The 138,948-nt window shown below is 38.4% G+C and overlaps 2 protein-coding genes across 4 annotated transcripts; both read left to right on the top strand.

The window, feature by feature from the left end:
* The first annotated feature begins 37,435 nt into the window (after window positions 1–37,435).
* TNFAIP8 (TNF alpha induced protein 8) lies at window positions 37,436–57,660 on the top strand. Of its 3 annotated transcripts, none has more exons than XM_048292510.1 (2): window positions 37,436–37,613; window positions 55,772–57,660. In XM_048292510.1, exons 1-2 carry the CDS (start codon window positions 37,583–37,585, stop codon window positions 56,335–56,337), a joined length of 597 nt encoding a protein of 198 aa, XP_048148467.1. In that variant the 5' UTR covers window positions 37,436–37,582; the 3' UTR covers window positions 56,338–57,660. The 3 variants fall into 3 exon arrangements, with proteins under 3 accessions (XP_048148467.1, XP_048148469.1, XP_048148468.1); XM_048292512.1 differs by lacking the exon at window positions 37,436–37,613 and adding an exon at window positions 49,016–49,091; XM_048292511.1 differs by lacking the exon at window positions 37,436–37,613 and adding an exon at window positions 52,803–53,136.
* Window positions 57,661–69,751: 12,091 nt separating this feature from the next.
* On the top strand, window positions 69,752–134,444 carry HSD17B4 (hydroxysteroid 17-beta dehydrogenase 4). Its single transcript, XM_048291298.1, has 24 exons — window positions 69,752–69,856; window positions 72,727–72,780; window positions 76,347–76,454; window positions 76,979–77,038; window positions 78,045–78,066; window positions 78,171–78,217; window positions 78,952–79,036; window positions 80,704–80,891; window positions 83,313–83,404; window positions 83,996–84,020; window positions 85,640–85,768; window positions 92,391–92,491; window positions 93,165–93,398; window positions 93,854–93,905; window positions 95,222–95,293; window positions 96,808–96,911; window positions 99,662–99,727; window positions 111,642–111,711; window positions 115,639–115,745; window positions 116,058–116,144; window positions 118,514–118,600; window positions 121,142–121,280; window positions 131,924–132,051; window positions 134,030–134,444. The coding sequence occupies exons 1-24, from the start codon at window positions 69,796–69,798 to the stop codon at window positions 134,117–134,119; spliced, it is 2,208 nt and encodes a 735-aa protein (XP_048147255.1). The 5' UTR covers window positions 69,752–69,795; the 3' UTR covers window positions 134,120–134,444.
* The last annotated feature ends 4,504 nt before the right edge of the window (window positions 134,445–138,948 follow it).

Raw genomic sequence — 138,948 nt, 5'->3', positions numbered from 1 at the left:
AAACTGCCTGGTCAAAGCTTCTCCCAGCAGTCGTTTTCGCGCTCTCTGGCTGGATTGACTGCTGCCAACTCTGTTTATCTTTTTTTAGCTCTAAATAGGGAATTTGCTTTGAAAGAGCGTCGGCAGTGGAGCCAAGAGAAAAAAAAAAAAAAATTCTGGAGGGGAGGAGTGTTGTGGTGGAAAGAGGTCCAAGACCTGTATTTGGAAGACAAAACTTTGTGAACTTAGAACATGCTTAGAAGCAGGAAGAAGGAACTAAAATGTTCTAGTACATTTACATTTAGTACTGGAACCGAAACGTTCTAGTACATTCAGTATCTTTATTTCACCTGAAAGCAAATTTCACGTGGAACACTATTGAAATAGACGTCACGGTGCAGATCTTTGCAGGAGCACAGAACACTGCATCTTGAAATGGAAGTTGCTCGCTGTTTGCCCTGACAACAGGAAGCTGCTCATTTCCGTTAAATAGTAACTAGCCTAATCTGACTAAACGTAGATTTCAGTGTGCTCCATGGCTTAATTTATCTGTTTTGAGGTTCCTTTAAATAGCTGCTGCTAGGTAGAGAATAATAATTGCTTCTTGAAAAGGCTAAGCAGATAATTACATGGTTAGGAAATCTCAATTTTGGTCAATTTCTTATTTTGGTACAACAAGGCAAGTCCTCCAAGTGATGGACAGTAAAATGCCTAATTGTAATCAAAGCAGATAACACATCCTTACAGATTAGTTTTATACTGAATAGCAATGTATGGTATGTAAACAGCAGCTGGTTTGAGATAAGTTACATCTTAGGATGAATTTTCTTCCAAGTTGCAGATGTTTGCTCTTGAGTTTACCACATAATAGAGGTCTTGGGCTAGAATTTGCCTTTATGTTTTTTATTAATTCTTGTAAATGAACAGTATGAAGATGAAAAGGAAAAAAGTCACCAAGTGGTATTTGTCATGATTTACCATCGCATATATCCTTTTAAATTGCCTCCTTAATCTCAAAGGTTGGTATTATCTTTTCCATAGTTTATTTCTATGTTTATTACATTCTAGCAGCTTTGACCACTGTCTAGGTAAATCTGGTTACAGCTTCTTACATCCCTAAGTTAAATCACAAGGCAAGTAGACGGTTCTCTGCTTCTTTTCCTTTTGTCTTTCTTTTCCCACTGCCTTTGTAGGTAGGTTTCTTGTCATTTTTCACATTTTCCCTATATTAGAAAGATAATTTAAACTACTTTCATCTTCTCCCACTGACAAATTTCTTACACTGTGTTTAAGTCACGTTTTGTGAATCAGATTGATCTGATGAACAAACCAAAATTTTACTGAAACTTAAGTATATAGGAAGAGGTTTTTTATAGGGAAAGTATTCTTTGTACGCAATATATCTTGAACAAGTGTCAAGACAAATTCCAGTAATGTGCACCTCAATTTGACAGATTCTAGTGCTCTTTGGTTTTTTTAGAGTATCAGTACACAGACTGTGGTGCTCCAGGAGCTATGATTTAATGTCAGAGTAACTTGGGGACTTTCTTGGGCTGATCTGGGGAATTTTTTGTGTCCATCTACTAACAGTCATGAGCAGCCATGTCGTCAATTCTATAAGCAATAAAAATGTTTATAACATTCTTCAGCTGTGATGTAGTGCAAATTCTAGGCCTCTTTATTTCATACTAGCTTTTCAATCACTGGAAGTGAGTATGGCTTGAAATTAGGTGTTTTTTTTCCTCTTATGCCTCCAATGTCATCAGATCATAAGACCCAGAGTAAATGTTATGTGTGTTCAAGTCAAAGTTAAGATGGCATTTTTCAGTTAAGCATGTGAACAAGAGGTTTCACACAGCATTTTTACATTCTCTTTCTCAAGTAATGTTTTGCTCAAACCAGAATTTCCTTTTTTAACCTAGAGATGGATCTCACCCCCACTGAGAAGCAAGCTCTGTGCTCTGAGACTAGGTGTGTAATTTGCAGAGCAGTGGTAGAACTTGGCTGTTTCCTTAGCATCCCCAACAAGTCTCAAAGAAGGGGAAAAGTGTGGAATACAGGATTTGTATTAGAAGCTGTTAATCCTGTGTTTCAGGTGCTGAGACAGTTCAAGCCAAAACGTCACTTCTTTCTTCATTTCATTGTGGTGGTTTCTGGAATCTCTGTAGTAAGGCAGGTGTGTGAGATGGAGTATTAAACAAAATACATAGCTTTTAAATTACATGAGTTAAAACTATTCCTTAATTTCAATACACTTTTGTTTGGAAATCCAGATAATGAACAGTAAGTGTCTCAGCCCTTGAGCAAACTTTACAGGGACTTAAAAGGTGTTACATCAGTTTTTGATGATAAAACCCTTAGTTGGCATTGATAAGTTGTGTGTTGAGGATTAAGTCTGGAAGACATCTGCATTTCTTTCAATCTTTTCTCATTAACTAAAATTGTATCTTCTTCTAAATTTTAGTTTTAAATATGCCTGACTTAATCCAAAATCTCATCTTTCTTCCAGAAATAGGGTTGTGTGTTTTTAAATAACTGTTTTTGAAGCTCAGTTTATATAATGGGATCAACAAAACTGGACACATTAAAACCCAGCATTTTCTCCCACTTTATAGAATAAGGCAGTGAAGAAAGCAGGAGTGCACTGGTGTTGGCCTTTGGAAATGAGGCTGGGTGCAGTTGTGGCTAATGGTAGTTATTTGGATACACGTCTGACCCTGAGTGATGGGTGACAACTCGTCTGAGGGAGGTGTGTGTTTGTGAGCCGTGGGCTGGGCTCTCTGCCTTCGCAACAGAGTGTTTGGTCTGTTCTGTACCTGTGTCTGGAGACCCCAGAATGAACTGGTGGAACTTCCATTTGCCATATCAAGTTGATATTTATTACTTGATAAATTGCAAAATTTTTATTGTGTGTTGTGCTTAAACCTTTCTCAACTAATGGCTTCATTTTTGCTGTAGTATCAGAGCCTTACTGGAGCATGTCTGGATGATGTGCCCATGCTAAGGAGGTCTTGAGAGGAATTCAGGAAATGTCAGAGCAAAGCAAAGTGTTTTAAACAGAACTGGCATCTATAGTTGAAGACTTTACATGCTTGCTTCTTTTAGTGTCTTTGTCTGGTACTTGTAAACTAAATTTCCAGATAACCTAGTATTTTTATAGGGACAATATATTTTTTTCTTGTTTGGTGTTTTGTCTGTAGAAGTTACTGGGGCTCAGTTGTACTCAGAGTGAACTGTAAATAACTGAAGAAAAACATGTAACTATAGTCCATGTCATTCCTCTACATACTAATCACGTGTAAAATGAAAGAATATATTGAACTTTAAAGTACTGAGAAGCAGAAAAATAAGCTCCAAAAGGAGAAAGCCTATACCTGCATGTCATTGTCTGCTAAGGTATTTGTCTCTTGAGCTTTGAAGTTGAACACCTCTCTTGTGAAGGAAATAAAATCCACTACTTACCAATAACTGATTGTCCTCTCCAGCATATATATGGCACACAGATAGTGTTGTAATTTGGCTGTCTTCAAAGGCATTTTAAAGTAACAAGTGATCCAGCGAGGCAAAAAAAAATATGCCTGTTAGGTAAAAAAGTGTTTAGGAAGGAGATAATAATTTTATCTAAATACATGCTAAATTGAAATTTATCAAAGAAAATGTTACCACATTTGAATTATTGATTGTGCAATATGATGTATGTAACCACTGTGATTCCTTGAAGAGGAATTTCCCTTTAGCTTCCAGCTTAAATAAGTTGGTTTTGACCCAATTCCCATATACCAGTGTTGCCCACTTCCAATTTGATGCATAGTATGGAGCTATCTAAAGTATGTTGGCGTTACTGCAGAATAATATACTTGCCTGAAGAACTTTACCTATAAGTACAGCTGAAATTCTGGAAGTTAATCTTGAAATCCTGGAAAAAAAAGATGTTAAGAATCGGGCTTCAGGAGATGAGGAGCATTCTCTGTCAGAAGTCTGTTGGGTGTATGTGCTAACTAGCACTTCCAACCTGAATACATTGGTTGCTCTCACTTAGTTCTGAAAGAAACAAAAGTGTAACTTCCTGCTTTTGCCAGTTCTGCAGGAGTCTTGAGACATAACCAGGTCACTGCTATCACTGGAATATTGTTGATGGGATGGGGATAAAATAATGTCTACTGGTTTCTTATGGACATGGGCACTGAAAATGTTAAACTTTGTATTGGAAAGTATAAAAGTAAAGGATATGTCTGGGCCCATAAATCTTCTGTTATGTTCCAATTTCAAAAGGTAGTGTTTGTAGCAAATCCTTTTTATCCATAAATGGTCCAGTGTATAGCAGAAGGCTTATCCCCCCTACAGCTAAAAATAGTGAGATGCTCTAAAATATGATTCAGATTTTTTGTTGCAATGTTCGAAGTAAATAACTGCCTCTTGAGTTACTGAAAGCGTTCCAGTGTGTAGTGGGTTGACCCTGGCTGGATGCCAGGCACCCATCAAAGCTGCACTATCACTCACCCTGGTAACTGGACAGGGGAGAGAAAATAGAACAAAGTGTTCAAGGGTTGAGGTAAGGACCAGGAGAGATCATCCACCAAATAGTGTCACAGGCAGGATAATGAGAAGTAAAATAAATGTTAGAAACACCTTCCCCACCCTTCCTCCTTCCCAGCTCTACCTTCTCCTCTCCAGTGGTGCAGGGAAATGGGGGATGGAGTTTACGGCCAGTTCATTTCATGTTTCTGCTGCTGCTCAGGGAGAGGAGTCCCTCTGCTGCTCCAGCATGGGGGCCCTCCCACAGGAGACAGTTCTCCATTAACTTCTCCAGTGTGAGTCCATCCCATGGGCAACAGTTCTACATAAAATTCTCCAGTGTGGGTCACTCTTCCATGGGGTGCAGTCCTTCAAGGACAGGCTGCTCCAGCGTGGGTCCCACACAGGGTCACAAGTCCTACCAGGAAACCTGCTCCAGCACAGGCTCCTCTCTCCACAGGTGTGCAGGTCCCTGCCAGGAGCCTGTTCCAGCAAAGGCCTCCCTGGGGTTCACAGCCTCCTCTCAGGCATCCAACTGCTTCGATGTGAGGCTCCACCATGGGCTCTGGGTGGATCTCTGCGTCCCTGTTACCTCCATGGCTGCAGGGCCACAGCTGCCTCACCATGGGCTGCACCACGGGCTGCAGGGGAATCTCAGCTCCAGCGCCTGAGCACCTCCTGTCCTTCCTTCTCCACTGACCTTGGTGTCTCCAGAATTGTTTCTCTCACATGTGCTCACTCCTCTCCTCTCAGCACATTTTCATCTGCCCAATAACCTTTTTCTCCTTCTTAAATCTGTTATCACAGAGGCATTACCATAATTTCTGATTGGCCCAGCCTTGGCCAGTGGCACATCTGTCCTGGAGGCTTGCTGGCATTGGCTCTGCCAGACAGGGAGGAAGCTTCCAGCAGCTTCTCACAGAAGCCACCCCTGTAACCCCCAATACTAAAATCTGGCCACACAAAACCAGCACATAGTGCTATTTTTATAGTAACAGTTATGAAGGGGATTTTTGTGCTACTTTGCTTTGGGGAACAGAGAGGAAGTTGCTGCTATGTTAATTGCTATTAATAAAGCATCAGCATTTAAGATTAAATGCATTTTAGAGCTCTCTCTTGTATATCATGGTTATCTAATATGAAATAAGTAGCAAAACCATACCTCCATCTTTTGCGAAACCTTTGGTAGATGGGTTTTTTTGAGTGTTTACATACTGTGGTTTCAGAATGTAGAAAATAGTAGTTTGGTACTAGAAGGTACCTGTGACTTTCTGACTCATCTGCTGCAGATGGTTCTTTCTGAGTAGTAGGTATGTGCATGCTTAAAAAAGATAAGGTAAGCCTAGTTAAATGGCCTGCAATTAAGCCCTGATTATTGAGTTGGTTTGGAGTATTCATTATTAGATATGTGTTTATTTATGATATCCTTCCACTTCTGAGCAGAAGGTTGTTTGTTTTGTATATATGCTTAGCCCATTTCCCTTAGTGTATTAAAGTAATTTTCAGGTTCTGTGGAAGAACCTTTGCCCACCTTCAGCTTGTCCCACATCCTTCCTCCTCAGTTCAGAACACAAAATCTGCATTTTATCAGCTGCACTTCAGATGACTTTTTAATTTTATGCTTTACAAGGTGAAACAAAAATGAACAACAACTGTTCAGGAAATTTTTTTTTTTAATTCCAGCTCATCTTAGTGTTTTATTTTCAGTAACTGTTGATACTAAGATTTTGTTTAATCCTGATGTGTATAGTACTGTCTTTATGACTAACTGCAGAATTGTTTTATTAAAAAAAAAATCCTCTTCTGAGGAAACATTGTTTGCCTTTATGTCTTTGATATGGAGGAAAATATTTTGCTACTGTTGGGCCTCCAGCTTGTAGTGTTCGGGATTCCAGACATAAAATCTGTGTCTCAAGTAGTCTAGAGTTGATCTTATTTATGGTATTGCTAGAACTTTCAGTGTTATCTTTTTGGTATGACTGGAATGATTTTGTAGGCAGCTAAATGGGGTTTAGTGAAAATCAATTATGGTTTTTACAAGATTAAAAAGTAGAAGTTTTTTGCAAAAGCTACAGGAAGGAGGACAAGAGGGTCGGGCAAGAGAGACAAATCTGAGTATGTTGTAGGAGCCTTGAAGTTTGCTTAGTTGCAAATCAAGTTAGAAGAAGGTAGTTGATAACCTTTACGTTTAGATGTTTAGTTATGGCTAGTATTACAGTGAAACAGGGAACAAGAAAGCTCAAGGACTTTTTGTATCTGTGCTGTACTTGAAATTTTTGTGTAACAAAAACAAGAAGCTGTGCTGTTCCATTTTGTTAACCTCGTGATGCAAACTGACTGTCCTGCATTTGAGCTAGATTTGCATTGGTGGGATAATGGGTTTAATATTTTAAGTTTCTCCTCCCTCCTCTTATAACTGCTTATAAGTTAATAAAAGCAACCGTATACAATATGTGAAGTTCATTTGCAGGGTTATCTCCTCCTGGAGTTTCAAGTGGATCCAAGATGGGTGTAGCAAAGTTTTTCTGAACCTCTTCATTAAGACCAGCCCTGTGAGGGAAGACTTGGGGATGATGACTGATGGAAAACTCAACATGGGCCAGCAGTGTGTGCTCACAGCCCAGAAAGCCAAACATGTCCTGAGCTGCACCCAAAGCAGCGTGGGCAGCAGGGCGAGGGAGGGGATTCTGCCTCTCTGCTCTGCTGTGGTCTGGTGAGACCCCATCTGCTGTGTCCAGTTCTGGTGTCCCCAACATAAGGAAGACATGGAACTGTTGGAGAAAGTCCAGAGGAGGGGCATGAAGTCAATAAAGGGACTGAAGCACATCCCCTACAAAGCCAGGCTGAGAGAGTTGGGGCTGTTCAGCCTGGAGAAGGGAAGGTTGCATGGAGACCTCATGGCAACCTTGCGGTATCTGCAGGGGCCTGCAGGGAAGCTGGAGAGGGACTCTTGATCAGGAACTGTAGTGACAGGGTAAGGAGTAATGGGTACAAACTGAAAGGGGGGAAATTTAGGTTAGATATTAGGAAGAAATTTTTTACTGTGGAGGTGGGGAGATACTGGAACAGGTTGCCCAGGGAAGTTGTGAGTTGTCTCATCTCTGGCAGTGTTCAAGGCCAGTTCAGATAAGGCCTTGAGCAACCTGGTCTAGTGGGAAGTGTCCCTGCCCATGACAGTGGGGATTGGGACTTGCTGATCCTTAAGGGCCATTACACCCCTTAAGATTCTACGATTCTATATTCCTGTGATTTCCAGTGGTTTCAGAATAATTTAAACACTGAGGGGAAGCTGATGGTCCTTCTCTGTTTGACTACAGTTTTAGTTTCTTGTATACTGAGTAGCATTTAAAGTTACTGTGTATTTAAAGTTACAGGATGTTTTAGCCTCCTCTCTGATGAACTAATGAAACAATACAGATCTGTTACTATAGGCAGTGGAGTAGGAATCTCGATACTTTTGTGTAGCTGACAGACCTTTTTTTTTGCTCCTGTACTTGACAACATATTGAGAGATGAAATTTTTTCTTGTTTGAAGATCTTATTCTAGAAATGGTTTGCATGATACACTTGTATTGCCATGAATTTCATACCAAGATCTTATCTGCTGTTTTTGTGAATTCAGTTATTTCCAGGCATATTTACTTAAATTGCTCTCCATTAACTTGTAGTACTTCAGTGCATTAGATTACCCTCATGTTAAAGAAAAAGAAATATTCAAATCTTGTTTTGATTGGAGCTTTTGAGCTCCAATATTACAGGTAGAGTTGACTAGTAGTATAAATGTGATTAACATTTGAATTGTAGAAAAATCTGTGTAATCCAAGCAATGAATTTGTGTTGTATTGGTCTGCAAAACGCCACACTGGTCAATGATGCAGAAAGTATGCTGATTGTGACCAAATGCTTTTGTGCAGGTTTGCCAGCAGTATTTGCTGTACAAGTGGTTTTGAATATGCAGGTGGATAGTTTAAAGTCACTTGATATGTCAGTTTTGTTGTTAATACCAGGAGGATAACTGGGGAATAGATAAGGGGGAATAGTGAATGTGAGGTCAGTGATAGGCAATACAATTCTGTATGCATTTTTATTTATCCCTGTAAGGTGTTCTAGTGTAATCTCAGGTGATTAACAGTTTACACATTTCTTCTGCTTCAGATATTACATTGGATAATATAGAGAGCCTGAATTGCTACTAAAAGAGCCATCTGCTGAAACCATGTTCTAGGCAACATCAAAAGATGAAAAGCACAGGACATAGTCCTTACTGTTGACTGCAGCTTCTACAGTGCTGTCCATCTCATCTGGGATCCCTAAACATTGGTTGTTTGCCTGTGTTTTCCCATAAGCTTTGTCCAAGTTGTTTATTGTTACCTGTCGTTTTTTAGAAGTTTCTTAGCATTTCAGCATACTCATTTTTCTAATTACTTGATTTAAAAGTTAAGGCCTGTAAAAAAAAAACCAAAACATACTGTGTTTGTGTAAAGATCTGCTTTACAAGGAGTACCAAGTTCTACATATCAAGCCAAGTATTTAATTTCAGTGATCACAGAACAGGGTGTATTGAAAAAATTTCGGAGTGTTTGGGTCCACCTGATGAGGATTAAGCATTTGAGACCTATAAAACCTCTAAGTGCCTAAAACCAGAGTATGTGCTGTTCTATACACAGGACACCATGTCACAAAACCAACCCTGCTTTCTGCTCAAGCACAAGAAGTTTTATGTATGTTACTGAGGTTGGGGAAGGAGCGTGTGGGGTTACAGCAGACTTTGAAATTTAGTTTTTAATTATAGGAAAGCAGACCTCTCTACTAGCCAAGCTTAAATGCAGCATGAAGCATTTAATTCTCTCTAATTTTCACAACTGTGCGTGAGAAAATAGTACAGAAGTCCACAGCTAAAAATGCAGTTGTGACCTATTACAACTTTGTCTTAAAACAATGTTGTTTGAAAATTGAATAGCTACAGCATAAATCTGAAAGGTGGTGTTCTGTGTCTTGACAGCAATAAATACATTGATGGAGAAGAATGGCAACTAACAGATAGGCAAAGGAATAAAGATTAGCTAGGAGAATTAAATTCAGAACTTGATCAAATAAAATACTGGAATAAGGATTAGGAGAACCTTGAGAATCTTAAATGAACTTCCTGAGATGAAAAACAAAAGACTGAAGAGGGGAAAAAAAAGTGTGTTTAAGGCTTTATTTTTTTTAATATGAAGAACTGGGTAACACCATAATAAAATAAGCTAAAGCTAATAAAACATTTAACAGTGCCAGGCAGAAGAGAGCCTTTTTCAAAGGTTCTTCATAGAAGAGAAGTGGTTTAGATACCCAGTGTGACGGTCTGAAACTAGCTTATCATGCAGCTTTTTTTCTGTGCTCAGTGAACTAAGGGCTTTCTCTGTGAAAGTGGTAGTGAACTAAGGCTTTTCTGGATATATATATATTTTTGGAGGGGTGGGTATGAGCTGAAAACATGGCAATAAAAATGTGTTGAAGTCTTGCTGGCTCTAGAGCACTTCGGAGCATGCACTTGCCTCAAGAAAAGCTGTCAGACCCATCTGTACCATTACAAGGAGCTCACAACTGGGGCACATCTCTCTGTGAGAGTTGATTGCTGGTGTGGTGCCACAGGGGTGTGTGGAGCAAAAGTGCCTGAAGTGCCACGCCTACCGTGGGCATCCTGTGTTGTTTGGGGTGGTCTGCAGGGGGGCAGGCACATCACACAGAGTGCCTTGCAAAGCCCTCACCACGTGCCCGAAGTGTGGTTCCTTGCTCTGACAAACCATCTCCCTTCAGCAATGGTGCAGAATCAGACAGGAGTGTTTGTGTCCCCTGTGTTAGGTGGGTGACCAGGTACAGATCTCATGAGGCTGTGCTGGCAACAGAAGCAAATAAACAGTTTGTCAATTGATGTCGCCCTAACAGTGTGAAGAGCTGTGACCATCGCCTAATTTCTTCTGCTCAGCTGGATTCGAAGTTCCCTCAAGGGCAACGCTACTGGGCCTGACTAATTTGGAGGCAATTTGTTCAGGTGCTTAGTGTTGCTTCAGTGTAACCCTGAAAATAACATGCCTTAAGCTTGTTTATACCTTAAACAAGACTGTATTATAATTATGATGTTCAGGCTCTGGAGAAAGTGCTGCTTGTGGAAGGCTGTGTGTCCTGCTAGCAGAAGCCCTTTAGAGTCAGAGCTGGGAAATCCTGTTCTCTGTACAGCCCCCATCCCACTCTCAACCCCCTTTACTGAAAGAAACTACTAGAAAAACAGTAACTTTCTCCAGAATAAAACATGCAAAGGCTGTTAGGTCCTGCTAGACTTCTCAGTGAAAAAGCACATTGTAGCATTATTTGCTCTGTTCTCCATGAGTGGCCTCAGAGCAAGATCTGGGACTCTGGGAACCTACAGCAGAGCACAGCACTAGGTGACTGTGTCCCAAAAGTTGTGCTCCCATGTCTGAAAAGTTTGGCTGAATATAGCAAGGTTTGAAATGGGAAATAGTTGTCTGTACAACTCCAGTTATTGTGCAGCAGTTGTTCTGTAATACTCAGTGTCTGGCAACTTATAGCAAAACTAAATCCTATTTTGGATATAAATCTTGAAAACTTCAAGATGCAAGATTGCATCAAGGGAATAAAAGGCAGTCAAGTGCTTCAAAACCATAACACCTTTTTTGCCTCCCATAAAATTATTTCAAGGTGTGATATTTATGCATAATTTAGTTTTTATCTATAAACAGACATTGATAGAGTAGTTCTATTACTTGAAATGGGAATCCTGAGGAGGTTCACGAATCCGTATAGTTTAGGAAAAATGTTAGAGCAACGATATTTTTGCAGTCTAGCCTAACTGCTGAGAGAAGGTGGGAGGATAAACTGATGAAGGTACTCTAACATAAGCTAGTGAAACAAGAAGATGAAATTCAAAAACTGTGGGAAGACTTCAGGCAATACTTGTCAGCTCCCTTAGTAAGTACCCTCTTCTTTTCAGCGCTCTAAAGGAAGTAAGCGGATTAGTTTTACACCCATCTCTTCTTGTAGTACCTCTGGCACTATACATGTACATGTATACATGTGAATGTTTACTCTGATTAGCAAATTTAGTAGTTCCTCTTTTTTACGTGCTCCTTCTATGCAGAGCTTGTACTTAATTCTTCTTTCCCATGCTCTTCTGCTCCTGAAAACCCCCTGGAGATATTTGAGTAGTGTAAGGTAAAGGCAGTCCAAGATGTCTCAGTAAAAAATAATCATCACTAAATGAAAATGGGTTCCTCTTTGAGTACACAACATCTCTTACTCATGATGGAGGTGTGTAAGTGAGTTAGTGCTGGTGACTGTAAAGCTGGTTCTGTGATCCAGGGTAAATATCCTCCAGATACTGTTGTCTGTTTTGAACAAGTCTAAACCAAGCTGAAAAGAGTCTGTTGGGGGAAACCTTTCTCTGTGATGCTTTAAATTCCTTTTGCTTTACACGATGGGAAGAGTTCATATTTCTCTATTGGGATAAAACTTCTTTCCAAACTGTCAGATAGAAGAATTTAATTTCTGTTGTGTTTTGCCTTAATTCAGGTGAGGAACTTTCAGTAACTGGTAATATTAGTATTAATTGAGATAGTTTTCTTACATAACATCAGTTTTTTTACACAGTTTAGGAGGTAATTCATACCAAGCTAAACCTTGTTATACACAGGAATGTTTCTCAGACATGTAATTGTAATGCTTATTTATTGATTTGATTCATTAACTGCCATGTGCTTTAAAAGTTGTTTTTCTGCCTATGATTCATATCTCTTGATTTTCTTTTTCACAGAGTGGCAAATCCAGACACAGTTCTCTAAATTTCTCTGTAACAGCTGCATGTAGTTACATGTACATCAAGTAAGAGTAGTACTTCTGAGCAGTGTTCTTGTCGGTATTAATAGCATACAGAAACTACTATGATTAAAGCTTTTCTGTGCTTGGGAACACAAGTTAAATTTCTTCTCAAAACTTGATTTTTCCCTTGTTCTTTCAATGTATTACTCTTGGACCGAAGAAAGTAGCTCAAAATATTCAGACTTGCATTTTCATTCATAGCTCTTTAAATATTTTCTTAAGCAAACTTTATGCCTATATTTACTTGAAAAATGCCTAGTGTAGAGATAATTCCAGCATGTTAGTATTCTCCTTGTTTCTTTGACTATGTGCTCCCATTTTTTCAGAATAATAGAATGGACTGGATTAGATGGGACCTTCAAAGATAGTTTAGGCCTAACCCTGGTCCCCATAGTCATCAAGGACATGTTTCAACAGATGGTGTTGCTCAAAGCCCCTCCAGCTGGTTTTGAGCACTTACAGGGATGGGACATCCACAACTTCTCTGGGCAGTGTGTTCCAGAGTCCCACCCTCATGCTAAAATATTTCTTCCTTATACCTAGCATAAAACTACTCTCTTTCAGTTTGAAACTATTTAACCTTGTCTGGTCACTGTGGACTCTAGTAAAGTCATTCATCCTCTTTCTTTTAATCCCCCTTTAAGTATTGAAAGATTTGCAAATGTTTGCCCCAGAGCCTTTTCTTCTCTGGGCTGAACAACCCCTCCTCTCAGCCTGTCTTCATAGGAGAGGTGCTCCAGTCCTTGGATCATCTTTGTGGTCTTCTCTGGACTCCCTCCAGCAGGTTCACATCCTTCTTATGCTGGGGGCCCCAGAGCTGGATGCAGCAATCAAGGTGGGAGTAGAGAGACAGGGTCATCTCCCTGGACCTTCTAGCCCCACTGCTTCTGATGCTTTTTGATGTCTTTCTGGGCTGCAAGGGCACACTCCCATCTTATATCCAATTTTCCCTATTTTTGTTTTAGATTCTGTTGCATACACTTGACCATATTTACAGCTCACACCTCTGTCAATAATCTGTGCAGCTAGAACATTACAGATGGGCAATAGCTCGTTCCAGAAAGAAAGAAGGGAAGGCCCTGTAATGAAAGTCACAAGCTGTTCTGCTTTAAGTCCCACCAGTCCGTATTCTTTTCAGGGAAAGTTTGCCTAATGTTATGAAAAAAAATGCATGGCCTTAATCCTTTTGGAAAGACTAGTAAGGTGAGAACAGTGAATGCAGTCATGTATCTGTGCCAGGTGACAGGCTCAATGGCTTTGATTACATCCCAGTGCATCCCAATAAGAAGTTTCAAGGAATATTTTATTATATTTGTGATTTTTCACTGTTTAGAATGATAAGCAAGTGAAAGAGTCTCATTTCCAAAAAGAGATGTTTTTAGCAAATGCAAAAGAAGATACAGTTTGCATGAAGGTTAATTAATTTAACATTTAGCTGTGAAGCTTCCAGATAATTCTGTTATCATGAAAGTGTTTAGGAATTTCTGAGAAAAAAATGAAATCTACATTAGATTTCTAGATGATTTACATAGAAATGTGTCATCTATTGAGATCATTAAAAGAAAAAAATAGTTGAGTGCAGCATACTACACCTTTTAGATGAATTGGACTTTTTCTCTGCTTAGATTCAGAAAATGTATTTTTAGATTGTTTCTGTATTTTTATAAGTATTACTTACTTTGGTATTTTCTGGTTTGTTTTTTTTTCCTTAAAACTTCTGTTTATGTGTAAACATGAGAAACATTTGTCAGCCATGGGAAGCGAGCACTTTCAGCCCTTACATGCTTGCTTGGGTAGCATATGTAGATTGGGAACCTGTTTTTCAGAGGTAAAATTATGGAAATTTGTTACTCTGCTGCAAGTTATTTGTGTAGCTCAGAATGAAGTTCTAACAGTAACTCAGAATAGCAGTTAAAGCACCTCCTTGTGTTAGCTATAACATCTAGCACCAGATAGTTCTCAGGAAGTGTACCTTGTCAATAGCCATATAATAAGGAAATTGTACAGAATCCTTTGTATAACAACTTTTTCTTGTTTCAAATTCATTGAACTTTGCTAGCATTACTTGCTGAAGAAGATGACAAGTTACAGCACACTCCAGGATGTGCAGCTGTTTGCCTACTTGCAAAATAATGAATATATTTGTTGTAGAGACTGTGCAAGGAGACCAGTCTCTGGGTGACTGATACTTCTTTCCTTACTGGAGAGCTTGAAGCCAGGAATCTGGAGCTGTTGAGAGACTGCTTCAGATGATGCATGTTAAAACCAGCATAATTTCAGTCACAGACTGAAACCAACTCTAATGCTGCACTCATCAGCTGCTTTCACTCAGATTCTTCTCTTTCATTGTTTCTCAGATGGGAACTGTAAAAACCCCCTCATTTCTCAAGCTTCTTTCCTGAAAGAAGAAACTAAATATATAATATTTGAAGCCTGTTAAAATAATTTTTAATATGGCAGAAGTTGAGAAGTATCTATGACTTTACTAAATAATTCTTTATTTTTAATAAGAAGATAGATTTAAAGAGATTTAACTTAAAAAGTTAAATTTATAACAACTAGTTAATCAGAATCAAACTCATTATGGGGAATTTTCCTGCTTCTTCTGACAATTTTAAAAAATAATACTAGTTTTCTGGATCTAAATTTCACTGCTATTCTTCAGTTAATATTGAATGCTATTCACTTTGACTCATAGAAGATGTTTTCTGGTGTTATATTGCCTAAAGCCTTGGGATGATCAGTAAATATTTTTTGCTAAAATTTGTGCTGCTAGCTTGAAATCACTTGACAGAATTTTTGCCTTTAATAATTAAGACAGAGCTTTATAGGTTTTGTCCTGTTATACACTCATACCAATTTCATTAGGCTGGTGGTGGTGGCTGTGCTTTAGGAAGAAATAGCTGGAAGAAGCCTGCCTTCTGAATCACAGGTGCATCTGTAGCAAGCATTTGCATCTCATGTTGTGGTAAACCTAGTTTTAACTCTGCACAGGCACTTCCACTCTTTTCAGAGGTAGGTGGGGGATTTGCTCCAGTGTTGGGGTCTTCCAATACAGTTTTACTTGTCTTGCAGCTGGCCTGTTCTCACATGTTTTCAGATCATCTTGTGAGCTAAAAGAATTCTGTTACCTGCTATTCAGACCCTGCATATTTTCAGAGACTGATGTCTTCTCTGATGAGTGTGCTTGTTTAAAGAGTAAATATGTCAAACTCTTCTGCCTGCTTGTGCACTCCCTTCTCTTGACTGCTATGCTCTTCCTTTGCGATTCCCATGGTTTGAATCCTGCTCTCCTGAACACTGTAGGCAAGTGCATGCTTTTCTTTGCAAACATACATACACATCTGTCATAAATAACATCTCTAGGTGGAGTTCTGTCTGCTGGAATCACTGCTCATGATTTTTCTCTTCTGTTCTTACTAGAGAGACAGGCAGACTCTTCTGCTAAGCCTTTTCTTGCTGCCACAGGCATAGATACACTTTGGCATTAACTGTTGTTTTATTGTGGCAGCATTTCTGGTACAGCTTGGAAGAAGGTTGGACTCAATGATCTTTTAAAACCTAAATTATTCTAAGCTTCTAAGACTAGTCATCAACATGCAGGCTCATGTGGCTGCATTACTAACAGATTCTTGTGCACACTATTAGGAAACATGTGGCAAGACATGTTTTTCTTCATGCTTAGCTGTGACAGCTGCTCTGAGCAATGTTTGTGATGGTGTAGCAGACACTTTTGGAGCTCAAGGGCATATGGGGCTGTAAGGTCCTGGGTCGACCTGGTGAGGTCCTGGTGCGCAATTAAAGCTGTGAAGTGGTAACTGAAGCAAAAAGAGATGTGGCATGTTTGGTTCATTCACTTGCTGTATGTGACAAAGTGTACAGTTCCTCAGCAAATGTTGTCAGGAATCAGCCATTTGAGCTTTTAAGAGCCATTGTGGAAAATGTCTGGTCCCTGGAAATTATCCTTGTTTCAAGTGAAGGTTAAACACTGTTCTCAGCACACACTGCTGAGGTAGCTACTCATCTAGAGCTGACCTGAGGATGAAGAAGGCCCAGTTTAATAAGATAAATAGCCAGAAGGAGAGAAGCTCGGTGATGTTTGTTTAGACATACAGTGTTTCATGCACCAGTAGGTGTTGAGATTGTGGGTATGTGAGCCTGAAAGGAAGCTGTGGGGTGAATATTGTGCTGGAGCATTTCAGGAATGGTTTTGGAGTTATCTTCTTGCCCACCTCCACCATGAGAATTGCGTGCCATGCAATGAAAGAGGTGGCTGATGAAATGAATGGGATCAGCTACCAATGCTGACAAGCAGGTTTGATGCAATGACATCCATGCTGGCAACATTGTCATGATAGGCTTGAATTTGGGTCTTGAGATGGTCAAAATGCTGTCAGGTTGGGTGAAGGGTGGGTAGAGAGAAACAAATGTGGTGCACCTAGGGAAAGGGGTTGCGGGCTGGTAACTGTTACCAAGTGTGCATAATGCCTGACTGAAGGTAATGGGAATTTGGGCTGAGAAATAGGGCACACAACAGAAGTATTTTTCAAAAAGTGTGTTGTGTGAATGTTGTTACAAATGCAGGAGCCCCTGTGTAATCAAGCAGCACAGGATTATGCATGACAGATACACCAGTGGAAAGGTAGCTGCAGTAAAGGGCTGCATAACTGAAGGAAATACTGTGAGCTAATAAATTTTCAGTCTCAGAACAGGAAAGAGATGACCAGAACAATTTTTTTAACGTATGTGGTCTCTAAATGGTTAAAGAATTATGATACTTACATGACTTTGGGTACAGGATAAAAAGCAATGCATCCTTAAGCCCTCACATTTTATGCCTGTAGTGAGTTTCTGCAGAAGAGTTGAAACTGTGCTTTATTGTTTAACCACATACCAAGTGTCTGTGTCATCCTTTGTATGCAGATGAGTGTCTTGTATGTCCCACTATTGTTGTCTTATCTTTTTCGGAGCAGTGACAGATTGGTGGATTTGTCATCATCTTGTGGCACAGGACCTTTCCCTTTTGTTTTCAGTTGATGGTATCCTCTCTGCTGAAGGATTCAGGTCAGTTGGCACTGATTTCACACTCCTGCTGCTGCCAAAAACGTCATGCTGTCCTGTTCCCATGCTTGTATTGTTTCCTTCCTTGTGTCAGCAGAAACGTTCATGTTCATCAGAATGAGGAACTCAATAATGAGATCAGTTAGCCTTTTTTATTTTCCCCCCAGCAATCTTTTTCTGTGAATCAGTTTTTCAATCTGATGTGTTGTACAGCTAAACAGATGCTTTTGCTACCACAGAGAGCTCTCAGGCTGGGTGAAAGGAGAAGACACAGTGGGTATAACATGTCTGAGGGTTGGGAATTGTGCAACCACTTCATTTGGAGGCAGTGCTTAAAAGTTTGTGTTCATAAAAGTCTCTCAGTCTGATTTTGTGCTTGGATACCCACTTCACTGAAATCAGCCCTGCCCTGATCTGTTCCTTTTTTCCTGTGTGTGTTGTCTTTCTCTGTTAAGGATGCCTCCCAGCTTTGTGGGAGACATCTCACAAATGCTCACAAATTTTATTGAGCCAAGTTTTATTACTGAAGTTTAGATTAAATATGTTGAAAGATTTAGGCTTCCCAAATTCTGGAAGAAGTCTTCTTCTAGTCTGTTATTTCCTCTCCCAATACCGCCTGCTATCATTTTTCCTTTAGCAACTCCACTGTCCAACCTAGGTATTAATACTCACCTAATGTTGTATATATATAGTTTTTCATATAATATCTGAATTGGAAAAGGTAATAGGTTGTTTTCACATAACCCACTTTTAAGATTGCCATTTCTAAGTAATGTTTCAGTTTCTTTAACCTCGTTTTAAAAAGCATTCCATAACCTGGAGTGCTGCTGTAAACCAAGAGGCAGTAGTAGTTGGTCAGATCACTTTTTCACTGTTTCCATTCCCCTTTATTGTTTGCTATTTTGAAGTTTTCCTAAATTACAGATGTAAATTATTCAGCCTTAAATCAATATAATCATGATCTGCATATGAGAATTTTAAAGGAAATTTTGCAGAGTGTTTGGATTCTGATGTATTTTTAGGAAGGGTGTTTGATCCTCTCTATGTCAGTTTTTGAAGTATGGGGTTTTTTGGATCATTCAGTACCTGATACAGCTTAGCTTTGTTTCTCAAACATTAACTTGTGTACCTGAAAAAACTGCCTTTGACTAAGGCTTATGATCCGTAACGTGTATGTTGGGCCACTGTAGTGTGTGGCATTTATTGTGCCACTTGTCAGTGAAGTGAGAGATTTACCTTGCAGAGCAGGGGAGTTTGACCTAGCAACGCCTAAGTACAATGGATGTATGGAAAACAAAAGATGCCGGACACTGAGGGTTTTTTCCATTAATCTTAACCATTTGTACAGCTGTGTCTAATGATTAATTTTGTAGTTAGCTCTTATGGATATTTGTATCTCATGGTCAGCAGTGCCAGGGTTGCATTGCAAGATGTGTATGAGAAGGGCTGATGTAGCATCTGCAATCCACGTGTGTGCATTGTGTATTAGAAAAACCCTTTGCTCCATAAACATCTCAGTAAGTACATGTGTAGCTGACACACATGTGCATGTCAAAGTATTTTTGTATTTCTATTAGCAAATATACAGAGTTTTAAAAATATTCTTCCTTGGCAGCTGTTTAATTGTTTCTGTATAGCTTCTCAATGCAAGTGGAAAGTCAGTGTATACGAAGGAAGGACTCAGATTGTTCTACATACTTGTATGTTAAACTAAGGGAGGAAAGCTGATAGTCTTAAATCCTAATTTGCTGTCGCTTTTTCAAAATACATGAGAAAGTTAAAATGATATTATTTCTTAAGCTGGTTAGACTGAATACTGAGTTTTTGCTGTAGTTCTTCTTTGCTTCTCTCAAATCCACAATACAGAAGGTGATTCAAAATAGCGTTAGTTGTGATAGAGATACTTCAACAAAACAGGACAATTCACAGAAGCCAAGATGCTGTGACTTTCCTCCCTATTACAGTTGTATTTAATTATCTGCTGAACCAGAGTGCTGAAAACATAGATGTATAATTTTACTCTTCAGGATTTTTTCCAACTTCTTCAAGAGATGCTTGAAGAGTACATTGTTCAGGGATTTATTTTTTCCATTGACATAAATGAACAAAAGTAGATATTTTGATTGCCTTATAAATTAATATAACTTTTTTTCTAATTTCAGGTTCGCTTTTACAATATAAACAGTTAAATCCTATTTTTATGCCCCTTAACTATATTTGTTTGTAAATTAAAACAAATTATTATGTGCTGGTCCTTAAGTATTTAAAATAACTTTCATCTAGTATTATAATATTTAAGAAATGCAGATAGGTTGATACAGGGACAGGATGCAGCAAATAATAGATAATAGCTTTAAAACATGAAAAACTTGCACAGATGTTTCAGTAGTTCCCATGTAAATCCTTTAAGTAAATGTTGTAATAAATCTTAGTGATTGATATGCTTGTCATCTGATATTTACACATCATACAAGCTAAAAGCTTTAACTTAATCAGTTATGAAATGTATTTCCCAAGTTACAGATTTATGAACTTTCAAATATTTTCCTAATCCTTCCTGTTTATGTTCTTCTCTATTTTTATTTGTAAAATCCGATGCTTTCTCAAACTCTTTTGTGTTGCACATCACTGTCTGCAATCCATGCCATCTCTGCCTCTGATGAATCCTGAACTGCAGGTGGTTGGGATAGTGGTTGGAGGTAGCACCCCTTTAGATATCTTGTGCTTTTCCTGCTTTTGGGCACCGTTGAAGGCAGAGATCTGTGACAAAACTTTGCTCTGGCCTGGTGTAGCTGCTCCATGTGTTCACAAGTGAGTATTTAGCATGAGGAAAGCTTTTAGCTGTGTTCTGAGTTCATAGCGCCAAAATTTGCTAATGCCTATGCTTCACTGGTAGGCTTAATTTTCCAATCACCCACCCAGACCCTCACATTCATTGCAGTGCATGAACTGGGAGATTCCTAGTACTGTAAGGAACATGTGTTTTTTTCTTACTGAAGAGCCTGATATGTTCTGAGCTTTCAAGGCAGGGTGAGGAAACTGCAAAGGAAAGCCTGTCTCCTGGCAGTTTTTTCTCCATTGTCAGCTAGATGCTGCCTGAGAGCTGACTTCTCCAGCTCCTTCCTTCGAGGGCAGGTAAGATTAACTCAGAAGGTGGTAGAGTACCTTCTGGCATTGAGAGTTATCCTTTCTGGTGATTTCCTCATTCATGTATGTCAGCCTCACCCTTAAAATAGTTTAAAATATAAATTATTTCTTTAATAGTTTAAAATTTATTTCTTTTAATTATCTCATAGCTTATTTGTACTCATACAACCTCAAGATGCTTCCACTTATACAGGGACATGAAAGCATGCTCTGTTCTCCATCTGCTGCAGAACAGTGATTTCTCAAATGGTGATTTCTCACCCTCCACCTCAGTCAAGGGTGGCTTACACCTCCAGCATCTGCTGCTACGCAGGCTTTGGGGCCTTTCCCAAAGTTGTTGAAATGTATGGTGACAAGTCTGAAGGCTCTGACAAATTCTGTGAGGCTTTCTTCTGGTGTCTGATTGCTACAGAAATTGGGGTAGCAATGTGCCACAAGCAACAAATATCAACATAGACTATCTAAATAAAAGCCTTGGAAAGCACAAGTTTCACATGGTTTTACTGCTTAACTTGATGGTTTCTTCTTTATCCATCTTGAACTCACTTGATGCTATTGACTATGAAGAAGACTGATAGTTTTAATCTGATCTTTTGGTGAAAATCTGTATATGCCATGGTGCTTGTGTTAAAGTTTGTATTGCCAAGCTACTTCACAGGTTAGCACACCAAATTGAAATTGTTTTATATTCAACTATTTGAATATAAACTATTGAAATAGGTTATATTCACTAGACTTAAATTATTAAAGTAATTTCCTTTTCTCAAAGAAGTAAGCTGACTCCAATACTCTTCCAGAAGATCACCTTGTTTTGAATTTTCACTGCAAGACGTGCTGGAGTCACAACAGCAAGGATAGACCTGTGCCATTGAGGAGTTTCCCTGCATTTTCTGTACTGTCTCTGAAAGAAGCTAAGCCAGAATTTAGGAAATGCTGCCTTTCTTACTTAATGTTACGACCATCTGTACTTGTCCATATATTCAGGAAACGAAGCAGCACTGTTGCTTATAGAGACTGTCTTCCTGTCTTTGCCTCCAATTGCATCTCACCACCACATCTTTGGACTCCTTCCAGAAAGGATGTGGTTTTTTTCTTCTTCTGTTCTGTGTTTGGACACAGATTGTACAATTTACATTTTGTTGCAGCTGTATCATGATGAACATCCCTTCTCAGGTGTATGATATAGTGGAGTGTGTGATGTCATCAGTTGACATACTGTCTCATGCTGTATTCTACATAAAGTGATGCAAGGCATCAGCACTCCCTGACAATAGCTGTGATTGCTGTCCTGAGAATTCTAAATTCTTTCTGGATGCTGCAGGGTGAGACAAGGTTTTTTAGAGGAATGACCCATCCAAATTGGATTACGTGGAAGCTGCTCTCCCCAGTATTCTTGGATGGTTAAGGCTCAGCATTTCTGTGTACCTCTGCACAGCAGCTCCATGGAGTATGGAGGGATGTCTAGCATTTTCCCACTGAGAGAACAGCTGTCATGCTTTAGTGTTGACAGTCAACAGTCATATCACATAAACAGAATAGTGAGATCTTTCTCCTACGTAGGGAAGTCAATGACTTCTGGGAGGTTGTCTTACAAGATAGCTCAGTTTGGTTAAACATCTGGGCTGCTAATGACAGACACAGCATAAAAGCTGAAAAAAACCCCAGAACTTGAAATAAGAAGTCCTAAGCCTTACCTTTCTTTTTTACTATAAAAAGTAATGGCTTTTCAGTTTCTGAGCCTATGGATTCCTAGCACGGCAACTGGATGCCTTCCCCCTTTCTCAGTCTGAGGTATGAGCTTCTACTGAGCATTTCTTCCTCATCTTCAAAAATACTCAGAAGTCTTGGGAGTACTGGGACAGCGTCCCTTCTCAAATGCTTCCTCTTGTCAACTAGACGGTTTCAGCCCCATTCATGTGGGGTTTTCTCAGCCCCATGAGGTGCGCTTGTTAGTTTTAAAGACAGGGTTAGCCAATGCATGGCATGGCATGTCTTCCTGTCAGGCCTCAGTTGAGTTCCTTAGCATTTTCCTGTGGTCAGGGATAGGGTTTCGCAGGGTACCTTCGACAGGCGTAGGTGTCTTTTGCAAAGGAGCCTTTCAAGGTCGCTGCCCTGGGCAACCTTGTTTCCTCTGGAGGAGAAGGGTGTGAGCATGAATGAGCACTCACATGAAGAACATGTGAGGGCTGTTTATTGATAACTACAGATAATTCCAGATGTGTTGCTTATCTGTATTCACTGTCCTCTGTCATTCTGCCTCAAGTGCTGTCAACTGATTTTGATATTTAAAGATTGTAAAGAAACCAAGAATACAGCAGCAGGATCCAGCTACTTGTGTCCTCCTAGGGGGAGAAGATGTGAGCACTTCTGCCCCCAGCAGCTCCAGTCATGCTTAGTCATAATGTGAGTGGACAGAATCTGTTAAAGTATTTTAACCATAAAGGTATTGGTTACTGGTAACATAAACATTTAGGAATACAGCAGAGTGGCATTTGAAAGCACTTTGTTTTGTGGATGAAGTGTACATGACTTAGGACTATTTCTGAACAGCCTACCAGGTAGGCAGTTGTTTAATACTGCTGTCTTATTTTGTACTAAATCAAGGTTTATGCAGACCAGAATGATGGGACAGGCTTGTCATGGGGTACTGAATATATTCAAGCTTTTAGCCTAAAACTAAATTTCTTAATTTTTGTAATGAAACTGGTCCCAAAAACTTTGTAATCACTAAAATGTATATAAAAGTAGAAATACATATTTCAATTAAGAGGGAATCAGGTATCACAAATACAGTTAAACAAGAGCCTTTTGGGTGCCTTCACAGATCTTAACTGTTGATGGTTTTTGTCACTACCTGGACTTTATCTTTCATAATGTTGCTAACCCTTTTTCCTTTCCTGGAGGTGTATCAGACACTTTGATCAATAGCTTCTCTCCGGTTCAGTGCAGAAACAGATACTATTTGTTGGGGTTGGTAGTTCCACTGAAATGCAGAAGATACTGTTTCATTTGTCTTATTTAGTCAAAATAACATTTACCTCTAGTCTGAGTTTTAGTATAAACCACCTGTGAATAATTAACTTACCTGTACAGCCAATTTTAGAATAGACACTTGTAGTTACAGTGTTTTTACTCTATGAAGCCAGTACTAGGTCAAATGAAAAACTGTAGCTTTACACATGAATTTGGAGTAAATATAATTTGGGGGATTTGTTATTTTCTTTATATAATGGTGTTAGAAATAGTTTCAAGGTGATAAAAAATTCTTACTTCAAGTCTCACACAACATCAAGCATTTCTAACCCTGTTCAATTTTGGTTTCATTTAGAAACCAATTGGTAAGAAGGCATAAGTAGATTTGAGTTGGAGATCAGATAAGATGAGCATAAATCTCCGTGGTTATCAAATACATTACCTTCTTTCAGATCTTTGTTGCACAAACATGATTAACTTGAGTGGTTTCTGGTTTTTGTTGTGCACTTTGGCCTGTGTACATCTAATTCTGTGAAGAATTTTTCGTCCGCATCTAAAAGAAAGAGTTGGCCTTCATGTGTAACACCCTTCAAAGGATAAATATTCATAGATACCACATTTCAAAGGATCTGGAAGAAATAGATAGACAGTACATACCCGGAGGTGCTCCGTGTGTGCGTGGTCAGTGAAGGCTCTGCAGAATGTGTTGCCCAGAGTCATGCAGGGGATGCTGACATTTGTTACACCTTATGACTTTAAAATGCAACATTTCATGCTAAGTGTACTTGCATGCTTCCTAAAAACTAGAGAAACAAAAAAATGTATCAAGTTCACAAATCTAAAACAAAGCAACAGTGTTTGTTGTCAGTCATCACAATATACCAGCTTTGAGTAGTAATTTTTTTTTTAAAATTACATTCTTTTTCTTGAAGTTTTATATTTAGACAGATTTGTCTTAAATACTTGCATATTTTAGTGTAGTAGTAATTTTTTTTCACTGTTTGCCCAGTCATTCACTATTAAGTGTTTGTATTTCACCTATTTCTGATAAATATTGGCATAAAGATCAGAAACCCACTATGACAAATTTGAATTTTTGTTTTTCCCTTGCAGTCATTAGGACCAAAAATGCTCTTGTTTTTATTTTGTCATGCCTGTGATTTTTGCAGAGAAGTTTTCACTTCTTAACCCCCAATTCACATTGTTTGATAGACTGGTATACTTCTTTCTAGATTTACAGGTATCTACATATTGAGTCTGCTGTGTTTAAATTCCATAGGAATTTTGAAAAGAAATTAGATTATTTGTGCAGCAACTATTGAAGAGCTGTCAAGAATTGGTCGCAAGCTTGAAGGTCAGTCTGCATTTACAGTATAAACTGCGGAGTAGAAACCACAGAGGATTATGAAAGCAAACTCTCAGGAAACGGGGAAACATGATAGCTTTAGTTTTATGTTTCCCAAACATGCTCACTGTTTACTCTCAGGTAAGTTCCTGCTGGCTTTTTCTTGATGTTAAAAATAAGCTATGTTATGTAGATGTTGAAATAATCTGTTTTGGGAATGCATTGTTTTATCTTTGAGTCAAATATATTTGTAGCCTGGCCTCATAACGCCACATTTCAGCTCTGCTTTCCTGTTCATCAGCTGGACTTGCTACTGTTTTCTCCTCACAGTCAACTGCACTGATATCAAGTAAGAGTGTTCGGTTATAAAAATCTGGTTTGAATGAAACAGCTGTATAGCCAAGTGAACATATGAGCTTTGTGCTAAATAGATGCTATTTAATGCTTTCAGTTAATGTGTTCCTTAGTACTATTCTCTTAGTTTCACAGTTAAGACAGGTGTGTAATTTCTGGTATTTGGTAACGGAGATTGGTTATTGTAGATTTGCTTTTTCAATTTCACTTACAGAAATGAAGAACTTGATAACTCTACATTGGCTTAAAATACAGATCAAGATTTTTGGGAAAATCTCACTTGCTTAGATAGCATTGTTTTGAGTAATGGGAATGTTTTAAGTGGTGGCAGTTCCTGCTTCATCTTTTTTCATAGGGAATGTAAGTGCATTTGTCATACATTTAGGATTAAATGCTCTAAGGCAGTCAGGAAGTAGAAAACATAGATTTAGTACTTTTTATTTTCATACACACCTAAAAACATGGTAAGCATTTGTCTCTATCCAACACTGATTGAACTAGAATATCCTATTTCTTCTGATCACATCTCTGTTACTATAAATTAACTACATTTTTAAAAAGTGTGTTCTAGAGGTTTTAAAAAAATATTTCGGGAAAAAATATTGGAGGGGGGTGCCCCAGATAACTGCAGTTTTACAGTGGAAAACAGAAACAACAACTATTACCTAATTTTAGGTATACCATCCTTGTGCCACCATTTGAGTTGCTCTTAATTTTCGAAAGAAAAACATCTTTTGAGTGTTTGAATTTTCACAAAATTAATGAGACACTGTCTTTTTGTGGAGGTAAGATGAAAAAAAAAGTTTAATACTTGGGGATGTTTTTCAGACCTAGTTGATGTCGTATGTGGAATCTTTATACGTGGTGTTCCTGGTTTATGTCGGGCACTTTAGTTCTACATAGTAGTGATATTTGAGACTTCTTAACATCAGACCTGGTATAACTGCTGCACATCAGGTGAGAGGCCGTCTGGATTCCCAGTGACTTGCTGAGAGCTGGAACTCCTCTCTCCCTTCCCACACTGACCTCCCCACTGCTCCTCCACCCTGCTGTACCTTGCTGGGGACCCTTACCTAGAAACTGTTCTGGCATGACCACTTCTTCACAGAGCTGACTACTGTGTGAGGAGTCACATTTATCCTATTTGAATTCCTGAAACAGAGGCAATCTAGTCTAGTCCAGGCCCCTGCTTCATCCACTGTTCCCCTCAGTAATCCACCACCTCTGCATGCAAAACAATCCCTCATGTCTGGTAAGAGGAAATGCTGGCACTGACTTTGCAGCTGGAAAGTTGAGTTACAAGTAACTCAGCACATCCCTCCAAGGGAGAAAAAAAAGAAGGCTACACTATCCCATTTCTGGAAAGGCAATGGCAGGATAGGCAAGGGAAAAACATAGAGGGCAGAGCGGGGCCGACATAAGTCATTGCAGGTAGAATCTGGGAGCAAGGGGTGAGTATCATGAGTAGCACAATTGTATCCATACTTTGAAGTGATACTTGAAATTTTGGTGTGGTTTCAATTTCATGGAGCCAAGCTGTTACCCCTACACCATCTGCTTTATTGCCATCCTAATGTAGCTATCCTCTAGATGTATTTAAGGTTTTTTTCACACCTATCTGGGATTTGGGTTGGAAAAAAATGATAGGTGTTTTGTACTGCTACCTGATGTTTTGCCGACTGATTTCAGGTGATGTCCTCTGCTTCAGAAGCATTTAGCTCTCCAGATCTGCCAGTCCTGCATGTACAAAACACAGTTTCAGCCTTTCTGTGTGTTGCAGTATAAAATGCTATCACAGGGGTGTATGGGAAACCTCTTTTAACCATCGCTCTCCTGCTCTGTTGCGTAAACGAGCAAAACTCTTTGAAGAGGACCTGCTCTTTTTTACTCAGGGCACTGTTGCCACCTCGTGGCATTGGCCAAAACCACCAGCAAATGCTCCATGACCTACATCAGTTGCTGACAGATGTCCTGAGTGAGATGGATGTGGGATGCACAGAGGGAGGCAGGTGGATCTGTTCTGAGGCTTGACCTCAGTGCAACTCTCAGAAGTTTGTTACAGGGAATTTCTGATCAAAGTGCCACATTCCTTTTGTGCAGAGTCAGTGGCAGTCTTTTTCCTTTCTCTTGTCCCATTTATTTTCTAGTGGACAAAGATAGTAGCTATTGTCCATACTGAGCCTCAGATTTTGCAAACATGCTGTAAAGTCCTAAGCCTTTAGGAAGAATTGCTGAAGCACAGCCCTGACAGACCATCTGCCTGAACAAGTAAATCGTCTTGAGTATGTGCCATAATTCAGCTCTCTGTAAACAAGATGTTGAGCAACAAGACTAAGAAGTCTTGTTCAGATATTGTTATCCACAATTTTTTTTTTTTTTTTCCTTTGGAAACGGAATACTTGAAATAGTTCCTGAAAGTCTTGCAATAACCCTGTGAAGTGGTATTCAGTTTGGCTGAGCCCCGGAGTGCAGACTGTATTATTGTTGTTGCTAAAGCATTCTAAAGGCTGAGGTATGAGTTTCCTGTAAAGTGGATAAAATCGTTGAGAAGTTGGACATACTTCTATGAAATAAACTCATTTGGAGTCCAGCAAAATTCTGATGTGTTTTGTTTGTTTGGGTTTTTTAACTGGAACTGAGAGCAATCAATAGAAGTCCAACATTGAATTTTTAATGCAATGTGGAAATGGTAACCAGAGTTTACACCTGAAATTTGCCTGAACATTGCTCACTAGTGTAAGCTTGCTTAATAGAGGGAAAAAGAGCAAGGTATGGATTTTCAGTGGTTATAACTAGATTAGAGATCATCCAAGCCCTTCTTTTTGAGACAAGTACTTACTTTTAGCTGCAATTAATTTATCATACATATTTTTTTAAAAAAAAAAATTCAGAGAGCTAGTTGTGGTTTAAATTCTCCTAGCCACCAAAAAAAAATAGAAAATTAAAGGTTAGCTACATATGTCCGGTAAATGGACACCACATGCCTCACATGCCTATGCTGGCATGGTAAATGGAGAGGAAGAAGAGGAAGATGGTGCTGCTCTGGTAGACCGACACTCACTTGGAACAGCCTGAAGTGCTGTTTTCTCAAGTGTGCTTTAGTTATAAAAATGTTACCTTAAACCAGAGAAAGCAAGTGCTGAAAATCTTCCCTCTAAGACTTCCATAAATGATGAGTTCCTGACTTTCTTTGGGTATTGACTTTCCATCACTTGTTTAACATAGTCTTAGTTAATATTTTGCAAAAAAATAAAAAATTACAGCTCTTGCAAGTGGTCCTCCAGATTCTTTGTGGCTTCATTCTAAGCTTTATGCAAATACTAAACTGATTTAAAAGCCAATTTGGAACAAGCAGAAATCAATGTGGTTATTTGAATGAATACCATATAATTAGGAACATCTGGCTTGTGAATGTAAACTATAGCTAAACTCAGTTTTAAAGAGCAAGCTCTGCTTAGGTTTAATATCCATTTAAATCTCCCTTTTGATCTCAATTAAATTTTTACTAAAAAGAGATTATTCATATAGGTATTTTAAAGTTTTTTTAATTTGAAATTTTTTCTAGGTAAGATTTCCATTAGATATGCAAGTGGTGTTTTGACATGATTAATGTCTTTGGTGTCTTGGAGAAAAAGGGCATAGTTTGATTGTTACACATTAGCAAAATGCTTGGATCGTGTGCTTGGGACTGGAACACAGCCCTCACAAACCGAGACACGTGTTTTCCCACATGTACACTGCTTTTATATGAGCAGAAACTTTCCTTTTTTTAAGATAATATTCAGTTTCCTGTTCTGTCAGCATCACTGCCATACCTTAAAAAATCCAAAACCAAACAACATTATTTTCTATACACTCCAGTAGCACTGTTTAAAATGTACTGTATGTAACACTAGTTCAGGCACCTTTGTTTTTGAGCTCTTTTTGAGTTTTGGCAATGTGATACTAGATCTTCTGTTTTTAATTAAAGTACTCCTTTTCAATTAAAATTCTTCTAGCACAGTGTTTTGATCCATAGGCATGTGGCAATACCTCTTATGTCTTGCTGAGAGCAGATCTGGTGTAGTATCTATTCTGTTTGCCTGTGGTGGTGCTGTTGGGTTCTGAGCAGCACACTGACTCCCCTACTCCGGGGAAACCGTGACATTATGGCGTGATTTCTGTTTTCCGTGCAGGGATTTTTTTCAAATTTATGTTTTTGGTGCTCTGCCCCTCAGATTTCTTAAGACCTTGCTTTTATTTTTGCAATGGCTGCAACTTCGTAAAATAACATAAACATTTCATAAGAGTTATACCGTAAACAACTGCTGGGAAACTTATTTTTCTGTGTGACAAAACTAGCTCTGGTCTGCTGTACTCTTCGCCAGACCAGAGGATTGCACTTTCCTACCTCTGTTCATGCAGGTCACAGTTTCATTGTCTCCAGCGCTGCTCTTTGCTTGGCATAGCACTGTTGGCAGGAACAGTTTGTGTGTCCTGTTAAAGGAAAAAAAGTTAAAATAAAGAGTGGAATGTTGGCTACTGGAAGAAGCAGTGCTATGAGCCAGTGTCATACATGTTGCAGTACTTGGTTCAAGGCCCTGAAAAACACTATCTGTTTAACTTGTATGAACACAAAACCATCAGCAGCTGTCAATGATTACCTCCTCTCTCTGGATAGTTGTGCTGGTTTTGGCTATGGTAGAGTTAATTTTCTTACTGGTACCTCGTATGGGGCAGTGTTTTGGATTTCTGCTGGAAACAGTGTTAATACAGGGGTGTTCTCCTTTCTGCTGAGCAGGGCTTGCACAGAGCCAAGGCCTTTTCTGCCCCTCACCCACCCCACCAGCAAGTGGTTTGGGGCTGTACAAGAAGTCATGGGTGTTGCTCTTTGTGTGAATTTTCAGAGTTATTTTGAAAGAAAAAAGATAAGCCAGTGAAACCCTTTCTGAGCTGAGAGCTGTCTTGTACCCTGGCAGTGTGCTGTTCTATAACAAATAATGATCATTGTGAGGTTGAAAGGTGGGGATCAGTCTGAGCCACCATCCCAGGCCTGCGCTGAGACTGTACTGTGACTGAAAAGTCCAACAAATAATGGGAGATGCAGATAACATTTATGAAGAAATCTTCATTTTGAGGCTAAGTGAAGGAGGTTCCTCACCTCTTAACCACATGAGCTTTTGAGTAGGGTCCACAATACCTTAAAAACTACTGTTGTCACTATTTGGAAACTTAAAATATTAACATGTTTGTGACAAGGACAGAGGTTTGGAAGATGCACACTGCATGCTGTCTTGATAGTTTGCAAGGTGGTTACTATCATGTTGTCTTCTTGTGCTGTCAGCTCTGAATATTTATAAGTGTGGTCGTGGGTATTGCAAAGGTGGGACTTTCAAATTTAGCAAAGTTATGTTCAACATTAAGCAGGTTCAAGTTAGGAAGCCTTTTGTGCATGTATTTTCCTGCCCTCTCTCTGTCCATTTTCTTTCGGGGAGAAGAGCTGAGGTGAGCACTGTCTGTTAGGGAAGTTTCACTGCATCCATATGGAATCCAAGATCTGTCCCCCTACATGCTGCTTTTTCCTATCCCTCGCTTGGTAGGCTTATTGTAAATTCATTTGTCACCCCATGCTGCTGCTCATTCAGCCAGTTCATTGTCAAAAGGTGGTCTTCAGACATACTTCTGTACACCTTACTCTGTGGTGAAGCCCTAGATTTTGCTTATTCTGAAGGCCACACCAGCAGTGCAGTGTGGGTTTGTTCAGCACCAGATTTGTCATGTTTTGCTTTTACCATTTGGAAATGAAAGAATGGACAGACCTCATTACACCAGTAGCAGGTGGAGAATGGATGTTTTAACAGGAAGGTCTAGAAACAGGAAAGGAGTACAGCATAGGAAGGGGAGAAGAATAGAACTAAGTGCTGGATGCTAAGCATGGTGCAGATGCTGTTGAGTGATCCCCAAGTAAAATTATTGGGTGGCAATTATATGTTTTTATAATTTCTTAACTTATAGTTGTTAATCTTTTATAATTTATTAACCATATGGTAGAAACATACACTATCATTCATGGGTTTCCCCAACAGGTGGGGGTATTGTGAATGTTTCAGCAAGCCATAATCATCTGCTTTAGTCTGATGTCTGTTGTGCAAAGGGGAAATAACGAGTTAAGGAATAACAAGCAGCAATGATCAGACCAAACCCAGGAGTACACATATTTTTCAGATCTGGATTATAGCTCAATCTGCTAATCTTTTATTTCTCTTGTTTCTCTGTCTTTTGGTGGGCTGAATTTTCCTAAGATAAAAACAGTACTTGATAGTTTTTGCGCATGATGAAAAGTTGGTTTAAAATTCTGCACCATATATAACTGAGATGTTAGAGTTTGCTGTTACATGGAAACACTGAATACTGCTGAAAACAGTATTTCTGACATTTATCATAAAATAAGCACTGTCTAGGTTATCTTGATAGATGTCTGGTTTATGGTAGAAGATAACACAGCAGTAAAGTCTGGCTACAGCAAAAGATAGGCTATTGTACCTAATATTCTTAATTACAGAACTGTATAAACAGTCCTATTAAAATCACACAGCTAATCAAGATCTTTTTTTTAACTCAACCCCAAAATAATTAAATTGCATAAGAATTGGAATTTGTTTTTGCTGTGCTCACACCTCACGGACAGTGCATATTGCACTTTCTTTTGCAATAGTAGAAGTAATACAGCTACAGATGGTGTTGCTTTACCTCTGTGTTAGGAAATAACTTTAAAATAGCTTCTTGGTTTGCCTGGTTTGCTTGGTCTGTTTGTAACTGTGTAAGTGCATAACTGAAAGCAGAACAACTTAGATGAAGTAGGCATAATACAATTCTTTGTTTCAGCAAGAAAGCCAAAACTTTACATTTTCTTCTGTGACTGTACCACTCTCTTCACACTTTCCCCGTGCCCCATCCTGCACACGTGATGTCCACATGCAGCTTTGTGCACAGGTGGTGCCCGTGTGTGCCAGCAGCAGAAGGCACAGACCGTGGGCCAGCGCTGCACCCTTGGGCACCGGGGAGCTTGGCTGGTGGATTTGTGCAGATGGACAGTGCTGGAAGAGCCAGCAGATCCTGCTTTTGTGCTGCAAGATCTCAGTGCTCTGAGAGCTCATCCACCAGTCTGAACTAATAGAGAAGGGCTAGAAAACAAAAATATTTCCTGTTTTGTAAACCTGTGCATCTTGAAAGTCAATGCAATTGTGATCTGCTTGCCTAAAAAAATTGTAGTGATACGGAAAGGAATGCAAGAAAGGAACAAGTCAAGGGCATGCTTCTGTGCTGTTTTTGCCTGCTTACTCAATCAGTAATTTCTATATAAAGATCTTTCAGGTAAAATCTACAAGTTAATGAGGCACCACTTGCAGAAGAGATAGCTAGAGTTAATTTCCTAATGATACCTCAGTGTGGCCTCTAGAGTTGAATTTAACAATTTTCCTCTTATTTCTATGAGGAAAAAAACCCCATTATTTGTATGGTTCTTTTCTGAGATACCATCTTGTTGCTCTTATGTGAGAGCAGCATGTTTGGAGATTCCATATATGTATGCAGACTAGACCTGATACCCTTTTTCCTGTTTGGAAGGTTTTAGACATATATATAACAATCTTACATCTTGTTCCCCCTCAGAACATTAGTTTGAGAAAAAGTCAAAACCCTTGAGAACTGGTGAAATCCATTATAGTGTAGTACGTGATTTCCCATTACATTTTGAAAATTGTATACATAAAAAAATAATATATGTGAGTGACTCAGGATAGTCTCCAATGTTTTCCTTATCCTGTATGAAAACTTGCATCATGTATCTATACTCCACACACATTGAAGAGTCTCAGAAGTTGAAAACCTGTTAATCGAAACCTCTAGAATCAGAAATAGGTACAACAGCTTGTTGCGGCTAGAAAAGAGAAATGGCAAAAGGCTTCCTTGTATTTTTCCTCTGGGAATTCTGGCCTTCCCTCTGCAACATTGTCTGTCCAACTGTGTGGTGGGTTTTATGCTCTTCATTGTAGGAAGTTACTTTTGTTTTCTGTAAGAGAATTTGCCCTACAAAATTTTGTTGTGTCTAGTCATTCTATTTTTAGAGTTTTTGTAATTCTTTGTTTTGTCCTTCCTGTTCCGTATCACATGCAGAGTTTACAATTAAAGAAGTTTTTTGAGCTTGCTTATTTAGCATGATTGCTAAACGGCAAAACATTATCCCTAAGTTATGGTATCTTTTAGTTTATTCCATGAAATCAGCTGTTTGAAAAGCTTTGTTTTAGCACTACTGAAAGCCAGCAATTTCTTCAACTACACAGTCTTACATGGGTCAGTGTAATGCAACATTTTTGCTTTCTCATAACTGATCCACACAACATTCTCTACCTTGCTAATTTGTGGGAAAGAAAATTTCAACAGCATAGCTATTGGTACAGCATAAAGAAACCACACCTGCAGTTATGTGTATTGTGATCTTTCAGGGTACTTGTACACCTTTTCCTTTTGCCTCACAGTTGGGAGTGTGGTGGGTCTCCTCAGCTGCCATCGGGATCTGTCATGTGGCTTCAAATAATTCCATAAGTTACAGTCAGCTAATGACACACAACTGACTTAGGGAAAAGGACTGATGGCTATCAACTGTACCAAGGAGTAGCAGTTGGGCATGGATCATAATTTTTTATTGTTTAAAGGTTTGCAATCCATTAATTGTGACATTCTGGAAGAGCAGAAATTATTCACCATGCAACTTTAATTGTGTTAACAAAATATGGGGAAGTTTGGATTGGTGTTTTTTTAATCCCATGAATGTCTAATGTCTGAAGTGTGACATTACCACGTCCTTCTCTAGAACTGTTCTAGGGCTGTACAGCGTTTTTCTTGCAGTGGAAGATTTAGTCTTGCTTCCGTGGCAGCTGCCTCCTTTTGAAAGCTTCTTGCTGGTACTTTTCTGGTGGTGGTGCTGCTTCCTCTTTTTTTATAAAACAAAACATTATTGTCTTTTTTGACATTTCAGAATCTTCTTGGCAGCAATTTTAGCACCATTTTCTTTGCTACTAACATACTTATTATTCTTTTGTTATATATTTATAAAATATGTAATAGGATTTGCAACTTCTGTATCTAATAAACAAATTCTTCTGTAAACAGAGCTGTTTCAGCATGGATTGTGACACAACACATAAGCAGGGTTTTGAGCTGGACTGGGGATGTGCTGACACACAGCTACCCATCCCTTCACAATTCCCCATGTACTACTGTAGTAAGCCAGGGCCTGGCTCTAGTCTGTTCTTGCTGTGGTAACCCTCCCTTAGGGTTTAGCAGAAGTCAGGACAATTTACAGATGATGAGTTAAAAGCCAAGCCAAACCAAAAGTAGCTAGATTTTTTTGCACAGTAAAACCAGGAGTTTTTTGTTTCAGCAGAGAAGGGTGGGAAGGACCATACCCGGCTTTGTAGCTTTTAGACTTTTAGCCACTGAAGTATGTCAACCCATTTTTTTGTGTGCTGCACACAGGCGATTTCATTTTCTCTGGGAATTCTGGCCTTCTTTCCATGGCAGTGTCAGTCCAAATGTGTGGTGAGTTTTAGGCCTTCATTGTAGGAAGGTACTTTTCTGTAAGAGAATCTGCCCTGTGAAATTTAGCTGCACCTCCTAATTATGTTTTTAGAATTTTTGTCACTCTTTTTTCTCTTGTTCCTCTTCCATATCACATGCACAGTTTACAATTAAAGAGGGATTTTTTTGGAGTTTCCCATCTTTTTACTCACCATGGGATCCATATCAGTCTGGATGCTTTGACAAATGTCACTTCTCTGCAAATGTAGTGTCATCCATTACCTGGGCTCCAGTGTTTTGCACGGACCCTGCTTAATTTTTGCCTGCCTCATTCCATTACTTTTGCTGTCTTTCTAAGTAAAATAATTAAAGTTGATTGGGTGCAGACTTGGGAAAAGGTGATAATGTCCTCATTATTGTATGCCAGTACAAGTCCCTGCTTAACCTGAGATCAGAAAATTACATACTTAACCAGTCTTTAGCCAGGTTGGAGTCTTTTCAGCCAGTGCATGTATTTTTAGGAAGCCTAACAACCAAAATGAAACAAAGAAGAATTTCTCAAGTCTGAATTAAGACCCTGTATGCAGGAGTAACAGGACTGAGTGAGATGTGATTTTGATTCTGTAGGGAAGAAACAAAACAAAAGCACTGTATTTTTGTTATCTATCCAGTGAGGTATAAAGTTTCCGGGAGATTTGAGAAATCCTAATTTGTGCAACTTGCTGACATTTAATCACAAGTCTTATTATCTCTCTGTGTCTGTCATCTAAAATAACAAAAGGCATCCATCTAGTATGTAAATCTGATCATGCAGGGATCTTGATGCTGGTTTATATTCCTATCTCTCTACAACACTTCCTTTGATTAAAGGACCCCAGAGGCTATTGCAGTTCTGCTGGACTAACCTTATGTTTCTTCCTGTTCCTTGTCTATTCTGTGTGAAGTCTTCTGAGTGGTTTTAATCTCCTAAATGGTAATTACCCCAAACTAGTACCTTTTTTTTTTCCTTAACCTTGGAAATGTGCCTTCTTTAGCTACTCTGGTGTTGTAATTAGGATAATACTCAATTTCATTCTCTGTGCTTTGAAGGATGGAGCTTTGTACACCACAGGAGATGATAAGGCCTGTAGAAGACAGCTAGCTTCTTGAGGGATATCTTTATGGGGCCCATGGAATTACACGTATTGCAAAAGAAGAAATTGGCAGTGTCACCAAAAGCCTTTAAATAAAACAAAATCTGTCTTTCCTAGGTGTGGGAGAAGCACATGGCAAAGGACAGTCCTTATCATAAAATAGCTGAAAATAGGATAAAAGTGCTTACATTCTGAAGTAGTATTTACCCCAGTCCACAGAGCAACTTTGCTGTAGGTGAAGAATTTGTACTGCCCTACGTACTGTATCTGTTATTTACAAGACCATCCTGCCTACAGCTGGTCTTCCCCGCTTTGTGAGTGTTTAAGCCTTAATGAGTACAAGTGAATGTTACAATCTGAACAGTTTATTTATTTTTTTTTTTCCTCTGTGCCCCACTGCAGAGCAGCTAACAGCTTTGGCTGTTTTCTGACTTCACTGTGAAATACACTTACTTCTACTTGACTGCAGTAAGACATTTGCTAACTGTTAATAGCTGTTAATAGCTTTACCTCCGGGAGACCCTGACAGCCCTTCAGGCCCACACATTTAACCTTGTGACAGAGAGGTAGGTGGGAATTTGATTTCATGTTGGAGCTGGCAGTGCCATCAGGCCTTCACTTGAGAGACCACACCTTTTCTTTTGTCAGAGCAGTTATCATCGAGGTTTTGTGCTGTTCACTGTGCTAAAAATTTATTAAACGAGTAAGTAGGGAAAGATGATTCCTTAGGACAGTGGTTTTACTGGAGGCTGTGCGAACTGAGAATAGGCTTCCAAGTAATTCCCCCGATTTTGCACTGGAGGCATTGCAAACTGGGAAGTGGCTGCAGAAAACCCCTGTTCTATTGCTGTAAAACTGTATCATGTAGTAGTTAAAAATACCGATCTTTTCTGAGATGTGTGTGGGGTAACTGTGGCACAAGAAATCAAACAGTTTTTCCTACAAGATAAGGTGAATTGCTAGTCTCAGGTAGATGGCACCATCCCCTGAGCATGAGTGAAAGAAAATCAAGATTAAACTACCTGAAAGAAAGCTGCTACTTCTCATCTTTAGGCATGTATTTAGTCATCCAGTATTAGTCAGTATAATTACGGAGGCTACAGAAGTAATTCCAGATAGCAAACAGCGTTGAAATGTACAGTTTAGGCTTAAAAATAAAATGATTTAAAATAGATTTTCCTGCAAGTTAAGAGAATCCCAGTGTGATTGTCAGCCACCGCAGTCAGACGCTGTTCTGCACTCAGGGCTTTTTTGGCCTCTCCTTCTTGCTTTCTCATACCACGTTGGCAAGCTGCAACAAGTGAAAACTCCACCCTTCTACAGGCTGGGGAGAATAAGATTCATAAACGGCAACAGCTGGCGAGTAAAATCGGGGTTCCTCTGAAGGTGGTGGTTTTCCAGACAGCCGCTGTGTGCAGCTGAGAAAGGGGCGGGATCCTTTTCAAGTACGTTAGTTGTGATTTGCTGAATTCGTAGACTTTTCCCCTCAAAACCCCAACCCTCTCTCGCTCTCGCTCTTTTTTTTTTTTTTTTTTTTTTTTTTGAGAGAGAGAGAGAAAGGGAGAGGGAGAGAAGTTGACTTGCGGCTGCATCTCAGTGCGCAGTCAGCGTTAATCTGGTCCTCAGAGCCTTGCCTGACACCATGAGTTCGGAAGCCGATGATCCCAAGGAAGGTACGGTTTTTAACTTTTCGCAGGAGAGTAAATATGCACGGTGCCTATCTGAGCATGGAGGAGAGTTTCTGCTCTCTTCAGCTTTCGGGTATTCACAGGGGAGGGAAAAAGGCCTTTGCACAACTATTTGAAGTCCTGCCGAGTTTGCAGGATATGAAGTGACCGAAGTGTTGGCACCCCGGAGTATCTGTCTGGACAGTGGTAATTTACCCACTCGTGAGCTACTCATAAGTGGAAGAAAGTGTGTTTCAAAACACTGGTAGTCAAATGTCGAAAGAGGAAGATTTCTTTCATTTGGAAGCACCGTATTTTTCAGCAGAAGAGGAAGTTGCATGGGGGAGAAGTGAAAGGTCGTTATTCTGGGAATAAGGTTGATGCCATTTACTTCCCTGCGAATGAGTGTGCGTGTGTGTGTGTGTTAAAAGAGAGGAGTGTGCCAAAACTACACCGTGCTGCTGCTGCTTCTGGAGTGGAACGTGTGGAGGGGCTGGAAGTGCTCCAACAAAAATGCAATTATTCCCTAGTGTTGATCGGGAGGGGGATGTGAGAGGGATTCGGACAGTGGGGAGCAAGCGGGGGAGGAGGAGGGCAATTTCCTGAAAGTGCCTATATACAAAAGAGCATTTATACAGATGAGGGAACGGAGCAGTGGTGGGGTTGTACGCTGGATTTCTTAGAATAGAATTGATGTTTCATGGTTACACATAGTCCTTAGGGAGACTCAAACATACAGAAATCCAGTATAGCTGAGAAAAACAACTTTAAAAACCCCAACAGAAAGCAAGCAGTAAGGCAACCTAAGCATTTTGTATTTGGTGAAAACAAGAACTTTTTGGAATGTTTCAGATGGTTTTCCCCTCACAGTCTGTACAGCTTCCTTCACTTGAAGTATAACATCACCAGGGACATCTGTCTGTTTACTTGCTTAAGAGTATTTTGTTAATTTGCAAAAAAGTCTGCTTGCACTGAATCAAACTTAATGCTAATAATGCTGGTAGAACCTGGGAAGTAATGAAGCCTGATAACCTCTGTTTTGATAAGAATAATCCTCATGTTTGTCTTCTTGTCAAATGAACAGCTGAACCAAAAGGCAGCTCTTGGTTTGTTATTTTTTTTCCTCAAGAAGGTTCTGTAGTACAGATTTGTTGAAAAGCAGAACTGTAAAAATGATTTCTCTTTAGAAACTTTGAAAAAGAGAATATTGTGAACATTCTCCCTTAGTTTTACAGCCGGAGAGATCTGCTTGCATGCTATAGCAGGAAAGATCCTCTGGTTTCATACAGGAAGCTCCAGACAGTTTTACTAAACTGACTATATCTGAAATGTAGATTTTATTGTTTGAAGAAATGTCTTGCCTTCTTAGATGACTCTGGTTCTTAAAATCCCCTTTAAATAGGTTTGTTTTTCTGTGCATTTCTTCATAAACAATTTGAGATGCCAGGATTTTCATGCTGAAAAAAAACATTTGAAGCAGGTGTCTGAGACAGAAAAGAAAGGGTAGCTTTTTGATTAGTTATTTTTAGCTTGGGGAATATTTGGGTTTTGCTGTCCTTTGTTCTTAATGTGTTAGAATGGAAAATGAAACAGTAACCATTGTGTGAAGATGAGGTACAGATGTCACTGAGAAGGTTTTTCAGTCACTCTGTAAATGTATTCCTGCTAATATATTCACATCTTTAAAAGAATAATTTAGAAAATGCATGAGAAAAGGGGCGCTCAGTGTGTATGTGAATAAAAACTGGGATTAACAGGTAAAAATGTAGAATTGCAGCTGTTATGTTACTTTCCCTAGTCTGATTGAATATTTATGGAAGCATAAAATACTCAAAAATACAGTCAAATACTTGTGTATTTGTAATGATCCACTGTATGTAGCGTAAAATAGTCAGTCTTTCGACTAACAAGCTCTGTTTCATGAAGAAACTATATTTTTGGATAAAGAAAATTGATGCTTCACAAATTCAAACTGAATGTGTAGCTCAGTCTTTTGACACTGAGGATATATAATTTTTTAAGTGGTTTACCAAAGAGGAGGTGGTTGATTTTCTCTTTAGGTGCAAGACTAAATGTCACTCTAAAAGAAATTCTGATTTACCCACAAATTATATGGTGCACACAGGATATTAGGAGGTAAAGAGGTCTGTGACTGATTATGGAAGGAGTAGAGGGTACACTTGGACAGTTATAAAATAGTTATTTTAACAGATTCTGTACATCTGAAGGCCAAAGCTAGTGATGAAGGGTATAGTGGCTAATCTGCTACAAGCTAAAAAGTGAAAAGAGGAGAAAGCTACATGAAAAATGTTGGTTTAATGATGTTTGTAAGCATAGGCAGACTTACATGTTTTCCTTAACGCAGACACACTCAAGTGGCCAGGAGCTAGTGAAGAGGTCTGAGGAGCTCCGAAGTTCAGTTGAAGCTTCCAGGCGTGACTCCCAGACCATGTGTTGGAAGCTCAGCCTCAGTGAAAAGGAGAGTTGAGGGTGCAGTAGTAACGCTGAACATTGTGTATGTGCGGCTAATGATCTGACGCTGAAGTGAGAAGTACTTCACTTTCAGCTACTTTATACAAGGGGATTACAGTAGTTGAAGAACATTGGGATGTCTATAGAAGTAGATTTAGTGTGGATTATTTTTAAAAATCTACATTACAAGATCCAAGATCGCTGGCTTTTACTGCAAAAATGAACTATACCCATTGTTACAATGAAACCCCAAATCGAGGTCAATTTTGAATGGCAAACTCCTAAAGATTTTCTTTTGGTAATTAATCAAATAAAGGTAGAGCATTTGACCTCAAGTGAAACCTGATTTTTTTAACAGGAACGGAGGATAAAAAGACATTGCTAGAAGACAGGCATTACCCCACTATATATTATACTAATTGCTAGTATAGGGTATGCAGCAGTATATGTGGGATTTTCAGCTTCTGCCTTTGATGTCTTCGTGGTCCATATTAGAATGGTAACATGAAACAGGTTTTTTTTCCTCCTGCCATGCTGCTCAGTAACTTCAGAACAATGTTTGTGTTCGTCTGTATCCTACAATGCTGTGGTAAATATGTGCATGTGTCTTATGGCGTCAATCTGTATTGCATTTACAGATTCCAGCAACTGTCATGCTATAAATAACCCTGTCACATTTTCTTGTTTTCATTCCTTTTGCCCCAGATGAAACAAATTGTGTGTTAAAGTCCATAAGAAGAGTATAGCAATTAACTGCATGGCATAATTTCATTCTAGTGTTGATTGGTGGCATGTCACCTACTGTGGAAGGTACCAAGTGGTTTCAGGCTTTGATTTGACTGAATTCCTTTTTGAGATCTGAAGGGAATGTTCTTAATGCTGTTGTGTTAAAACTATGTATCAGGAGTGCACCTTTTAAAATACATGCCAATACCGATTAAAATGATTGTGATGTGAATGTCCTTCTTTGATAGAAGGAAACTGTATAAAGATCTAGAAAACTTCATCTTCATTCTACAAGTCTTATGCAATATATTTAAAAAACAACAGGAGAGAAGTCTAATATCTCAAAGGAAAAGTAAAATAGTAACAGATATCAGAGTGAATGTAATATGTAGCCTGTAAAACAATGGATAATGTATTACAAACACAAGTGAGAGCTTGCATTGCACCTTTATCATATTTAGTTTTGAATACCACATTTCAGGAGAGAGAGAGATCACTGCATTCCTGAAAGTGCTTGGAGATTTTTTTTAGACATGATTAGCATTTTTTTAATCCAAATGAGATTACTAAAGAATGAGCTCACCTGTTTTGTTCCTTTTAGAGCTCAGAACAACACAGGGGTTATAAAATCACAGAGCACTCACTGTTTCAAGAAGCTAGTACTCCCTCCTGTAAGTAGTCATGGATTTGCTTTGACATTTTGCAGTCACCTCTCATGCATGAATGTTTTCCAAGCTAGAATTGTGTTCAATTAGGCAACAAATCAACTGCCCTTGTGCTCCTACAGGCTGCTTACTCTGTGTACAACATTGATTGAACCCTGTAATGTATCATCCTGCATCCCACTAACTCCAAAACTAGCATTTGTTAGAACCTTTTTTTATTTTATGATAGTGAATGGGGAAATCCAAACTGTAGAACTAGAGCACAGAATTAGTGCTTAACCCCACAGATTTGACTCACCTTCTGCTCTCACCCCAAAGACTAAAAAATGTGGGGTTCCTTTGTTTCACGTGCTTTTGCTTACCCTCCCTTGTAAAAACAATAATCTTCATAAAACATTAAGGCAGTGAAACGGGGGCCTTTTGTTGAGAGTTGTCTGGACAGTTCAATTCAGAAGCAGGAAGAATCACCTGGCCCCAGTATTAGAGATCTTGATTACTCAATTTGAGAACTTTTTTTTTATTTCACAGATAACTTTCTTACTGCTGATGAAAAGAATGAAAAGATTGCTATGGTTATACATACCATGTACACAGCTTTGTAAATCATAGCAATGCTTTGACAATTTGGCATTTTGTGCAATCCCTTCTGTAGTTAATTAGAATTCAAGATTAATAGGACAGGGTGATGGGGAAAAAAGTATCCCTCTAGTACAGGAAAGAAGGACAAAGGAAAATAAGCTTGTGAGAGGTGAGAAAGAATTATTACTAACCAGGTGCTGTAATACCTTATCACATATGCATGAGGAAAGCGTTGCCAGAGTTACAAATTGCAGGGCAAAAGGAAAACCAAGAAGGTAAAACCATAATGAAAAAGAAACAATGGGAAATTTAGAGGAGTGAGAGTACAGTACACAGGCAAGTTGGAACTCCTAGATTTTTTTTTTTTAAATGTAGTTTGGGGGATAGTTTAATGAATCTAGACACAGAAAATAAAGGGCTGTGAGGACAGGACAACAACTGCTGTGGTTCGTAGCACAGCTGCTGCAGCTCCATGGAGATGTGGGCCCTTGAATCTATCAGTGAGAGTACTGACTTCAGGCTGTTAAGCCATAAGACTCGGTAAGCAGCTCTGCATCTCTCCCCTTCAAAACTGAAAGAATGGTAGTTTTTATGTTCCTGGCCACATCAGGGTCATCTTTGTGATAACCTGTTTGTGAGTGGATCAGATGGCCACTCTGATTGCTTTTCCTACAAGCTCAGAATTTAATTAGTTGAACTGGTGGGTGTTTTTTGTAGAACACATTTGGAAGTCCATATGCAGTAGTTGTTTTCTGCAGGACACTTTGTACCTCATGTATTTATTAATCTGTGCAGCTGGATCAGATGAGGAAGCTAGCTGGTAATTTGAGCACAGGTGATGGGATAAACACGGGCTGTAGCTGATAGATTACTTCAGAGAATCACTGAAACTTAGCAGGTTAATAATTTAGTTGTGATTGTTGGGTTGAATGCTAGATTGCTTTGAGAAAATTCCATTAATATAATTATGCTTATGCAATCAAATCTTTTAATCCAAAATGAATTGCAAGGTTCACAGGCTTAGTTTCAAATAAGATACAGTCCCTTGAGCTATCTGGTTGATAGAGAGAATCATAGATTAACTGAGGCTCCTGGGAATTTCTGGAGGTCACTGGGCACAACCTTCCACTGGAGGCAGAGCCAGCTTTAAAGCTGGATCCAAATTCAAAGTTAGATGAGGTTGCTCAGGAGTTTACCAGTCATGCTGATAGTGTCTTAGAGAGTGGTGGTAGCACCACTTCTCTAGCAACCACTTCTCTAGTACTTCAGTGTTTGGCCACACTTGCTATGAAGGTGGTCATTCCTAATGAGACTTCCTCTTGATGCTGCTTGTGTCTCTTGCCCTCTTCTCTTTTGCTGTGCATCCTCAAAAAGAGCCTGGCTCTGTCTGCTCTGTAACTATCTGGTAACAAGTTGCCTATGTTGGTAAGGGCCACTGTTACTTTGATCAAGCCTAGCACTCTCAACCCATCTTCAGTTATCAGGCGCTCCACGTCCCTAACCATGCTGGTGACGGTCTGCAGGACCTGCTTCAGTTTGTCAGCTTCTTTTTTGGGGAGATATTGAGGAGCCCAATACTGTTCACAGTATTGCTCTACCAGTATTTTTTCATCTTCCAGATTTGTTTGTTGTACTGGAGACTTAGTTTCCCAGTCTTCCTTTCATTTATGTTGATGATAGCATTTGCTGTACTATAGTACTTACACCTGTGGGTTGTTTTCTTTGGGGACTTGGCAAACTATGGACTACCACAAATGAGACAGAGGTTAGAGACCAGGAGCAAAATCCAGCAAATCTCTGCAGAATCAAAAGAGGTATCTGGGTGAGGGAGGGGCCTTGCACAAACATCTGGTAAAGCTGTATTCTTTACCAGTACTATTTCCAAGTGTACTAACAGGTTAAATGAATTGCTTCTAAGAATAATGAGTGTTTTGTAATACATTAGCCAGGACTAGCTTAAGAAAAATGTAATGCTGAAACACTAATTGTAATTTGCAATTTTCATTCAAAAACACGCATAATTTTTTTTTATCGACTTATCATTTGGTCAAATCTTCCACTAAATATTACAGTTTTGGAAGGGTTCTTAAATGCTGCTTTTTGAGAGGCAAAATGCATCCCCTCTCCACTCAGTCATTTAGTGTCACTCTAATAATAAATGAAGGAAATGAAAACTATATTGCAGGTTTCATTGCAAACTTTGGGACTGATTTTTTGCTACAATTAGATTACAAACTGTGGTAAGACAAAAGCATTTCATAAAGAAGTATGAAAGATTTTTATGCTATTTCATGAAACAACTACTGGTTTTCATTTTTCCATACTCAACAGAAGTAGTAGGTTAAAATCTATTTCATAATGGCTTTAAAGCAAAAATTACTTTTTTTCATATTTAAAGATTATTTTTTCATGTTTGCATATTGGTTAGGAATTCATAGATCCGGTAATATCCAGCAGTAGAACTGTTGTTAGTAGCAATTGCTGTTTATGAGTTTGTAAGAAATGAGTGCTTAAACTGACTGTTTCAGTTATATTAATGAGTTGCACTAATCTGAACAACAGCCTTATACATACTGACAATAAGGTGTTTTTTTGTGGTCGGAAATCTGAAAGTTACAGATGTTCATGTTTTCTTGGTTTGCGTAATTGTATTTGATGAGCTGCTTGTGTTTTTTAATGCTAGGTGTCCACTTCCTGTTTTGTGGACGCATTCTGTCCTGACTACAGAACAGGATACACAGTGGGATTAGCAATAAAATGCAATTGCCAAAAACTTGGTTGTTTTAACCATCATGTCAGCAAAAGCATGAGCATTAACCCTGTTGTCATTTGGGGACAGTCTTACTTTGAGGGAGAAGGGGAGAAACTGAGAGACCTGTTCTTTGAGGTATTCATTGCACATTCATGACTGTGGGATGTTTTCTCACAAATTTTGTTCTTATTACTAAGATTCCCTGACAGTGGGAAGTAGAGAGCTCATGTCTCTCGGTGTCATGTTGGACTCAGTCTGGAGAACTTGGGATTCAAAATCTTCCCTACAGAACTGTTTCAGCAGAAGCAATATAGAGGATTGGCTACACACTGTATGAACTAATTTAATTTTCCCTACCTTTTGCAGAATTTAGTATCAGTGTTTTAACTATGCAGATTAGTGGTGAAAGATCAGATATTCTGTTTTGCATAGCAATAAGGAAAACCTACCTTTCAGTCAGTTTGACATATAATATACAAATGTCAGAGTGTCTGCAGAGAATCCTGTTCCTGCTGGCAGTTTGTAGTAATGAGAATAAATTGCAGTAAAGTGGGAATAAGCACCTTGTTTATTTGAGAGCATTTATCTTTGAAAAGTTTGAAACCTGAAATTCCAGGGACATTTTCTGCGATGATTTTATGTATCTATAAAGGCCAGTAATTGCAAGTTTTTCTAAGGCATTTGTAGCTGCCTTGGGATTTCAGTGGATCTCTAAGAATGTGATACCCTCAAGTCTCTATCCCAAAATGTTTACATTCATACAGGAATTAATAAAGCACAGACTTAGTGCATGCACAGACAAGCATCCACTTAATTAACTTCAAAGAGATGTGGAGAAAACTTTGAAAAATGCAGAAACTCCATTGTTTTAAAACCTGAGGCTTTCATGAGGAATGGTTTTTGCTTTTACTATGTCACTTCACAAAACTATTCTACAAAGATTTTATTTATAGAAAGAGTAAAATTTTGGTTTAATATTAACAGAAGTAAGCAGATGACATCGGTGAATACTTCAGCTACTGATTCCAAGGGCTATTTTTTACCAGTTGCAAATAAGAAAATGAATGGATGTTTCTGTTCACTTAAAAACATTTGTTTTGAAACATTCACTGAGAAATAGTGATGTAGACTTTATTTTAGGAACTTGAAACAGTGAATCATAAATTTGAGTATCTGTGAACAGAAGTGGTGGATACTTCAGGAAGGGGTAGGAATAACATTTGACTGGTGCTAAGATGTCCTCATCAAGCTCACAGCCTTGTCCTCAATTCTGGAAATTAGAGATTTAAATTCTGTGATGCAAGACATTGCATCCTGGATGTATGATTACACTCACCTTTCTTTGCAACAAGCAGTTGGTATCAAAATCAGTTGAAAGAGATGTAACTTGCAGTTAAATGTTGATCCTTTTGTTGTGGCTTGTTACCTAATGTCATGCAGTTGGGGAGAACAGCAGTATGATGAGGAAAAGAGCAACTGTTGACATTTTTATTTCACTGCCATATATGTATTTGAAATTTAGATTGATGGTGTTTCTATTCACCACTTGAGGGCTTTCCTTCTCCAGGGTCAAATTTGTGTTCCCTCCTTCTTACTAAGGGCAATAATCTGGGAAATCTCAAGGTACAACAACCTTTCCTGCTGCTGTATGTCCCTTCATAGTTGATCAGTGCTGTCCATTGCTTAGTTGAAAATGTCATTTGATGCCAGTGCAAAGCAAAGAAGCTAAATGGTCAAATTCTGCAGCAGTCAACAGCTGTAAAAAACAGTGCAGTCAAGTCTCATATGCTTTGGCCCAAGAAGTGAATTACAAAGTAGATGCAGGTTTTACAAATCACAGAAGATTTGAAGCTGAAAGGGACCTCTGGAGGCTGTCGAGTTTTTAGTCAGTAAATATACTTGTGACCTTTAAAAATAAATAGGTTACTACTGCTTTGTTAGATAGCAAAGTTCTGTGTCTAAATAATACCGCTTGCTGATGTAAAAGATCATGACCGTGTCAGACATAATGTTTAACCAGAAGATTCAATTTTACAGAAGATTAAGTTGCTAACAGTATTGAAGACCTAATTTTTCTCTTACGTTTTATATTCCATTAGAACTTAATGACATTAGTGAAAGCAAAACCAAACTCTTAAAATATGTAGGGAGCTGGACTGGTGTTTTGACAGTCTTAATCGATGTTTGAGAATTTTGGTGTTGTTAAGTCAAATATTTTAAAGGCGGGCTTGGGTGGCACTAGTGGAAACAAAGAGGAATCAAAGCAAAGCCTTTGAAAGATAAACTGTGTGCTTGGGTCTTGGAGAGCCTGTTCTGAGTTGACAGCGAGAGAGTAGAGAAGTGAAGAAAAGATTCAACCACTGGTTTCACAACTGGATGTTTGGATAAAGGTCATGGTAGTTGTAGTATGGATACAGAAACAGGCTGTAGCTGCTAAATATTGGGAAAAGAACTTAAAACCCAGGGGTTAGTTTATTTTGCTCCTTGTGGGAGAATAAAGTACACATGTTAGGTGTGCAGAGAAAATTACCATTTCAGCCACCAAATGTAGTCTTTCAAAATCATGGATACCATGAGTGGCTGGTATGGAAGGGTAGACAAAGCACATATTCTCTGTAGAGCCGCACATTGAATACCATAAAATTTATCCTTTGTGCTACAAGACAGGAAAAAGGGTAGTGAAAAATTAAAAACTGAAAAAGAGATGAAGGGTGTCATTAGTGTCTTAGGCCTAAAGAACAGCCAATATCTGATAAGTAAAACTCTTAGATGGCATATTTTCTTGTGTTTTATAATCTACATTTCAATGATGATATTGGAAATGAATATATCAACCAGACACCTGAGAACTGAAAGCCCTGTGAATCACTACTAGATTTTATGTAGCTGACCTGTAGCTATGACAGTCTTCAGTGCCTTGGAAGTTAGTTTTATATATATACACATATATATTTTTTAAAAAATATGTATTTACACACACACATAAAGTGAATAGTAGCAATCCAGTGTACTTTAAATATAAGAGACAGATACCAAGGGACTTCCATCCTCTCTGTAAGAAACAGTGTAGCTACAGACTGAGAGGGAGAAGAACAGAGAACCAGAACCAGAAATACAGGAAAAACATTATTAACTAGTTTCAAAGACATTGTAAGATCCCTCACAAACTTCTGCGTTCATTTGAACTCTCTGAAGCCTCTTTGACTTTCTTTACATGTCATTCAAATACATGCTCTTTGCATTTTGACAGCCAGGTTGTGACATTTCCTTGTGTTTGAGTTCCCTGTCCCTCTTATGCCAGATTGTCGTCTCGTCTGGACCTTCCAGTTCATTGTATTTTTGCAACACGTATCTTAATCTTAAATTCTACCCCTTGCCCCTGTGTCAAATTTAAGTTTCTCCAATGGATTCCAAGTTCTCTGGGGCTGCTGGCCTCAGAGGTTGTCCTTCTGTGTTCAAGCCAGGAACTCTTTTTTTATATGTATATAGGTCCTGTGCCTACAGCTAAGTGTTTGGGGGATTTTTTTTGTGAGAAAACTTTCTTTTTGCCAGGATGGTTGTAAGAGCAATTAGGTACCACTTACTTAAACTTCAGGTTTTGGGTCCCACTTGGCTTAGGGAGCTTTGCACTGTTGCCTTGCTGCAGGTTGGTATTTGTTTCTAAGGCTGGACAAAATATAGAGTACCTGCATTGCATTTGATTGATTGGAAGGAAGGACGTAAGACACGCTTTATTTCCTGTGAAAAGATTTGTCAGTATTAGTGTTCACTGTGCATGGACACCTGGTAGATAGAGAGGAACCTGATACAGCCCTGAAAAGCCAACAGCTGAAATATACAGGCTGCGTATTTAACAGCACTGCATCAGTTGTTACATTCCAGCAAGGATAACAAATGGTGGCAGAGGACTGAAATACCAAATTAAGTTCATGGCACTGCTCTGTGTGACTGTCATTTTCTCGGTTTAATGTCCAACGTATTCTGAAGTATTCTGAGAGCTGTCATCAGAAGTTAATCTGATTTTTTTTTTCCTTCTCTTTAAAGCTACACTGTTAATTAAAATACATGCAGAGGTTTTGGGAAAAATGGCTTTTAGAAGGCTTTTTAAAATTTCTAAATCAGCTACAGTATATGTATCATGTGATACACAGGCTGGCTGTGGGAAGCACAAGCATGTAAAACCAGAATAACTTGTTGGCACTGGCTGCTCCCATGGGACTGCAAAACTCTGCAACATTCTTATTGGAAATAGCATCATTCCTTGCCACTCTACCCAGCCTTAACCTTCAGGTACATTTTCTGGCAATTCTTGTCACCTCTCGATCAAAAAAATATTTTGTTTTCTGGATTTTTTTAATGGCTTGGTTTTGCTTTTGCAGCTAGAATCTTTCGCTGATGATAAAATTTTGGACGTGTTAATAGACTAATGTTAGAATTAAATAGCAAAATCCAGAAGCATATGACAATATCACATGCGTTTTGCAAACATATCGGCAATGACTTATTCAGCATTTTATTGAGTGAAAAGGAGCTGTTCTAAATGGTGTGTGCTGGCTTTTCTTTTATTTTTCTCATGTTTCTGCAGCTGAATATATGCTCACTTTCAGTATGAGTATGCAGGTCAGATATACTCTGTATTTTCAAAAATGCTTCATTACCCACATTTTTTTCTGAAATTGCTTGATTAACTGTTGCTTCAGAGTGACTCACAGCCTTATAGCTGATTTCCAAATCTAGTAAGACTGCTCATGCAATATTTGCCATGCATTAGGCTTGGCTTCAGATGGGGTGTTTTTTGTTTTAAAGGTCTCCCAGTGTGAGTGCTAGAACTAGTGCACATTGCTTGAATAATTAATATTCTCATTAATACGCTCAGTTGATAACAATTATGGCAAGTGAGAATTTAGTACAATTTACTTTACCTGTTAGGAGAACTGTAGGCCCATGTTTCTTATGAAAGAATGCTTTGTATGCACTGAAAATTCTAGTTTAAACTGTTTTCTAGTTAAAATTGGTATTCATATATAAATCCCTCTTTTTAAACACAAGGTGCCAAGTAAAATATTTGATCTTCCAATAAGGACCTTGTGTACATCAATTAAAAAAGTAGAGGTATATGTGAAAGAAGCAAGTACTGTACAGGCCCCTTGTTTGAGGGTGTTTTTCTCATTCCTCCTTCTGCACTTAGCCATTTGCTCTCTGGGTTTTCCACTGCCTGATGGTGCTTGCCCAACCTATCTGCCCTGCTGACATCCTTCTGTCAATAACCTCTGTGGCTGTCCTGGTCACTTCCCACTCCTGCCCTCGGCCAGCTGTGAAGTTGCAGTCCCAGTGTCTGAGGTTGAAGAGTGAAAACTCTGAGTGCTTCTGGTCTTGCATGTCTGATACAAGCCTCAGTTTTCATCAGCTTTTGAAAAGCCAACAAGTGAACAAATGCTTGTGAATGTAGAGACTGGCCTATATACTGAAGTGGCCGTTTGAGAACTGCTGTATTTTTGGAAGGAATTCTGGAAGAATTTCTGGAAGGATTGTAAGGATTTTAACATACCTTTCACCCAGGAAACTTTGAAGCACTTAGATAAGAATCAAAACACTGACTCTTCTGTTAAAAAAGAAAAGAGAAAACAGCATTAAAAAACCTTTTTGAAACTGTGACTCACTCAGTCAAATGGTTATTAAGAAGAAGCTATATATATCATGTGGCAGCTAGAAAAATCAACTTACCTTATTCATATCTGAAGAATTAATAATCTGTATCCTACTACTCAAGTTTTTAAATCATATTGTCATGTAATAAGTATATTGTGAAAATTGTTACAGCCCTGGTAATAGGTTTAGAATACTTCTGTCTATTTTGTACTTCAGGACTTGTTTGTTCACTGATGCTAGCTCTTGTGGTTTATCTCCATTGGAGCTTTACCTTACTGAAGTCATGTATTTATATATACGAATTCATATATTTATATGCTTCTCTATTTGGTTTTTTTAATGTTTCTGCCCTGTATCATTCCTGAAAATAAGGGTAGACCTGTAAAGACCCAGAAAGCAGAAGGCAAGAAAAGATTAAAAATTCAGTAATTCTCTTATCCCTTCATATCTAGGCAATCTCATGATTTTGGAGGTGCATGACTCATGGTCACATACACTCAGAGAGCATAACACTGTCAATTCCACTTGATTTCAAGTTGCCTCCCTCTGGGGAAATAGTGCTCTTTCACTACAGGAGTCTGACTGAACATGTAATTTGTATGTGCAGGCTTTTAGCTGTAGTTCTCATACACAGTCTATAGAGAGGCAAACACACATCCACACAGGATTCCCAGCAGGAAGTCCATTGCCACATTTCTCAATGCTATGTGATAATCTTTTAAATGCTGCCTGAAGCTCTCAGTCAGTGCTGTCTCTTTCTTCCCAAGCCCATGTCAGTGTTCTTTGTGCCTTACCCAAAAACACTTGTCATTTTTGGGCCTTACTAGTGCAGCATGTGATGTGCAAGTCACTAAAATGAGAACTGGGTCTCAGGCAGCAGCATTTCACAGTCCTATTTTCTCTTCCTTCAGAACGTATCAACACAGTGAGTATCAGAAAGCTCAGCTCTAGACTTGACCATGGAATTTAACATGGTTCACTGTAATTTTTTGCTGGGTGCCTTCTTTTCCTGCTTCTTCATTATGACAAGTTTAAAAATACTCAGTGACTCAAGTATTCATTGTCAATGTAAGTGAGATTGCGTACACTCAGCTGCAAGTGATGTTGAATCTACCATAGACTGTTGTCTTGTGGAAAAAAAAAGCTGGGTTTTTTCCAAATCCTACCTTTTTTTTTTTTTTTTTTTTTTTTTTTTGTTTAATTAATTTTGAATAGAGTTGAGACATACGATATGTGGTAATAGTGTAATAGTCATTTGCCACAGTATGGAGGGAGGTGTGCTAGCTTCCATGTGAGGGAAAAGTCAGCATTGCAGCCATAAATATGAGCCTTCTTGTACTTTCATAGCAGTCTCCTGAGAGTCTATTAACCACAATTGTCACTGAAAGTTTATACTTCCACCACAGTTTAAGGAAAACCTCTGTATGGTAAAATATTTTGGGAAAAACACATCTAGAATTCTACATGTCCAGTATTTATTCATTTTAATGAACACAAAATACCATGTTAAACTAGCATACTGTGTGCTTGGCTTCAAAAATCAAGATGTTTCATAATCACTAAACTCACAACTTTCACAGGAGGCTGTCTCTAGCACCTTGTTTGGTCATCTAAATCATGAATTAGGAGATTTTGCAGGTGTTTGCATTATTCCTAAATTGATCTTGTGAATTTCAAAGTAATGGAAGCAGGATTTCCTCTGAGAGCCTTTCCTCTTGGACTACTTTCCTCTGTGGAGGTGTGGCTTTACTGCACATAATCATGCTTATATGTGTAGTTTGTGCAGAAAATGGCATCCCATTGATTTCAAAGGGTTATTTTTTGATTAGAACCTTTTAAAAAGTAAAGTGTAAAACTGCAGAGGAAAGAAATTGGAGCTATAAAGAGCAGTCATGAGGTAAACCAAACTGTGACGTGCTTAAAATTGGTGGGATTACCTGCATGTCACCAGAGAAATGACACTATTTCAGTTTAGAGTGCAAGGATGTAACCCGTCGATACAAAAGGTGTGGTCAGATATCCAGGCCAGCTACTGCAATCACTTTCAGAAGGTGGCTACATACAGTCATCCCTAAGTAGTTGTATAAAGGTGCATTTTCAGGTGCTCATATCTGAAATTGCAGTCAGAAGTTTGAAAGGGGGTGCCCGGCAGCCTTCACATTGGGAACGCTGCCCTCCCCAGCATGACCTGTGAGTCAGGCACCTCTGATACACTGAGCATCTCCACTTGCAGATACCAGGTTAATGTTTTAACCTCTTCTTGACACGTCACTTGTCCTCTCAAGTCACAGGACCTTTCTTCTCCCTCCCTGTCTGTGAATTGTCCCAGTTGTCAGTTGGCAGGAACAGCCCTAGTGTTGCACTGCTTGCTCAGCGCTGCAATTTCCTTTCAGCTCTCTCTTCGAGGAAGTGAAACCATTGTGATGTATTTTTGCATTTTGAGGTGCCAAAGCAAAATGAAGCACTGCAGGCAGGAGAAAAAGGTAGCTGAGAAGAGCTGCTGTTACAGCGAGGAGGAAAACCCCATATTCACTCTGTGATAGCTTCTGACAACGTTTCAAAGCACATGATAAAGTGTGCACTGGATTTACCAGAATAAATAAGCCACAGGCCAGTCTTCACCTTGGGTATTTTGCTTCTCTTTCTGCTGTCAGCAATAAAAACTGCAATTACATTAGATGAACAAGTAAGTAATAGTTTTACTGTTAAGGTAGTATGTGTGTTCACTCTGAAGAAGCTCTATAATCTTACTGCTTAAACTGAGTTTTATTCAAGCTGTGAAATACATTTTAAGTCTGTCATTGGTAAGGAGGAAAAATTCTGATTATAAAATACAAACAGTTAGCAAGTTCCTTTTTTGGATTGGCTGAAATCCTGAAGTATGAAATTTACATATTTAGTAATTAAATTAGAACCCATGTAACAGCATAGGAAAATGAAGCTAACTTCTGGGGTATTTATAGCAAAGGAGATAGAAAGTAAGCCATGCTGGATAGCCCCAAAACTTGGACAGATTTTAGAAAAATACCATTAAGAGTTCAACAGCTTTTGGAATGGAGCAATTCCTGTTCTGGTTAGCAGAAGTACCTACATATTGAGCTGTACTTTGTAAAATGTACATTATGTAATGTAAGATTTTTTTGTTGTTGTTCAAAAACTGTATGATATTTAAGAAACTGCCATGTTTTCAGTTTCTCGTAACTGATACTTTGCATGTTATGATGTTAGGACCATTCCTGAGTGTTTGCATGGCTTTCTGGAGATAGGTTATGTGGATTTAAAAAGATAGAATTGTTCAGGCTGGAAGTACAGTGGAGCATTCGCTGTGATATTATTTTATAAGAAATAACGCCTACAGCATCCTGAGAAAGAATGCTTAAAAATACAGATATATTGTATCATGTAAGTTTTTCACAACTGCTATTAGTATGAACATCTATATACGTGTAGTGTGTCAGAAGGAAGACGTCATGAGCATTAATAAGAAGACTTTAAGTAAATGAAAGTTATGAAACAACAATTGATATTCCTGATTTGGAAGGTAAAGAAAAAGTTACCATTCATCGGTAGATCATTGTAAAGCGTTGGCTGTTGAGTTCTAATATTTGACCACCCTTTGGAAAACTTGGATTAGTTTTACTTTAATAGTAACAGTTGCAGTTTTAAATTTAAAAACACAGTAAGCGAATTAAATATTTTCAGTTCAGAATGACTGCTCAGCATCTTTAATGTCTTCCTGTATCTTTGTGGTTGAGAAGTGTGTCTGTCTTGTGATCTTGAGTGCTTTGCCCAAGATAGTTAACAAGGGGTTCTTTGGTTTTTGAGTGTCCTCTTGTAGTAAAGATTTTAGAAAATGTGCTCAGACACTTCACGCTTCAAAACAAAATACTGATATGCACTGAAAGTTTTAAGAAACAAACCTGCTTGAAAGTTTTTGGGATGGTAATAAAAGGAGCTTGTTATTAAGTTTCTCAAAGATACTCTTGAATTAAAAATACAGATTTGTGTTTCATGTCCTGAAGGACAAGTTTCTTCTATTTGCTGGAACCCCTGAGGCACTCCGCGTCTGAACACACCCAGCTGCCCACATACCAGCAGTTAAGAGGAAACCTTTTTCAAATTCAGGGACTTACTGTCTGACATCTGCAGAGTTGATGTTTTCATTAAAGGAAAAAAAAAAAAAAGAAAATATTTCCAGTCTCTGTGTTTGCTAAGCAAACATTTCATATGTATAGTAAATGTAAACAGATGTAGCTTTCCTTTGGCCTGTCTGAGACTCCAGGAGAGCTGCAGCACAAAGGCAGCCATTTCCTAGACAATTCTACCTGAAAATACGAACTCACGTGTGTCTTACTGGAGAGAGCCCTGCCAAGGGAGTGTGCTTTAAAAAACTGTTGCTGACAACAGAATGTATGGTAAAATTTCACAAGTCAAGTTTGTGAAGGGCTGTTTGGGGTCTTTTAAGTATCTGAACAAAATTACAAACCAGTCAGTGGGTTTATTCATGCAATAGAACATAGTTTTAGAGGTGGAAATCTGTTCTAGGATCTGCTTCACTGGTCACAGAAAGATACTTTTAAAAGGTTATGCTCACAAGTGTTATGACAATCCCTAGAAAGTTAATTTCTTGCTTTTACTCCATTAAGTATAGAACATAGAAATGTTAATCTGTACTTGCTCTTCTGAAAACTAGTGTCTTCAGATTGCACCCAGAGAATCTCAGTGTTGTTTGCTGACCATGGATTTTTGCCTTTCTTTTGTATTTCTACATGGATATCTATAGATATGTATAAAATAGGTATCTAAAAAAAAAAATTAATAGATGTGTGGTGTTTGTGTTCACTGATCATGTAAAATGCTAAGCAGGAGAAGGCTTTATAATGGTCACTTCACTGAATTATTATCTTTATTTGAGTAGCAGTCGTTATTTGTTATGGCATTGGGATAATCCTGGTTTCCGATTTCATTATGAATGCGAGAATCAGATTAGATTTGTGACTCACCTAATCAAATAGGGCAGTTTTATTGCCTCAGTTTGAAATTCCATCTACCCATATATAGAGAGATCTTCTAAACCATTTCTGTGCAAGTTCAGTTGGTATTTTCTCAAAAGTAAAACAGTCTGAAAGAATGTAAACCTAAAGAGAAAAAAGTTTTAGGGATTTAAATATGGGGTTTTTTCCTGCAACTGTGTTGCATTATTTTTGTGACATTTAGTAAGATTAACTTACTGAATATATAAATATGGAAATATTCGTCAACTTGCTGTCCAGAGACTGTCTGTTTGGAAGTACTGACTGTGTACTTTTTTCTTCCCCTAGTGGCCACAGATGTCTTCAACTCCAAAAGTCTGGCCATTCAGGCCCAGAAGAAGATCCTTGGGAAAATGGTGTCCAAATCAATAGCAACTACTTTGATCGACGATACAAGCAGCGATGTTTTAGATGAGCTTTACAGAGTAACAAAGGAATATACACAAAATAAAAAAGAAGCAGAGAAGATCATCAAAAACCTCATTAAAATAGTCCTCAAATTGGCAATTCTCTACAGGAACAACCAGTTTAATCAGGATGAAATAGCATTGATGGAGAAATTCAAGAAGAAGGTTCATCAGCTGGCTAAGACGGTGGTCAGTTTCCATCAGGTGGATTATACCTTCGACAGGAACTTTTTGTCCAAATTGTTAAACGAATGTAGAGAGCTGCTTCATGAAATCATTCAGCGTCACCTAACTGCGAAGTCACACGGACGCGTCAACAATGTGTTTGATCACTTCTCTGATTGTGAATTTTTGGCTGCCTTGTACAATCCCTTTGGACCTTATAAAACCCATTTGCAGAAACTTTGTGATGGGGTCAACAAAATGCTAGATGAGGGGAACATATAAGTACTTGTATTAGAGGTGCTGCCTATGAGTTATTTGTAGATGGAACACTGTTGATTTATGAAGGAATAAGGGAGCATGCAAAGAGGTTTTTTACATTATGACAAATATTTCCTAAATATCTTTATTAATTGATTTCTTACTATGCTCTATCTGTTGCTATTCACAGTCCATCTGGAAGAAAAACTGCACATGACCTTTTTTATTGTGCTTTGCCTATGGAAACAGCTTTATAAAGACAATCAAACAGAATGGTTCAAGTAGAGTAAGAGTCTTGCAAGATAGATATACAAACCAAAACAATATGCTGTCAGACAATCTGCATCTTTCATAGATTTACAGAATTAATTCTAAACTATCAGAATCCAGTAATGTTGGTAACAGATTATCATGGTGATGGTACACTCTGTAATTTCTTTCATTTACTTGTAAAATAGACATATTTGATTCATTTATAGTCTTTTATGCTCTCTGCACAGATAACAGCTTCCTAGTGTTGCCATTATGAAGCATTGAGTTTTAAATAAAATCAGTGATGCTGTCACATAGAGTCTTAACAGCAGGCTTGTGCATCTCCAGCTCAGAGGTGAAAACTTCCTGTCTGCAAGGCAGGATCTCTCAAGTAGAGATCCTTATAGACCTGCACAGGTGCTTGCTTCCTTTGATTACATGGGGATTATTTGAGGAATAAGCTACAGGAAAACAGCCGAACTGGGGAAGAGTATTCCCAAGAAACTGCTTGTGGTACAGAATTTTAACTCTGCCTATGATAAGGTAAACCACAGTGACTTCTCTGTGCAATTCCTTAAGATATTTAGAATTCTGCTAGTAGAATCATAGAATCAATCATTTGGGTTGGAAGGGTCACAATTCTTTTCAAAAAGATGTGAGTCAGTATATTTGATATACTAGTCTGATGTGTATGATGATGTGAATTCACCAAAGTTGATAAATAAATTTCAAGCTAATTTGCTTTGTGTACAATGAAACTAGAAACAGAAATTAGTGTTATCATTGTGTTACATACCATATAACTAATGGAAAAATGGAATTTTGAATAAATTTTTTCTTCTTTTCATACTTCCTACCTTTTATCCTTCTTTTTCTTCCTCATCTTTTTTCTGCCTTGACATTGGGGATAAAAAATGTGACTTTCTAGACACTGTAATGTACTTAAAAGCATGAAGTTAATACATTTCAAACAGCCAAAGACTTTTTGTTAGGAAGCATATAAAGAATTTGCTGTTTATTTAATTGCCAGTGTTTTTGCTGTTTGCTGTGTTCTTTTGTTTTAATGAGTAAACCAAAGAATATTTGCACTCCAAACTTATCTTGTCTTTTTTTCCCCTTCTCATATTTTTAATTCTAAATTGTGCCAGCAACAAAAGCGTTGCAGCATCTGACATATGATTGCAGCATGACTTGTGATTTGTAAGAGAGAAAACTAAGTTTTATTCATGTTAGGTTGGTCATTAGGCTCTCAATATTTCTAGAAATGTGCCAGAGAAATGTGTTCAAAAGGTGAACTCATTTTATTGAAGCCACTGGTGTTCAGCAGAGAGAGAAGATTGATGTACTACTACTCTGGAAACAACCGGGAACTGATGTAAGGATAGTACACCAAAATTTGCCGGGAAATAAATGATTAGGTTGACATCTGAAGGAACATCATGTAAGATCCCTTCCCGTGTTTTATGTACACAGAAAATACACTGTGTTTCTGTCCATCAGAAGTCATGTATAGGGATGCAACATCATGGAGAAAGTCGCACAAATTTTAAGGAGTTTAGTTTCTGGTGTATTTATTTTATCTTCCCACCTAGAAAGAGAAAGCTGCTTGTTTTCTTTACCAATTCTTCCTCCTGGGAGGGGAATAAAAAGGAACTTGACTTCTAGAAATTAAAGTTTTAGCTACAAATCCTATTTTTAAATCATGTCCTGATTTTCCCAAAATAGCATAGTTTATAATGAATGGTAACAGTTACTGAAAGGAGGGGACAGTACCTTGTTTAGAACCATGTGTATTATACGCGTGTGCTGTGTAAAGCACAGAAGATTCTCTTTGGCCGTGACCTAGAATATTTTGATTGCTGAAATTTGAATTTTCTCTGGGATAAAAATTGCTGAAATAATCTTTGTACTTTGATAATTAACACCTACTTACATGTATATGAACCATGTATATTTTCAGGACCCAGGACCTTCTTATTGAGCTGCAGTACCCAGCCATTTACTTGTTAGAAAAAGTGAAAATTGCCCATGGAGATTTGATTATAAGCATGAAAACTTGACAGCCAAGAGAACTTACATTTAGCTCACAACTGAGTTACATTCTTCTGAGATGCTGTAACAATGGTTCTTGTCTGGCATTCATTTTGAATTACAAAAAAGGGGCTTCCATAAGTATGAAAGAAACCAGTTGTGTTGGGTTTCCAAACACCTACCACATACTTCTGACATGACATAGCACTCAATCTGTATATTTTTGCAGTAAATTTATTTTACCTGCGGCATACATAAATAGTAGCTTTAATTATGAAAATTCAGAAATAAACTGACAGCATTTTTCCTTGTAGTACGCTTGTATGAAGGCATTGACCCTCTAGTAGAAACTTGACATAGTCAGGATTTTAAAAAAGGTTACAGGGGTACTGTTAAATTACGGGTAGCATAATGCCATTATATGTGGTAGAGAATTGATAATACTGTGTTTTTAAAGAGTAATAATTATTAATACATTAAAATCCAGTCACCATAGGTTCATTTTATAATAGGCTTTTAAATCTCAGTACCTCATGTGTTGCATATTTTTAATGTCTTTTCAACACTTAGTTAATATGTAAAGCCTAATGCCATCAAAATACAGGTTGAAGTTCTGGAAGTTAAAACTAATTTTATAGCCTTCTAGAGGCATTGAAAAATTTCTAAGTCAGACCTTGGATACCTTTTGCAATATGCAAACAAACATGATCTCGTCCATACAATGAAAACAAAATTTAGGGAGGTTATCATGGCCATTTTGTGTGGGCCGCCTTAGAAGGAATTCACTGGAACTTTTGCCACCCCTTAATTATGTTTGTATGCACAGACAAACAAAAAGAAACAATTGGGTAAATTACAAGTCTTATTCCTGGTTTTGAGTTCTCTTGAGATTTATCTCCATTTAGGAGGTACAGAGATCATCAGGAATCTGGAAGCTTTCAGCAACTGATGCGGGATGATTTGGGTTTTGGGTTTTTTTTTTTTTTTTTTTTTCCTAAAAGGAAAATATCAAATCATGTCTCTTCTAAAAAAAGATCCAACCCCACCCATAAATTCCTGTAAAACAATGGAGTGAGGAGATGGCCAATTGCTTTCTCATATCTCTCCCTAGTGAGATTACATTTTCCCAAGAAAATAGGGAACTGATTGTCATGGCAGTTGGCTTCAGTCACTTTCCAGCTCCTTCTAGCTGTAATGGCTATAATGTGACTATTTAAAGGTAAACTGGAATTCTGCATGTAGCTCTTAAAGGGAGCAGAATGTGCTCATTTTCAGGGTCTGGCAGAGAGAGACCCACACCACCTCATAGACGGAGAGGACAGCATTAAGAAAAGGATGGGTAAGTTGTATGTTGTATGGGCTCGGATGGTCTCTCTATGATGAGCACTGGCTGTCTGGTGACCTGGTACCACAGCTTTCCTTTGCCTTTGCCTGCCCTTCTGAGCAGCTGAACTACTCTTAAGACAGATCAACTACTTTCCTACTGTTTTTACCTCAGGATTACATTACATTGTGTATGCATCTAAGGATGATCTAAGGATCTAAGGAGGATCTAAGAGTAGATAGACCACTTTACCTGCTTCACTTAATGAAAAAACACAAACACCACTTTCCTGTTTGGTTGGGTTTTTTCTAAGGGGGGGAGTGGTGGGTTTGCAATGTAATTTGATCTCTGAAAGAATAATCTGCATCTTGATTTAGCTGTTAATACTGTTTTGGCTATAATCTGTACCCTCATCAGTGTAGTAAGCATTTAGCTGTGATTTCAATACATGTACTTCTGAGCCTTTTTTTTTTTTCCAGAAGTGCTTTTGAATGTATTAGAGACGATATACTTCATACAAATGAGATGAAGATGCCTGTTTGCATATCCATTTGCAGAAATACTTTGGTACAACTGCTCAACTGCTTTTTATTGAGATTTGGGCAGGTCATGCAACATTCATGGTTAAGTGGCAAACATCCGTGCTCTGGATAAAACAACTGTCAAAAGAGATTATAGTTGTCCAAAAAAGTTCTGTAATACCTTACTTCTATGTTTTTCACATAAATGAAACTTCTTTTGGGAAGGGAAAGTTTCCTATTTATCTTAAAACCAAATTGCTGTGCAAAACCACACTGTGGCTATTACTCAAAGCTTAGATTTAGTAATGTAGTTATTTCCAGTTTGTAAAAAAAAAAGACACCAAAACCCAACAGAAGAAAACTTACATTTGGAAGAAGTTCTGACATAATTATGCATTCTAATTTTCTAATCTTTTCATGCTGAATTTTGCATACTGCAGTTGAAATTATGTTACAGCTTTGTAATTCATATACACTATTAATATTATAGGTTAACGTGATTTTTTTTTAATGTCTATAAAAAGAAAGGAATAGTGTCTCCATACAGGCTATGTCAAAGACCTTTCTCAGTTACAATAGTGCTCTGTCTGTGTAACAAATCAAGATTTCTTATGTTTAAACTACAAATTGCTGAAGTGGCCCCTCTTTTCTCAGTACTCAGTTTTATTATTTAGAGTTCTGTTTTCTGATTTTAAAGTTGAGATTTATGGGCAAGACATTCCTGAATCAATACCCACTTTTTCTTATGAGCTTGGGAAATACAGGTGCTGATGTACATCTTCTAACCATCTGTAAATTTCTACTTGCTAGCACAGCACCAGTTTCTGGAGAAACACCCCTTACGGCACTTCTTTCTACTAGGGAGCAAATTGAAAAGAGGCGTCTTATAACTTTGGGATATACCATAATTACACAGTATCAAACAAAGAAGCAAACTATAATGATTAAGAATAATGTAATTAAGAAGGTACTTTGCTTGCCCAGCTTTCGCAAGCAATCAAAACTTATTTGCTATTTGTTGTTCTCCCCTGTGGGAAAGTCTTGGTTTGGTAGGTGGAGGACAAAGGCGGAGCTTCCTACAGTTACTGTGATTTAGATTTAAATTACTTTTACATGTCAGGCCTTCCATTGTTTACTCTAAAAATCTTAGTAGTGGATTTTAAAATCACACTTTTCATTGGCTTCATGACAAATTAATTCCTCTTTCAGTTTGTATTAAATATTTGGGTTTTAAATGCGCTTTTATTGTGCAAATAAATATGAGCTGAAACAAAATAGCAGCTGGCCTTGTGCATCATATCATGCTTCCTAGATACCTGGGGGTTTTTCCTTAGTCAGTAGGTATTTTGTGTCCTATAAAGAAACTTCTTAGTGGATATAATTCTGAAGGTTTTCATAAGTTTTCATAAATTCAGGTCACTCTAAGAGAAGAATTGTTGGCTTTTCACACACTTGTTCTCCGGTTTCCGCTAGCACCTCATGGCAACCCAGAGCTCTTCATTTGCAAGATATTTGTGGGACATTTTGAAGTACATTTTTTTTAGAATTCATTTATTGTTGATTGTTCTGGCCAAGCTGCAGCTAATGGTGGATGAAAAATGTTGTTACATTTAAGTTGTGTGAGGGTTTTGTAATACAGGGAGAATGGTGGTGCAGATGGAATAAATCAGCTCAAGCAGGGCCCACATACCACCAACCCCTCTTCTTTTGTGTGCAAATATAAATGCAGTAGTTATGCTCCATTACTGAACAGTGTTGAAAAACTACTTGGCTTTCTTGAGCAGGATTTACTCTTTTGTTTGGGGAATCTATTTCAGTAGCTGGGCTTGGCTAGGGTTCTGAGAAGAAAGTCCCCTGGCTGTTGATAGCCTACTGTTAATTAAGGGTTTCTGTGACATGAAAGGACAGCCTTTCCCCATTCCAGAAGCACTGAGCTGATGTCTTCAGCTTACTTCACTGACCGGAATGGAGATACTGTGGTTTTCTGCTTTGTCTGTTAAGGGGTCACTTTAATTTTTGTGGAGAGTCACAACTATGTATGATCTGCTAGGCCTACTAAGAGATTGCAGAAATAAAAGAGACAGAGGCTGACTGGTTTATTACCCCATGAGGCTTTGAGCCAGAGGGGGAATTAAGTGCATTGGTCCAGGGACATGACATGAGATCAGCTGTTACTTTCAAGAGAGCTGGTTCTGTATCTTAAGGATCTTGATAATTCAGCAACCGAAAAATTATCTCATCCTTGGAACTAAAGTGAGTCTCTTTGCCCAACTAAAGAGCTGTCTCACTTACCGGCTGCCTAACTTGATTGCAATGGTATGGACACTCCCAAAGGTACTTTTGCTGTGCCATCATATGAGAAACTACTAGGCAAAAGTGGAAAGAAAAGCTCAGCACTTTTCTGGGAGGAAGGGCTGTGATCAAACAAAGATCTCATTAAGTTTGCTTTGCCATCCACACTGTGATAAGGACTACTGCCTGCTGTAAGCACAGGCACAGGCATTTGACTTTGGCTAAGTAAGACATTTCCAGTGTATGTGATACCGCAATCTACAATTTACCCCAAAGCTAGAACTGAGAGGCTGATGCTATAAAATACGGAAACAGGGAAGGAGGCCCTTTGTAAAACAATATCAAAGAAAACTAGTCTTTGCTACTGTTTGGAGCTGGGAGAACCTTGGCTGGGGTATTTTGACTTCTCATCTCATTTCTGATAGGAGAGCAAGTGCTGAAGAGGAGTACAATCAAGCTACAGGAAAGGCATTGATGTTGCTAGTTGGTTGACTGTTCTCCATCTTGCTTCTAGATAGAAGGCAATTCCATACTTCATGTATTCTTGACTAAAATGGTTCTTTACTTAGGTAGGGGAGGAATTCTCACCATGGAATATAGACAATCTAAACCTGTGGAGTTTTGCTTTCATTTGCATTCTTGGGGTGTTTGGAATGGAAGCTGGCAGAGTGGGTATTTCTGAGAGACGACAGGAACTCTGCTGTTAATCTGGGGGAAATGAATGTCTGTTGTCCACAGAGAAAACTTCTGTAAAATTGGAATTAAGAAATGTTAAATGTCCTTTGTGGCAGCTTGAGAGAAGAGGCCATTTTAGAAGGCACAGTTTAAAAGTACCTTACCTTTTGTGCACTTTGTGTTCATTACAGGAGCTGCCTGGATTTGTTCCTGTGAGGGTACTGCAACACGATGTATCAGACAACGAGGCCCGTGGAAAGAAATCTATATGGACAGATTCTTGATAGCTGTTTCAGAGATGTTTATTTCTCCAGCCGCATGGCCGGGGCTCTGCCAAGGAACCCTCACAGTCTGGACTGAGGGTCCTTGCCCACGCAGGGGAACACAAACCAACAACGGGGAATGAGGCTGACCGGGGCAGGGAAACCCCGTGCCTCCCCCCAGGGCCCCTCTCCCAGGGCCCCATGGCAGGGGGGAAGGGCCTCAACATGGAGTTACTGTACAAGCAGAACCTCTTGGAATTTTTAGCTGTTCTAAATCTCACTATGGCTGTTAATTCAGGAAGCAACTGCATCAAATCAGTTTTCTCAGGAGGCGTTTCAAGTCTTCCATCCATTCACTAAAGATTCAGCTCATGTGCAGAATTTGTTTACATGTAACTTGCTAGTAGTGCAAACATGCACCTGATTTCCACAGAATGTGACATATGGTTATTTGCCAGTCTTTCTACTTCTTGTTTTAGTTCTCGTTTTTTGTCCTTGTGGGTTTTTATTGTCTTTTTTTTTTTTTTTTTTTTCTTCAAGGGGACCAATTTAATGGATTTTTCATGAAGAATCATTTAGGACGAAATAGTGTGGTTGTGTTGTGGGAGTAACACCATAACCTTTTGCTGGCACCTCTCTAACATCTCACCACAGGATGCATTTTCAAAGCTGTAGATGTGCATAAGCAACTAGTTTCTGCTTCAAAAGTTTGTTCTACTACTGTGTTACTTCATACCTGCTCAGCAGTCCACCGAGCCCTGACTGACCCAGAGCTTTGGTCTCCCTTAAATCCTAAGTCTCTGATGGAATCCAATGGAGAGCTTCTATAGCGCTCTGCTTGTGCCCCCTGCATGAATTTTCCACTTAATTGAGTGGTATGTGCAGCAAATGCCAAAATTAATGTTTCTTGCCAAAACAGGGATATGAGACCTCCTGTGATGTGTGTTGTTGACAACAGCTATAAAAATGTTTGCATTTACATTTGCAGTTGGTGCATAAGAATGTGTGCACTGTTAACTACGCAGTAGGCTGCTCCCCAACATCTCATCAGGAAAGCTGCCTTTCAAGTTTGGAGGGTAACAAACAATGGATTCAATGGCAAAAAGACCCCATTTACCAATTGCTGTAGGCTCACAGAAAAATAAAAGAAGACAAGAGAATGCAAGCTGGAAGGGAAATACTGCTATATGCTGCTCCTGCAGAGGAAAGGAATTAATAGAAATATTATGTTCAAGCTATGAAGAATTCCTCAGTGGGGGTTTCTAAGTAGTTTTATCTAAACACTTTTACTGAGAGAGTAATTACTATGATGAGCCAGGCCATACAGTTAGTTTCTGTGAGATAAACAGGTGACTAGCTCAGTGCTTAGAGCCCTCAATGACCAGCTCAGGGCCTGAGACCCCTCAATGACCTCTCTGCACTGGCAGCCAGAGAATGGCTGCAGAGAGAGAGAGAGGAAATGGGGAGGATGACCCGGCTGCCAGCAAAGTGTCTTTGGTCCCAGCAGAAAACATGGGTCTTCAAAACCTCAGGGACTTATAGAGCACCAGGGCTATGGGCAGGCACCATCTATTGGAGGCCATGCTTTTGCAGTATTCAGTGAAAGGTGCTACAGTTTTTAACATGGATTCGACATCTAGCTCCTGGCCACAGCAAGAAATGTCTCCCCCTTCAATCATGTTTGTAGAGAAGTCTTTGTTCCCAGTGAATAGGCCTCTGCAAATCTCCATGAGCAAAACCATTATGCAAGCAAGTAAAGTGCTTGAAAATGATCTTTATAATCCAAAAAGATTTTTTAGCAATGTTAAAAAATACAGAATAAAAGCAAGTCAGTCAATTCTTTTATTCTCCCTGAATAAAAGTTTCTAAGGTGCTCACCATCTCCAGGAGCAGACAGTAGAAACCATTTCCGAGGGGATTAAGGATCCCACAGTACCCACAACACATGCAATCCCCTAGTTTATAAATGACTTAGAAAAGAAAAAAAGCCCAACCCAATTATCTAACCTGTTAGTCAAAAGATGCTAGAACATACACCAAATTTGTTTCAGTGCACAGCATTAAAATTTACTGTTAATAAAAAGAACTTACCTGCTCTAGGCATTGAAGCATAACAGAAAAGAAACACCATCACAGTCAGTATTACCAGGTACTCTGTGGGTTTTTTGGCAAATTTTTCTAGTGAAAAATGTCTAATATGTCAGTATAAATGTTAATGACAAACATGTTAGTCCACACTGCTCACTAAAAGACAAAATAAAGCAAATTTGCTCCTTCTTTTTGAACTCACTTATTTTGTTACCAGTTTCAACCAGTTTAAACCCTGTCTGGCTGAGTTTGGAATGTGGATATCCTGCTATTGCTCTCACACTCATTGAAAACTCTCTATGGCACCTGATCTTGATTTGTGGCTTGACACCTACTGTGTTCATGTTTCCACCTACCGTCACCTCACTTGGGTAAGCCTCATACCTTTTTTCAGACTGAAACAGAAATTTTCTGATACCTGTTTGACTTTTGGAACAAAGCTCTGCTGACTGCTAAGGAAACCCATCAAACACCTTTCCATCCTGAGTGGTTCTTTGTATTTTGCATCTTTTTAATACAGACAAGTTTCACTTTAAAAACATAAAATATAGAAGTGATGTACTGTTTCTCCAGTGCACTTTCTTTTGTGTTTTACAGGAAAACCCCCCAATCTGTTGAGGAAACTCGTAATTGTTTTGAAGTGTGAGCTCTCTCTTGATTTTAATCCCAGTCTATGCACAAAAATAAGGTAGCTGTAAAAGTTCCTGACTTGTTAACAAGGCCTGTTTATTCAGTATGTAAAGAACAAATTCTGCTATAGAAGTACCTCATGGACTGATTTTATTTGGGCCATATAACCACTAACTTCCAGGAAAATTCAAGAGTAAGTCCGGTCCTTGAATAGCCCTTTATCTATAAAAAACAGGACATGGAAGACTATGGAATGTGAAAGACTAGAGCTGAAATGGCTTCCTCAAGATCATGAAAGATCTGGTGCTGGACAGAACCAGCACTGAAAATGGACCAGGTTCTCTTAGGACTTGTTTATAGAAGTGCCCACAGATCTGAGCTGCTCTGGAGTGATACGGTTACATAGGAGATTATGCAAATAAAATTGGCACTGTAAGGATGACCACTCAGTCCTTGTGGGTATTTCCAGTCTTTACTAGACGCTGCTCCCACAGCATCTTGGAGACTTCCCTTTCTTTTCCCAGGTGGGAGCCCAATCCCACACTGTAGCAACAATTAACAAAATATTGAGTGTTGAGGCTGAACCAAAGCTCACAGATATTAAGGCCTCAATCTGTTACTTCCTCAGGAAGAGCAATTGCAATCTGACTCACAGCTCTGCCCTCCTCCCCCCCAGGAAAGAGCTTCCTCCTCCTGCCAAGCACAGCACAGCCAAACAACAATCAGCGGTGTTCTCTCTGCAAAACACACCCAGTTGCACCGGGCCTCTCACTGCTGGGAAATTTGCTCTTCTATTGAGCTCCATTCAAATGACATAGACAAACTTCAGAAGTTTAATTAGTTGTGAGGCTATTTAGTGCTGCGACAGAAAAACACACCTCCAGTGCAGTGGGTTGTTTCTGTGCACATTCAACAATATTTCCCACACTTAAAAATTGTGATTTATTGTAGACTATTTATCTGATGCATGTTCCCTTGCCTGCGTCCAGAAATGTTTATCTTCTGTAGTTTCCAGTCGTTTCCCTGTGGGTGTTACTGTGCATGTGGGCACTTGGGGCAGTCTTACCGTAGCACGAGCTCGCTCTAGTGCCCACAGTGTGAGTTGCAGCTGGAGCTTTCAAACCCCTGCAAGCCGAACCGTGTCATAAAACCGCAGACCATTCGTCTCTGTTCCTACTGTTTCTGAAGGAGTGAATACCACAGATGATTTGAGGTAAGGATTTATAATTTATTCTATTTTGGGAGCCTCCAAATAGCTGTCACTCAGGAAACTATCGCCTTTCTTTAGTGTAGACAATAAAGCGTTTACAGCCAAGAAGATAACCGGGCAGCAAAACCAATTTTTCTTTTCTATTAGCTCCAGAAATAATCCAAAGTTTACAAGAAAGCTTAATAATGAACTAAATTTCATCTGTGCAGAGGGAATATGTAGATGATTTCCCCAAAAAATAATTCTGTGTGTTCCTTACAAAACCCTGTGTTCCCTGAGCACTCCCCAGATTTAAGCATTGTCCCTATGAAATGCCAGAACAATTACATTCTGAATAACACTGTCTCACACAATACCCGCAGTAATATAATGATTAAGCATGTACATTCGTACTTAACTCACTGGCTGGTTCAACTAAACACAATGCACTCTGCTACTCTTCGTGCCTCACTCTGTTCCTCTGCTTCACCATGGGGTCACTCCCACAGGCTGCAGGTCTCCATGAACTGCTCCAGCATGGGTCCCTCCCACAGGGTGCATTCCTTCAAAACAGGCTGCTCCAGTCACCCACGGGGTCACAAGTCCTGCCAGAAACCCTGCTCCAGTGTGGACCTCCAGGGGCTGCCTCACTATGGTCTTCTCTACGGGCTCTGGGGAATCTGTTCCTGCAGCTGGACCACCTGCTCTCCCTGCTCCTTCACCGGCCTGGGCATCTGCAGGGCTGTTTCTTCCTCAGCTTCCCTGCTCTTTCACAAATGCAAAAGGGCGTTTTATATTTTCTTAAAAACGTTCCCAGAGAGGCACCACCAGCACCCTCTCTGAGGTGGGTCCTTTGGATCTGGTGGGAATGCTGTGCCTGGCACTGGCATCTCAGGCCTGTTCCCCATGGCCGCCCTGCAGCCCACGGGCACCTGCATCCAGCACCGCCCTCCGCACAAGGGCAGCCAAAGAAAGGGCGGTGTACTGCACTTTAACTGCTCGATATAGAAAGTTCCCACAACCAGGGCTGAAAGCAGTGATTTGGATAGGGAAATAGTACATAGAGCAAAAAAAAAAATTGCACACCATAAACTGTAGGGTTAATATAAAAGAAGTAACTGTGGATTAACTTCAAACGGAGGCGTGATGTCTTACACCAGGGCAGCCTGGTCTCACAACCCAGCCTGGCAACGGCCTCGTTGGACACGTGGATATGTCTGACAGGACAGCCCGCTCCTTCCCACCTTTCACAACCTCTTCCCTTCCCTCCTCTATCCTCTCCTCTGCATTGCTTCCTTCTCCTTCCTTTTCCTTTTCTTCCTCCATCCTCCCCTCCATATCCCTTCCTTTCCCCTCCCCAACTCTTCCTTTCCCCTCTCCATCCCTTCTTCTCCTCTTCTCATCCCATTGTATTGTGTGGAAAATCACACCATGAAAAGCCAGTGTCCACAAAGGAGACAGAGGAGTCCTCCAACTTTGTTTGAATAAAGGGAGCGAGTCCACCGGGGCACACGTCGGCGGGGTTTTCTCTCTCGAGGTTTCAGAGGGCACAGCCTCCTTTCATCCTAAATTCCCGGCCGCATGTCACCCTCTTCCTTTCCCCACTGGCTGCGGTACTAGGAAGGTACAGACTTCCCGAACCGCCTACCACATATCCCTCCTTGAACCTACTGTTTTACCCCAAAGTTCAGAAACTCAAGCTTGTGCAGACCCTTGTCTGTTTCGGGAGCCAAGCTGTCTGGGTTCTGTAGCAGACCTGCTGCCCAAAGTTACTAGAGACATTAAAACTCATTTCCAAGATGTTAACACTCATTCATACCTTCGCCAATAGAATTGTTTGTAAATACATCAGCACACATCTTCCCGATCACTTTTCCCTCCCCATCCTCTCCCTTTCTTTATCCCTTCCTCTCCTCATCCCATCCCATCATATCCCTTCCCTTACTTTCCACAACCCTTCTTCTCCCCTCCTTCCAGCCCTTCCATTCCCCATCCCTTTCTTTCCCCTTCCTTTCCCTTTCTCGTCCCATCCCGTCCCGTCCCACCGCACACTACAGTTCCCAGCGGGCTGCGGTGCTGGCGCATGCGCAGTACCGGCGCGTCTCCCCGCCCCGTGGCGCTGGGAGGGCGGGGGCCAGGGCCGGGGCCGGGCAGTGGGGCCGAGCGGCGCAGCGGGGCTTGGACCGGCAGCGCAGCGGGGCCGGGTGGCGCGGAGCGATGGCGGCGGCGGGGCTGAGGTTCGACGGGCGGGTGGTGCTGGTGACCGGCGCCGGAGGAGGTGAGCGCTAGCCGGGGGTTCCTCACCCGCGGGAGGCGGCGGAGTTGCTCGGGGACAGCCGGGGCGGTGCGGACTCCGCGCAGCCGCCGCTGCCCGCGGCCCTGGCAGGTGCCTCGGGGGCGGCCGGTCCGGTTTCGCGGGGAAAAGTGGGTTGTTTCCCTCAGAGAAGGGAAGCGGGGCTGCGGGGGAGGCGCTGTCCGTGCCGGCCCCGGCCGTGCCAAGGCTGTGCAGGGGTCACGGCCGTGCCTCCTGCTGCCCTCAAAGCTGCTGCCGTCCGAGCGCGGCCCGGCACTGCCCAAGTTGGTAACCTCTCCGAACGCGTGATTTGTGCTCTTTAAACACGGGGAGCAGCGCCGTTGCTCCCCGGTCAGCAGTGGATGTCCTGGTATCCTAATTCCTTCCAGTTGTGCCTTGGACCTAGTGGCTGAGGCGTGTGACCCGTGTGGGTTTGGCGCAGTGCTGCTCCAGCAGGGGTTTCACGTTTGCCACCGGTGCTGCAGAAAGCAGCCGCCCACCTGTTGCTGCCTTCCCCGCCCGCGGTGCTCCCGGGAGCCGGCCTGGAGGCAGGTGGGAGCGGGCAGCAGAGGGGAGAGGGAAGGACTGACCTCTGGCAGCAGCAGGGCTGGCCTGCGCTGTTGGTGGTCTGCAGGCGTGATCTCTCCAGGGAACGTGGTCTGCAGTGGAATGCTTGGTTTTGCCAGGAAGTGTTTTTGTATTTGTTGTTATGGCGTGGAGTTGGTTGGTTGAGTTTTTTTGTTGTTTGTTTCTTCTCCCTTATTTTTTTTCCTTTCTCTGCATCCATGCTTTGACTTTTGCCTGCTATCATAGTTAAGCAAAAATACGAGCTGTCAGTGTGGATGGGTGAGAGACAAAGTTAGTGCTTACGATGAGCTGCTTAGGAAACTTGTTCTACCATACTCTGAGAAGGTTCTGCCCTCCTGACAGTGGAGTTTTGCTCTCATTTTGTGGCACTGCACATAGCCAGAGGAGTCATTTTGGGGCCCTAGATTAAGTGATATCTTGTGAAGAAGATGTTTTGGTAAGCACTGAACAGTCCATCTACATCATCTGAAGGTGACCAACTTGATAATAATTCAGAGCAGGTTTTTTAATGGTGCTTTTCTGCTTTTACTGGATCTATATTTATGGGCTTTTCCGTATATAGTAGGTTTCACTGAAGAACAGGTTAAGACCTTGCGTAATAGCAAAACAAGGTCAGTGTGGCAGTAGCAAAGCTTCTAAAAAGCATTGCACCAAGTAAAAGTTGCTTGTCATAAGTGTGTGTACAGTGACCCTTGTACTCCTAGTGTTAGACTGCTTGAAAATGGTTTGTTAATAGAGAAAACTCCCCTTGGATGTTTTATTTCACAACAGCTTCTTAATAAGTGGTTGATTAAATTTAAGCCAAGATAAAGGGAGGTCCTATTATCTACGGATTAGTTCTCCTTTTGCTTTTATTTTATTTACAACACTGTAGTTAGACTGCATTACTAATAGCATTGTTCTTCAGCGTTGATTTTTTGGATGCTGGTGAACAGATCTAAGCTGGGAATTTATTTAGACATGTGTATCACTAATTTGTGTTAAAGTGATGCCTGTTTTCACATACACAGATACCTAAAAAGTGTTTCTTTTCACTTTGAGCAGATCCTTTGTGAATTACTGTTCCTGCCTGTGTTGGGCATTGTTTGTGCAACCTATCTTGGTTTTTTTAAAATTAGTTTTGATTCTCAAGCATTCAATCCTTGCTTAGCAGTTGAGAAGGCCAGCACATATAACTGGTCTGGGTTTTGTGCACTTCTCATTTGTGTGGCTTTTCAAAACAAAGACAAAAAAAGATTTTCTTGGACTTGGGTTACATGAGGCAGTATGTGTATGCACCTCACATGTGATACTCTCTGTTGCAGAGGCCTGAGGAAGCCTTAAGGAAATTTTCAGCTTGTTGCTGTGAGATAAGTGTGCTTCAAAACAGTCTGAACAGTTCTTATTTTTTCCCCCCATTGTCTTTTGGAGAACTGGCTTTGAATGTCCTGGTGAGGGGCAAAGAGATACTGTTTGCATTCTGAGAAACTTCTTTCTGACTGATCATCTTTTGATCATTCAAATGGCTTTTTCTTTTGAAATTAATAAAGAAGGATCATTGCCATTGATCCAAATAACTTTTGACTGGTACAGTGGATAATATATCTGTAAGTCATTTATTTTGATGAATGTTAAACACAACTAGAATCTAAGCCAGAGTGAAGATCCAAGAACCTCGCTTTCATATGTGATGCAGAAATTACAGTCTTCTCTTAGGATAGGCAAACTATGTATGTGTTTGATTAACTGAGGTATTAGGCATTTCTTTGTATGTAAATGATTTTGTCAATACATCTTCAGTCACAGTTAAATTTTGTTTGGTTTCTTTTTCAAATAGTAACTTTAACTAGGGAAGTATCTTATTCACTTAGAATGTAATTAATTAACTTGAAACATCCCCTCCTTCAGTGTTACATCAGGACATTAGAGGTTCTTCCTTTCAAGTGTATTTTTCTATCACAAGAACAAACTCAGCAGCATACAGCTTTCCCAGATGCTTCTGTTGAATGCAGTAACAAAGAGTAAGCATGGTTTATTTGGATTTTTTTTTCCTCTTGACTGGAGGTTTTGTTTACTATTTATCTGTTTGTTTACTTTTATATTTTGTTCTTATAAAAGACTTAGAACTCCTGGGGGAAATAATGTTTTACTTTGAACCTCCAAGGTGTTTGTGTTGAATTGGTGCATTTTTCTTAACACAATAATTTTTGTGTAGCTTTTGTCTGAATTGTGATCTGGCTAACAAATTCACTCTTGTTTTTAACTTTTTTTTTTTTTGTTTAAACTAGGTTTGGGCAGAGCATATGCTCTGGCTTTTGCTGAAAGAGGTGCTTCAGTAGTTGGTAAGTTTTATCTTAACTAACTTGATCTAGGCAGTAACCTTTGCCTTTTCACATAGCTTGCATTCAACAGTCCATGGCCTTTTTGACAGTAACCTTTGCTATTTAATGGTTTTCTGTCTTATCTTTTGCTGTTTAAATTTTGCTTCTAAGCTTTATTTTCTTATGAAACAAATTGCCTAAGTTTGTCCAAGGGCTTACCTTTGCTGGAAAGCCTGTTGGAGTCAGATAATTTCCTAGATTTGACTTTCATCTGTGCATACAAGTCTTTACCACAATCTGAGGCCAGAGAATGTGTTGTCCTAGGTAAATACTGCTCAGAAGCTTCCAATATGACCATGTGAATATGCGAATATGTTGCCTTATAGTGCCTTTATAAATTTTATATCATTTATAAAATTTCATAAAAATTATTTGGTTTTACTTCATTGATTAAAAATGAGTATGTGTGTAGACAACTTTAAAAAAATATCTAGGTTGTTTTTTCTTTTTTTTCTGGTAATTGCCATCTTTGATACTTGCTGTATTTACCATGGACGTGAATAATTTATGTTGAGTTCTTATTTAGCAAAAATTATGTCACTAAAGCAGCCCAAATATTTTGTGTTGACTCTCTGTAGCTGGTGGTGGTCTGGCTTTCCAGAATGATCTGAAAGAAAATGCATTCTGTTGCCTGATCACAGCTAATGCTCCTTTATCTCTTGGCCTTATTGTGTAATAACTAAACAGTAAGTTAAGAATTGACTGTAAGGGCAACTTCTTGTTTCCTTTTGGAAACTTCACAGTTCAGCTTGTCTTACAGTATTACCTCTACATGCTTGTATTTGTTTCTCTTGTTCTCTTACGATTCTGAATTCAAAGAGTTGAGAAGTTACTTGTATAAACATTTAGTGTTTTAAAACTGGAGCAGATTGAGACTTATGCCTTGTGTCTTTAAAACAAATTCCCTTTTTAAGTTATGGAAATGAAGGTATGTTGTAAGAACATACCTTCAAACCAAATACTCCAGAAGAATGTTTTCGGTTGGAAGGATAATGCTAGGTTCCAACATGGCACCTTTGTCCAGTCCTGCATCTCTGTTGAGTGAGTGGCCGTTGGTGTGTTAGACTTACAAGAGCAAGCTAGGTGGAAAACTCCCTGTTCTCATCAACCAAAGGCTGCCTGCTACCACTATTTTTTGTCATTCTTTCTCTCTTTCATGCCTGTCATCAGGAAAAGTTGAAAGCAGGAGGAAAGGATGGTTTGCTTTTTTCTTGCTTCATATGTCATGTCCTGACCTGCTGTTTCTTCCAGTCTGAGGGCTCTTGTGTTGCTGTTTCAGTTTAGCTTAGAGTCATGCTTTTGAAACATCTCTCCTGATACATTATTTTATTTGTATTTTTGTTTGCATAGTGAAATGGTAGTGAATTACATGAGTCCTTTATAAAACAAACTGGAAGATGCAATCCAGAAGCACACCTACGTTGTTCATGTGTGTTTGGTTTGTGACGCTAGACTACAGCAAGAAATGAGCTGGCTTATTTTTAAAAAAACTTGCGCTGTATGTGTCAGGTCCTCAGCACCGTTTCACCCTTCAGGCTTGCTTCTGCTGCTCTGCTAATGACACACTCATAGCCTCAGAGGAATTCTTCTCTGAGGTTCAGACTATAACCATGCTCTGTCACAACTACTGCAGTCTCTGGCTCTTTTCTGCTGTATGTTTTCAACTGAAAATTGCATGATGTAAAGCTTGGGCTTAAAATAATGTTATTTGTCTATTTTGTTAGGGTTTTTTTTCATTGCTCTAACACTCTCTTGGAGTTATTATTTTCAAAGCCTAGAATAGCTCAACTCTTTCTTGCATACTCATTTTTGTTTCAACTCCATTAGTGCCTGTGCTTGGCCTAATGTACTTTTTTGCCCCTGAAAATTTTCCCAAATACTTAATTAAATTTTTGTCAGCAAAGTACTATTGAAGTGTAAGATAAACATATATAAACTTGTCTGTGATAGAGAGCTGTAAGGTCTTAACAAGACTGAATGGTTTGTATATATATTTACCACCAAATTATTCACTCTTCTTTCCCAGGACAAGTTAGAAATTCTAGTGTTGTTCCTGACTCACTTTAATATCATGGATGTCACAGACCAACCAGTCAGCCTGTGTTGTCTATCCTAACACTTCACTACACTCAGAAATCTTCCTTAGTGCCTCACTTGAACTGTGTTACCTGCATGTTTGGATTGTTAGATATTGATCTGTTAGCTTGGAGATTCTGTCTCCTTTCTTTTTTTGCATCAGTCTGTTAAGGTACTTGTACTTACTGCTTCAGGCTGGGCATTTTTGGATCTGGTTTGATGGTTGATTGTTTTTTTTGGGTTTTTTTTGTCATGTTGTATCTGTCCCATTTTGATGCTCTCTTCTTCTGGACTTTGGCATGTTCATTTACATAAATTTTCTGCAGTATTTCTACATTTCTCTTGAAGTGCTGCTCACAAAGCTGCATATAGGATTCCAGATGAGACTTCTTGATCTGGGTAATATAGAATGATTTTGTGATGTGTCATGCAAGCTGTGTTCCTGTTTACATGGAGAGTTTAAAAAAAAAAAGCATAAAGTGGGTCTATTTCATTTTGTGCTAATACAACAGACTTGCCATTGCTGTTTATCATCAAGACCAGCAAGAGCATCCTGCATATTTTGTGGCTTTCACTGTATCTGGCTTCTTGAGGTTAGGAGGCAGAAGCTGGAATTCACCATTTCAAAAGATCATTTAGCAAAATACCAGTGTTGCATGTAAATTCAGTCAGTTCTGGCTTTCTTACAATTCCAATTTGAACCCTTTTGAACAAAACTTCCTACCATTTTTTGAAGTTCTTTGTCCAAATACAATGTTTTTGGGTTTTTTTGGGAGTGTTTTTGTTCCCCTGGTAATTCCATGAAGCTGTTGGATGTGCAAATACAGGAGTGCAGCAGAGTGTGGCGATGGTACGTTCCAGCTGCTGTTAGTGACGTGTCCCCCAGTGCAGAGAGCAGCCCGGAACAGCTCTGTGTGTCAGGTGGGTCTCCTATCCCACAGGAGCAGGATCTGAAGCTCCAGAGCAGGCACTTCTCACTTTGTTTAGACTGCTGGATCTCTTATTTAGTGGTGTTGACTAGTAACAGTTTGGCTACTCTATTAAACAGGAACAAAGTCTTCGTAGTCTTGCTTACAGTTCATGCAATAGTTAGAGACTGGAATAAATTGCCTGTGATTGGGGTATAATCTAGATCTTAATCTCTGAGCTACAACACAATTACAGAGGTAGCCTGGGCAGGGCAAGCAGGTTGAATACATGGTGGAGGGGGAAAAAAAGTTCTATTTTCCGTGTTATTTAAAGAAGAAGAAATAATATATGTTGCACTGCTTTTAAAAAAAATAATCATGTGTCCTACTATTTTTTTGTTGTCGTCTCTGGTTTTCAGTAAGATCCAGATGCAGCAGTCTTTATTAATACTCCTTGTAACCTCCAGTGTGATAATGAGGTAAGGACAGACCATGAAGTCTTGAGTGTTAACAACAAAAATTTCATTTCTTTGTCATGCACAGTGAATGATCTTGGAGGTGATTTCAAGGGATATGGCAAAAGCTCCTCAGCTGCTGACAAAGTTGTCGATGAAATCAGAGCAAAAGGAGGGAAAGCAGTACCCAATTATGGTATGTTATTTTTCCAGATCAGTGTAATGTTTTATCTGTAGGAGTAGTGGACATGTTAAATAAAAAGTTGATGTTTCTTAGTGAAAGACTACTACCAGCTTGGCAATAACATATAAACAAATATAATATCATATGGAGTGGGAAGACAGATGCTAAAAGCAAGTGCATCAATTGCTTCTTTTAATTAAGATTTGTTCACTAATGCCCTTCTCTGTTATCTGATTTTTTGACATTGAAGTATTAAGCATCTGTCCATCTGGAGTTTTCAGCAGCAAAATGGGAATGGATGATTCTTGCTTGGTTTGCTTCATGTTTTTCTTGCGATGGCAAGTGTTGTGCCATTTAGACTTACTTTGTGGGATTTGCTTTAGGCCACGTGCAGATAATGGCTGAATTTGAATTTAGTTTTCACTGGGGTTGTACACAATTTATTTTTCTTAGCTCTGTGGAATTAATTGTTAATATCCTGCAAGTGCAGTGTATCCAGTTAATTTTATTTGAAAATTTGTACTTCTTTCTTACAGATTCCGTGGAAGATGGTGAAAAGCTTGTGAAGACAGCCCTTGAGGCTTTTGGGAGGATAGGTACAGTTGCTTAATTCACGTTGAAACTTGTTTGCAAAGGCAAAGCCATTATAAACAGTGCAATTAACAACACATGTATGAACTGTGTGATAACAGTAGTACACACCAATCCCGATGCCTCTGGTCAGTGAAATGTGAATAAGGGGCTTTTAGCTTTTAATCTGAATGGTCAGCTTTTCTGGGTTTTTTGGTGGTTTTTGCTGAAGTTTAAAGCTTAGTATATGATTCTTCTTTTCCTGCCCTTCAGAATTTTGGAGCTCCAGTAGTGGTTAACAATTTCTGTCACAAAACACGGAGTCTATGAAGTGTTACAACTAGCTGCATAGAATTAGCATAGATAATGTTGCTTTCTGTTTTGGAAGCTCTTCTGCTTACATAATGTCAAAATGCATTAAATGAAATGAAAAAAGAAAACCCTGAGGTATTTTATCTAACAGTTAAAGTTCTTTTTAACCATGCAATTGCCACTATTTAAAACCACTTGGTGATTTTAACTCAGGGTTAAATGGCTAAAAGTACATGTAATCAAAGCCAACAGGAACCTAATTAAATATCTGACAAGAAATTGTTATGATCCAGGTTGCTTTATCAGCTTTGTGACTCTAGTTCCTCCAGTTATCATTTGGGCTGCTGCAACAAAGATGGTGGCACAAACTGCATAATTGGGGCACTCTGAAATTCAAAGCCGGCTTCAAAATGGTACAGGATGGTTGCATCCTGCCGTTATTGGATTCCTAAGTGGCCAGCACTTCATAGCTATGCCTCCCTGTCAGGCTTGGTCCCATTGATGTCCCTGTCAGGTTGAGACTTACCTGTCCTGAAGTATTATGTTGTAATTATTTTCCAAGGGTAGAATTCATTAATCAGGACAAGGAACTATAGAATATATGGAATATGATGTATATGTCCAGTGTTCTTGTCTGTATATATTTAGAAGTGGGAGGAAAATAGAAACAGGCTTGTATTTTATCAGTGCATTGAATTAGTTTCCTTTTTTTAATTTCAGATATTGTTATAAACAATGCTGGGTGAGTATACCTGACGGTTTTGTCCTTTTTGAGTGTGGGCTGTCCCTTTAATATAAACAAATGTTGATCTTGTGTTTGTTTTGTTTTCCTAATGTTGCATTTAGGATCCTAAGAGACCGTTCATTTGTTCGGATAAGTGATGAAGACTGGGGTGAGTTGATTTTAAAATGGCTTCAGAATGTACTTTCTGTGTGAAAGGTGACAGGTACATCCCTCCCACTGGAACAAGAGAGAAGAGAAGGCGGGGAAGGCTTACCTTTTGCCCTGCAGGCTTAGTGACAAGCTGCTCGCGTTCAGTGTGCAAACCAGGTCTGTGCTGCAATGTGTGGTAGGTGTATGTAGTTCCAAAGGGGCAGAAGGGCTTTTCTTCCCACTACTGGTTGCCAAATGCAGTAAGAAGAAGAGCCATGTGATGACACAAAATAGTTTCTATGAGCAGAACATTCCTCGGGTCAGCACTGAGTGGCTGAATACAAAACAGGCTTAAAAGACTCTGAACTAACTAGAGAGGAAAGCAAGCTCATGTGCCATGAGATGGTGGATGGTAGTTAGCCAGTGGAGAAGACTTCTACAAAGATAGTCTATCTTCTGTAGTTCTTCTCTGAGTCTGCTTAAGTGCGGGAATTTTGAACGGTTTTGAATTCTGTACAGGAGGGCCCCATCCAAGAGGCAGTGTATGTGGGCAGCCCCCTCATAATCAGTGTCTGTTCAGGCAGGCACTAAAAAATGGCTTGTAAAGAGAAAAAAAAAAAGGCCCATCATTCTTTTAGTAACAGTTTCAGAGTGTGAAAAAAGTGTGTTTTTTGTCATGAAGAAGAAACATGTTGCATTTCAAGTTGGGAGCCAAATCCTGGAATTATTAAACTGATATCAATTTGTTCCTAGATATAATTCATAGAATTCATTTGAGGGGATCATTCCTGGTCACCCGAGCTGCATGGAATCACATGAAAAATCAGAAATTTGGCAGGTAAAAATGTGTCTTCTGTTCTGCGATTTTCAGTAGGGTGTAACAGACTGATGCATGCCCAAACAGTGAAGGAAGAGTCTTGCGTTCTTTTCTTTCACTTTCTCGGGGCTGAAGCAAAATAAGTTGAAATGTCTTTTCTGACTATCCCAAGCAAGAGTTGTAAGACTATAAATATACCATTTCTATTAATGAGGACTGGTTAGAAGCATTTGTTACTTGTATGTTATGGCAAGTTTAAGGGACTCTTGTTGTGCTCCTTCTTATTCAAATGACTGGTACATGCAGTTCTGCTTGTAGGTTGTGGGTTTTTTTGTTTAATGTTGGGTTGTTGTGGGTTTTTTTGTTTGTTTGTTAGTTTTAACTGTTTAGACAAATGTACTTTTCTTAAATGTTATGGGATTGTTCTTAGTCTGTTTTGGTATGTATTAACTCAAAAAGAGTGCAGTGAAATCAGATCTTCTAAATTTTTTCATTTTTGTGGTTTTATCAAAAACCTTATCAAAGCACTGATGTGATTATATTAATCTTAGCCATACCCACATACTGAAAACTGTGTGAGCTGTTTTCTCATCCTGTGACCTAAATAACTTTCGTTCTCATCCAGGGAAGTGAACTGTGAGGATAGCAGAAATCTTAAGTCTGGGAGTTGAAAATTAAATTACTTCTTCAAAAACAGCTTAAGTCTAGAGTTGCATCCTTTTAGGAAAATGCTTCCCTTGTCTTCTTTTCTGTATTTTCTCAGATAACAGTGGTAGTGAGTGCTTCTGCAGTTTATGTATAGACATGTGCCACCTGCAAAATGCCTGCTTTACATAGAGTTTGTGGCTTTTTTTCATCTTCATCATATTGAGCCAGTACTTGGAACACATCTCTTTACTTAGACTAAAAAGCATTAGATTATTGGCAGTGAGGCAGATAAAAAGAATTAAATATGTTGATCCCAGCTACGCAGTATGTTTACAAGTAGATTTGAACAGAATCTGATAAGGCTTCCTTTAAAAGTGAATATGTAGACCCATTTCTTTTGAATTGAGATGACCTGCAGCACAACTTTTGCTTGCCTCAAACCAGCTGTGAACTACAGTGGTTTTAGAGCTCTCACGTGAGTAGTTCATTCACCTCCGAAGGAATAATGGGGACAGCAAAGAACAGGACTTTCTTGTTTTCTTCTATCATGCATTTAATGCCTATTAGAATTCTTTGAATGTGAATTCTGTGAGAATGGACCTTCAGGTATTACCAGGTAGATAATAATAAGGGAAATAATTTTCAGTAAAGTAATTTTCTTCTGAGTGCTGAAACATTATTAGCTGTAAGAATAACACCACCTGAAAACTGTTAGAAATGAAAAGAAATTACTTTTCTCTATACTGGACCCAGTGTCACAGTGTGTCCTTCCTAGTTTTGCAGTATAACTCAGAAAGCCTCATAACTTTGTTCATTTTCTGCTACTCTGACAATGCTTCAGGATTTGCCAGATGATTGCTATCCATCAAATATTAAATAGGTACCTGATTGTTAGCGAAAGCAACAAATAATCTTTTCTTATTTGCGTACTTTGTTTTGTGGAATATGGAGACTATAATGCCAAAGCTGGAAAATGCTTTTTTGTGGAATCAAATCACTTGAAGAAATAACTTAATTTTTTTCCTCTCCTCTCCCCTAAGAATAATTATGACATCCTCAGCTGCTGGAATATATGGAAACTTTGGTCAGGCAAACTACAGTGCTGCAAAACTTGGCCTTTTGGGTCTTGCAAACACAATTGCAATTGAAGGTCGGAAGTATAACATCCACTGCAACACAATTGCTCCTACTGCTGGATCCAGGCTGACCCAGACCGTCATGCCACAAGGTGAATCATTTAAAATCTACATGTTCTGATAATTTTTAGTGAATTGAAGCACTACAAACTTTCTTATCTCTTAGAAAATGCAAGTTCTTCACACTTCATATACTACAAATTCATTGTTCCTACTATATTTTTGTCTCTGAACTGTTACTTGCTTTGTCTGTTGTGAGGAATTCTTACTTTCTGACACAAGATACGAAGCAAGTTTTCTCATTTGCGAAAGCACTTACATGTGGCAAGGCTCTTCAATTGTAATCTCTTTCAGGATCCTCCTACAGTGGTGGAAAGGCTTGTTTGTTTCATCACATGTGCAGTCAGGCATGTGCACAAGATGTCTGCACTTGTTACAGTGTTGTCTCATTGCAAAATACTGAATTTTTGCACAACATTTCATGTGTGTACTTAGTGGTTCCATGATCAGCAGGAGATGATAGTGAACTGAGTTGCCTAATTTTTCCTTATTGCACAGGTACTAATCTTTGAATGTTTGAACAGATTTTAACAGAGTATTGCATTGGGAAGTCAGTGTAAGGAACATTTTAGGAGACAGTTGTGTGTAAGTGTAAATTTAGTATAAATAGACTGGCTGATTACTTTGGCAAATGACCAGAAGAAAGAAAAATAATTTGGAAAAAAAAAAGTCTGTAAAAGGAAATTGCTCTCAGAATATCTTCTGGAATTAGCCTATTTCATTTTGCTCCTGACCTTTTCCCTGATGATAGGCAGATTTCAAAGCCAAGGAAATCACATTTGTCAGACTGATAGACAGGCTATTGGAGAGTAATATATTCTGTATGTTATGCACAGATTGAATGCTTGATTTTGTCTGACTGATGTAACCTGGTTTAGATCTAAATACTCCAGGTGGTCATGACTCTAGCAGTCTTATATGTTGTAGGTTACAGTGATTTATTGCAATTGTTTATAGAAGATCCAAATACATCGAGCATGCAGTATAAAATGGAGTACAGTAGCTGGCATGTTCGGAAGATACTTAATCTACATAGGATGATAAAAACATCTCATAATTTTCTTTCTTAGTCATTTTAAGAAGAGTGGGATCCTTTGGTCTCTCTGTAAGATACTTTCAGCTCTGAGGATTCATTTGTTATCTAGTTCACTCCATCCCTGTCCAGTTTTTCAAATACTCTTAAAAGATTCGAACACCTTTGAACACAACTTTAAAAGCATTTTCAGATGTCTTATCAAATTATCCTTGTTATCTGACTCTTTGTCTTCAGGTCTGCAAGCACCTACGCTTTTTCATTGCTGTACATTCCCATACATTGTTATATATGTTCAACTTGGTGCACATATTGTTGTTCTTGCTTATAACTCTTAAACGCAGTTTGCATCTTCTGTATGGTTGTGGGGTTTTTTTAACTTCTACCACCTATTTTTTAATAATTTTAGTAGTGGATTACAAGCATTAATGCTAATAGTCTAGGGCTAGATTTTGAGGCTAAATTGTGCGTGGCATAAAGTGGAATACTTTGGAAAAGCCTAAGGGGTTTGCTATGCACTTACAACAGCCATTTTAAATGGAATTCAACTTCCTTCTACTTTTATGTAACTTCTAAAAATGATATTCTGTTTACTTTAGTTTTGCTACTAAATAAGTACTCACAATGATAAGCTTTCTCAGCTCTTCATCTGGGAAAACCTGGCTATAACCGAAAATGCTTGATGACCTTTAGCTGAGGAACAGCTATATATCTATTGCTGTTGAAAGTATAATATTCTAAAAGGTGAAAAAAGATATTAAGCAAAGTTATTATTCAGACAGTGGACAGAATATGTGATAAGAGCTGCCTGGAAAACCATACTGTTCCATGACAATGTCTCAATTTTCAGATAGCTTTCTATTGTGCCAGATGTCAATGAAAATCCCAAAATAGGATTGATATGTAAATTTAGCAGGGCTGATAATTTCCTGTACCATTTGGAAAAGTCAGCATTTCCAAGTGAGATAATTCTTAAACAATCAGCAGCTGCAATTATTTTCATAATGTCTTGTCTATATAGCTGACTAGCAGACTAAAAGGAAGATTGCTTGGGTACATCTGTGTCAGGATTATGTGTAGCTGGCTTGTCCTTGTGTCAGGCTGCCTGTCAGATGGAAGTTTAGGAAGGTTATCTGGCTTTGCAGTTGGCATGTAACAGTGTTCGCAACAGTTAAACAGGCTTTCATCTCTCTGGCTGAGAAGCCATGTCATGGGGTTTGGCGTCATATATGTATCTCACGAGTTGTTCCTATTTATTGAATCTTCAAATGTTTCTTTTAGTTTGTCCTTTTGTTTCATGACACAACACTATTGATTAAATTCTTCTGGCGCTGCTGTTCAAAAGAGGGTGTTAGATTAAATAATGCGGTGAAACTGTAGAGTACTTCTATTTCATGATTCTCCTTCTAATTTGCTCTAGATCTGGTTGATGCTTTCAAACCAGAATATGTTGCTCCCTTAGTAGTTTGGCTTTGCCATGAGAGCTGTGCTGAGAACGGCAGTCTGTTTGAGGTAAGTTTTTTTTTACTTTCATATCCCTCTTTCCCTTCCTTTACTCCTTTCCCCAAAATCAGTTGTTTGTTTTATCTTGTCCAGTCTTAAACTTCTTGCCGAAACTAAATCACCATGTGTGAACTACATACTCAGCATAGACAGAAGAAATATTGATCTGTTGTGCAGTATTTGACAAGTGCTTCAGGCAGTAGCAGCCTTGTCAAATTCTGGTCTGTGCTCAAAATGCTACCAATTTGATTGTTAAAATTCTTATTGTACTCTTTTAAGGTTGAAAAGATACCAAATTCAAAAGACATTTTTGTTTTCTAAATTATTCAAACGTAGAAAGTAGCTTGCAGGAAGAATTAATTACTTAATTATGATAGTCATTATAGATATTGGCATCAAACTGCTAACTCATATTGGATAGAAACTGTTTTGTCTGCATCATATTCAGGTGCTTAACTAAACTGTTAAATACAACCAGCAGTAGTTCAGAAATTTTTGATATATTGAGTTTGTTGTGGAGTATAGTTTTGTTTCCCAAAGTTACTAAAGCTTTGCTTTGTGAGATGTCATAAGCTGATGATATTCTTTTTTTCTTGGCAGGTGGGAGCTGGATGGATTGGAAAACGTAAGTTCTTTATGTTTCAGGATTGATCTTGTGTTTTGAATTGACATTGAGACTGTGCAAACTTTCTTTAGTGTTAACCTGTATACTCAAGACATTTTTTACTCGGCAGAGAAGATGAATAAAAGCCTGGGGTTCTGAAGAAACTGCTTATATTCAGTAAAAGTCACAAATTTAACTTCATGTGGGGAAAAACTGGTAACTTAGGTTTGTGCATTGTTGTGCTTTTGAACTAACAGTGACTGAAAATCTGCCTAAGTAACTTTAACTCTTGGATCCCAGGCATAATTTGAAGTAGAATTTGTGGTGCTAAGTATACATTGCTGCCTTTTCTTGATAACTTTAATATGATATAAAAGTACTACATGCTGATAAACAGGCATGTTTTTTAATTTTTCATTTCATCCTTTTTCATTGCTTTCCACCTTCACTTACGCTTCTATTAAAATGCTAGTGTATAAGCATGTAGAAGCAATTAGTCTTCTTAAATAACCAGTAGCTATGCTACCTATGTATTTTCCTTAGTGACTACCTCCAGTAACCGGCTTAAATATGAATGTAAGGAAAGCTTGCAGACAATACTGAGGACTTACAAGAAGAAAAAATATTCAGTGTGTGAGATGTCTTGACTTTTTTCCTAAATCCATTGAACCTAGTGCAAGCATTATTTTCATGAACCGTTCAACTTTTCAGCCTACATGAGTATCACCAGTAGGTTGGAAGTAGGGCTGTTAATTCAGGAAGTCATTTTGTTTTCTTTTAATTTTTTTTTTCCCCACTTGATAACCATTTTGTACCTTTCTAACTAACTGCAAGTGTTCTGTGTAACTGGAACAGTGTTTCCAAGAAGTGTGGTGAACAGATTTAAAGAAGCAGAGCAGCAGCACAAAATGTCTCGGTGCACTTCACAAGGAGTTAGCTTTTAATACAGCTGAAAATCTGCAGTTTGATCAAGAAAACCCACAATTTTTCATCATTATAATGGCTATTGTTGAAGTTAATGAAATGAAACCAGCTTGTTAATTAGGTACCAGTTTGGCCTTATTCATTGCTGTTTGCTAATTAAGGGCAAACCCTGGTTAAGTATTAGAATTACAATCCAGGAAGTCTGTATCCTTGTGGAACTAATTTCACATTGGCCTTACCAGTTTCTCTCAGGTTACAGTATTGAAATACAACTTCTGAGACCATTTAGAGGTGCTGGCTACTGGTATTAATGTTCTTTTATAGCAAACAAGTGATGTTCACTTCTCCCCAGTAGTTTTCCATGATTTCTGAAGGTTCCTAAGCATTAATAGTCAAAGTCCTGTCAGAAGAGATAGTCTGTAGATACATACTAGCTACAACTTTTCAGTACACAGTATCCTAAAACTAGTATTTCTGGAGGATAGTAAGTCTGTTTAACTACAGTGAAATTTAAAACCATCACTTCCTTTCTAAATGTTAGTTGAAGCAGTGAGCCCTTTAGTCCAGCTAGAAGTTGTATTTGTGAGTTACTTTGGAGTACTTAAAATGTTTCCCTTATTGCACCATCTTGAAGGTAGTTGCCTGGATGCAAGTTACCTAAAAACCAAAAAACTTTTGTTTGTTACTTGAACTCTCTGGCTGATGTTTCCCATTAGTGCGCTGGGAGCGATCCTTGGGTGCCATTGTCAGAGGAAAGAATCAGCCAATGACGCCTGAAGCAGTGAGAGATAAGTGGGAGAAGGTGTGTGACTTTGATAACGCCAGCAAACCCAGAACCATCCAAGGTAAGGGAGACTTCTGAGAGTTGGGGCTGTTCAGCCTGTGGAAGTGAATGTTCTAGGGAGACCATATTGTAGCCTTTCAGTACTTTACGGAGGCCTGTGAGAAGTATGGGAAAGGTGGAACAGATGTATCCTGCTGCATAGGACAAGGGGTAATGGTTTTAAACTAAAAGAAGATCAATTTAGATTAGCTATAAGAGGGAAGATTTTTACAGTGAGAGTGCTGAAATACTGACATAAGTTGCCCAGAGAGGTGTTGGATGCTCCATGCCTGGAAATATTCAAGGTCTGGTCAGACAGGGCTCTCAGCAAACTGATTTATTTGAAGATGTCCCTACTCAGGGGAGTTGTGGGGGGGTTGAACTAGCTGCCATCTAAAGGTCCCTTCCAACCCAAACTATGCTTTGATTCTTGGTGGATAGCTTGAGTAAGCAAAGCTTAGAAGAGAATGCTTTCTTTCAAGTGTTTGCTGAAACTTCAAAATCTACAGAACTAGTGAATTTTTTTGTAAATGTGTTACATTAATAATATACTGCTTCATTATGGTCAGATCTTTCTAAAGAAACTTTTGTATTCTTGCCTGTAGAATTAAGATATGATTTATCTTACGAGTTTCTAGAGAAGTTACATCATTAGATGTAACTAATTTTATCTTACGAGTTTCTAGAGAAGTTACATCTGAGTCAGACTAATGACAGTGTTTTATTTGATTGTACCTGCATGCAGACAGAATAGAGTAATAGAATGTATTTTCCTTTCAACCCTGGAATCTTGGTTTTTGGTGAACATTTCACTGGTTAAGTCTTGGAATATATCACTGCAAAGAAGTTCTTACTGTGCCTTATGTTCTTGGGGCACATCACTCCCTTGGCTGGTGACCAAAATGATTTTCTCTTTCAATGCTTTGTTTACCTTTCTTGTTCCTTGCCAGCATTTAAGAATGTAGGGCAGGAGGGAAAAAGGCATCCTTATGTACAATGCCAGTTGAATTTCCAAGATATTTAAACGCACAGTAGATGTTTACGCTGTTGGTTCAGAAATCTATTAGAACATTTTGTTAAAAACCTTAGGGGATATGTTTTTAGATGCCTGTACCAAAACCGTAATAGGAGACACTTTGTCCTTTCTGTCACATCTTGGCACACTGGAGAATGTAACCATCCAAAGAGTAGTTCTAGGTCACCTTACTGATCTTTGGTTTACAGATACCCTGTTTCCAAATGCGTGCAAGTTTATACGTGTTTTCTGTTCTGCTATGGAATGGTATTTATAACAACATAATTCCAGCTTTATCACTTCTGATCTGTTCTACAACCTGTCATATGTACTATGTTATTTTTAGGGGTTGCTAGCAAAAAAATGTTGTAGATGGGGATTTCTTTTCAAAGTTGCTTCAGCATTAGATACGGTATTTCACAACTGCCAGTTGATGCTATGAGGAGAAAAAAGCTGAAGAAGATTTTGAACTTCTGAAGTAAAAGTGCTCGCAATACAACATGGCAGGTTTTTACAGTCAGGTAATCGTAAATGTTACATTGGCATGAATCTTCCATGCCATAGCTTCTGTTTTGTTATGAACTTAGCCGAGATAGAGGTTTTTCCTTCCAGTACCGTCATGCCACAGATACTGAATAAAAACTTGTGCATTACTTGTTGTATTGTGTATTTGTGAGAATCAGCATAAGGGTTGAGGACAATTCTTAAGTTAGCTGAATAGAATTTTTAGTTCTATTAGAATTTTTTTCTACTGTCAAATTCTCCACTTTATTGCTTGGAGGTATTTGACTGTGAAATAAATGAAACTAATTAGAATACTTGCATTCAAAATTGAAAGGTACAATAGCTAACATCTGCAAGTTAAAACTTCCTGCAGATTTCCTTAATTTGAGTAATTTGATGTTATGAAGAGCATTTGTGTACTAAGCATTACATGCAGTAGAAAAAAAATCCAAAAAAGCAATTAGATAAAGTATTTGATTATAATGTAGTAGAAAACCCTGTAATTGGAGATGCTAATCTTTAGTAATACTGATAAGAGAGGCTTGACTTTATAACTTCGTATTCTGTACGTAATCAGAAAGACCAAATTAAGTGTGATGCAGAAACTTCTGGATGTGTGGTGCAGGTTGCGGTAGGCCACAGTTGCACCATGCACTATGTGTTGGTGTCTTTTCTCCTTGCCTCCACAGTGTACTACTTGCTCTTGTGTCTTTGTCTGATTCTTCCTCTCATGAAAAGGGAATGAGATTGTGTTGTGGTAGAGGCAGAGGACAGCCATTCCTGTCTTGCAGACTGCATACCGTACACAGCATTCTGTAGTATCTATGGCACAAGTTAGTGTGTTGTTCTCTTACTTAGGGAAGCAAAATTTGTATTGTGTCTGTGACCCACATGAGGCACTCGTCTCAAGTTTCTCTTCAGTTGTGAAGATGTGAGTCAGTTTCAGCTAAATCTAGTATTCTATAGGTCTGTAATTGGCTCTTAGAAATTTATGTGCATTTTTAATTCTCTTAGAAGCTATTTACAGAAAACAACTCATTGTCTGACTTCTGGCACATCTTAAAAGCTTACGTCAGACATAGAGTAAATAAATGTATAATGTATCAAAGGTGTGTGTGTATATGTATGCACACTTTGTGTGTATATGAAGACAGAATTTGCATAAGAGGAGAAGTGTTCCAGCTTCAGTGTCAGCTTTCCTTATATATATTTACAGAAGGTTTAAACACCTGTGCTGTTTTCTCCATTGTTAAGGGATATGGTTCATATGCAATGTCCCCGTATTGGAAAATGAATCTTTTGGAAACAGACAGCCTTTGTTGTGACTATTTTCAACCTTTGTTCTCCAGCTTAATCTTTTCTTTCTGTCTGCTAATGATTTGCTGTATAATAACAGGCCATTCTGAGGTGGTGAACGTTTAAGGTTTTAGAGTTCACTGATAGTATAGCCATTTAAAAAATACCCCTATACCAATAATAAAATAATTGCGTTAATTAAAATGTTTCCTATTGGGTTTGTTTTTGCCCAAATTATACCCGTTGGTATAATTGTATATTTATTTGGTCTTAAAAAGAACCTTACTCAGTATGTGGAGTCATGTATTAAAAAATTACAAAGTGTCATAGTTAAGTCTACTGCTGAAGCATTAATTTCAGACATCCTTGTGTGTTTACTGAAAACTCATGTACCACTCTGTGCTTTCTTCCTCAACCTTGCACTACTCAAAATTAATGTGAAGACATCCTTATCAATGTCCAAACATCATTTATCGGTGACTTTTAATGTTTCATCTTTCTTTTTGAGTAGTCTGATATTGCATTAGTAGCTCATAACAATGTATTTGATCATAACCTTAAGTCCAACTTCTTATGCCAAGCAGCAGAAGTGCAGGGGAGACTGAAACAAATTAATGTGTTGGGACATTACACTTGCATGCTGCTGCCATAGTCCCTGGAAGATGTAAAGAATATGTTAGCACCGGGGTTCTTACCTGCCAAAGTTATGTAACTTAGTAATTCAGGGTGGGGGAAAAGAGAAATTAACATTTTTTCCCCATCTCTTTATTAAAAAAATAAAAGCTGAACTCCCCATCCCCCATCACAGTTTTGCTACCTGTATTTGATGATATCTAATAGCTTGTTCAAGCATTTTCAGGTAACCCAAAGGAGTAGGATCTTAAAAGTAGCTTTGATGTCAAAATATGAAAACCACCTTGAAGCATAAAGAAACATAAGGAATAGCGTACACTTTTTGCTGATACCTCTCCAAAAGTTTGGGCCTGGAACCACAGACATATCTCACACAGTTGATGTCTGTTATAGATATAAAGAATAAACCCAGGAGTACTTAAAAGAATATTCCCTATTTGAAAATCAATAAATGCGTTACTAAATGATTCTGGTATGATCCAGTTCACGTGCTTTTGCTGATTACAAATACAACAGTAGGCCAAGGTCTTAAAAAAAACCAAAACAATTTTATGAGGCCTTCGACAACATACATTTCAAAAGTTAGAAAAGTTGGGAATTACCAACCTATCAGCCTTACCTCTGTGTGTGGGAGGATCATGGAGAACAGGGAGCTGATTTGAGACAGCCAGTAGAGATTCACCAAGGGCAAATCCTGTCTGACCAACCCAATGGCCTTCTGTGATGGAATGACTCCATCAGTGAGTAAGGGAAGGGCTATGAATGTCATTTGTCTGAACTGGTGTAAGGCCTTTGACACAGCCTCCTTAACATGTCTAAATTACAGAGATGCGGATCTGGTGGAGAAGGTGTTTGTTGGATGGTCAATGTCTCAATGTCCACAGGGAGATCAGTAATGAATAGTGTCCCTTAGGGGCCTGTATTGTGAACAGTACCGTGTAAGAGCTTCATCAGTGACATAGGTGAAGGGGATTGAGTGCACCCTCTTCAAACTTGATGAGGGTGCACTGGGCTGAGTGGTGCGGTGACACACCTGAGGGATGGGATGTCATCCAGAGGGACCTGGACAAGCTTGAGGAGTGAGCCCCTGGGAACCTCATGAGCTTCAACAATGCCAAGTACAAGGCATTGCACCTAGGTTAGGGCAAGCCCCAGTATGAAGGATGAAGGCATCAGAAACATCCCTATGGAGAAAGACTTGGAGATCCTGGTGGATGAAAGGTTGGACAAAAGCTGGCAATGTGCACCTGCAGCCCAGGTCATTTGTATCCTGGGGAAGGATACACAGGAAGGGACATAGGCCAGCTGGAGCAAGGCTAGAGGAGGGCCACAAAAATGATCAAAGTCATGGGATTCCTCTCCTAAAAGGAAAGGTGGAGAGAGTTGGGTTTGCTCAGTCTAGAGAAGAGAAGGCTTCAGTGACACCTTTTTGTAGTCTTTCAGTAGTTAACTTTTTGGCAGGGCCTGTTGCAATAGGATGAGATTTAATGGCTTTAAACCAAGAGAGGGTTGTTTTAGATTAACTATAAGGAAGAAGCTTTTTGCAATGAGGATGCGTAAACACTGGAAGAGTTTTCCTAGACAGGTAGTAGATGCCCCATCCTGATGGGTATGATGGGGCTCTGATCTAGTTGAAGATATATCTGATCATTACAAGGGAGGTGGACTAGCTGACCTTTAAGGGTCCCATTCCAACCCACACTATTCTGTGATCTTAGTATTCAGCCAGACACTAGCCAGCTAACCAATTTTATAGTCCAGTCGTGTCATACATTCTGGAAGAAATGACTCCTCGAAGAGGAGATTGTAGTATTCTGCACCATTATTAATGTACGGGTTGCCTTTGTACTGTTGGTCTTAATTATGACATTTTGTCAAAAATGCATGCTTTTAATCTTTGGGTCTCACCATGAAAAGTGATCTTTATATTCCTGCATGTAAATGGTTTGTGATCATGCTAAGTTGAGGAAACATTCAGGTTTGCTTGGAGGTCAAACCTATATTTTCCTGTGAAGATTTTAAAGCAATGTGAAACCTTCCTTTGATTCATGCAGAAAAAGTAGGAACAGTCTGTTACTTCTGCCAGTAGCTTTGTATTGCTTTTCTTTTATTCATTTAATGAATGAACAAAGGGATAAAGAGATTACCTTTTAAAAGGTTCTTATAAATTACAAGTCTCGTTTTGCACATTTTCACATTATGCAAATGTCATAACCTCATGCCATATTGTGACAGAGCTTGTATCCGAAGAGGAAACTTGTCTTTGACAGAAGAGGTGACAACATATGTTTGTTTCCTAGCCGTTCCTTTTCTTCTTAAGATTCAGGCCACAAATAAAATGTTATGATGATTCTGTCAGTGAGATTGGTAAGCAAGAGATAGTTTAGGAAAACAGGGTTCTGCAAGAGGGCATGCAGTTACCTTGTAGGGTGTTTAGAGTAGTGCTGTGTGATAGAGCAACACAGTGTTAATCCAAGCAGCAATGCAAGTCAGTATGGGCACAGGGGTTTTGAAGTGGAGGGCAGTAACTCTGGGTTAAGGTAGTTAAATAATGATTTTGCACTCTTCTGATTTAAACACATTTTTATTTTTCTGTGCAAGATTCTCACCACCTTTAGTTTGATTCTTTTTTATGTTTAATACTGATTTTTGCCATACTAAGCTTCAAGGAACAAGCCGTTCTTGATGGCCTGTGTTTTCCATAGCTGAATGCAGCCATGCATCATCTCATTTATAATTTTGTCATTATTCAGTCTCAGACTTACTTGCTTTTCTATCTATCTGTCTGATCCAGTAAAGAGGGTAACAGTCAGGAGACTTAGACCTGTGACTGGTATTGCAAATAATTTTCATTATAAGAAAATCAGTAGTAATTTTCAGATATTTGTTTCTCAGACAGTTGAAACGTATAGTGCTCATTATCTTCTCCTTAACACATTGATGTAGGTGTCATGGTTGAGTGGTGGGTGCAGAACTGATGGAACCTGTGTGGAAATCACTTACCCTCTACTTTGTGTGGATGCTTGTAAAATGCAGCACTGTGCTCAATTTGCAGATGTATATTTACTGTGTTTAAAACTGAACTGAGAAATACCAGTCTATGTCTCATTTGCTTGTGTGTATGTTGTGTGTCTGTAACTGGAGTGTGTCATGCATGATTATCTAAAAGTGAGTTTTTTTCAATTCCTTTGTCTAGAGTCTATAAGTGTATTGAGTGATGCTCTAAGTCAGATAGAGTCTCAAGGGAATGTGTCTATGAATGCAACAAGATCAGTGGTCTCTTCATCTGTTGACACGGTAAGTACATCTGTATACCAGATGCACTCAAAGCTGGGTGGAAACCTTGAGCAGAGAGACTTGTGTTGCTGGCCAGCTTGTACTCTGGATTGCTGTCTGCAAAAAGAAAGGTGGGGTTTAAACTGAAGCGAGGAGGCAGAATAAAAAAACATCTCCAGAGTCCAGTCTCTGTTTTTCCTATTGATGATTGGAAAATGTACGGCTGAATAGACTGGATAATGCAGAATCTAACTGCATGTAAGTTCTGTTAAGCCTCTTTAATTAAGGTATTGTTCAGAAAAGCAGGAGGGCTTGGGTGTTGCTGGGCAGTGTCGTTTTGCTTTGGCTCCTTCTCTATAGATAATTTTTCCTCGTTTCAGTCTTACTATGGTGTTAAGTATTTCATTTGTGGTTTGTTTTAGAAAAAATCTTAGGCACTGCTGGGAGTGCAGCTGTATGAAGTTACACCATTTATTCTTGAAGTAGATTGCTTGAAGCAAAGTATAATGCCTTGCGTATGGGTTGCTTGTATTGCAATGAATACATTAATATTTTATGGTATACTCTATGCCTACATGTGACTGTAAAGAAAATGCACAAATGTCAAGTTTGTGTGATAGAGAATTATAGAAAGAATGCAAGTTCAATATTAACTATTTTTAATTTTTATTTTATACTGACTTCTAATTTCCAGACAGGCATTGTTGGCCGTGAATTGGCTACCAACGTGTATACATATACTCACTTGGAGCCTATTCTGTATGCACTTGGTGTGGGAATGTCAACTAAGGATCCAGACCACCTAAAATTTCTCTTTGAAGGAAATGAAGAGTTCTGCTGTTTACCCAGCTTTGGAGTCATTCCTGCTCAAACTTCAATGTTTGATGGTGTTCCTTCTCTTCCAGGGCTAAATATTGATCTTGCAAAGGTATGGAAGAGTTAAGTAGCTAATTTTGGTTGTGTGTCATGTAACTGAAAGGTGTCTTCAATTAGTATTTTTGTAATATTGTTAAGTTCCTTTTGTTCTAGAAAAGAAAAGTCCAGTGTTTTGAATTCTTACATCCAAAGAATTAATTTACTTCTCTTGTATAATGTGTCTTCCTATGATGAGATGTATCATGAATTTGATACTCAATTTTAATTTGTGTTCACTACACTTTTTTTTAAACCACAAAAGCTTAAAGCTTTATTTGAAAATATTCTGAATTTCAAATATTCTATATTTGAAAATATACTGGGGATGAAGTTAGGAAAACAGAAGAATAAAACTTGGTTGTTTTTTAAATTTGTTTGCTCTGAACATTTTCTAAAATAGCTGTGTATTGACTTGGGGGAGAAAGCAATCTATTCATTGTTGTTACAGCACTGTCTTTCTTTATATAGATGCTGCATGGTGAGCAGTATCTGGAGCTTTATAAACCATTACCAACCTCAGGTCAGTCTTTCTGTGTTGCTGATATGTTTTTTCACTATGACAACAGTTCCTGTAGCCATATTGTAAATAGAAATAGGGAAGCTTTGTTTCAAACTGTATTACTGCATATAATTTTTATAAGGAGTGTGGGAGAAGAGAGGCAACCTGTTATATTCTTGAAGGAGTTCTGAAACTATGTTTTTGAGATCAAGTGTTGCTTTCCTACAGTATACTTAGTAAAGTATGCTTAATCTTTGATACAGTAGGCAAATACACTACATGTCTATGTACTATTCATCTGATACTAATTACCAGAACTGATAAATATTTCAGTAAGGTGGTATCATAAAACTTCTGGGGTGTTTATCTAATTCTTCAATGTTGATTGTGTCAGTGTGCCTGTAAGAGGATAAGATTTAAATTATGTATGTAAAGAACAAATGGACATCTTAATGAGGCGGCAAAAAACAATTACTTTTGTTCCTGTCAAAATTCTCAAGGTATTAGTTACTACAGTAGCAAATTCTTTTCAGAGATGGCTGAGTTTTCCCAGATTACAGCCCCTGAGAGTTGCTTGTTAGACTCATTCAGGATATGCATATGTCTGGATTTCTTCATTAGTAGTTTTTAAAAATTTTTTGAGAGTGTAGCAGAAAAATAAAATTGCAAGCTATAAATAAATGGCAGAATTTCTTGTTGAAACAAAAAAGAGGTATCTGAAAGTTACACTTACTTCAAAGAAGTCTGATAATTAGTAATGGATTGCCAGGATTTCATAAAGGTTTTTATTTTTACATTCTGTAGGCTGATTTATAAATACATGGTGTCTCTAAAGCAATAACTTCTAGTGACAAACTTCAGAGACCCCTGTGCCTAGGCTCTGAGCTGAGCTTCTCTTCTGTAAGACTGTGGTTGTCTCAGCCCTCTTGAAACCTGTGGACAATTTTTAAATGATTGGAGCTGTCTTTGAAGTTAGCAATGTATTTGAGTCTGAAAAGGGAAGTGTTTAGCTCCAAATACATGAACTATAGCAAAATTCTATTGAAAAAAAACCCCTAAAACTTAAAAAAAATACCTGAAGCAAAACAATACTCAGATCTTCAAACCAAGATTTGCAAAGATTCCCAGACACTGTTGTTACAGTCATGATGATTATGTTTACTATGACTATTACAATGATTATGATGATGTTGATAATAATAATGAAAAAAATAATAACAGCAACAATAATGATAGTAGTAAGAAAGATAGTTAGTAACGAAGCGTAAAGAGTGATCTGTGGGCTTCATTCCTGAAGCAAAACCTTACAGTGTGTCCATGTTCTTTTTTTCTTACAGGACAATTAACTTCAGTTTCAACTGTTGCTGATATTCTTGACAAAGGATCAGGCGCAGTCTTGCTGATAGATGGTAAAACGGTTTATGGCTTTTGAAGGGGGTGCAGTAAAATTTATTAGGCTTCATTTTTTAACTAGCTGTGCCAATAACTGCCAGCCCTTCCACGGGGGCTAAATAAGACTTTTAGCTTATTAAATCTTAGTGAGATGTGGCTCTGTAATTGTTCTTGGGCAGTTAAAATACTGAAATAAGAACACTTTCTTCCTGTGTAGGTAAATAATGCACCATGCAAAATGATCAAAGTGTAATTGTTCTTGGGTAGCGAGCATACTGAAGTAAGAACACTTTCTTCCTGTGTAGGTAGAATAACGCAGTATGCAAACTGATCAAAGTTCTTAATAATGCTAATGCTTCTTCCTGCCTGAAGGCAGCCAGTTTATATTCCGCCACCCCACAGTAAGGGGTGTGTGTCTGCGTGTTTGCATGTGTTTTGTGGGCAGTTTTGCAAAGGTTAATCATATCTTTATGTTGTGTAGATTCATCTGCAAAGTATCGATCTTCAAGACCATGTCCTGCATTCCTTTTTTATGTCTACATTATTCTATTCTAAACAAAACCCATATCTTTCCTCTTGTATCCAAGTTAGAGGATCAGAATGTCTCCAGAAGTTGATAACTTGCAGTTTTCAGAATCTTACTGTCATTAGATGTGATTATGCCAAGGTCCTTTGGGAAAACCAGACAGCAAGAGTAGGCTAACAGGCAGTGAATCTTTAAACACTGTTGACTTTTTATTCCTTCAGTGGTCAAATAAAATGGCAAAAGGTTTTTACTGACTCTTCCTCATAGCTGTGTTGTGGTTTCATACGGGGCTAATATGAAGCCTGTCTATTCCTGCAAAATGCAAAAGTTCTTTTTGTGAGCAGAGTCTCAGTGGTTTTTAAATTTCTTCTGGAACTGGAAATGAACATTATTAACACAAAATGCTGTGAATTCCAGTCTAAAGTGTAAGGGAGTGAAATAGATATGACCTGGAAATAGGAAGCTGAATTTTAATTCAGTGTAAGAAGTATGACTTGTTCAAAAGAAGGAACAGGAACAGGACCTTAAACTCTGGAAACTCTTCTCATACGAGATACTAATACCACTTTTTGTATGAGTTCATAATCTACTTTACACACTGGGTATTCTCAGTAGCTTTTAATGCATCATATTTTATAGTACAGTTCTGTATTTAAATAAATTGTTAATGCAGTCTTGAGATGCTAAAATAAATCTAATTTCAGCACTGTGTTGTCAGATATTTTTAGCACCTTGAATGTTGTCACCATTTTGATAGTTCATTTTTTAATTTTAATGCTTTTATGTAGATAAAGTTCATGATATTATTTGGAACAGATCATTAGTCTTCCCTGCTCAGGAAGTGACTTGCAACAATGCAGTGTGAGTGTGACCATTGCCCTCTCAGTTGTTAAAATGAGTTTTGTCATGTTTCCAGCTGAATTTGTCTCTTGTAACAGCATATGCTAGCTGTATGAAAAAGGAGATTGAACACAATATATGACCTTCCTCTTTTTTGTCTTTCAGTGAATACCTATTGTGGAAAGGAGCTGGTGTGTTATAATCAGTTCTCTTTGTTTTTTGTTGGAGCTGGAGGATTTGGTGGAAAACGAACATCAGAAAAGGCCAAGGTAAATCCACACATGTCCATATTTAAAAAAAACCACCAAACACATAAAGATTTCTGTCAGCAGTGCAAGAAAAATACTTGCTATATGAACTAGGAAGTATAAACCAGCATTTAAGCAGTGTGGCTGTGCAAACTCAGATGGAATTTAAATGCTTTTGTTCTCTGCAGAGCCTGAGTGAAAATGTACTGTTCAAGGCTTGGGAAACCAGTGGTTTCATTTTGAGAGTTAGGGAGAAAAGTGAATTGCTAAACATTAAAGAGATGAGAAACTCCTACATCGAAATACTTGAAATGGTAGAATATCCTAATGGCAAGCAGTGTTAGGGTTGAGCTTGCAGTTTCTAGAAAAGATCTCTAGGTGTAGCTCTTTCTAAATCAGTGTGTTTGCATGAAAGACGTTTGGAAAGCATGAAGAGGGAAAGAGAAATAGCATTATAGTTTGGAGCTGAACTTTTTTGTTTTCAGAGAGTTAGCAAGTAGCAAACAATGTCACATGAACACAGAGTGTCTCTGTCGAAATGCTTGAAGTAGCTATTAGGGTACTTGACATTGTCCCCTTCAATACTGTGTTTGAGGGCAGTGTCAGCAGAGACTGCATGTTGTTATTGTGAACTAGAGCCCTGAGGCACTACAGTAATAATCAGTTGAATAGAGGGTATGTTAAACCCAGTATTTTTGAACATTTTTAATGAAATACCAAGGTTTCATACATCTGAAATACTGTAGGTGATGTTCTTTGGGATTTTTGCATGTAAACTTACAAGTTTTTTTATTTAAATCTATATCAATTATATCAAAGTTTTACCATATGTAACTGTACAAATCAGGTCCTGAAATGCCTGCTGCTTCAAAGAGCCTCTGTTTGGTATAAAAAATTTCACAGGAAATTATTGCAGAGAGTATATAGAGGTCTTTGAAGGAACCCTTAATTCTTCTGTAATCAGATTTTATAAATAGTGCATGTAACAAAAGCCCTTTGAGAGTTAGGGAGAAAAATGAATTGATAAACGGTAAACAGATGAGATATTCCTACATGGAGATATTTGAAATGGTTCAAGGCTAACCTGTAATGGTGCCGTCAGTGAGTCCAGTGTAGTGCTTTTGCACTTTTTAGTTAAACTTTTCACTTTAGGCAACTGCAATTTCTTCACTCTATTTAGTGAAGTATGAGAATGTTACATACATTATTTTACATTTAAAAATATGAAGAATACTGTTTCAGGCAGCTCCTTCCTGTGATAAAAAAAATCCTCCAGGTATAGTCTCATTAAGACAACACAATGATACAGCAATTTCAACAGAGGCATCTGCATGCAAGAGACCAGTTTCAAATGCTGAATTTTCCTGCTTTTTCCTTGCAAACCTTCCCATTAAAAAGAGTTTCATGCCCCTCTGCAAGAAGAAATGCCAAGCTGATGAGACATATGTTATAGTGTGTCTTTTTGGCACTTTACACTTCTATTGTATTTGAAAATTGTATTGCAAGTCAAGAGGAACAAATTTCCAAGGTGAGGTCTATGATGAGCAACATGGTGTTTAAGTCATGTGTCTCTTCTTGAGTTGAGAGTTTCTTGACCTGCAGGTATAGGGCTTTCATTGATTATTCATACATTGTCTAGTTTTAATGGCTCATTAGGTCAAGTTGAGTTTCTTTAAACCGGCTGGAACTAGATTGGCAAGCCATGCTTGTTTTGAAAGCATGTTTAGGTAATGTTCTTGTTATCAAGTGGCTTGTGTATGTCCACTGTGATTCTCTGAAGTGACAAGAGGAGTGCTGTTATCCAGTCTTCCACCCTGGAAGTGGTCTTGCTCTGCTGTTAATATACATGGAAGAGCCTTTTTTTTTTTTTTTTTATTAGACATGAAACTACACAGCACTTGGTTTCTTTTGATTTCTCATTTCTTTGGTAAAGACCTTACGCAAATTCAGATAAGTAAAATTACTACAGGTGAGAATCAGCTTGCTTCCTTTAATTTTGGAGCTTATGCCTGTTTCTTTCTGGGCTTTTTTGTTTGTTTTGAAAACTCAAGTAGAGGAGGAAAAAAGATTTCAGCTACGTTAATAGCTTGAGTTGGTTATTATGGTTTCCTTTATGTTTGTCATGATCTAGGATGTTCTCTGTCAGTCTGTTGGTAAAATTTATATCTTCAAAACTGAACTATGAAGCTGTAGATTGCACAAGGAACAGCTTTTTTGCGGTAATGTGGGGTTTAATATGCAGTATGTAATTGCAAAAAAAGTAGTAAAAGAAAAGTGCGTAAAACAAAAAGAAGCTGGAACCTCTTAAAGGGGAAAAGTAATGCAACATAGTCCGTGGGTGAGGTAGTAAATAATTTTGTTCTTAACCGTGCCTTTAAAAGTAGTATTTTAAAAGCTTCATTTTTCTTTCTGTGTTCGAAAGCATTTTAATTTTCTGTGAGACAACTGTTTTTTCTAAGTGAATAATTCTTGCTTGAGTTGTTTTGGATAATTTGGAAGAAATGTTTTCAAACTTATCAGGTGTATCATGTAACTGTAGGCAGGATCTGATGCCTCAGGATCACTATCTTTGTAAGGCTAACCTTGATAAGAGACCTTTTCTGGATGAAATACCTTCTTCTATTTTCCCATAAATGTAGAAAGGATAGGAGGAACTTTAACAAATTGCTAAATATTGTTTCTTTTTATACATAACTGGTATAATATGGCATTAGGTATGGATAAAAGATTTATGCTGTGAAATATTAATAATACTGTTACTTTTGCTTTAGTTAACTGCAAATCCACCCAAGAGACCTCCTGATGCTGTAATTTCTGATGTCACAACACCTGATCAGGTAAAGCTTTGTATGCTTTAGGTATGGAAATCTTTGTTTTGGTTGGAGAAAGGAGTGTTAAATGATGTTAATTAATAGTTCAGGTTTTCTGGTATACCTGAGGTATTTATATTCTTTTTTAGTTATGTTTTTGTGTGTATAGATGTGTGTGTATGTATTTATAAAGCTAAAATTTTTTCTAGCTTATGACTGTGTTCAGTGTACTGTGTAAAACACTCTTTTCTTAAGACTGACAAAATTTTATAATAGTTTATCACAAATTTTGCATAGAAGGAGAAGATCAGTGTTTGTATTCTGTTTTATTTTTGAAAAAAAGGTTCAGGCTTCCTGAAATTTGTGCAAAAAAGAAAACAAACCCAAAAAACTTATTTTGACTCACAGTTTTGAAAAAGTTAAATTTGTGTAGTAGGAGGAGTCAAGGGAAACTTGGAATACTGACAGACACCTGTCCAGGTGTATTTCTATTTGTCCACATTCCCACTGGTTCACAGGCATCTGCTTTCCGCCAGGCAGAAACCTATGCAAAGAAATATGACCTCTCTCAAGGTAAACATGCAGGTGTCAGACAAACAAGAAAGGAAAGTGTGGAGCTACCAACATTGGGACACTGAGTGGTGTTTCCAAAAGCAACTTAGTCATACCAGGTGGCTCTTCCTGATTATATATGGAGTAATTAAGTCTCATCCAGCTTGTTCCTGTGCTTGGAGTCCAAGTTAGCCCTACTTCAGCTGGGAAAGAGAGCCAAGATTAGCATTTCTGATTCTGTCACTGATGTGTTAGCTGCATCCTAAAATTCACAGCATTGGTCTAGGAGGTACAGGTGTCTAATTCTCAATAGGCTTCATTGAAAATTGCCAGGGTGAGCAAGGAGCAGGAATGGTGAGGGAGTTCTTTTTTCCTGGGAGGTGGCTAAATGTAGTGGAAGGTTGCTCTACAGCAGCTGACCTTTTTTTAGATGAGCTACAGCATCTCTAAAGGTCCAGTATTTACAACTTTTTATTTTGAATGTTAGAAAGATTCTTCACTGTATGATTATATTGGAATTGATTTCAGGTCCATCAATTTTTACAAGATATTTGTGATTGCCTTGTTCATATGGTAATTTTAGTTTCTGAGCCTTAAACCCTTATGTCCAGAATTATTGTTGTGCGTAAAATGCTGAAAATTCATGAGATAAAATATAGTAATGACACTGTAACACGGAACTTGGGAAACTTTGCTACTGCAAAATTGATTCTTGGAAATAAAAGTAGCAGAGAGTAGCCACTTCATCTGTTTTTTTTTTTTTTTTAAGATCTTCTCTGACAGGTAGATATATAAAGAGATTTATTCTCCAGTTAGAGGAGACAGAGCCAGTGGACTTTGATAATCACAAGAAAGCTTATGTACCAAATTATTCAGTAGCATCTGTGTTTCAGTGATGATGACAGGACGGGTATACAGGAGGGGGGAATGTGTAGCACTCGGGAACTTTATGGGCAGATACAGACTTTCGTGTGAACGACAGCTTGGGAAAATGCTTTACATTTACCAAGACTTTACATTTGTGTGTCTCTGGAATGACACATAACTGCCCAAAATCTTCTTTAAAAAAATGGAAGCTGGCACACAAATTGCTTCAAAGTTTCTGAATGTCTTAGTGTTTACATGAAAAGTGTGTTGGCAGAAATGACTGTTGGCATTCAACTGTTGATACAGAGTATAAGAGACTGGAAGAGTCAGTTTGCAAATAGCATTTGACTTAACTTAAACGGTACAAATGTCCAGTGATAATAGTGACATTCAGTTTTTTTCTCATACCATGAATACGTGGCTAAACTGCTCTTCATAATTAGCATTTTCCCCCTTAACTTTTCATATCATGATCATGTAGTAAACCATCTGATAAATAGACTTCCATGCATATTTTAGAAATATTTACACACCTGTTTTTCACTGGAGATAATGACTGGTTACTTTGAAAGTTTATTCATTCCTAACTACTGCAGTGCTTTTTTTCCAAGAGGAAGGTCAGACCAGATGAAGCGCTGCTTAGTGAAGAGGATACTGGGAACGGAGTGCTAAATAACTGGTTTTGCCCATCACTGTTGTGTTCAGTGGAAGAGAGGGTACAGCCACCTACAGTTCCTAGAAAAATCTTTGTGCTATGTGACCATTGAGAGAACAAAATAATCCTTTTGGTTAGTGGCATCATAGCAGGAGGTATGATATATGTTTATCCCTCTTAGATCTGCACCCATTTCTGGGAAGTTCTTTAAACTCCAGCCAGTGCTTAGGAATGAGTTGCAGTACTATGATGTAAGCTGCTTAAAGGTGAAAGTGATTAAGAAAAATTTAGAAGTATCTGATCTTCTAAAAGCCTTTAAGGCTTAAAATTTGATCTTGCTGAAGAAGGACATAAAATATTTCTTCTGTATTCATGAGTTTTTCTGCAAAGAGCTAGATGACAATTTTTCCATCTTGCCCTGTAGAGATGTGCATGTGTGGTGACATTTTTGTGTCTTGTTCTCTTTCTATAACCTGAGCTTTGCTTTACTAGACACACTGCCATAAATCTTTTGAATAAAATAGACCTTCTGACAGAAGATCAAGACGTCTAGAGGTTGTTTGACTATTAGCCATTAGCAAGGAATGAATCATTCAATTTCAACCCTATAGGGAATGTTTAATGTAGATACAGAGCTTTCGTCCTGACGGTTTTCAAACTGGGGGCTTAAATTAATCAATCAAACTGATTTTGCTGAATGGTTACTAAAGCAATGAAAAATAACTGGCAGGGAATGACCTGTGTCTCTGGAGAATTTTGTCTACATATAGCTTTCAATCTCTTCCTAAATGTAGTGATTTCTTGGGAACTCATTTTCTGATGACACACAAGGTAAGCTGCAGTGGTTATTAAAATGGATAATACCTTAAGTAATGCAAGTCACTTTTGAGGAAGAAAACAAATAAGGTCTCTTGAATTTGTTGTGGACTTTTCTGTGGTTTGTTAGAGGGTTTTTGTGTTTGTTTGCTCATGGAAAAACTCACAGCATTCTGATATTCTACATGTTTCCTTCCAAAAAATTGTTCTCTTTTTTCAAATGTCAGAAATAATATTCAGACTGTAGTGACAACGAATAAACAGCATAACAGTAGCGCATAGAATGAAATTTTTCGCAAAGTCATTTCAGTTTTACTGTTCTCTGTTTTCTCTCACCTTTTTCTGAAAGCTACTTATTTTGTTTGCTATATGGCAAAACTAAAGCTGTAGTATGTGGAATTTGCAGGACTTCCAAGTTTTTGTTAATGTCAGCTCATCTCAATAGAACATCTAGTAATTTTACAAAATATTTGCCGGTAGAAAAATTCTCTTTGCTTGCAACCGTATCATATATTTCACTGAAGCATTCTCCCGCATTGAATTCTGACTCTGTGTGCTTGTTACTTATATCGATACAGAGGAATAGACATGACAAAAAAGTAAAGAGGACCATTTAAGCAGGCTTTGAAAAACATGGTGTCTCAGCCTGTAATGCTTTTGAACCAGCTGTGTACATGCAACTGTGACCCCTTTAAGACTCTGCAATGCAGCGTCATGTGAGCTATCATGTGGGGATTTCTGCCACAGCAACTTTTCTATGCAATTTGGGTATCTCAAGCACACAGTACTTCTGTTCTGAGTCTTCCAGCATCAGGCAGTTTGGCCATTCTTTCTTTCAAGAATTTTTAAATTATTCTTTAGAGCTGATGAAACTGAGCCTAATACTAGTCTGTTGAAGGACCTTATTTATATCCAATCATTTTTAATTTGGAAAACCATGTGTAGCGGGTTGGGTTTGTAACCGGGTGGAAACACCAATTTAGTGTAGTGGTTTGGTCCAAAATACTCATTACTGTTTATCTTCTGTGAGATAAGATTTAGGAGAAACACAAAGCAGGCACCAAACTTGAAAGAATATAAAGAAGTTTGTTAACAGACCTAAAAGAAGAAAAAAAATTGTACCACCTTCAGAACTCTCCTCCTCCCCCCGCCTTCCTCCCTTCTCCCACTGACAATGTGAAAAGACAACCCTTAAGACGTTCAGTCTGTTTACCACTGCCATAATAACCGTTCAGTCCATTTAGAAAGAGAAGTCTCTTCTTGCTCGTGCTATGAACACGTTACCACAACGAGACAGCCGCCCACTTCCAAATATTGTTCAGTCCATTTAGGAAGAGGAGTCTCTCTGCTCGCATGTGAGTCCCTTCCCCCGACTTGCAGCTTTTCCCACAACTGCTTTCGAGGGTCCACTCTTGAAGGTTTTTGGGGTACAATTTTAAGGTTGAGCCGTTCAGAAACAAAAGTTCTCTTCACCCATCTCTGGGAGCATTTCATCTCTAAGAACAGAGGCCCTTCTCCTTCCCTGGGAGCAAAGGGTCCTCCTCATCTTTACGACTATCTCTGGGAGCATCTTTAGGAACTGAGGTTTTCTCCTTTCCCATTTGAAGCAAAAGGTCTGGTCCATCTCTCCCTGTCCAAACTTCTCATGAAATTACAGCTGCGTCAGCATCTGCCTATCTCAGCACAGGTGCTTTTGCTCACGAGTTGAACACTCCACCCCCCATATCTTCATGGAATTACAACGGGATACTCTGATATATCATAGCTTCACAACAGAATTTCAGCTTTAAGCATCTCCTCTCTCTTCCCTCAGGTTTTCAGCTCTTCACAGCACTGAAAGGGTTAATCTCACCTCGGCCTTGCAGTGGAGGGGGGGGGGAAGCCAAGCTGCTCCGGCTGCACAGAGCAGGGCTGGGGGGGGGGGGGGGGGGGGGGTGGGGGGTGTTCCACGGCTGGAACAGGTCCATCGGCTCCAGGATGGCCGTGGCCCGGCCCGGCCTGGCCCAAGCAGGGCCTGGGCTGGGCCCGCTGGCCCCCACAGCCACCTGTGCCAGCGCCGGAAACAAGAGAGAGCTGTGGGGGGCGGTTTGTTTATTCTTAAGTGTGGATCACAGAGGTGGTCACAACTTTAAGTGGCTTAAAGAATTGTCCATATTCCAACTGGCCAGCTGATAGGTTCTGTCAGGTCATAGAGGAAGCTGTAAGAAGAACATCACTTCCGAGACTTAGCTTGCTAACCTATGACACCATGACAGTGTTTTAAGCGTTACAGATATCTAAAAAGATAAAAATTCCAAGTAAAGGTTGCAGTTTTTGTAGTCTCAATCTGCTTTGTGTGCAATGTTTAATACAGTTTTTAAAGCAGTGCAATACAGTTTTCAGTGATGCAGGCATGGAATGGTGTGCTTGTTTCCCTCTTCTTCAGGAACTCGTTCCACATGCAAGGAGAGAGCTGTAGGCATGAGCTGAGACAGTGTAGGAACAGTTTTCCTCTGTTATTTGTTGCAAGAAGTTACGTTCTGAGAAGGAGTTATGAGAGGAAAATGATCTCATGGTTAGAGACTGGTTGAAAATGCAGTTGTTTGACAATGGATTTTCTGTACTTTGGTTGTGGGCAGCTGTCACCCAGATATCCCAAAACACTCACACATGGGTGCTCCTGAATCAGTGACTGGTAGGACAGGATTAGATGATAAAATGTGGAAGATGAAATTTGTGAGTAGGACTAGTGGGAGGATGTCTGAGCATCGCAGGCTGAAATGAAATCCACAGGGGCTGTGTTCTGAGCTTGTACACTGTACATCAAAAGTGTGAGGTGCTTTAGAAAACAAGGCATTCAAATGTTGTGTTGGAGAGCTGGAATTTGTTTCTGCTGCTTACAATTACAACTTTTTTTCCTTGTAGTTTCTAATCTATAAAGCAGGGATGTTTATAAATGTTTGAGGCATTGTAATTGTACAAAGAATGTTTAAAATGGTATATAGCATCGGATGGTGATTTTTCTGGATGTGATACAGTGAGCAGCATAGAAAAGAGACACGTATATATATATATATATATACATTATCTATATTATTGAATATGATTCTTTATTTATTCAGAGATTTTGAGAAAGATTCAGTAAATAATACCTAGACTAATAAAAAAAACCTATGTAAAGCCTTCTGTTCCAGGTATAAATCTAGCATTGATTGACAGGATGTGAAAAATTGCTGGTTTTTAGTGGTTTGGGGTTTTTTTTCAAACATAGAGTTATCTTTCATTTTCTCTGAAAGAGGAGAAAATAAATGGCCCCTGTCCTGTTTGAAGTAGTGTTATCAGGATCCTGTGAATAAGACTACAAGAGTCACCTTCCCCTTCTGAGTCGTTCTCAGTCCTGCAGTCCTGCTCATACTGCAGCTACCTGAGTTTAGGTTTTCACTGTGTCAAACTCAGTTAAAATTACAGTTCTTAATGTAACTGGAAAGAACTGTGAAGACAATTATGCAGAAATCTAGCTTGTTGTAAAAGGGTGGACTTTACAATAAAAACTTATTAAAAAGAATTCTTGGAATGAAAGAGAGGCGTGGGAAGCATTTAATGAATGCTTAAGGCATTATTAAGCTAAAATCTTCTGTGAAATGTTTTCTGTCTGTTTCCAGCAGGTCCATTATTATGAGGCTTTGCTTTATGTCTGAGGATAGTGTGATAAGACCCTTACAAGCTTCTGTGTGGTTGGAATGTGAATCCTTACCTGTGGAAAGCCATCTTTTGTTCTACAGTCTTCATATGTGTTTTAATCCTAAGCGTATGTAAATATATGTGGTTTTAGAGAACATAGGGAATGATGAGGTGTTGGGGTCCCTCCCCCTGCCATGTAGCCCTGGCAGAGGGGTCCTGAGGGCACAGACACGGGGTTTCCTGTCCCTGCTCAGCCTCGTTCCCATTGGTTGGTTTGTGTTCCCTGCGCGGGCAGAAGGACCCTTGGTCCCGTGACTGGAACAGTTCCTGGGCAGAGCTCCGGCCATGCGGCTGGAGAAATAAACATCTCTGAAACAGCTATCAAGAATCTGTCTGTCCATATATATTTCCTTTCCACGGGACTCCTGGTTTGATATATGCGTGTTGCAGGATCCCCACTGCAACAATGAGGGAAGAAGCAGGAAGACCCAACAGATTGACACCAGGCTCAAAGCCAGCTATTAGTGGCAGAATTTTGGCTTTTTTGATCATGGGTCAGTTTGCACAACAGCAGGCTTGCTGTCAACACATGGGGTACACCTGTCTCAAAGGGGTAAAAGTGCTTTTGCACAGGAGTTAACAGGGCTCATTAAACGAGTTTTAAACTAGATTTGAAGGGGGAACAGGGTAAAACTAGTGTGACTAGAGATAAGCACGAAGGCAACATGTCAGTATTTGAGGGAAGGTGTGCTGGTGAGGTCCTTTAGTCTGCTGTCTCAGTGGAGATGGAATCTGTGTGTCAGCAGAGACAGAAGAGTTACTGATATGTTAGAAAACATGGAAACACTTGAGAGCATAATGTAGAAATTAGGTTTTCTCCCCCACAAAAAGGTGGTGGGATTAGTAGCCCAGCTGAAGTGCATCTACACCAATGCACGGGACATGGGCAACAAACGGTAGAAACTGGAAGACGTTGTGCAACAGGGAGTGGTATGACATAGTTGCCATCAAAATATGGTTGTAGAACAAATTCTGATTTCTATCCTGTTCTGTCCAGACTGTAGTACAGCATTGCCTGAAAGTGTGTAAATTTAAGTGAACTTCAGGCAATAGCACAAAAGAGCCTCTTCCTGAGACATTCAGGTGATTTTTTATCTATTTGTAGCATAAATAATTTGTTTTGTGATAGAGCAAATGATGTTATGCAGGTTCACAAATACGGAAAGAATGACAGAAAGAAAAGTACTAAATAACAAAGGATGATACAAGCTAAACAAAGGGATGTGAAACCTTTGCTAGGATTTGATAACCTTTTCCTCGTTTGTTTAGAAGTTCCAGTGTACAAAGATGGTACTTTCAGAACCATTGTGTAGTCAGTAATGGTAATTACTTTGAAAGTTTGTTACATGTTATAATACTAATGTCAAGGTTTATATAACCCCCAGTCCTCTGTGTTTATTCCTGTTGGGAAGATCAGGATATAATTTTTTTAATCATGGAAATTTTGACAAATAGTTGAGGGCTTGGACTATGGTAGAATTTTGTGTGCTAAGGTGATAAAAGAAGAGAAGGTACTAGTCTGGTAGTCAATTTGTTTAAACAAGATGGTCTTCCTTACCAACTTTATTACCTCCCCTTATCGATGCGTATCTTAGTAAAGGCTATAAAAATTGTTATTCCATTTGAAGTTCCCCAAAATGAAGTGATTTGTCCTTTTTAATTAAGAGAGGCATTGCTAAGGGAAAGGCTTTTTGTATATTTGCTCTGCTACTGAAAAATTACTAATGTTTTGTGAAGTCTCTGTCAGAATATGTAAGTTGATACTAAATTTGAGAAATGCTTGATATGGACAAACAGAAAGTACATAAATAGTGTGGGGTGGGGAGGTTTTATGTGCAGTGAATTACTTAAGTACTGTGCTAAATTTGAGCCCTTGAAGCATCAACACTTCCAGTTTAACTGGAAATTTTCACTGTTCTTAATGTGAATGAGAGCTCACTGGCACATGCAGAGGCGATTGCTGCTGTTTTTTCTTCACGAGTTGGCTTGACTACTTTTTAAGCTGTATAGTATAAATAAAGTATAAATACATATGTGTCCATGTCCATACATGTATTCATATATACACACATATACTTGGTAAGATAAGCTCTTGGGTAGAGCTATTTTTCTACCCAGTTAGAAGGGAAAATACATGGATAGTTGGCTTCCTTTTTCATTAGCTTTACCACTGACCTTTATTACAATCTGCAGGAAGACTAAAAAACTGGCACAGACAGGTTTGATATCACCTTTTCTTTTGTAGTCTGGCAGAACTCCTAAATTGTTAGGAAATGAGACTTGACAGTTTGTGCTATTGACTGGAGAACAATTTAACCATATTATGACTGACTTCAATCTAATGCTCCACATAAATGAATTCTTGTAATCCTCCAAGGATGCATCTTTGGTTGGTTGGTTGGGTTTTTCCTTCCCACCCCACCCCCCTTCCCCCGAATGCTATCACTTGTGAAATGTCCTTATTGGAGGAAAATAGAAAGTAGAGCTAATAAGGCTTTAAAACAGTTAGTTATGTTTTCATGTTGACTGTAGTTTATATAATGAAGATTTGCCAAAGATCATGGTAAAAGAAATTTCTTGGCAGACCTGATTTGGCTGCACTGGATCTGAAAAAATCTACTGTAACTGTTTTATTCAGTACTGCCTGTGTGTTTTTTGATTGTGACCAGTGCCACTGTAGTTATTGAAAATATAGACAGACAAGTATCATTTCCCAGATTCATATTTAACTTCTAGTTAAATACATTGACCACATTTAATTCTCTGAACACAGTTGTTTTCTGTTACATTTGTTTTGTTAGCAAAGCTTGTGAACAAATTTGTTAGCAAATACTTGTTAACAAATATTTTTTACTACAGTAATTTTGAAAAGCATTTGGTAAAGGTATTGTCTCCCAAGTAGTGTTTATTATAACTCTAAATAAATGGCTAGTTCTTACTACAGCTTTAGTAAGCAACAGCTGCATAGCTAGATTTAAGTTGGGTTTTGGGCTTAACACAGAAATTTGTCTTCTTTTTATGATATATAAATTGAATTTTCCAGTACTGCAACTAAATGTTATTTAGCTAGAACTAAAATTTATTACAACAGCTCTTTTGTGAAAATAGCTTCCTGACAGTTTTTGTAAAAACCCAAATTAATTGAAGAATGAAAGAAAGACCCTAGGATTTTAATTTAGCTAGGAAATTCTTTAATAATTTAATATCTGCCATTTTTTTCTAATTCTTGAGTGGCAATTTGCTGTTAGATTTTAGACTCTTTTGAAAGAAAAATTTAGTAATGAAGGGGGATAACCTACTTCATAGAATTCTGTTGAAGAATTCTCTTTAGATTGTCAGTTTTAAATTTACTTGTTTGCAAAGAAGCTATGGGTCCCTTACTAAAAATCTCTTTCATAGGGATCTAACTTTGATATATTCAGCAAATTACTTGCCCTCTCTTTGGTCCTTTTTAGAATGTCAAACGACCCAACTGAACTTCAGTCTTACACTAACATGAAATTTCCAGTCTTCACTATTTTCTTAATAAATTACAGGATTAATTAGAAGGTAATTAAAAAAGAAAAAAGACGTTATAATAAATACACCTTTTTGGCAAAAGTAAAATTACAGTTAGAAATTTGAGATCCACTGATGTTATCCTACTGATACTTCTTTTTCTCCAAAAGGAAAAGTGTTTCTAAGCAGTAAACAGATACGTAAACAGCCATGGAGGAGTATTAGCTTACTGTTTGCCTTTCTAAGATTTGCATGCTTATGGTATGGTGGAGTTTAGGATTTTCTTCTTGTTTTTAATGCGTGGTTCCAGCTCTTACAGAGAGCAGTGATGAGCTCTTTACATTCCACCTTAACTGAGGCTCAAAACAATTGCTGTATTGCTGCAAGTTGCTATGAGAAGTAAGAGAAAGGTAGAGCTTGGTGTTAAAGCTGTAGTTAGGGGGAGAAATGACCCGAATATTTACAGATTAAAAAATAAAACAGATGGATTATGGTTTAAAATTGTAATTAGAGTTCAAAACCTCTCTAGTTACACTGTCTGCTTCAGACGCGGTAGAAAAACAGCATTAGACATATACTGGAAAATTCTTCCTTTCGGGAATCTTTTTTTTTATCCTTCCCTTTGAGAAATCTGCTATCTTTCTTTCCTCCAAACAGAATGTAGTACAGTTTACCCTCATTTGGATAAATGCAACCATTTTTTGTAGTCCTAGTTCAAAATGCTGGGAAAAAATATTTACTGACAAAGGGTTCCAGAGGCCAAGAATGTGCTTGACTAAAATACAATTTGTTTTCAGTTTAAAAGCTTTTTTCAATTAAATCCATGTTCAATTTGTATATGTCATCATAACTAAGCTGCTAAATTCTTGGAATCTTCATTAGTTAATGTGATGTACTGATTTTCTCTGTACTTCCGGGAAATTTTTACTAGAGAGTTCTCCGCTATAATTTAGTCACTGGATTTCACTGTAATCTGTTGACCAGAGAAAAAGGTTTTATTTCAGAAATATGCACAGGTTGGCTCTCATAAGATGGACTGCTGGCTGTTCTGCATGTACAGCAAATACTAGATTTGATAATGAAAACGCTAAAGCTACACAGGGACAGAAACCTGAAGTACAGTAGCCATGTTCTTCATAGTTTCTCGGGTTTATTCACATTCACAGTATATAAAAAACACTAAATCTGTATTTCTCTACTTTGTAGTAATGAAAGAGAATATTTAACATGAAGCAGAAGTCTTGTAGAAAGTTTGGAGTGTTACTCTGGGGTTTGTTTGTTTTTGATACTGGAATCAGCTGCCCATGAATCTGCTATAAGAGAAGTGTATCACAATTTAAAAGGAAAAAAAAATTAAGGATATTTCTGATCTCTGTAAGATGAATCTGTTGTTGGAAAAACATGATTGTGTGTGTGTGTTATAAAAAAAGGTCATATATATACTTCTGTTTTACATTGTGGATAAACTTTTCAAGGAAAACTCTCTTTAAAATTAGACTTCAAGCTGAAGAACACGTGAACAAATTCTAGAAAATGCATTGCTTCACTGTTGCCAAATTTTAGTGAAGGTGGATCTGTATTTCAGCCAAGTAGGTTATTTCTTCCTCCCATTAAGCACTTGCATTATTTTCCTATGGACTAAGAACACACATTTCCCTAGAGCTTTGACAATTTGCTGTACAGTAGTAATTATTTTCCATTTTACCTGCTTTGTTGTAGAGTGTATAATGAGTAAAATAGATTGTGATACATTTCTTAATCTGTCATGAATTTCCAGGTGACTCCTGCTTGTTCTGACTCCTGCTTGTTCTGACTCCTTCTCTGTTTCTGCAGGCTGCCTTATATCGTCTGAGTGGGGATTGGAATCCTTTACATCTGGATCCAAGTTTTGCTGCTCTTGGAGGTGAGCTGAGGGAGATACCATTGTGTTCATATTTGGATGAAGGATAATGTAAATGTATTTTTAATCTATTTTTCACTGTGTACATATTTAACAACCTGGAAAAAGCAGTGCTTGTTTTATAGCTGTTCTCAGAGTCACCATTAAATATCTTCAAAGTTCTGCGTGACACTTCAGTTTGAAGCATTGCTTCTTGTAGCTAGAAATGGGGAATGGTGCTTGGACTTCACTTACAATGGAAAAATACTTTCTACCTATTTTCCTTTAGATCTTGTTTATTGTCACTATCCTATTTTTACAATGTCTGTTTCACAAGCAGAAATAATTGACTATCAAAGCTTCTGAAGGAATCCCATAAATTCTATGATGTATAGTTCTTTCCATCGAAATAATTTTGAGATTATGTGGTCTCAGTGGAGCTCTTTGTTCTTCAGTGTAATCTTCTCAATCCCAGTAAATCCAGGAGGGCAGGAGAGAGGGAGCTTGTTAGCAGTTCTTTCCTATAAAATTGCTTAACTGCACCTCTTGCTAGTGCATTAGCTTGTTCATTTGCATAACTCAACATGCCAAAGCACCAGATCAGAGGCTGCACTAATTCTTGAAGAGATCTAATTACTGAAAAAGGGTGTTTTCATAACATCCTGTTGTAAAGTTATTTTTTCGGACTTCTTTTCAGGCCTTGCAAGTAGTAGAGTGTGATTGTTCCACACAGACAGCAATTTGATTTACTTAAGAATGGTATCATCATAAACATTACATGAAACTACTAATCTGTAATAATTAGTCAGCAGTTTTCTGGTGAATTTCTTTTTAATATGCAAGTATCACTGGATGGTGTTGTTACCAAGATAAATAGAGCAGAGCTATGCTTCCTTGTTCGGATCACGCTTAACATTTCTGGCAAATTATCTCCTTTCATAAATGCATACTAATTGTTTTGTATAAATCTACGTAAATTTGTGTTCCTAAGTAATGATTGTCAAATATTAGAGTCCATGAAGAGATTTCCCTGGTTTGTTAAACCATTCTGTTTGTTAATGATGTTGGTTTGTTAATGATGGTGATGGAGGTGAAAAATACATGTTTATAATTGAAAACCCAGTGGTTTGAGTAATAATGATAATAATACTTTAAAAAACTTACAAAAGAAGAGGAGTAGAAATCTTCTACCTGCTCACACAAAGAGCACTGGCACTTAGGGAGAATGAAATTAACTCTGTAGATGAGGTGTCCCTTTGTCTCAACATAAAACTGGTGCACTGGATTTTGGAACTATGACAGTACCCTACCTATACTAAATGCAAGTACAATCAAAGAAGATATGACTGTAGAGGTATTCCATGATTTTTTTTTTTTTTCTAGGTATGCGAATGCTTTTTTTCTTTGAGCATATTCACACACCTTCTTGTCATGTAACAATCTCTGTGAGCGTTCTCTTTTACTGGCTCTCACCAGTGTGCACTGGAAGCAAGCATTCAGCCTAATGCATTCAGGTCATTCCAGGAATATTGTTAAGACTTCCCATGGGTAATGTTTCAGAAGACATATATGACATGAAAACACCTGTTTATATTCCTGTGCCTTAATTCCTGTATCTTGTATTTCCAGATACTCGAAGTGAAAGCAACATTTATTTTGGTTTTGTTTTAGTCTAGATACAAAATAACTTGAATAACTTACGGAATTTTTCTTTGAGTATGCATTAGTTTTATAAAGAAAATACTGGGAAAATAGAACTGGATATATTTGGCTGTTTCTGAATTCTGAATAGAGTGGTTGGCTTCAGATTCTTGCATGGTGTATTGAACTGAGTTATTAAAGAGCTAGATGTCACTACAACATTCTGAATGAGAGATACTGAAAACTGATTATGTAACAAGAGTGCAGTAATCAGTTTTAAAATTGACTGCATGGTAGCTTTGTGCTTTCAGAACAGTGCCCATTGTACACAAAGAAGAGTGCTATTAAAAGTGTGCATACTCAAATATTTTATGGGAAAGAAATGACAGAATGATCAGGCTAGAATACTTATAGTGAGGAAACAGACTCATATTCCTTTAAACCTGTCCTTCTGTCATGTCTTCTAACCTAATGTGTCAGAATTTCTCTTTCTCACCTGTAATCCTGCTACCCTTGTCTTTCCTTTGGTCTCAGAATTCCCATCTTTTCCAGAATTGAGTCTTCCATGGCTTAACTTCAGCTTGCAACTAATAACCACACAGCCACTTGCTCATTCTCCTTCCCTCCCCTTTTTTCCCTTCACTTCTCTTTCCTCCCCCACCCCCACTCCCAGTGGGATGGAGAGTTGGAGAGGAAAAAAGGTAAAAGTTTTGGGTTGAGATAAGAACACTTTAAAAACTGAAACAAAGGAAAATATTATAATACTAATGTTGCTGCTACTACTTCAAATAATAATAGAAATGACAGACAAAAAGTGAGGAATAAAACCCAAGAGAAACAAGTGCACAACACAATTCCTCACCACCTGCTGACCTACGCCCAACCCATCCCCGAGCCATGATCAGTGGCTCCTGGACAGCTTCCCCCAGTTTATATCCTGGACATGAGGTTCTATGATAGAGAATGTCCTTTTGGCCAGTTCAGGTCAGCAGTCCCAGTTATGCTCCCTCACAGCTTCTTGTGTATCTGCTTGGTGGCAGATCATAGGACACTGAAGAGTGTTTTGCCTATGTTAGGCACTATTTAGCAACAGCTAAAACATCATTGTATTATCAACATTACTGTCGCACTAAATTCAAAGCACAGCACTGTATAGGCTACTAGAGAAGAAAATTCATTATCCCAGCCAAAGCTAGGATGGACTCCTTGTGGCTTTTTTATCTCTGTCTTGATGGTGGTTTCTTTTCTTCTTCATCTTCCATTTCTCTGCAGGCTAGACTTTCTCCTGTCTCCTTTTTTTATTTTGTTTGTTTGGTTTTGCTTTTTTTTTTTCCTCCCAGCTGTTGTCCCTTGGGAGAACATTTTGTGCTGTGTGGGTGCTATGAGAAGTTGTTTGGAGCTCAAGAAAAACAGACTCTGACACACAAGAGTAGCAGATGAGTTCTGGGCAAAGCAACTAGTTTCAGTGCCAAACCTGGACAGATCTGTCTGGATTCCATGGTCTGTTGCAAGTGTGATCAATTACTGTTTACCTGCCTTGTCAGGTCAGAACAACCTGTTAAAGGAGTTAGAATATACAAGCAGCATCTTTGTAACTTAACTTTTGCACTTTAGCAAATCTGAGGCCAGTTGTCAAAGGTTTATTTTGTCAGATTTTGGCAGTACTGGAAAAAGATGCAACACAAATATAGAGCTTATCCTCTGCCAAGGTTGAGCTCCTGCTTCAAAGCATAGGAGTGTGAGGAAACTTGACAAAAATATTAATATAAGAGAAACAGAAAAACACTGCAAATTTTCCTTCTTTTAAAATTTCTAAATAAAGATAAATTAATCCTGAAGTGGGCATTATATTAGAAAACTTCAACCAACCATGAATAGGAATTCAAAACAGAAAGTATCAAATAATCTTCGTATTGCCACTTTTTAATGATTACAATACCTCTTACCCTTGATATACATGCTTTCATGTAACTGCTTGTCTAGTGTGCCTATGCCCGTGTACTAAAACAGACAATCTCCTTATTTTTCCTTTTTTCACTTCTACAGACAGGGACTAATTGTACTTGTGAGTCTCACAGAGCAAAGGCAGTGCTAAGAGTGCAAGTTGTCAGCAAGCACTTTCCTTTGTCCAAAAGTAGAGGAAACAATAAATAGTGAGAGGCACTTTTTCAGTGAGATAAATTAGGTTAACAAGAAAAAGGATTAAGAACACTAATGTAGAAAAATACTATGAATAAAGTACAGATATTAATAGAAGCTGCATTCAAAGTCCTAATATTAAAAACGCTAAAATGTTATTATTTTAAATAGGGTTTAAGAAGCCTATACTTCATGGACTATGCACCTTTGGGTTTGCTGCAAGGAACGTTTTGAAGCAGTTTGCAGATAATGATGTGAACAGATTCAAGGCAATCAAGGTCTGTTTGTTCATTCTTTGCAGTTAATTTTCTTGATTTTTTTCTGGTTTTAGTCCCAAAAGAAATCTTCAGTGTGGGGGAAGTCTTACACATATCTTAACTGCCAGAATTGCTTTTACTTACGGCTGCATGCATTTTAATGCCTCTGTCCTGTATGCTTACTTAAATATTTAGGCTTTCTACGTTGATAGTTGACTTAATTTTTCTCTTTACTTTTTATCATTTCATTAGGGCCTTTGTGTTTAAGCTTACATATGACACACAAATCTTTTCGCAACCCCACCTTTTTTTTTTCTTTTTTTTTGTTTTTAGGTTCGCTTTGCAAAACCAGTCTATCCGGGGCAAACTTTGCAAACAGAAATGTGGAAGGAAGGAAATAGAATCCATTTTCAGACCAAGGTCAGAACAATCTCTTCATTGTGGGCTCCAGAGAAAGATGTATTGGTTAAAAAACTGGGGATATGAGGGTGAGCAAGGAAGGATGACTCATTAAGCACACCATTGGCAAAGACTTTGTAAAGAGATGAAGTAAATAGAATGAAATAGTCTTACTTACTTTATGGTGTCACTAAGATTCTAATAGAAGTACCATTATAGTCATAGGACTTAATACCCTCATATTAAATGAGGAATCTTTCCATTCTGTTGCATTTTTTGTGTTTGTCCACTGGGGAAGAGAAAAAAGCAGTCATCCTCAAGTCATCATAGTGTGTACTTGTTTTCTGGAGTTACTCATAACTTTTTGTATACATCTTTTTGTTTTGTTTTACATTTATTTATCTGAATCGATTCCTGACAGTTTATGCAGGTAAATGTGCTACAGATTTAGCTTAGATTGAGTTAAACTTAAGCTGCAGCTACACAGAACAACTTCCTGAAAATGGAAATTTCATAGCAGTTGGACATAGTAACTACAATAAAACAGAGTTTACACTCTTACAAAATATGGGTTTGCATTATTCTATTTTCTTTGTTCTTGCTATTAGCATTTTATGTGGGTATCCTGTAATCTTCACCTCCATGTCATAGGCTACTTAGTGGGAGCTAAGGGCAAAACTCCAGGTAAAGGGCAAAAACTAAATGTTCATCGCTTCTGCAGCATTGTATGACATTGTCACTTTCTTAACCTATGGTTTGATACTGGTATTTATCAGTATTTGCTTTGGCCTGTGCAGTGCAATTTATATTGCTTTGCTGGCCAAAGTTTTGCAGCGTCATCTCTGAAAAATTGTAGCCAGCTGTTGATTAGTGAGTAGGGCAGCAAGTACAGTTGCACCTGCAGGGGAGGATTGGGCAGGCAAACTCAAACAAGGAGAGTCATCATAGGAGCAGAGGATTGCTGTTTCCACAGGAATACAGCTTTCTGGGATATAAATTGACTGAAGGAGGCAGATTATGTTTGCAGACCTGATGAGCAGCTACAGAATTCCAGAATGGTAACAGTGCAGAGACTACTGTGTATGAACTCTCCATCTCTAATTACTAGTAGTAAATAGTTTGGTGTCTCATGTGAGCTTTGGAGATTACTGTAGCTATATTTAAAAGGTACTAACACCCAGTCCTGACAGAATTTCTATAACTGATATATTAACTTTTCCATATACCATGTTAATTGAGTTCATAATAAGCTTCCAAGCCCTTGTAAACAGAGTGAGTTGTTCTGTTGTGTTTAAAGGCTGAATTTGTAGTAATGCTTGGTTTAGTAATTGCTAATATGTAGAGTTTGGTGAATTTTGCTAAGGTTTTTTCTTCTTCCACAACTTAGGAGTAACTGATTTTGGATAGAAGTTACAAGGTTTAACAGGATTGTAGAAAACCATCTTAAACAGTTATGAGTTGTGCAGAATTTTGTTTCTTATTGCATGCTGAATTTTTCTGAATTAAAGCCATTGTGTTGAAATAAACTCTGGTTAAATCAAACTAAAGTGGACATACAACTTTGATAGGGTGGTTTGAATCCATTTTCACCATTGTCTGAAGTGCAGTGGCAGCAGGTGACAAGCTGTTAAGCATGGTTTGAGTGATTGTTAATGTAGTGCCATAAACTGGGCTGTGATACTTGATATTCCTTCAGCTTGGCTATTTACCATACACCTCTATATGCATAGTCAGTGCATCAATTTGCCATCTTCTGTTAGCTGCCGTAAGTCAGTATGGTTTGTCACATCCCTCAAAGAGACAATGCCAAATTGAAACCCAGTTTCTTCTCTGAATTAACTGTTTCAAAAAATTAATCCAGGAGGGAATTCAGGTATTTTCCATCATTCTTTTTGTAATCTTTCTTGTTTTACAATGCTTAAAAAGCTGTTTCTACTGGAAGTTGCAGTATAAGGCATGTGGAGATAGTGAAATTGTCTAAATGGACTCTTGACAACTGAATATCTACCTCAAGGAAAAACATTTTAGAACAATGTCTTTTTAAGAACTATTTATGAAGAAATATTGTCAGCAACTTATAAACACTGGAGGTAAATAAGGTTTTTCAACTGTTTTGTGAACAGAGCATCAGCAATATATATCTTGGTACAATTTCTCCAGAGGCAAATAATTACTTTGCTTGAAGAGCTGTTTGAAAAACATGGTATAACAACTTGCCTCAAGACTATACCACATTTATGAGGTGTTTTTTTTCACTCTGTAACTTTTATGTTTTCTCTTTTCATCTCTGATTTTAAAATACCAGGAATAATACTCCTTAGATGCCCTTCTGTTGTGACTTTTTGCAAATACATCACCTCTTTAATGCATTTTTTTCCCCTCCACTACAGATCAAGGAGACTGGAGAAGTTGCCATTGCAGGGGGCTATGTGGATATAGTACCAGCATTGGCTAAGCCTGCTCAAGAGCCTCTGATGGTAGGTGGAAGCAATAGAAGTCTTAACTTGCAGAGAAGCATGGTTAGGCTTTATTTTTGCGAAAAACACAGGAAAAATATTTATGTCTCTTACCAGTCTTATTTATTTGCAGTATTCAGAGGAGTTATGAGTTCAGAGATGTTAACACACATGCCGTTTAAGATACAGATGTAAATTGATCTGTTTGAGAGGAAAATTTCAGTTGTTCTGATGGCTGATGTAGTACGATGTACTTGATGCTAACTGAACTCTCAGGATAAGCATTTTGCTGTATGTTACAAAACAAAGTGGGGCATGTACCAGGGAGGGCCCCATGTTTTGAGCACTTGCATAACTTAAAATTGAAATTATTTCGTATAATTTGGATCTGTATTTGTAGAACAATGATTCTGTTTTTATTTTGTAGATGTTGAAGATCAAACTCTGTGTGGGATGTAAAAGTGTGTGACCTTTCTCAATTTTTTCAGAGACATGGGGAGAGTGGCAGGGAAGCATTAGCATAAGTGAAAATGAGATAATGTACTCACAGAAAAGAAGTTTTGTCATTGAATCATTTTGAAATAAGACTCTGAGAGCTGTTTGTACATGTGGTTAGGTCTAGCACAAATACACAGTTTATACTGTGTATATTTTAAGAAATGCCCTGCATGCACGTATGCCTTAAGCCTTGGGTACCGGACTTCCCACAAAAGAATTGTACATGCAATTGTGAGGATGACCGGGGTTCCTAATGTGGTCTAAAAGTCGCTTAAGGCAGTGCATAATGTGTTGCCTTAATAAACTGTTACGTTTTTTCCCCATTGATTCTTGCCTGCAAACAATGAAACTTTAATCCTTTGAAGTTTATGAAAGACTGAGATAGTGACATTCATATAAAGATTGTGATCACAGAATGACGAATAGTGGATGATACCTGGGCTGCATCCAAAGCAGTGTGGCCAGCAGGGCAAGGGAGGGATTCTGCCCCTCTGCTCTGGTGAGACCCCACCTGCAGTGCTGCGTCCATTTCTGGGGTCTCCTACACAGGAAGGGCATTGACCTGTTGGAGTGAGTCCAGAGGAGGGACATCAAGAAAATTAGGGAAGTTAAGCATCTCTCTCATGAGAAAAAGCTAAGAAAATTGGGTTTGTTCAGCCAGGAAAAGAGAAAGCTTCAGGGTGACCTAATTGTGGCCTTTTACTACCTGAAGGGAGACAAAGATGAACTTTTTACAAGAGCATGTAGTGACAGGATAAGGGGGAATGGTATCAAACTAAAGGAGAATAGGTTTAGATTAGATCTGAAGAACAAATTCGTTACTGTGAGTTTGGTGAGGCACTGGAACAGGTTTCCCAGCTGTGGCTGCCTCATCCCTGGAAATGTTGAAGACTAGGCTGGGTGGGGCTTGGAGCAACTTCATCGAGGGAAAAGTGTCCCTGCCCCCTAACAGGGGGGTTAGAACTAGATTATCTTTAGGATTCCTTCAAATTCAGGCCATCCTATGATTCTCTGATTTTTCCAGGAACTTGTTTCTTTTTGCTGCTTGTGTTTAATCTTCTGCTGTTTGGAATTGTTGAATGAAGTTCAAACTTTTAGAACTTTTCTGATCTACTTAGATTTTCTTGTTTTTTTAAACTTGGGCATAACAGGTGTTTTTATTTAAGCTTATTTTGAGAAATTAAGGTGCTTTGACAGAAATTTGCTGACAGGGTCAGACACCCACCAGGGAAACCGGCCTGACTGAGTGAAGATTGGCAAATTTAAATGCCATTGGGAACCCTATTATATAATGAAAAATGTTAGGTTTAACCAAAGAGGTGACAAGATAGCATCCTGAGGAGTTTTTTGTTCTGCTGTACAGGTAGGTACAGTGAACAATTAAAGCTCTGAGACCTTCTTTGCTCCAGTTCCAGTTAGATGAAAAATGTCACTGAAGTAGCTTCCTAAAGTGTAGCCTTTTATCCAGTACAAATATTTGTTAAAAGAAAGACAGTGAAAGGCTTGCAAAATAATGCGTTTGAAAAAGTTGAAAATGTAAGTGTAGCTAATCCCACTCTCAAATTTTGTCTGCACTGGAGTTTTGACTGTGTTCATAGTGCAGTATGTTTTGAACATTTTCCATGTCAAGTTAAAGTAGTGTACTGGTAAAAACATTTTTTTGTTCTGAAAACTAACATGACATTCACCGTGGAGAAAGTGGCAGTGGTTATCCTCCAAAGGAAAAAAAGGGCAATTTAGAAACTCTTAGGGCGTTAATTAAAAAACATGTCTTAAATTGTAATGATAAATGATAAAAACTGCAAAAGCAAGATTTGAAATAATTTTAAATGAAAATTTGAAATGAAGAATATTCTGCTTGAATGTATTTTTTAGTGCTGATGGTCGCTAGAGGTAATTATTTTGTGGTAGAGAGGTAATTGCTTTTAATAATTCTGCTCAATTGCTTTTAATAATTCTGCTATAGATCCTTTACAGCACACAATTTTTGAACTAAGAGATATATTCAGTACCTTTTAACAAAGTTTCAATTTTAAATTCTTCATCCTCTTTTTTTTTTTTAAGACTGAAGGGCTGCAGAGTAACCTTGTGTTCGAAGAAATTGGTCGTCGTGTAAAAGAGATGGGAAATGAATTGGTAAAGAAAGTAAATGCCATATTCCAGTGGGACATCACTAAAGATGGAAAAACAGCAATGCAGTGGAGTAAGTTGTAGCATTTATATAACTCCCTGATGCATTTTTATGAAGTGGGATTAATTCTATTCATTCTAATTAAACTAATAGCTTGGAACTAAGCATAGTGTAGTAGATAAATGTACACTGGGACCTACAGGTCTGAATGCATTCTGGGTGCACAAATGACAAGGAGGTCAGATAAAGTTTGCAGTTACTAACCTTTCTAGGAACATACTTCTGTAACTTGCCTATTTAGATGTAGGCAGAGGCAAACCATCCTTTAGAACTTTAGTGCATTTCTATTTACATTTTACACATTGGATTTCCACTGCACTTAGGAAAGCATGCAAAATTAGCCTAGTAGGAGTATTACAGTAATTAGTCTGCTGGTGATGTACATGCTAACTGATCTAAAACAAATAAGTAATTATTTCTACTGAATTGTTCTTGTCACTTCAGTGAAAATGTAGCCCGATTTGTTTCCATTTAAATTTTCTGAGATCAAGGTTTAATGGAGGCATAATAATGATTTCCCATTGTTTAAGCATGGGACTAGTTGATGACAAGAAACAAAAGCCTGTAATAGCAATGGGTCAGAGCAGAACTGTTTCCTGAATAATAGAATTGTGTGAAGTGGTCTGATGGGGGCACAACTACGTTCTCAAAAACCTTTTCTTCTTAAATTCTGCTTTGCTCTCTTTATAAGGATATGTATTTTTGAAAACAACCCCCAAATCTAATTTTATTGATTGGACAGATTTTATTATCTTTGGAAATTTTTTTTGGTTTTTAGTTGACATGTCTACTGGTCTATTGGCGGAGTGTAAAGTTTTTCCAAGGGAAAAAGCTTAGTCAGGTTGTAACTTCCAGACCTTTTTGTGGAGAAGTGAAAGTCTTTGGGTCAAGTCTGGTGCTTAGACTTCTTCTTTTAGATTGGTCTCAGTGGTTGGATGTAGACAAAAGAGTTTTGGGGACGATGCAGGTGAAGTGAGCTGCCTTTTGGCGGGCTGAAGGAGGAGACTCACAGTAGGTCAGATCAGGTCTGCATTATGTTTTTTTCTGTACACTGATTTTTTTAAAACTATTGTTACATTTTTACAGTAGTCTGTTCTCAAAAAATTGTATAAGAAACTGCTTGTCCTCTTACAGAGCAATTTAGAAGCCTATAATCTCACTTTATCTTTTCCTGATGTTAACCAGCAGAGATTCTGAGTAGCAAGACTACTGTTAAGTTTCAGGAAAAATATTATACATTGGTTGACCAGGATAGTTATGTTCTGTTTGCATTGCTTTTTAAGCAGTTTTTGAGGGTTAAGGAGTGATTTCCATTTGGATAGAAGTTAATAAATATTCTGAATATACCTGTGTAGATTATGCCACCTGACTGCTGATGCATCAAAATGAGACAAGGGAAATATTCAATAATCCAACTCAGAAATCCTGTCTTAAAATTCATTACTGCTCTTAATCATTTCTACTCTCTGCAGTTTTCCATTTTTGCATGAACTAATGTAAATTATGGACATGGTTTGAACTTGGATAGAAGGCTTATGAAGTTTTACTTGTGTTTTTGCTTACATTTTTAGATGATAATTAGAAGTGCATAGGTTAAACTCGTGAATATTTAAAGTGGAAAACTTGGGGTTGTTGGGCAATCACTCTATACTCTACATCAATCTCGTCTATTGTTTCATGCATAACTAAATTTGATATAAGTGATGGTCATGTTTATAATAACAACCAGAAAACTATTTCAGGTTGATTGATCATTGACTTTAACTTTGGAACTACTTTATAGATGGCCTAAATTCAGTACTATGTATGTCCAGAGAATAGAGGGACAAGTCACTGGAGGAGAAATTGGTTGAGGGGTGTTCCAAGACACGATTAAAATTTCTCACTCCAGAAGTTCTGAAACTGCAAGTTGCTGAACGCAGAACGAGCATACTTAGAGATTTAGGCCTAAGCAGTGCCCTTACCTGCCTCATGAGACCAAGTTTTATTAGAGTGGAAACAGGTGAATGTTTTTGCTATTGTATTCAGATCAAGAGAGTGCTCCTGCTTTGAATAAATCAATATTCAGTCTTTTGTTCTCTCCTGTTTCTCCTAATGAAGCAGTAGGAGGAAGGTACTGCCTTCTTCCTACTCATATGTCCCTAGCTAAAAGGGATTAAATAGACATAACTTCTGTTTGTCCCTTTACTTCTGTTGCAGTGAAAATTTTCTGTACTATAATATTAATTTGGAAAAACCTTAAAGCTCCCTGTGGGATGGTGGGTGGGGGAGCTAATCTAATATTTTAAACATTTCCTGTTGCTGACCGCTGTTGAGAGCTGAAATGAAACATTTACAGAGTCTTGGAAAAGTTACTGTGAATATTTTTACAGTGTGCTCAGTTCCTTCAAGCTTATGAATTACTGCAGCATCTGTAGTGTAGTAAATATGTAAGACTGAATGTAAATATCTAGGTGACCCAGCAGGGTGTCTGCAGAAAATGTTGTTTACTTTTCCCTTCAGGAGTATTGGTATGCTACTACATCCCTTGTATATCACTCTTTTTGAAAGAACTTCCTGTGTCATCCTATTTCTGTATTTGTTTGTGTTTTCTGAATATTTTTGTGTGTCTTTGAAAGTACTTATAGGATGAAGAAAACAGGAGTTGGTTAGTACTAAAATAGTTAAAGCCCTACCAATAATCTAAATATTAAACTTTCATATTGTCAATATGAAAATAGTTAGGAAAACTCACTAGCAGAATGTCAGGAGCTATGACAACTGTAGTGTCAGCCTTCACTGTCCTTATATTGATCAAGAGCCATCTACTGTTGATGTCTATTCAACTCCTATGGTACATTTTTAATGGCAAAGTATATATGTATCTGCATGATGGAATTTTTATTTTGGGAATATTTGAAAACACTTTCCTGCCATTGAAAACCATATACCTAAACAAACACAAAGCAAAATACCTCCCAAGAGGTGAGTACTTCAGATTTATAAGCAGTTGCCAACTTAATTCTTTTTGTTTGTTTGCATATCTTATGTTATTATTCAGTATTCAAGAGCATGATCTTGTACTGTCTCTTCTACCAGATGCTGGCATAATTTATTTTCCATGGTTAATGTGGAAGAAGATGGTAGTTTATGAGTTTACATTCAAAGGAAGACAGCTTTCTTGCAGTTAGGATATTGTCAATAATCCAAAAGATTTCTGAATTTATGTGATCTTTAGAAGATCTCTATCTGGTCATCAGCAAGACTTTTGTAATGCAGATGAGTGCTGACAGTTCAGAATATGTAACATTGGCAGTGTCATTTGCTGACTTGAATGCTTGACTTTTTCAGTTGTTAGTGTAATGTAAGCTTCTGTGCATAATTAGAAATTTTATTGACAAATTAATTTTTTACTTTAGAAACTTAAAATGGTAGTAAGATGTTACCTTTGCTATAGCTTGAATTTATTTCTGTGTCCTTATTTTGACTGGTTTTCAAACATGCTTCAGAATTTAATGTTACTCAGCTCTGTTAAGTAGAATTGCACTCTTTACCATGTATTTAAATTTGGCCTGGTAGTTATTAGTTGATCTTCTGTGTACAAGCATTTTAAATCATTTTTGTAAATATTATGCTGCTAGATTAGATCAATTCTGAACTATCTTTCTGTCTTTTCTAAGTAAAAGTGCCATTTTGGAGGGTTGATCCCATAATGTGAATAGCAACAAGAAAGCAAAAAGGAAAATATGACGTTAAAATTAATTTAGAATTTGGTTCACGTAGCTAAATATTACATACTTTTTCAGTGTATGGTCAAAATTCTTGACAACTTATCACTGAAACAACTAATATGTGAAGAGGAATATTATTGTGGCTGAGTTTTTTGTTTTGTTTTAAGCCATGACTTGATGTTAATTAATTCATTATCTATCTTCTTTTCAAGCCTCTCTTTTTAAGGGCCTCCCAGGCCTTTACGAGCAGTGTTTGTGATTCTTTTGGGCTACTTGCTAGGCTTCTTTCTCTTATTACATTGGATATATAGTTCTGTCTTGTGTTTTAATTTTTTGACTTGTCACCTTTGCATAGCTTTTGTGCTGTTGTGATAACTGTGGCAGTTGACAGTGCTGGAAACAATCCGGGCCCTGCAAGCCCATTGCTGTCTTACTCAATGATTGTAACTTCAGCATCTTCTGCTAATGTCCTTTAGCCTCTTAGAGATCTGGGAAGGAAGCAGAAGAGAGAAGGCAGCAGCCACAGCTTGAGTGCTGTGTCCAGTTCTGGGCCCCTCAGTTCAGGAACGGCACTGAGGAGCTGGAGCATGTCCGGAGAAGGGCCTGGAGTCAAGTCCAATGAGGAGTAGCTGAGGGAGCTGGGGCTGTTTAGCCTGGAGGAAAGGAGGCTCAGGGTGCACCATATCACTCTCTACAATTGCCTGCAAAGAGGTTATAGGCAAGTGAGAGTCAGTCTCTTCTGCCAGGTAGGAAATGACGGGACCAGCAAAAATGGCCCCCAACCATGGGATGTTCATGTTGGACATCAGGAAGAATTTCTTGATGGAAAGAATAGGCTGCCCAGGGAGGTGCTGGGGTCAGTATCCGTGAGGTGCTCAAGAAATAACTTGAGTGTGGCACTCAGTGCTATGGTCTAGTTGTTAAGGTATTGATCTGTCAAAACTTGGACTCGGTGATCTCAGAGATCTTTTCCAACCTTCATGATTCTCCGATTCTGTGAAATTTGTTCTCATGTATGCTGTCATTCTGCAGGAATGACTTTTAAGGAACTATAAGGAACCAAAAATTCTCTTTTTTTACTGTATTTACATTTATTTCTAGTGTTTTAACTGCAGTTGTTAAGAGACCTTCTGATCTCTACTTTCTGCAGTAAACCAGGATTTTTATAAGTTTAAGTGAAGGGAAATTTGTGAGTTGAATTTGGCTTTTGTTGTTACAGAGACACTTCTTGATGGAGGCACTAGTATTATAACACTAGCCTGTTTAGGCAGCAGTGGACTTTCCTTTTACGGAGTGCTCTGTGTATGGTGTGAAGGCATGGGGAGGTGTAGAACATTTGATGTGCGCTCAGGATATGAAATTCTGGACAGCTCATCTGCTGTTTAAGCAATGTTGAACTGTAGCCCCTGACAACTGGCCTTAATTAGTGGTATTTCTGTATAAAAGCAAGCTGTTCTAAATCAAGAGGATGCTGAAAATCCTTTTAAGATGACAAAGCAAGTATCAAAACCTAAGTAGTAAGTGTAGGGGTACTGAAGCTACCTTCTGTCACTTTTTAACAAAAACCTTAATTGACACTCACCCCAGCTTTCTCCAGTTTGCTTCACTACCTAAAGCATGCTTTGCTCTCTCCTGCATATTTATTACTGTACAACAATTGCCTTTGTTTTCAGGGGTTATAAAATATTAATCTTTTTTTTTTTTTAGAGTTAAGGTACTTCATTTCAACTTCTCTTTTCATAGAGAAAAGTTAATGCTGTTGAGATCTGTTAGCTGATAGCTAATGGTGCTCTAGAACAGTACTCAGATGAGTTTGCCCATCTGTTGCTTTTCTTTGTGTTTCTGAAGTTAGTGCTGAAGGCAGGAGATGTTTCTGTTCCTTTCTAGTTCTCAGAAGAATAAAACTTTGTTATGAGAACTGGAAAGAAATGGTTACATGTAGTCGGTTGTGGATAGCTGACAAATTAAGGTGAAATTGCTCAATAATTTATGATGCAATATGACTTCAGGCAATGAAGAATGGATGATAGTTGTTTTCTTTTGCTTAGAAGATGAGCCTTATATTGCCCTTGTTTAGCCACTGTAAAGCAGAATAAAACCCAAACCAAACAAAAAAAAGTCTTGACTGTTTTTTCTCCTAGGAAGTGTAAGGCACTCTTCAAAGTCGAAACAAAATCTGTACACCAAATACTGGATTTTTAGGTTTTTGACAACCTGCTATGAAATGTCAGTGTCTTCTGTTTTGTCTAGTGTTTTAATTTCTATATATGTGAATTTTTCATTCTTTTTATTACATCTCTTACAACAGCATCTTGTGGATGATAATAATTCATAGATTCTTAATTATTGTAACACTTATGTATCCAAGCAACAGTTTGAAGGAAAACTAGCATTTCATTCGCTTGAACTTCTTGATTCTACTTTTCTGCCAGATGTGTAATACTAGAATTTTACATATTTAAGAAGGCAATTAGTTTTTAAAATGGGCTTTGGCTTTGAGGTTAGTTTGTGTTGCCACACAGTAAGGGAGAGTACCCATACCCATGTTGCAAACATCAGCCGTGTGAATGGCTAGCAGAGCTCTAGCTGTAGCAGCCATGGAGGGTCTGCATGTGCTCAGGAGCAGAGGACACTGGAGGCACTTTTGGGCTGCTCCTCTTTACTGGCAGCACTGGAGCTGCAGTGGCAGTGTGGAGGGCAGACCTGGCAGCTACCCATGTCTGCAGCCACCTGAGCTCTAACGTGGCTGCCCCAGTGCCACATCCTTATTGAGCTGGCTGCCAGCTGCACTGGCAACACGCTAGCTATGGCCACAGAGTGTATCCAGCACGTGTGTGCAGACAACTTGCATAGTCCTGCATCGAGACCATTTCTTGCTACAGCAGGCAGCTGTGTTTTGTATATATATATATAGCTTTATCTCATAAAGTTGTATTTTACACGAGGGCACTCTCTCTGGTCATTGGAAAGCTAGGATTTTTCTGCTCTGATGCTTGGAACCTGTTCTGGCATTCAGCTTGTGTCTTTCATTGCTAGTTTATTTGTCCATGAGCCAGTGCTCTAGTCTCAACTGTCTTGAATATTCTATAGGTCAAGAGGGAAGAAAATGGATTGTGTATGTTTCTAATCCTTCTGTTTGTTTTCCTGCCCTGAAAAAAAATTGAATGAGCAAGTTTCTGTGGTAATACTTCATTCTTTATAAGGAGGGGAGTTACTTTCCGATGTATTTTGGATCACACTTTCTCCACAGTGGCACCTTTTTTTTTCACCTTTTTTTTTTTTTTATTACTTGCATTAGAGAGGTCAACTCATTTATGATGAAGCCTACAAAAATGAATGGATAAAGTAGCAATAGAAGGTTCTCTGTGTTTTTGTGGAAAAGACAGTTTTGCTGTCACAGAATGCTCTGCTTTTGTGGCTGCTCAGTAATTTTTTTTCATTTTTTTTCTTCCTTATCACAAATTTTAATATTCTTTAAAAAGAATACAGAAGCAGCGGAAATAACATTTTCACCTTTTTGGGAAAGGAATATATGACTAGATCGGTCCTATTTTTTTTTTATTTTTTTAATTTTTTTTTTAAATTTGGGATTTCTAGTAAGGATTAACTTGATATGAGGTTAAGGATTTGAGGTGATCAGCTTGACTTCGGTGTCCAGCAAGGTTATGGAGCAGGTCATCTTGATTGTGATCACTCAGCACATACGGGACAACCAAGGGGCCAGGATCACAGCCAGCACAGGTTTAAGAAAGGCAGGTCCTGCCTGACCAACCTGGTCTCCTTTTATGACCAGGTGACCCACCTGGTGGATGGGTCTACCTCAGCAAAGCCTTTGGCACTGTTTCCCACAGAATTCTCCTGGAAAAGGTGGCAGTCTACATCTTGGAAAGGCATAATCTTTCCTGGGTAAAAATCTGTATGAATAGCTGGGGCCAAAGAGTGGTGGAGCCAGTCACTAGTGGAGTTTCCCAAGGCTCAGTATTGGGGCCAGTCCTGTTTAATATCTTTAATATCATCTTTTTTGATCTGGATGAGGGGATTGACTGTCCCCTCAGTCATTTCACAGATGACACCAGCTTGGGTGCAAATGTTGATTTGCTGGAAGGTAGGAAAGCTTTGCCGAGGGATCTGTATAGGCTGGATCAATGGACCAAGGGCAATTGGATGAGGTTCAGCAAGGTCAAGTTTCAGGTCCTGTCCTTGGGTCACAACAACCCCAGGCAGTGCTACAGACTGGGCAGAGAGTGGCTGAAAAGCTGCCCAGTAGAAAAGGATCTGAGGATTTTGGATGACAACTGGCTGAACATGAGCCAGTGGATGCACAGATGTCCAAGAAGGCCAATGGCATCCTGGCCTGTATCAGCAATAGTGTGACGAGCAGGACCAGGGGCAGTGATTGTCCCCCTGTACTCAGCACTGGTGAGGCCACACCTCAGGTGCTGTGTCCAGTTTTGGGACGCTCACAACAAGAAAGACGTTGAGGTACTGGAGTGAGTCCAGAGAAGGGAAATGGAGCTGGGGAAGGGTCTGGAGCACAGGTCCTGTGAGGGAGCTGGGGGTGTTTAGCCTGGAGAAACAGAGGCTTGGGGGAGACCTTACCACTCTGTACAACTGCCTGAAAGGAGGGCGTAGGCAGGTGGAGGTTGGTTTCTCCTGCTGGTTCCACAGCCAGCGACATGACAAGAAGAAATGGCCTCAAGCTGCACCACAGGAGGTTTGGATTGTACATCAGGAGAAATTACTTCACAGAAAGGGTGGAGTCCCTGGAAGTGTTCAAGGAACAACTTGCTGTGGTCTAGTTCTCAAGGTAGTGATCAGTCAAAGGTTGGACTCAATGATCTTGGAGGTCTTTTCCAACCTTAATGATTCTGTGATTTTGTAAACGTGAAAGGTTTACCTTGATTATGGGTGCCGTGATTATGCAATGTTTGAAGGTCTGGTTGTGCTTTGAGAGGTTACTGTTAATCGTAGATACTGACTGGTAAATTATGGTCTTGGGATTTGGCTAGGAAATGGAGAAGGAGAACAAGGACTGTAATAATGTAAGTGATATATCTTAATGTACAACAATGCAACGACTGTTAATTATGTACTATATTCAAAATAAAATGTGTCATTATAACTTTTCTGAGTCACTACACCTTTTTAATTTTTTTTTGTCATCTAAAATTGACACTGCTGAGACTGATGGATGAGTATTATCAGTAAAGTATGTCAAAATTGCTTTTCAGCCAGTACTTAGTGAAGAAGGAGAAGTTGTGTCTTGGGTATGTCAGGCTTTCAGCATTTGGGTTCCTTCTGGAGCAGTGTAGGAAGGGTAGGGACAGGAAAAAAACCTAGTGCCAGCAGAATGAAGTACAAGAAGGGATTCCTAAGGTCCAGAAGTAATTCAAAACAATTGATTAAGAACTGTAGGCATCCTAGACACGTCTGTGGTTTGTGAATTAATCTGTTGGGCTTGCTGGCATTGCTGTTTGGCTCAAAGGGAGCAGTTCCTACACTGGCATGGTGTGTAACATTGCCAGCATTTGGGTAGAGCTGTATTTTAAAAGCACATGGACAGTTAGGCTTGGTTAACTTAGTGTGAGAGCTGGTATCCACTCTCAGAGTTTGGTTTGTGTGTGCAGCTTACACTTCATGATTCAGTAGATGATTTTCTTGATTTTTGTTTTTCTAATAATAGTATGTGCCTGCGTAACCTACAGGAGTAATGTGTAAAGGCTCATATATGTTAGACTATATAGCTACTGTTTCGGATCACAAGGATGTTACACAGCCCCTACCCACAAACACAAATGTATAGATAATTCATCTGGTACTCAGTAACCTTTTTAATTTCTTCCCATATTGTCTGAAGTTAGTGATATGCATTAAATCTGTTCCATAAATTATAATTTACCTTAAAATCAACTGGAAAATAATAATCCAGTACGTCACTTCTCACTGAGCAATTTTGTATACTTAAGTCCCCTTCTAGTTCTGCCATAACTGGATAAATATTACTTTCAGAAAATGAAAGACTTAAATAGACTAAAGCTACTCTCAATCTTTATCGTTTCCCTTACCCTGTCAAAAAGTTATTTGGAAGAAATTTGCACATAAGAGAGTTTATGCAGAAACAAGTCTTCATGGTTAGGTGAGGGCCCTAAAATTCGTCCATGAAGAGCAGCCAACTTGGCAGCCATGATTCTGTGACGAGAGACGCCATGTCCTTGCAGGACTATCCACATGAATAATGTGTGGGATGGATCAAGAGGCAAAAGTGTAAAGGAAAGATGGGAATTCGTAAAATCTGAGAATTACTTGGCACAGCACATCCTGTCAAAATACTCTTCTAAACAAATGACACAATACCTGATAGTGTTAGCTTTGTAATAGATTATTTTGGCAGGTCATTTGGCATGGGAAAAGAACACTCTGAAGCTACAGACACTTGGAGGAATTTTTGTCTTGCCAGAAGAGAAAGACAGATAACTGGCAAGGCTTTAAACACTCCTTGCATGAAGCAGAATAGGCTATATTATATTGCCTGTGGGACAGACCAGGGAAAATGCAGCAGTGTGTCTGAACACAGCTACGTTTGTCTTGTCTGACTATAGGATGTTTTTGAACTTGAGAGCTTTATTATTAACTTGAACATTTTTGCAATAATTGCACTAATTAATATCTTGTGCATCTTTAGCATCATTCAAAAATAGTTTTTACCATCGCTGCAAGAATTTTAAATGGCAGTCCTTGCTGTAAACACCCTCCCCTTTAGTACAGGAATAATTTTTTATTTTCTTTCATTGATGAAGAAGAATTAAACCTAATTTATTTTATAAGTGGCTGATAGCTCAAGATTTATGTTTAGACTGGATGTTTTATGATAATAGGTAAGGAAAGTACTGTTCTTAAGCCCGAAAATTTTATCTTTATTAAACTATCTTTAATTTTATTTCTCAGCAATTGACTTAAAGAATGGCTCTGGAGCAGTGTATCAAGGACCTGCCAGAAGTTCTGCTGACACCACCTTCACTCTCTCGGATGAGGATTTCATGGATGTGGTACAGCAAAAGATCAACCCCCAAAAGGTAAAGCCTGGGTGTCATAGACATACTCTCTTGTATGTAGACATATTGCTTGCCTTAAATCAAGCTGTGGTTCATGACTGTTTGCATTCTGAAATTCTAAACCCTGGGATGTTTTGACAGTGCAGACCAGAGTCAATGAGGTATAAGCACATCAGTACCTTGTACTGAATTTGCCAGGAAGCATGAGGAGACATTTATGCCATCTTTGTCACGTGTAGACAAAGATAACCACAAAGGGCTAAAGCAGGGCCCTGGTAACACCAAGGCTGTGGGTTTGATACTTGTGTGGGCCATTCCCTTTATAGTTGGACAATGATTCTTCTGAGTCCCTTCCAACTCAGACTACTCTGTGATTCTGTAACATAAAGCCTGGCAGCACAAAATTAATAGTTTGTTTGCTTCCTGGTGCTTCACGGTATACGATTTGCAAGCTTAGATTTGTCAGTTTGGTCATTCAAGCTGTTTTGATTCTTGTGTTGCAGGAAGTTGATGTTTGTTGCAATGGTCTGATTTATTGCTAGTACTGCAGCAAAGAGAAATGTCAAGACAATGCATGCATGTAGATGGTCAAAATTCCCCCAAACCGGGGTATTTTTCAGGGAAAGAAAGATTTAAGGAAGGTCTGTAATCTGGGTCTGCACTTCTAGCTTGTTGGAGTAATCAACTGCTTAAAACTACTAATTTTACGAATAAAACAGCCTTGTGCAAAAGTAAATTAAACTGTCACAAATTTAATATGTCAGGTTACAGATTAAAGCTTGAGCAAATGAAAACTTTAATTAAACTCATCATATATCAAACAGTTCTTTTTCTTTGATCCCAAGCAGAAGTTGTTGGAGACTTTGATTGTGAAATTGGAGACTAATGATCATGGCAAATGTTTGTTATGAGTCTTACATATCACATGAGTAAAATCCTTTGTGACCCTCTGTATACAGCAGGCATAAAGCATAAACAAGATGTTGATGTCTAATCATCAGAATGCTAAAGAACAGTGATTGCAATTCAGGAATATCATCTATGCATAGGTATTACTGTTTCCTTTGAGTTTCTGTGAAGTTTTTGATTTGAAGAAGCTCAAAGAATCCATTAAAATTCTTTTCTGCTGGCTCTTTCTATTCTTTATATGAATGTATTTCAAGGTAATGGAACTACGCAAAAGCACATTTAAAGAACTTTCAAAGAGCTTTCAAACTGCAAAGCCACAGCAAAGCAAAACTAGTTTTAAAAAAATACAAACTAGATTGAAACAGGGTATACAGCTCTTTGAAGTAGGGACAATAAAAATGTAATATACCAGCATTGAAGTGAAAATACTGGTTGATCTATAACTCTGCAAATGCAACAAAGTCTTGCTTATTTCCTATTTGTTGTAATACGCTATGTACAAAACCATTGCATTTCTTCAGCCTATGTGTGTAATGCATTTTGCAAGTTTGTGTTTGTATTTGTTATGAATTTGAGTGTGTAGCTTACATTTTCATTAGGTCTTTAATTTTCATTATATAGCCTTTTAATTCCATTTTTTCATTTCTTATAATGATACATGGATATCTGCAGCATGAGGGGATGATGCTGGGAGCTTTATCTTTGTGCCCTGCTGAAGTTTTGCTATCAGCTTCTGTGAAGGCATTTGTCTTACACCTGGAGAAGTCCTCTGTGCTATATGTAGAAAGGAAGCAGAGGCCACTGAAGTTGCTTTGTATTTATTTTATTTTATTTTATTTCTTTCCCTGAGTGACAGACTTGGCCTTGTCTTCACTATAGATAAAAAAATCTGGTTCTGGATGGTATTAGAAATGAGCAGTTTTTGTTAATAGCTGATAACCATTAGGCACTGTGCACTGAAGGCTTTCTCCTGATGGCTAAATAACCATTCCTATCTTTGTTGTCTTGTTTCGTTCTAGCAGCTGTTTGGTTTGTGAGTAAACAATTGAATACATGCCTTTTTTCCCCCTCCCTCTTCTGTTCCTTTTAGGCATTCTTTTCTGGTAAACTAAAAGTGAAGGGGAACATCATGCTGAGCCAGAAATTGGAAATGATCCTGAAGGATTATGCCAAACTCTGAACTGCTTGATCGTCTACCCAGCAATGAAGAACTTTAGAAGATAAAAACTCAACTAGTTCAGAACCAGTGATTTGCAGGCTAGTTAACATCAATGTACTGATTCATTATACTGCTAATACACAAGCTGATTTAATCGCTGTAGACAGAAGTTATGAAATGAACATAACTGTTACTATTGTCCCTTTTTAGTTTCTCAGCAATGGTAGAGAATCATACTTTTCTCATTGCACATCTTTATCTAAATAAAATGTATGTAGTTCTTACAATGAAGCATATATTTCTATCTTAATTCTGAAGAAAATTAAACCAATAGACTTCTTTAATATCTCTTTCTATGTGTCTGTCAGTCTTCATTCACGTTGCCTTAGGTAGATTTAGCTTCTATGAGTCTGTGTGGTTTCTTATTAAAACTAATGTTTTGTGTCTCAAGCTCTCACAATTCTATCAAAATGGAAGATGGAAGTAAATTCCATTTATTTATATTTTGTCACTATGTGGTTTTTTTCTGCACTGGAAAAAACTCTTGGAACTTTGGAACTCATATTGATTAGTCATTTTCATATGTTTTTCTTGTAAATTACTTACGAAGTGGTTAACCTTAATTCTTTAGGAGAAACTTCTTCATGTGAGAGGCATTAACACCAAAGGCCATCACTGTAACCAAATTGTTCTTCATGTAGATTCATTCTCATGAGTGCCAGCATGATGGCAGCAGGGAAAGATGGAAGTGAATTCCTCATTTTGAACCTATGGCCAGAACTGAGTTAGCAGCTGTGGCCATATGTTTTCCTGAAGAAAGTATGCTCTTAGTCACTGATTGTCACATGAACACTTGGAAATTTGATTTCATCAGTGTGACCAACATTTTGTGTGCTCAGTTATCTTTTTTTTACCGTCAGACTGTGTTGAAACTTTTTGAAGATGGAAGAATTCAGGCCATCTAAGGCTTTTCTTCTTGGTCAGAGGAGGCCTTATTTTAGAAGATGAAATTTTAAATTTTTTTTTTTTTTGGTCCCAACACTGGTAGGTACTTCCATTCCTTGACTTTTTGAGCAGACTGTAGCCATTAAGAAACCCTATGGGGCTGCAGATGAGCTTGACAGTTTGAGAATAAATTGTGCATGTTCTAATAATAAATCATATTCTCAACAAATTTATTTCTTCACAGCTATACTATCAGCCAATTCTTTGGTTCAGGTGTGAAAACATGAATCTTAATTATGTCAACAAGTATCCCACATAATTCACGTCATGAATAGATGGGAAACAGAACAAGTAAGTTTTCTGTCTCAAAGAGGCCATCAAGTAGAAATGATTGAAGAAGTGTCCTCTTACCACTTAGCATTTACTTTTTTCACAGCAGTCATTTTCATATGTAGTAGGACTTAATAATTGCTTGTATTGCCCAGCTTCTGTTTATCAAGCAGGTTTGTGTCAAATAGGTAAAGGTGTCTTCTACTAGTTTCTCTCAAGATATTGTATGAGAAAGAGAGATTTATTCCAGCTTTATAATTTCATGCATGTACCTGGTATACCAAACAGGCCATTTTTCTACCTACATCTTTCCTGCCTATAAATCTATATATAATGCCATAAAAATATGCATATTAAGAAAAAGGAACTGTGAGTAACTAACTTTGAGACTAGGAGGGCAATTACCAATACATCTATATAGGAATATGGTATTTATTGTAAGTTACGTGGTCTCTATAATTCACAACAGGTGATTTTTTTTTCAACTCCATAAATAGTTTGAAATTTGGAAGTACTGCTTCACAAGGAGGGAACAGAGTGCTAATAGCCTTTTTTTTCCTTTCCTGTATTTAAGTGAGAAGCAAAAATATTCAGGCGAGGGAAATTGAAATCTGTTGCAATTTAACAGGTTGGAGATTACTAAAGAATGTAGTTTTACTAAACGTGTAGGTATGTGTTGGTTGGGGATGAAAGAATTACCCATTTATAGCTACTCTTGTGATTTCTCCCCTGCATAGTTTCAGCTGGACCCAAAATCCACATGCCTCAGTAGTATCCCCAATTCTGGCCTTAATTAAAATCACGGAAGATACACTCCAGAGTTACACTGCTGTTTGGCATCTGTACATCCTTGACTTTACTCTGGCCTCAGCTTTCTCCTGTGCCATGAATTGGTCATAGATGTTAACCTTGAGTGGAGCAGAAAGTCCTGCTCTTCCTTTTGCTTCCCATACCCAGGCTACCTGAACACGGCTCTCAGTATTGTGATAGTCTTTTCTAGGAGCATAACTCAGGTGTTTAATTCTTTAATCTGTTTTATGGCCTGAATAGCCACTATTGATTATTTCGGCATCTTGGTTTTATTTCTAAGACTGTTCTCATTAGCTGATCCTAATTAGTAACTTGATGTGTTTACTGTTGAAGGTAAGGTCAGTCTGCTGTGTTGAACATACATGATGTGGTTTGGAGGTTTTGGCTTTTGTTTTTTTCCTAGTACTTGGAAACTTTCTGTTTATGGTTGCTAGCTTTTGGGAGTAGTATTCTCAAGAACAAGTAGTTAACTCAGTATTTTTACAAGAATCTATGGAAGGGGATGTTAGCCAGTTTGGAAGGTGGTTGGTTGAGCATGAATGATTCTCAGCTGCTTTCATCTAGAACAGTCTTTCTGTTTCAGAGTATTGTCTTTCAAACCTGTCCATATCACTTTTGTCTGGAGTGGTTTTGGAAACCTTTCCTGTCATATAACTGCAACAGTACCAGTGTAGTAGTGGCAGGTCCTAAAGACATGCAACAGCAACACATCATGTTGTTTCAGGGTAGCTGCTTCTTTGAATATTCTTTCTTTGCCAGTAATGAGTGCCTTGGATTGCAAAGCCACACTTGTTTACCAAACAGCTCAGATCAGTGTTCTTCAGTGATATTGCAAAATCTAGTAGAAAATAAGGAGGCTTTTGCAAGCATTTCAGCAGTAAGATTCTTAGCAGTGCATATACTCTCTTTAATATAGAGTAGAAGATTGTCTGTCCTTTATTGCCATATGTGCCGTACAGAGTTTTGATTAGTAGTGTGAAAAAGGTGATGTCTGGACATGAATGTAAAGTCTGGACATCAGATTTCATGACAATGAGATAATGAGATAAGAATTCAGTTGTTCATCTTTCTGGAACAACTGAGTTACTGCTAAACATGGCACAGTATCATTTTATTTTTCTTTTTCCTTCTCCTTACATTCATTACAGTCTTCCTGCTGGGTTGCAATCCTCCAAAAAGTAAATTGTGGCTCTACTGGCATATGTCCTCCTCAGTCATTTATGGGTTTTCTAATTAAAGAAGGAGAGCAGTAATAATGGATGGGGTAAGTTTATGCTTTCTAGTCAGTGGAATTGTTCTTAATTAGTTTATTTCACAGGAGTTCAATACACCTTCCAGCTACCATCAATAATTACAGTTAACAGCTCTTTAAAAGTTGACAAGTGCATTCATAATCAGAGAATATTAAAATGAGTAAAAGTGGGGAGGAGCAGAGGCATGAGAAGTGGTGAACTTGAGCAACTACAGACTGAGGAACTTGGATGCTTTCTCCTCTAAGGCTTATTCCCATCTCCCTTTGAGGAGCTCACTCCTAAGGGTTATTTGTATTCTAGTTCACTGGGCAGCATTCCCTGTAGAAGGTTCTTCATCACTCAGGAGTTAGTTCATTAAATTAAAAAGCTTTATGAAAAATGGAACGATTCAGTGGTATAATAAATAAAGTATTATATGTTGGATAAACAGGCATTTTTAAATTGTTAATATACTTAAAAAAAAAAAAAAAAGACTCTCTAATATAATGCAATATACCCCAGCAGAGGTTAATGTCACTGAAATTATGTCTTCTATTTCTTTCCACAACCCTTGGGGGCAGAGCAGCATTCAGAAGGTGATGACTTTGTTTTTACATAACACTGCCTCCTTCTAGCATGAAAAAAGATCTGTGTAGAGAAAGGCTAAGTCTCACTACAGCGTTTCCTTTCTGAGCATAATCTTTGAAAGGGTAAAGGGAGAAAAGGAAATATTAATATCTCCACATTCCTGCAATTTTTTTTATTCTACTTCAGTTGGTGCAGATATCTTCCTACTCGTGTGAGAATGAGTTCTCCACGATTCATCTGCATAAGAAATTTTGTCCTTTAGGCTGTTTGCTGTTTCTCCAGCAGACTGACCTAAAAAGCATCAGGCATCAGCAGATATGAAGTCAGTTAGGAAAAATAAAATAGACTATGAATGTGGTTTCATTTATATGACTTCAATATTAGCCTCATGATACAATTCAAATGTTTCATCTGTCTGAAAATCAGTTCACTGAACTGGCATGATAGGATCTTAGATGAGTGGGTAGGCTGAGCTCTGTAAGAGGTGCATCTGTTTGTATCTCAGTGAATACTATCAAAGTTCCCATTGTCTGCTAGCTTAAATCACATATTGAAGGGTCACTGTGTCTTAAAGATAGAATCAAGCAAGGTATAATAATATGTAAAACTGTCCAAATTATATGGTGTAATGGTGCATGCATCTTTCTAAGAGCCATTTTAGAATACTAATTTTCTTATATTCCCCTATGCTACATTTGCCCTGATGATGTCAAGAGCTTGTTTTCCACTGGAATAAAAAATGTGCATCACATTAGCTGAAAGAACAGTTGAGAATACCCAGATTTAAATAAATATCTCATTTAGGTTAAGATTAAATGTTTCTGAATTTTAAATTATAGAAGCATATAATCTCATACAATCATAAAATAGTTTTTAAAAAATTTCAGCTAGTCAGTGTACTGAATTTGTCATTTCTTTTTAACCAGTTCTTCCCCTCTCCCTTTT

This window comes from Corvus hawaiiensis, chromosome Z (genome assembly GCF_020740725.1).
Source record: "Corvus hawaiiensis isolate bCorHaw1 chromosome Z, bCorHaw1.pri.cur, whole genome shotgun sequence".
In the NCBI taxonomy this organism is placed as follows: Eukaryota; Metazoa; Chordata; class Aves; order Passeriformes; family Corvidae; genus Corvus; species Corvus hawaiiensis.
This window is presented reverse-complemented; position numbering and strand designations above follow the sequence as displayed.

Bases quoted from the DNA above. Each gene is read 5' to 3' on its own strand.
- TNFAIP8 (XM_048292510.1), top strand. From the start codon at position 37,583: ATGAGTTCGGAAGCCGATGATCCCAAGGAAG. The intron at 37,614-55,771 runs GTACGGTTTTTA...TTCTTCCCCTAG, and splicing joins AGCCGATGATCCCAAGGAAG to TGGCCACAGATGTCTTCAAC.
- HSD17B4 (XM_048291298.1), top strand. From the start codon at position 69,796: ATGGCGGCGGCGGGGCTGAGGTTCGACGGGCGGGTGGTGCTGGTGACC. The intron at 72,781-76,346 runs GTAAGTTTTATC...TGTCATGCACAG, and splicing joins AAGAGGTGCTTCAGTAGTTG to TGAATGATCTTGGAGGTGAT. The intron at 85,769-92,390 runs GTAAGGGAGACT...TCCTTTGTCTAG, and splicing joins CAAACCCAGAACCATCCAAG to AGTCTATAAGTGTATTGAGT.